General features: G+C 44.6%; 1 pseudogene; it reads right to left on the bottom strand.

Moving 5' to 3' along the window:
- Positions 1-93,153: 93,153 nt before the first annotated feature.
- Positions 93,154-94,901, bottom strand: LOC120230660 (annotated as a pseudogene).
- Between the last annotated feature and the right edge of the window lie 49,278 nt (positions 94,902-144,179).

Genomic DNA, 144,179 nt, shown 5'->3' with positions numbered 1-144,179 from the left:
TGGGTCACTTCCTCCCCGCTCCAGCTTGCTGTCCTGGGATTGCACCTTCGGAGGAAGCACTAGCCCATAAGCCTGCCTCATGCCATCAATTCAAGGGAGCCCAGGCCTTCTGAAACCAAATAGGGATTCTTTCCCCCTCATTCTCACAACAATTTAAAAGATCAATTTCAAAACTATGGTGGGCTACTCTCCTTGCCTCCAAAGACCGCCCCGCGGAACAGAGTGATTCGCTGGCAGAGGCTGGGAGGCGGGCAGCCTACTTGGGTAAAGGGGGTTGTAGCAGCCACTGTGGTTTTGCAGGTGCTCAGCAGAAAGCGCCCACCTGCTAGACCGCCCAGAGCCATCAAATGTGCACAGCGATGGCCGCCGGACATGACGGAGCCAAAGGGGCAAGAGCAGCCCTGAAAGCCACGCAGGCTTGCCACCGCCGGAGTCCGGGTAGCCCCTGGGCCCTAGGCTGTGGGCTGGCTGGAGGTCCCTGAGATTGTTCCCATTGGGTGGGGGATGGGAAGCCCCTTTCCCAATGAGAACTTTGAACTGGACTGTGATTGAATTCTTGGGTTAGACTAACATTTTTATTGGATTAGGCTGGCCTTTGCTGGAGTAGACTGAATTTAGTCTTCCTGCTGCCAAGTGGGAATGAGAGCTCATTAAAGAAAGTACATGCAATTATTATTATTTTTTAAGTGCATTTGTACTCTCCCAGGCCCCACTTTAATTTGGCCAGGAGCCCTGTCCTTGAGTGTGAGCCCTAAGGAGAGCCAACCAGACTCCGGCACTTGGACAAATAGGGTTTATGTCTGTGGCTGGAATAACAAGGCCTGGGGTAAATTACCAAGATGTGGTGCAGTGGTTGAACCTTGTCTACACGAGAAGCCAGCCGTATGCTCCTGACCACAGAGGTCTTGAAAAGGAATGAAACATCAGCACTTCGACCACCTTTTTAAATTTTCTTTTAATGTTTATTTTTGAGAGAGAGAGACAGAGTACAAGTAGAGGAGGGGCAGAGAGAGAGGGAGGCACAAAATATGAAGCAGGCTCTAGGCTCTGAGCTGTCAGCCCAGAGCCCGATGAGGGGCTCGAACTCAGGAACCGCGAGATCATGGCCTGGTCTGAAGCTGGACGCTTAACCAACTGAGCCCCCCAGGGACCCCTCAGCTACTTTTAAAAATATGATTTATTGTGTATAGCCATTGTGAAGACAGTCCCAATACCAGTTTGCTGGTTGTCATATAAGAGGGGTGTGTGAGGGGCGCCTGGGTGGCTCAGTTGGTTAAGCATCAGACTTTTGCTCAGGTCATGATCTCACAGTTCATGAGTTCGAGCCCCAAGTCAGCCTCTGTGCTAACACAGAGCCTGCTTCAGATTCTGTCTCCCTCTCTCTCTGCCCCTCCCCCACTCACACTTTGTCTCTCTCTCTCTCTCAAGAATAAACATTAAATATATATATATATATATATATGTTGTGTGTGTGTATGTGTGTGTGTTTCTGTGTGTACAGTATGACAGCTAAGAGCTCAGGCTCTACAACCATCAGATCTGGATTGAGACCCAGTGATTTCCTCAGCAGAGGTGAAGAGCTACTCACCAGGAGTGTAAGCATAGGAATTGTTAACCTAGCTAAGGCATGGCTTTCTCACCCAGAAAGTGACGACAATGTCACCAGCCTCGCTGTGAAGACCACAATGCAGGCCTTGTGTAACTACCTTCACAATTCCCGCCATGCTGCATCCAAACTAGGCTAGGTATTCTCTCCTCCAGCCCTGCCCCATCCCAGGCCCGGTCTGCACCCAGACCTGTAACCCCCAGAGCCTGGCCCCGTGGCCTGCCCCCAGGTTCTCTGCCCCTTGGTCCATGGAAGGCCCTAGCAAAAGCAGAGGGCTCCAAAGGGAAGGGGCCCGGTCCTGCTCCCTGCTTTTCACTTTGGGGTCCTATCTCTGTCAACAGTGGGTCCCATTTGGCATCTCGGCTCTCAGTGAGGCCCGGTTCCCTTCTTTAACCTTTTGGGCCTCAGTGCCAACAGCTGCTGCTGGGACTTTCTGGGGGGTGGCTTCAGCGGTTTTTAGGGCTCCGTTTACCACGCCCAGAGATCTGTGATTGGCCCCTCATCAAGTCTTGCCAAAGGAGACCACCAGGGAGATTCTTTTTCTTACCTAACCCTGGGTGATACACCCCTGGGTTATTGATGAACTGGATGATTGTCTCCTAAAACAGATTTTAAAAATTGAAATGATTTGTCTTAGAGGAATGTTCTGTCTCCATGTCACTGTGAACCCGATACGCTGGTTTTAACCTTTCTGATACACATTAAAATAAATCTGTAACTTTAAAAAAGAAACGTGCTTGCCATGTTCCACCTAAAATCACCTCCGGTACCCCGGTGCTCAGTCGAGCCCCCTTTGGAAAGGACGGAGTCCCTGGGTGGTGAAGCTCTGAGCTCAGAACACACGCTTTCTTTCTGAATGCCGTCCTTAAAATGAGGAACCACGCTGTCACATGGCCGCCACCGCATCGCGGCAAATGCACACCGGGCAGGAACGTCTTCCTTCTTAGACCATCTATACTGTTCTCATGAAATATGACTTATTATCCTGTTGCTAATAAAGAATGAGCGCCCCCCGTCGTGACAGCTCTTTTCACGAGAAGCCTCTCCTCTCCCCTGCAGAAAGGGCAAGGGGTTCACTTCGAAATAGAAATGATCTGCAATCGCCCCCACTGCAAACAGAAAGTCTTTCTGAAGTCCATCTTCAAATTGCAAGTATTTTAAAAATAAATGTGGTGGAATCTTGCTGGGATTTTCATACCAAGAGGCTGAATAGTTAAGACAGAACATATCACTCTTTGTGAAAAACGTAGACTCTGCCCCGAAAGCGGGGTTTGACCTTGAAGACACCCTTTTTCCTTGTCTATTGCACCTGCACCCACCACGCCCTCCGGCCCCCCACAGCCGTGCGCACCTCCACGTACGTGTGCATATGCACGCTCGCACCCCCTCGCCCGGGGCCACACCTGCCACTCCCAGCGTCAGGGCCTGGTGGTGGTCCATCGCCCTGCACTCGAGCCTCGAAGAGCTCACTGCTTTCTGTACACCTGCCCCCGGGACAAAGCAAGCTGGCCTGTGAGAGGATTTCACCACCTCTGCTGGACCGGTGCTGCTCAGGATCAAGCAAGACTGACGACGAAACTTATTTTTAAAAATCCTTTTTGCTTTTTTAGTCACCGCGGATGAAGAGCTGAACTGAGATGTGTAGATGGATGCCCTGTGGGGCGCCCTGTAACTTCAGCTTGGTTATAGGAGTGGGAGGGGGAGAGAATGACTTTTTTTTTTTTTTAAGTTTTTTAATGTTTATTTATTTTTGAGAGAGAGAGACACACACACACAGAGCGCACGCAAGCAAGGGAGAGGCAGAGAGAGAGAAAGGGAGACACAGAATCCGAAGCAGGCTCCAGGCTCTGAGCTGTCAGCACAGGGCCCCATACAGGGTTCAAACCCACCAACTGTGAGATCATGGCCTGAGCCAGTGTCAGAGGCTTAACTGACTGAGCCACTCAGACACCCCAGAAAATGACTTTAAGTAAAGAAACACACTTTGATCATTAAGAGGGGTGTATTTCCCCCCTGAGGCACTCCTGTCTTGTGTATTTCCTATTCTCTGCAGGGATGAAGGCGCGCCATGTGGGTGTGCACCATATGGGTGTGCAAGGCAGGCCGTGTGGGTGTGCCAAAGCAACAGAGACATGGGAAACTCCTCTAAGCCCCATGTCCATAGGACTTCCCTGGCCTCATGGAGATATGAGGCCCGCAGACCCCAAAGTCCACAGGGAGGGGCCGTTATAAAAAGCCACATAGTACTAGAAGGGCAGAGAGAGCAAGAGTTTTTCCCTTCCCCATGGACCCCAATGTTCATAGCAGCACTCTCAACAAGAGCCAAAACATGGAAAGAACCTAAGTGTCCATCAACAGACGAATGGAGCAAGAAGATGTGGTTTATCTATACGATGGAATCCTACATGGCAATGAGAAAGAATGAAATCTGGCCATGTGTAGCAACATGGATGGTTCTTGATGGTTTTATGCTGAGCTAAATATGTCAGGCAGAGAAGGACATATACCATATGTTTGCATTTATTGGAGGATTAGGAGGAACTTAACTGAGGTCCTTGGGTGAGAAGAAGGGGAAAAATAGTGGGGGAGAGGGAGGGAGGCAAACCATGAGAGACTCCTGAATGCTGAGAACAAACTGAAGGCAGATGGGGTTGGGGGGAGGGGATGGGGGGGAGATGGGCATGGGGGAGGGCACTTGTGGGGATGGGCACTGGGTGTTACATGGAAACCAACTTGACAATAAACTATTTGTAAAAAAAAAAAAAAAAAAAAAAAAGAGTTTTTCCCTTCCCATGCCTCCTACCCCAACATCCAACTCTTTGGCAAATAGATTTTTTTATTTACCTCCATTTGTCATAGCAAAAGGCTTATACTATCGTGTTGATTTTTCCATTCTAGACATAATCTCCTGCCTTCCTGCTCTGGGTGATGAGGGTTTTAGCATATATACCTTCACATTATCTACTTTCCCATCTACATCCTCCCCATGTAATCATATCACACGTTTTGTTAAGTAAATATTCCATGAATATATTATTTTTATTAAGTAAACATTGGTCAGGCTGCTCCAGGAAAGTATTACATTTCCTTTCATATATGATTTTTTGTTTTCCCCGGACTTAAGAACTGGCTTTTTTCCCATTTGCACAATTTCAGGTGTCACCACTAATTCTCGCCACAGACTCTCCAGAAGGGCTGCAAAATTCTCCTCCATGTATTTAAACACATTGATTCCACCTATATTTTGAATTTTTTAGTGTTTATTTATTTTTGAGACAGAGGAGACAGAGCATGAGCTGGGGAGGGGCAGAGAGAGAGAGAGGGAGACACAGAATCTGAAACAGGCTCCAGGCTCTGAGCTGTCAGCACAGAGCCCAATGCGGGGCTCGAACTCACGGACCGCGAGGTCATGACCTGAGCCGAAGTCGGTCGCTTAACTGACTGAGCCACCCACCTGCCCCTCCACCTGTGTTTTGGAGATGTCCTTCCTGGAGCTGTGCTTCCTTCTGTACCGGTCTGGGCTGGTGGCTCCCCGTCCATGCTTCCCAGTGGTCCATCACTCACCAAACCTTGAATTCCCTCTGCCTTTCTTCTGGGTCGAATCTATTGTTCAGATCCTATGCCTTCCTTTCGCTTTGTTAATTCCCTTATTTTGGTGTATCTCTATGAGCATCCACAGACCGCCCTCGGTTGGCCGGCCAGGTACAGCAGTTCCCTTTTGCCCATAGTTTTGTTTTCTGTGGTTACAGTTACCTATAGTCAACTGCAGTCTAGAAGCAGATGACCCCGCATCTGACATCACAGTGCCCTCGGTATTCGCCCTCCTTCATCTCCTCAGGTAGGCGTTATGTCATCTCGTCATCACATGGAGAAAGGTGACTACAGTACAATAAGATATTTTGAGAGTGAGAGAAAGAGAGAACACATGCACATAACTTTTATTACAATAGATTGTTACAATTGTTCTATTTTATTACTTATTGCTGTTAATCTCTTACTGTGCCTACTTTATAAATTAAGCCTTATCATAGGGTTGTGTGTGTAGGAAAAAAAGCACAGCACATCTAGGGTTTGGTACCCTCCACAATTTCAGACATCCACTGGGGGGTCTTGGAATGTCCCCCCTGCAGAGAGGGGGGATTACCGTATAGAGTTCTAGACCAGAAATGTGTTTTCTTCAGCATTTTCCAAGTCTTGTTTCCCTACCTTCTAGATTCCAACGTTGCTGGGAAGGTTGATGCTACTCTGATCCCTGACCCTGCGCATGTGACCCTTAATCTGTTCTTCTTGCCCCTTCTCTCCCAGAGGGTTTTTTTTTTAAGGCTCTGCTCTTAATTCCTGAAATATTTAAATTTCATGCAAATGTGCTCTCCCCCTTTAAAAAAATTCAGTGTGCTGGACACTTAATCTGGGCCCGTTCAGTGTGAAAAACCATACTCTTTAGTTCTGGGATATTTTAAAATATTGTTTCCTCTAATAACTTTCTCTCCATTTTTTTTTGTGTTGTTGTTCTCCATAGAATACCTTTTATTTTCTATTGGACGTCTAGATAAACTTAGTGTTGTTTATCACACTTTCTGAGAGATGATCTTGGCATTAGCCCCCCATCCCCTTTCTTTCATTTTATTTGTTGTGTGCTGTTTTCCGATCTCCCTACCATCTTTTCAACATTCTCGCCTTATGGGTGCCAAACTCCCCCCTCAAGGGTGGGGCGTCACCTCTGCTTATTCCGTTCCTTTTCTTCTCTCTATTTTGATATCTGCTTTCCATGTTGAAGGCTTTTCCTTTTTTTTTTTTTGGCTTTAAGTTTTATTTTTTATTTTTATTTTTTTTTACAAATAGTTTATAGTCAAATTAGTTTCCACATAACACCCAGTGCTCATCCCCAGAAGTGCCGTTGAGGGCTTTTCCTTTATATTAGGACAGTGGCATCTAAGGTTGGCCGGAAACTCGGCAAGTGGGAAAGGGTTTGCCAGCTGGGGCTTCACTGAGGATGACTGGGCACGGGCACTGCTGTTCGTTTAGAAGCTTCTAGCAAATCAGCATTTTTGTCTTTTCTCTCCTGGTTGGGGAATGTGTGCTGGCAACCAGCATTCCCGGAGCCTTCTTGGGAAAGAGGAGCAAAGCAGGGGTAGGATCACAATTTCACTTCCTCTCATTTCCATCCCGGCCTCACCTCCTCCCCAGAGGTGCCTGGCCTCTCCAAACCAGGAGCTGCCCTGGGCCTGTTCCCACAGAGGGAAAACTCCAGGCTTTCTGCTGGGAGGGGGAAGGGCAGGGACTCGACTGCCCTTCAGACAAACTTAGGGATTCTCTTCCTCAGCATTTCCACCCACTTACCCTGACTTTCAGAGATCCCTGGCCCTTCGATTCCTGAGTTTTTCCGCGCGCCTGTGGCATGAATGGGGATGAAGGTGACATCGCTGTGTGCACGCTTTTAACAGCAGAGAAAACTGAGCACTAATTAGGTTTTCCTCCTCTTTGTCCTGTTGGGTGTGTGTCCTGTTTATCGTTTGAATACGGGTCGTGGTACACGGTTTCCGTGCTTGATCTCTCAGATCCGTCCTCATATCCTGTGAGGTAGATACTATTATCAACCCCACTTGAAGAGGGAACGCGGCCTGTGAGGGAGTAGCACCCGTTAAGGCCCAGAGCTGCGGTGTGGACCCTGGCCTTCCAACCCCAGAGCCCTCGCCCTGAGCCACCACACTGGGCAGCCTTGGGGAGGGGGCTGCGCAGAAGCAGAAGGCAGGGGACAAGGTGTGAGAGCAGAGTGACCCTGTTACCGGGTCCCAGCTCCTTCCAATCACCGCATGCCAGGCCAGTCAGTCGAGAGGAGGCAAGATGTTGAGATGAGCACAGTGACTTTATCCAGAAAGCCCGCAAGCCCAGGAGATGGCAGACCGTTGTCCTCACGGCCCATCTCCCGGCGTGAGCTGCGTGGCTTTTACCTCAGGCTGGGGGAGAGGGGTGGAGTCAAAAGGTGACTGACATCTGTAAGCATCCCAGGAACCTCTTTGTCCTTGGTCAGTTGACCTTTGTGTACAGGAATCTGGTCATATCATTCCTGTAAATCTCAAACGTGGCGTGATCATTCCTGTATGTACTTCCTCATCTCCTCAGGGGAGGTGGGTTTCGGGGGACAAGTGATTTCTGCAAATCTCAGCTGTCAGAGGCCTACGTGCAGGGCTAAGCAGGGATTTCTAAGCTGCAGGTGACAGCAGCGAGAGAAACGGAAGCAACATGGAGTCAGACACGCTAAGGTTCTCCCTGTGACAGTCCCCAAAACTCCTCTGAATGTCTGCCATTGGCTAAGTCTTCCATGGAGGCTAGCGATGAAAATCTGTCACACGGGGGTTTTAGAGGTTGGGAGCAGCGTCTCTAGGGGAGAGCTCTGGTGGGTGAAGCCAGCAAACTTTGTGTCCCTCCCAGGTCCCTCCCAAGGTGTCTGGGTTTAAAAATGATTTGGAAAAGGAAGTGTGCTGAGATCAGGGCTTTTCAAACATTCTTTTTTTTTTTTTAATGTTTTATTTATTTCTAGGAGAGAGAGAGAGACAGCGTGAGCAGGGGAGGGTCAGAGAGAGAGGGAGTCACAGACTCTGAAACAGGCTCCAGGCTCTGAGCTGGCAGCCAGCACAGAGCCCGACGCAGGGCTCGAACCCACGAACTGTGAGATCATGACCTAAGCGAAAGTCGGATGCTTAACCGACTAAGCCACCCAGGCGCCCCCAGGGCTTTTCAAACATTCTTAAAATCAAATACCACTATAATCATCTGAGAGGCTTTAAAAACCCTGAAGCTCAGGGTCCTCCCTCCCCCCAGGCAATTAAATCAGAATCTCGAGATGTGGAACTCAGGACTGTCGTGGTCGCTCTCCAGGGAGGCCTCTCTGCAGCGAGTTGAGAACGAGTGTCCTCGACAGCGCTTTGCAAACTATAAAGTGCACCTGCATCACCTGCGGATCTTGTTAGAAAGCGGATCCTGAGCCACTAGGTCTATCCGGCTCCCACACAATGATGCTGCTGGTCCTGGGACCACATTGCATGTACTGAGGATATTGGTGACTCGGCACAGGTACAACAGTGGGAAAAACTAGCCTGGGAGACAGCACCAAAAGTTGGCGTTAAAGTATGAATGTTGACTTCGTGGTTAACTTCTTTTTTCATAATTACTATAAAAATTTATGCATTGCGGAAAGGGACAAGAATTCTGTAACAGTTCTAAGCAATGTAAGGAGAATATTAATTAGCAAAGGCGTTCATGTGTTTAGAAAGTATAGATGTTACTGAAGATATCATAAAGGAGGGGATGGTTTACATGTCCTGTGAGGGTTATGACCCAAACAGCCCACTGGGCACCCGGGTCTCCCTGATCTCAGAACACCCAAGGGCCACCACACCTCTGTGGCTTCCCGGCTTCGCACCCCCTAGACTCCTCCAGCAGCTCCCTGGCTGAGTCTGCTTCAAGAGCAACGCAAGAATCCCTCCCCTTGAATACAAAAGAATAATCTCTCTCCCCTAAAAGCACCTCCCTGAATGTTCCAAACGCAGATGTTCCCAAAGACAGTAGTACTGTTTCTTGCAGGAATTTTGTATGTTAAATATTCTTACTTTCTTAGGCCATGAGGAGAAACCTAGGTTTTCAAAATACTTATCTTTTTGTGCATTTCTTTTTTTTTTTTTTTAATGTTTTATCTATTTCTGAGAGAGAGAGAGAGAGAGAGAGAGAGGCAGCATGAGCAGGGGAGGGTGAGAGACAGAGGGAGACAAAGAATCCGAAGCAGGCTCCAGGCTCTGAGCTGGCTGTCAGCAACAGAGCCCGAAGCAGGGCTTGAACCCACAAACTGTGAGATCATGACCCAAGCCAGATCATGACCCGAGCCGAAGTCCAACGCTCAACCGACTGAGCCACCCAGGCGCCCCTCTTTTTGTGCATTTCTATATGATGATTAAAGAATTCCAAAGGTGCCCCAAAGGGTCCAAGCATTCAGGGAATTTCTGCGGTGCTAAAATGACCTTTAGTAACTCCCTCCTCCCACCCCCACCTGGCCTCTCATATTGTCTCTGCTTTTCTCCACCGGCAGACACGGGTATCACATATCAAAGAGAAAGAAGAGTTCAAGAGGAAATCTGTACTGTCCTTATTTTATAAATTGGGTTTAATAATTCATCTAAAAGAGAATTTTTAGCAACAAGGTTTGCATATAAAAAGGGAACGTGCCTTCCCTAAATAGGCATCTGTAACTCTTGCTGCAGTGTTGAGTGGGGAGAAAAAAGGCCAGCCAGGTCCAAGTGCCTCCTTCAGATCCTCTAAGGACACCATGGTCTCCAGGCTGGTAGACAACAGTGATTTGAGAGCAAGCCTTGCAAGGAAAGGAATTTAAACCACACCCCGAACGCCTCCTCTTTGTCACTGCAGAAATCCACCTAGAGGTCATTGCAACAAACGCATATATTTCCCAAACTGTCTGCAGCCTGTGGGTCTATCCCTTTCCCGGTCATCAAATGCCATCTGCCCAGACCCCTCAAATACCAAACCCACGGAGTCTCGGAAGTCAGCCGGTGTCAGGCTTGGGGGTCTGCGGGTCTCCGTGCGCACACTCAAAGCTGTTCAGAGGGTCAGGAAAATCAGTCATTCACACAGCTGTGCTGCTCATGCGTGACAAGCCGACTTTAAATATTTGTCACTCCAACTTGCTGATATAGGGGGAAGGGGAGTTGGTAGAATGAAAGAGGAGGAAAATGAACAGAACTCTTTAATTGCCCAGGTTTGCTGCCGTGACTATTTCTGCAGTAGCTCTGCGGCGGGCAGCAGCGTCCATGGTTTCAGACCAGACACGGGAGCCAAGGGCCAGTGAAAGAAGTCATTAATACCTCTGTTTTCAGTTGATAGATAGCATCGTCTCCTTGCCTCTGAAAAAAAGTTATTTGAGAATTAACTTTCCTAATTTCTTTTTCTAAAATGTCCCTGTGTAACCACATCCTCTGCAGAATCCCGTTCACTCAGGGGAGCATTGAAATAAACTAAATTCTCCAAATGTTTCACAAATTTGCAAGAATATAAAGTTTCTCTTGAAAACCAGCATATTCCTACACTACCTAGGTGTTTTTTTTTTAATGTGTCATTTGTCTGTTAACAGAGAGTCTCTTTGAACAATGCCACCCATAATGAGGGGGAAAAAATGGACAGATTGATTCTACCTAGAGGTGTGTGGACTGAGACTACCTTTCTGGAAGGTATGTGACTCCTTTAAAAGCATGATGTTCTTCGACCCGGCAACTCCATTGCTAGCCATTGGTCCTAAGCGAATAGTCATGGTGTATCAGAGATGCCTGCATTCTGATGTTCACCATTTATAAAAGCAAAACTAAATGTTAAAAAAATAAGGCTAGTGGGGCGCCTGAGTAGCTCAGTCAGTTAAGTGACCGACTTTAGCTCAGGTCATGATCTCACGGTTTGTGGGTTCAAGCCCCGTGTCGGGCTCTGTGCTAACAGCTCAGAGCCTGAAGCCTGCTTTGGATTCTGTATCTCCCTCTCTCTCTCTGTCCCTCCCCAGCTCGCTCTCTCTCTCTCTCTCTCAAAAACGAATAAATGTTAAAAAATTAAAAAATATATATTTATATAAGGCTAGCAATTAAATTATGGCAAAAGCATACAACGAAATACTGTCACTAAAAAGAGGTGTAGGAAAATATTTGGCAGGGAAATGTTCATTGACGTATTGTTAAATTTGAAAGAGTATGAAACGGAATGTACATTATGATACGGTTTAAAAACTTTTAATATAGCCATTTATTATGTAGTTTTTAATAAAATTAAAAATTTTTAATTTTTAATAAATTAGCATAGAAAAATGACTGGAAGAATTGTTCAACGACATATGGTGTAGAGGGCGCTGAGATTATAGGGGACTTTTTGTTTCTTCTTTGTGTTCTCATACATTTTCCTAATAGGAACCAGGAATCGAACGTGTTAAACTATATGTAATGTTACAGTTACCATAAAAGATGCTACCAAGAGGTTTAAAATGATGGTGACCTTTCTTTGACGAAGTGTTGAGAGATTCCACTTTGCCAAGCCACAGTCAGTTACTTTGATGCTTTCTGCGCCTTCGTGAGCAGCCTCTGGGTTTTAGATGAACTGAAATGGTGCTTTACCTGGCGGGACGTGAAATGGGTCCATCACTCTAGGACTTTCAAACAGCCTGAGGGCTCCCGCGTTTAGGAAATAAGTCGGCAAGAGGTTGATTCATCAGCCCCGCGGCTCACCCTCTCTGGCCCTCACTTCCCCATCTGCAAACCGAAGGTGACAGCGGCGCCGACTTTCCCGGGCGTCACGGAGGAGAACCTGGGTGAATCCGAGGGAAGCGTGAGAGCGCGGCCCGGGCACAGAGTGAGCGCTCACGAATGTGAGCCGAAAATTGCGCCTCCGGACCGGCAACAGCGCCGGGACACCCCCGCACCCCAGACCCCGGGAAAGGCAGCCGCGCTCGCACCCAAACGTCCGCCGGGGACCCCGTGTCAAGCAGAAACAATACGCGCGCGCACGCCCGCGCGCGCCCCCGCCCCCCCGCGCGCCCCCGCCCCCCCTCCCGCGCGCGCGCCCCGGCCCGTCCGGCCCCCGCAGCCCCGCGGACCCGCCCGGGCTTCTGAGTCCTTCTGGCCGCCACCAGACACGCGGCAGCCGGCAGAATGAAAGGGAAAAATAAATTAACTGTAAAGACCTAACACAGCCCTTTCCACGTTCTGCCGCCTAGAACCGCCTCTGATTCCCAAGCGTTCTCTCGGGGTCACCCCCGGGCCTGGTAAAGGCCAGAAAAGAAGGCGGGACTGGAGCGTGGTGGGCAAGAGTAGGGAGGGTTCACCAAGGGGGAGGGGAGACGAGCGCGCCCTCCGGCAGGTCCCCCCCCCCCCCCCCCCCCCCCCCCNGGCGCCAGGCGGGGCTTGAAGCCGGGGCCACGCACCTGCTCCAGACCTGCGGGCCAGGGGCCTCCAAGGAGCAGACCCCGCCCCGCTCCCCGCGCGGCACCCCGGGGGGCTGCGAAGTCAGCCCAGGGCCCAAACCCTCCCGCGTGATTCAACGGGGCATTGTGCAAAGAAAACTGAATTCACCGTTGAGAAGACATAAGTGGCAAACGGATAATCACTTTGTTTCTATTATGGGAACAGCAGGCACAAAAATCACAAAATGTTCATGTGGGCTCGAGAGCTCTTCAAAGTGAAAATGAAACTAATCAAGTTTTATCTATCTTATGGAATGTGTATTAAAACCCTGAATGCTAAAACTCCATTGGAATTTAGTTAAGCTTATCAGGTGAATTTGACCAACTGGACAAACTTGGAAGAGACCGTAAATGGGGGCGTCGGGGTGGCTGTGTAGGTTAAGTGGGGCTCCTGACTGTGGCCCAGGTCGTGATCTCACTCCTCAGGGTCCCGTGAGGGTGCTGACCCTGCTTGGGATTCTCTGTGTCTCCCTGTCTTTCTGCCCCTCACCTGCGTGTGCTCTTGCTCGCTCGCTCGCTCTCTCGCTCTCTCTTTTAAAAAACAAATAAGCAGGGGCGCCTGGGTGGCTTAGTCGGTTGAGCGTCCGACTTTCGCTTAGGTCATGATCTCGCGGTTCGTGGGTTCGAGCCCCGCGTCGGGCTCTGTGCTGACTGCCAGCTCAGAGCCTGGAGCCTGTTTCAGAGTCTGTGTCTCCCTCTCTCTCTGACCCTCCCCTGCTCACGCTGTCTCTCTCTCTCTCTCTCTCCTAGAAATAAATAAAACATTTAAATAAATAAATAAATAAATAAGTAAATAAATGAACTTTTAAAAAAAGATAAAAGTAAAATCACCAGATAATCATCTCAAAAGCCCCACTATCTTGGAGCTTTTGGTCCTGTGTTTGAAATCAATTTTTTTACCCGTTTTCTTTTTCTTGGTTTTGTTATCTATGTATTAATTGTCTTACAGACAGAGCGTGGTCTCCCTTTGGAGTTGAGTGGACCCCACTCCTCTTTTGGCAAAAACTTTTATTTGCATTTCCCTTGTGCACCCAACAAGTCTGTGTATTAACAACATGCTTCACTTTTGGCACAACAGCCTCATTAATTATGTCGGCAGAGAGCTGGCATCACGGCTCTCGGTAATTCCTGCTTCCTCCCTGCTGGCTTTGCTTGGGAACTACCCACCTACCATCAGCAGGCTTCGTTTCCCCTTGGCCTCCCCAGCCCACTCCCCACGCCTCTGCTCCAGTCTGCCCACCTCCCCGTTCTGCCAAGAACAGAACATGAGGGCTAGAAGAATGAACTCTACTAGTTTTAGTAATATTTGGCTGAAAAGAGATTTTCTGGGCCTAGGTTTTCAGGTCCTTCTGGCCTCATTGACAAATTTTTGATGATGATGATGATTTTAACAATGGTTACCACTTACTGAGTGTTTATTATATACGTATCCAGTGCTTTTTTTGGGGGGGGGGGAAAGGTAGATTATATCATTTAATTCCCAAAACGAACACTAGAGGCAGCCATCATTATTAATACCATTTAACAGATGAGAACACTGAGACTCAGTGAGTTAGGGTCACAGGGCCGGAACACAGGGCCAGCGTTGGACTTCTCTGCTTTTGCTATGCTGTGAGGCAGTCCCCTGTCTCACAACACACAACAATGTTGGCAGAAGGCTAGGGGCTCAAAGGTGTGAAATTTGGAAAATCCTTCAAAAGTTAAAAGAGCAGGTAATCTGGCCTAAGAAAAGGTCAGTAAAGCCATCTCCGAGAGGGTCAATTTGGCTGGTACAGCCCAGCAAATACCATTGTCGAAAACACAAAACACAAAACCCTGGTTATGTTTTATGTTTAGTTTCTGAAGTTGCCATAGAAGTCTGAGACGGTGGCCAGTAATCTCTCCTTGAAGCCTAACACACCTTCCCCAGTGTCGAGGTGAGTAGGGCACAAGTGGTTGTTTGCACAGATATCACTCCTCGTTTCTGTATTATACAACGTCCAGGCCATCATGTTCCCTTTCCAAGTGCATCTGGCATCTTGGTTGATGTCTCAGGTAAAGCTCATCAAGGAATTAATGGTTCATTCTCGCAGAGGACCCACAGTGGCCACCTTATTAAAACTCAGTGGTCGTGAGTTGTTCCTTGAATAAGAGGGCTCAGCCATTACTCAAAAACACGTATAAAGGATCAACTTTATAGCCGGCCCTAAGTCGAGGCACTGCAGATAAATAAATGTGGCCTCCATTCTAATTTTACTTAAAATTAGGGTCTTAAATAAATCAGCAGAGCTGACCGATGGGGCCAGTAGTAAGGTGAGGGACAGTTCACATCATGTTAGAGAAAGCTGAGAGCAGGAGGGAATCAAATGCATTCCCAAGAGAGAAGGGGACCCTCAGGATTGGCTTTGTCATCAGTTACCAAAGACGAAGAGACCCTCTCAAGAGCAGATAAGGTAGATGCCTTGTCCCTACCAAAGGGTAAGGCGAAGGGCTTATCATAAACGATATTATTTTTTAAAGTTACCAAAACTTGATTTGCTTGATATGAAAAATTCAAACTCTATAGAAATATGATAACTTGGCACTGACCTCTGCCCTACAATCTCTCTCTCTCGACACAACTGCTGTGAACAGTTTAGTGTTGAATCAAAGGAAACTAGTGCTTCTTTCTTGAACATGACAGAAGTAAAAAAATTCCAAAGAACACGGCCGGAAGGAAAACAGACCACAGAACTTGCGGGGTCCCATGGTACGAGACCCTTCTGTGAGGTGACCCACATATGCCTTAGCCTTGACTTCTGCTATCTGCACTAAAGAAAAGTCTAAGACAGGTAATATCTGCTTGTCACATAAAATCTAGGACTCAGTGGCAGTCACCAGGCAAGTGACGATTCCATCCTCTGGATAAAGCGTTAACAGGCTCTGGTTAGACACCAAATGTATACATCTGGTTGCTGTCAGTGTTAAGCCTCAACCACCATTAACGTCTTCATGTTAAATTAGCTTATCACATCACTAGTATGCAGAGCCTTGGGGAATGGAACAGGTATGGTTTTTTTGTTGTTGTTTTTTTGTGTTTTTATTTATTTTTGAGAGTCAGAGAGAGATAGCATGAGCAGGGGAGGGTCAGAGAGAGAGAGATACAGAATCCGAAGAGAGGCTCCAGGCTGTGAGCTGTCAGCACAGGGCCCGGAGTGGGGCTCGAACCCACGAACTGTGAGATCATGACCTGAGCCAAAGTCGGACGCTTAACTGACTGAGCCCCCCAGGAGCCCCTGGAACAGGTATGTTTTAAGGAGGAGAAACGTGGGTTGGTGAATCAGTGGCTAGGGAGGGACATTGTACCAGGGGCTCTGGGCAGCTGGAACCCTGGAGGGCATTGGAAAGGGAAAGAAGGGGCCATGGCCCAAAGGTGGGCTACGTTCAGGGCATAAACTTTACACACTTCACGACTTTGCCTGGGGCAGACTGTGATCATTCTAGTTTAAAGTTAGACTTGGGTTGATTTTGATTAGTTTATATCAGCACAGACTAGTCCAAGGACTCCGCATCTTTCCATCCCACTCCAGGTCCTCGGCTTTGGAGGACTTTGAGGGGGCCTTGAAGGCTGAGTCAGGAAGGAGTAGCCCCACCGCCGGCCCCTTAATACCCTTCCTCCCCTGTGTGGCCCAGCCCGGAAGACTGCTTGGCCCAGCCTCCGGCGTCCAGTGCGGCCGTGTGACCAGATTCCGCTCCAGGGTGGTGAGTGGGGGTGGTGTGTGCAGTTTCTCTGTACTGGCTCATGTTCTAGGCCGGCTTCCCCAGAAATATGCCAACAAGATTCCAGCACAAGGTGTTTATTTGAGAAGGTGACTCTAAGTAGGGGAGTAGGGGAAGTGTGTCCATCTGGATTTTCTAAGTAGGTGCCAAGGGGGATTCAACATACAAGAATTTTATTAAGGGAAACACATAGGTGAGGGACGATGGGGTCGGAGCCAGGCCGCCAGGCAAAGGCCAATGTGACCGGAGGTGAAGAAGAGAAGGAGCTAGGCTGCCTGCCAGTCTACGGACAGGCAGCAAAACCAGCATCAGGGAACCGCGTTCTCCTGGGAACGACCTGCTTTGGAGTCTTTGTGGTACTGTCACCACCTGGGGCAGCCCATGGAGGCAGGCCCTGCACTGACACAGCTGGGGGCCTCGGCGCACAGCAACCAGCCTCGCCAACGTACCCTTGAGGTTGGAGGCAAGTCTGCGAGGTGCGTCCTCCCCCCACCGCAGGAAATGAGGCAGGGAGGGAAGGGGCGTTAAGAGTGCTCTGGTGAGCCACCGGGGCCCCTGTGGGAGGCTGGGTCAGCCCCCACCTGCGGGGAAACACACCCCCACTCTGGAAACTGCTGATGGGTTGGTCTTCGCTACAGGAGCCCAGCCAGCACAGCCAAATGACACCAAGTCCGGGTGTGTGAGAGACGCTTCTTAAACTTCGTTTTGAGCAGGCGCTTCCACCTGGTCCCGCATGGCAGCTTTCCAGCAGAGCCGCTAACAAACTGAACGTGTATAACCGATGGGGGTTATGCGTCCTGTCTCTTCACACTCCTCACCTCCCTCCCCACTCACTTCTGCTGGAGTGTTGGAAAGAACACAGCACAAGGGACTCTGGGCAATCCCCCCCACCGCCCATCCTGATCATATGCGGTCCCTGATCATAGCCATTTCTCTTCTTTACAACTCTGCGAGGAAACTTACGGTCAAGGGTGGGGGGGAAACTAGAAAGAAATATACCATAGCAATTACTGGCTATACTCAGGTGAAGAATTATGGATAGTTTTCTTTTATTCCATAATCAAATGCTATTTTAACTCTTCTACTTAAATGTTTATAGTAGACTATTTTTTCTACTCTTCTGTATGCTTAAATATTCCATAATAAAAATTATATTTTAATTTCAAAACAATTGTTCCTTTTACCCTGCATGATTTTTATAATTTTTTTGGGGTTTTATTTAATTTTGAGACAGAGACAGAACCTGAGGGGGGAGGGGAAGGGAGAGAGGAAGACAGAATCTGAAACAGGCTCCGGGCTCTGAACTGTCAGCAGAGAGCCTGATGCAGGGCTTGAACCCACAAACCGAAGTCAGACGCTTAACCGACTGAGCCACCCAGTAGCCCCTTACCTTGCCTATTTTTGGTCTTCCTTTCACTGCTCCATTCTCCCCGCCATCAAAAAAATCCAAAATTTGGGTTGGTTCCAAATCCTTGGTGATTCGTTAGGGACACATGTGACCTTGGGTGGATGGCAAGCTTTGGTCATTCCTGGCTAACGGTTCACTGAATCTAGGGGGTGATGATGGTGGGGTCTCCCCTGAGGGGAAGGTGGCAGACGAAATCTGGTCTGAGCTTCGATTCGGTCCTCTGAAGAAACTTCATTTTCTCCAGCAAAACCGACTCACTAGTCATCAAATCTGTGTCCTCTTCTCCCTGGGAACAACAGCGGGACCACATTTCCCAGATTCCCTTGCAGTTCATAAGTATCCATGTGACACCAGTCCGTGGAACAGGAGTAGAAATGACATTTCCAGAACTCAAGGTGTTAGGAGTTTGGGTCCCTAACTGCTACTTGGAGGGGAGGTGCCCACGTGGTAGGAACATCTATTCTGGGCTTCACTTGGTAGAGAAATGACCTGCAAGTTTATTAAGCCATGGAAATATTTGTTCGTTACAGCAGTGAGCCTTCCACATGTAGCCTCTCACGTTTGCAAGTTGTCTCTAAATCCACGTAGTCCAAGGTTAGTTTGACTGCAGAGAGCAGTGGAGCTCCACGTTTTTAAAGACTTGCAACCTGGACTCTTTTGCAATCATAATACAAGGGAGAGGTACTGCCCTTGGTGTTCCCAATCTCATAACGCCGTCTATGTTGCAGTAACTTTCTCCAGTTGAAGCAGCTTTAGACAAAGAACCCTGATCATGTGTCCCTAATTGACAATTGTGTGATGCATGAATCACTCAACCCCTGCGAGCCTCAGAAAATACCCGGCTCATTTGAGAGACAGCCAATCACAACAGTACTAATAGCTAACTGTATGCTGAGCATTTTGAATAGATTAACTCTTTGAATCTACATAGGACCAGTGATGTGCGTTATAGTCTCACCATTTTGGGAATAGGAGACAGCGGGCACAGAAAGATTAGAACATCACCCAATGCCACAGCTAATAAATATCAGGTTCAAACACAGGCAATTGAAGTCCAGTGCCAGAAATGAAATTCTCAGGTTTCCAAAATGCTAGCTTTGCACCAGGAGGAAATCTTCCTGTGATTGCAATGCTCTTGATGCTGGCCTTGGGACAGGCCTGTACGTGGTCATTCCCTCCCATCCTGTTCTTGACATCCAAACTCATCCTTTTGATGGCTCCCCTGCTCTGGAAACGTACAGCCTTGCGAGGGATGACATGATCCCCCTCTTCCTTGATCTACTTAATCTGATTAGACACAAATTGTAATGTGCCTTGATTCAGGGAACTTCCCTTTGCCAAATTAAGTCCCCTGAGATCTCTCACACACAGACCTTGATTTATGAACACCAGACTCTTTCAGTCCTCTGTGATTTTCTTTATTGAAACCATGCAATGCCAGCTCTCAAGCAAAAAAGAGTTGGTGATGAAATCTTGGTTTCCTATGAATTCAGAGAATTCAGGGAGCATCAGAGATGATGTGTTTCAAACGCAGAGTAAATCACGCTGACTCCGCTCACCAAGATATCAATTAGAATATGACAACCAGATGAGCCCTGGGCTTTAATAGGACACTTGGTTTAGTACCAAAAATACTAAAAAAAAATGATCTGTTATGATTATTTTCAGCAATTTGACATTTCTCTTACTGTTTCATCCCCATTTTCAAGATAAGGAAACTGACGCTCAGACAGGTTATGTTACCTGTCCAAGGTGTGGTGTGTAGAATAACGCCACTCCTCCCACAGATGCCCATGTCCTAACCCCCAGAAGCTGTGAACCGTTACCCTGCAGGGCAAAAGGCACATGGGAGGCATGGTTAAGTTAAGGAGCTTAAGATGGGGAGATTATCTTGGATTACTGCAAGAGTCTTTACAAGGGAAAGAGTTAGAAAAGGAGGTACAGCAGGTGAAGCAGAGTGATGCGGGTCATGAGTCCAGGAGCATATACACAGCCTTTAGAAGCTGGCAAGGAGGGGCACCTGGGTGGCTCAATAGGCCGGGCGTCCGTCCGACTTCAGCTCAGGTCATGATCTCCCAGTTCATGTGTTCAAGCCTGACGTCAGGCTCTGTGCTGACAGCTCGGAGGCTGGAGCCTACTTCAGATTCTGTGCCTCCCTGCCACTCCCCCACTCTCTGTCTCAAAAATAAACAACAACAACAACAAAAGAAGTCGGAAAGGAAAGAAAATGGATTCTTCCCTAGAGCCTCCAGAAAGAACACAACTCTGTCAACGGATTTTAGACAGATGACCTCCAGAACTATAACGTTATACATTTGTGTTGCTTTATTCTACTCTGTCTGTGGTGATTGGTTATGGCAGCAACAGGAAGCTGCTAAACAATGTCAAGTGGATGTTGAGTGCTAGATACCGGATTTGAACCCTGTGCCCTATGATGGCAGAGATCATACTCTTTATTTATAAGTTAAATGGCCTTGGGACTTAAGCGTATGGTGCTTAAAACATGAAGTTTTATATTACCGAAGCTATTATATTAAGACAGAATATGCAACCCTACAGATTTTTTAAACATAAAATAAAGGGGTCAAAAAAATACAAGAGACGAAAGGAGCAAGTAGAGGGCATAGAACTAGGGTCATCTTTACATGGTAAATGGGTGTGATGGAGGTAGTGTCACAAAGCCATGGGGGTAAGAATGTATTATTTAGTTGCAATGAGAAACTGGAGTTTAAAAAACCACTAATAAAGTACGTACAATAAAGTAAGGCTGTAACCAGTCCTCATAACCCTGAAAGGGAAGACGCCAGATTGATTAAAGTTTTAAGTGCAAAAGGGAAGATGGCAAAACTAGTAGAGGAGAATGTATGAGACAGACCTTCATAACCAAAAGATGAACAACCATAAGGCAAATAAAGAGCAACTGATCTAATTATAGCAGGTAAAAAGATTTCTGTTTGGTAACAAATATAAACGGCTATCAATCTGGAAAAACATAGTCACCATGATTTAAAAAGTTAAAGAATTTTTATATGCTCTACAAAGAACTCCTGCAAATTTAGGAGGAAACCACAGGAAACTTAATAGAAAGTGGACAAAGGATATGTGTCGTCAACTCACAGGTGAGATTCTCAAACTTATATTAATGCAATCAGGTTAATGCAATTAAAACAGTGGACATAACATAGTACAGCCATCTGAATAGAGGATAAATAGAAAGGTAATTAAGAATGAGGGCTGATGGGAAAGTCTGTGCACTGGTGGAAGAGTCATGCAGGAAACCTATCTGGCATATGCCCTGGGACCCATGGCTTCTCTCCTACGGAATATCCTGAAGACCTGCTCATGTAGGGTTGTAAGGGGCATTTATAAGGATTTTCACATCTGTGTTATTGGGTAGCAAATGAGTTGGAGGCAATCCAGGAACCCATCCTTGGGCACACTGGATAGCGTGATGTGGACATACCACAGGGCACGCTCTGCAGCAGTCAGTAACACTCTAGCTGTCCAGCCATGTGGACATATCTTAAAACATGGTGTTGAGTGAAAAAAAGAAAGAAACAGAGCCAGTTTCAGTACCATATGCATAAATTACAACACAAAATAACACTAGATCCTACCAAGAAGCATCACTTATCCAAGGGCTTTTATCAAACACATTGAAGTAGATGCCCACGGGGAAGAAGGGAAGAGAAGGAGAGATCAGGGATAAAAAGGAAGATAAATCAATTGAACAGGAGCAACGATTCCTACAGAGCAATGATGCTAATATGTTGTCACTTCAGTTCTTTCTACACCTAAAATAATAGAAATAATAGCTCAAGGCAGGGGAGGGGTTCTCAGTGCCACACTACAGAAGCAAGTCCCTGGGGGAAGTCGCTTTTCCCTGTCATGTTGGTAAGAAAATGTGAAGTGTTGACAGTTACCTCATGTCATCTGATTCTGTAAAACACTTGGAGAGTTAGGAACAGGGTAACCTGTATCTTGAAAAGGCCTCTTAATGTAATTCCAATGAGAACGGGAACCAAATGTCATTTCAAGTAGTGGAAAAAAAAATTGAGAAGAGCATCTTTTTAAGCTTCAAAAGTGAAACAAAACATTTCAAAAATATGTTTTGTCTCCTACTTTACAAAATTGTAGTATTCATGCACTGCTGGTCTGCGGTACTACCCACAGCCGGCAGCCGCCCAACAAACATTTGCTGGATAAGTGAATGAACAAATGATGACCAGTACTTAGAAAGAAAGGTTACAGAGATTCTCTCTGCTATCTCCACTTTGCAGGTTCCCAGTGGTTAAATGCTTGCCCAGAGTCTCATGCCTGGAGAGGGGAAACCACAGATGACACCATGGGAGGGAGCCTCGTCACTCTGTCTCTGGTCCCACTTTACAGATGTGGTGTCATTGAGGCTCAGAGATATTAACTCCCCGTCAGGAATCTCAATAAGTAGAACGCAATTTGAACCCAGGCCAATTTTGGATTTTCGTTTCTAGGTGCTGCTTCTCTGCCTCCTCTGATTTCTGAGCTCTTAATTCCCTCCCCCCCGCAATGTTTGTGTTGTGATAAAATACACATAACATAAAGCTTACTGTCTTAGTAATTTGAAAGTGTACAGTTCCTTCCTGTAGTGTTAAATACCGCTGTGTAACCACCACCACCATCCATCTCCATAATTTTTTTCATTTTATGAAATCAAAACTCTGTCCTTGTTAAAGTATAACTTCCCATTCCCCTCCCCTCCCAGCCCCTAGGAACTCCCATTTGACTTTCAGTCTCTATGATTTTGACAGCTCTGCATCCTTCATAAAGTGGAATCTTGTCATATCCATCTTCTTGTGACTGGCTTGTTTCACTTAGCATCATGTCCTCAAGGTTCATCCCTGTGATAGCACATTCCAGAATTTCCTTTGTCTTTCAGGCTGAATAATATTCCACTGTCTGTAGACAACACATTGTGATTATTTGTTCATCCATCAATAGACATTTGAGTTGTTTCTACCCTTTAGCTATTGTGAATAATGCTGCTATGACCATGGGTGTACACATATGTCTTTGAGACCCTGCTCTCAGTTTGGGAGGATACGTGCCCACAAGTGGGATTGCAGGATCATACGACAATTCTATCTTTAATTTTTTGAGGAACCTCCATGCTATTTCCACAGCAGCTGTGTGCCATCTCACATTTCCACCAATAGCACGCGAGGATTCCCTTTTCTCTGCATCCTCGCCAACATTTGTTACTTTCCAATATCTTGATAGTAGCCATCCACATGGTCTGAGGGGGTATCTCATTAAAGTTCTGATTTGTGTTTCCCTAATGATCATAGACATTGAGCATCTTCTCAATATACAAATGCTTATTAGTCATTTGTATATTTTCTTTGGAGACATGTCTGTTCAAGTCCTTTGCCCATCTTTCATTAATTTATTTGGTTTTTATTGTTGTTAAGTTTTAGGAATTCTCTATATATTCTGGATACTACTCCCTTATTGGATATATCATCGACTGATATCTCCTTCCGTTCTGTGCACTGCCTTTTGGCTTTGTTGATCATGTCTCTTGGTGCACAAATTGTTAAAACTTTCATGAAGTCCAGTTTGTCTCCGACTTCTAATTCTTGTTCACGATCTCATTCCTACCCTCTCCTCCACGCCATTTCCTTTTCAACTGTTTGGAAAGTTTGCTTGAAGAAACAGCATGGTTGATACTCATCTCTCTGATGAGGGATTCCAGCTGGGCATTACCACAAAGTGGTATGCGGTGAGTACTACTGTTACTAAGCCTTCAGTGGCATCATGCTGCCCACGTGTCACAGCCTGGGTCCTCCCCACTCCACAGCAGACCCTGGAATGAGGACTTGGGTGCAGGTGATTTCTCTGGGAGGTGATTTCATAAAGTAGGAGTGAGGGGAGTGGGACAGGGAGAAAGGAAAATTGTCCTGTTGAGGACATCACTATGAACAACTGGAGTTAAAGACCCCTGTAGACATTCTTGGGAGCTTAGGGGTTGCTTCTCAGAATTGTCCCCTGCGGGTCTCTGTGGATCCATTAGCTCCTACCCTCTAAGGACTGACACTCTTCTTGCATGTCTGGGCTGTGCATGGTGGGTACTGAGGCGACCTCCGGATTTCCCTGCAGAGAGGAAGACTATCTACCTCAAGGCTGGTAGTGCTGTCATAGAATGTCTGTCTGCTATCAGCCATCCTGGGGATGCCTCAGGAGAAGAAAACTGCCTCATCCAAGGACACGCTTTGTTCCGGGGGATAGTCTATAATGCTGGGATATAGAAGCCTGACCCACGCCCCTAAAGTGGGCCATTCTGCAGGGCCATCCCAGCTCCGGGCATGCTGAAGGGTCAGCTCAGGTCTCCTTGGCATGGCATCATGCCTGACTTCTTCCTCTGCCCACACCCGCGTCCATAACCTCCCTTCCTCAGGGGTTGCTGCCCAGAGCCCTCTCCCGTGAGCCGGACCTGGCACAACACGTTCACATGCCACATGTGGGCCTTCCCTTTGGGGCAAGGGAGGCCCCAGAGAGGGTGCTGAGAGCACACAGTCTGTGGAGTGCGCTGCAGGCCAAAGTGACAAGGGGACTCATAGCTCACCAGGGCTGTGACTGCACACGAGGCTTCAGGGACAAGGAGGCAGGGCCCAAGGGGCATCTGGAACCACATGAGTCAGAGCTCCTTCCCAAACTGTCAGACAAATCAGAGTCTTGTCCCCCTGAAGCTTAATGATAGTAATAATTCATTGCCATCATTTTTGAGCACCTCCAATGTGCTCAGGAAGAATGATGTGAATGAGAAGGCAAAGTGGGAAGTTATGACATCAAGAGCAGTCATGATAACGGACAGAGGCTAAAGACACATTGGCCACTGAGCCCAAAGCAAAAGTCCTGTGCCTTTCATAAGCTCCGCAGCTGACTTCCTGTCTAGTGCATTGGTCACCCAGGAGGGCCTCCAGTCAGCTCTTTTCCACCCAAGTCACCGAGGGGAGCTGAGGCCCATAATCAGAAGAAGCAAAAATGCCTCTGTCCACGCTGCCAAGGGAATCCTGGCAGGGGATGCAAAGTGGAGCCAGGAAGAAGCTTGAGGGGAGCGGAGGCAGGAGTGTGGAAGAAGGGCTGAGAACAGCGCTACTGGTCTCATGATGTGCTTACCTGGCCCTTCGCCTGCACACGATGCTCGGTGCTTTGCTTTGTTTTAATCCCTATTTCGGATATTCCACAGTTCATTTAAAGGAACCCTCCAGAAGGGAAGCCGAAAGGGAAGAAGACAGCAGGGTTGAAACTCTAACAGTGGGTGTGGGGATTTTCTTTCGTTTTCCTAAGAACAAAATACAAGGAAAGATTATGATAGTAAAGAAAGTAATTGCAACAGAGATGGTGGGCACACTGGCTGGACCAGAAAGATGCTGAAGGACCTTCAGAATAATTGAATTGCACTCAAGGTACTTCCTTAATCACCGGACTGTGGGCTGGTGGCTACTTCCTAATGAATATTTATGAAGTCCGAGGATCTGAGAGTCCAGAGATATTCCAAATTACATCTGGGGAAAGAGGGAGTCACTCACCAAGACAATGTAGGTGAATAATTGTGGAAGGGCATGCACAGTATCTCACACCACCTCTAGTCCTATTCTTTTGCCAAAAGCCAAGCAAAGTAGCCTGTTCAACCTCTTTCTTCCTGTCCAAATGGAAATTAGGATAACAGTATTCAGGAGAAGGAAATTTTGCAGATCCCTGAGTACCTAACTTGGCAAAAGCAAGGCTCGGAATTTCCCACAGGAAAGTGAGAGGTGATAGAAGCTTCTGGCAGCAGGCCTCGTGTTCGACAAAGTCACATACCCATTGCTAAAGGAAAGTGTTGCTGAAACTTCTCTAGTTTGTCAAGAAGAAGGAGGCAGAATGATGCAGCTGCCCTGTCACTGCTGATTACCTTTAACCTATTCTCCAAGGTACCCAACCGGGAGAGGCTTTGATTGGGTTAGTCAGGCAGTATCATCACTACCAGATTTTTCCATGAAGAAAGTGAAACTGCCGTGAATTCCTGTGAGACCGGGAGTTTCTGGAGGGCAAGGACTGTGTCCCGTTCTCTTGTGCCTGGGCTGTACGTACATATAATGTACATATAATGTACGCACAGGGTCCGTTGCCTGAATGGGTACAGGGAGCTGGAGGTTGCTGATGTGCCCAATCTTCATAAGTCTCCCTCTTGCCCCCCTGTCATTCTTCCTAACTCCCTACCCACAAATGACTCAGGGGCTTCTTTCTTTCTTTCTTTCTTTTTTTTAATGTTTTATTTACTTCTAGGAGAGAGAGAGAGAGTGTGAGCAGGAGAGGGTCAGAGAGAGAGGGAGTCACAGACTGAAACAGGCTCCAGGCTCTGAGCTGGCAGTCAGCACAGAGCCCGACGAGGGGCTCGAACCCACGAACCGCGAGATCATGACCTAAGTGAAAGTCAGACGCTTAACCGACTAAGCCACCCAGGCGCCCCCAGGGGCTTCTTTCTTAAGATCATATTGGCTACTGTTGGGATCTGCTTTGGGGCTGGATTTTCCAGATAATCACATTCAAGAGATCTCCAAAATGAAAGGCTCGTGGGAAATAAAGATCAGAAATGAATGGCACCAATGTTCCAATAGCAGAAATCCTAAGCAATGAGAATAGAAACGCAGGAGGCAAGGCAGGAGGGGTACGGAGCAGAGGGGGAATCCAGTAACACTGGTTTTGTAAAATTTAATAAAACGTATAATTGACCCTCATTAGATTTATTCACATTACAAAGAGAAAGCTGTTTGCTAATGAGAAAAGCTTTATTCCCCAAATTTCAGATCACGAATTCATTTCCCCTCTTCCTTGCTGCTTTGGCACATTTTTAAATGGCTTGGTTAAAACAATTATTAATCCTAAATTAAATATCCATGACAATTAATCCCCCAAGAGCCAAGGAAAGTTGCTACCATTCCCTATCTCATTTTCTCTGTGACCAAGCTGTTACTTGCTCTCTCTAATGCTACTTGTGAGCTTTATTAAAGCAGAGGAAATACACTCTAGGTTAAAGGGGAGAAAATAAATAAAAATAAAATAGGGACAGTGAAAATGTTTGCTAATTGGGCCACAGGCCGGCATTTTTAGCTTTGTTTTACAGTGCACTTCTTATTAAGGATTATAGTGAAAATTGAAAGGGCAAAATGTTTATTATTAGCTATATACCTCATCTGTAAAATACGGATAATAATTGCACCCCATAAATTGTTGCGAGGTTTAAACGAGTTAACCTTTGTAAATTGCTTAGAACAGTGCAGAGCACCCCACCAGGCCTGGCCTATGTCAGCTGCTATCATTATTTTTCCCTGTATGTTCTTTACAGCCATTTCAGCTGTTATTTTTGGCATTATATTAAATAACATCTCAAAAAATATCTGTTCAACGTGTAATTTGGAGAGACTCTGAGAAACTAATTTGCTCTTAGTATTTTCTTCTGTTTGAAATAAAGTAATTACAGATCTTCCTCTACTTACGATAGGGTTACATTCCAATGAGCCCATCATAAGTTGAGAACATCATTAGGTCGAAAATGCATTTAATGCCCCAAACCTACCAAACGTCATAGCTTAGCCTAGTTCACCTTCAATGTGCTCAAAACAAGTACATTAGCTTGCACAAAACCATCTAACACAAAGTGTTGAATATCTCATGTACTCTACTGACTCTATGCTGAAACTGACAAACAGAACTGTCGGAATTGTTGAGCCTCCTGAGCGTGTGGCTGACCTGGAGCTGTGCTCGCTCCGGCTGTTTGGCATCCTGACAGAAGATCACGCATGTCGCTAGCCCGCGGAAAGGTCCAAATCCAAATTTCAAAGTACAGTTTCTTCTGAAACTGTGAAGTTGAAAAATTATAAGTTGACCCATCATAACTCAGAGACAGTACACATATTTGTTATATGTAATTTTCTGGACCAGAAAAACTGGACAACATTTTAAATGGCTTAGCCATTTAGCTCATAAACCTATATAGTTTTCTGTTTCAAAATCTCAGCAACATTAGTTGCTAAATTCAGCTACAGCCAGCTGGCTAGACCTGCCCCTGGTGTCACGAGTAATGACAGAAGCGTACAACCGAGTGTAGCTGGCCGTGGTCATGTATCTCTGTCTGGGACCCGCCCTCCTTGGGAGGAATTGGGTCAATTCCTCTTTGTTGATTGTAACAAACCTCAACACAGATAGATTGGAGTGAGGGTGTTTTATTTCCATTTGCGGACATCTATCTTTTTCCCTCAGAAGAAACCCTAATTTGCATTTTTCCAGTCATGCGGGATGCCATGTCTAGCAGCCTGAGTCAATGGACAGCACAAGGTGCCTTTAAGCACCCCTTACTGAATGCCCCTCTAATCAGGTGTCCTGCTGGGCCACACTCTAATTTAGCCTCAGATGACCCCCAAACCAGCCCCTATTCCTTCACACTCTTCAAATTCTCCTTCTAATTGTCTTATTCTTTTTTGCAGAAACATCAAGTTATTTCAAAGTGGGGACAGCCATCCTCAGAGAGCCAGCAAGTAAGAGATGAGGGCTTCCGGATCCAGCTTTCATTCTGAGCTAGAGATGAGTTGCCCGTTGAGCTCCAGTACAAATCTGTGCCTTTATCTGCCAGTCTCTCGAAGGTCAACTGGACCATCTCCCCACAGACAGTCACTCTGATAGGGAAAGGGGCAATTTCTACCCCTGTCTCATTTTGTCCTCACGGCAACTCTGTGAGGTAGGTATCTGTACTGCTCAGAGACACCCAAGTAGAGTGGGTTGGCCAAAGTAAGAGTTTTATTTCCTTCATGTGACACTAAGTCCAGACAAGTAGTAGCTCGAGGCTGCTACAGCTGCTTGAGGAGTTAGTTGTCAGGAACCCAAGGCCTCGCTCCACCATCCTGAGCATGGCCTCCAGTCCTCATTGTCACAAGGTGGCTGCTCCTCCTTTAAAAACAGCATTTGTGCCCCCAGGCGAGAAGAAAGGGAAGGGCAGAGAGTAAAGGGCACGTGCCACTGAGTCTGTCCCTACTTATAAGGAAAACAATAGCTCTTCTTTTTTTTTTTTTAATGTTTTTTATTTATTTCTAGGAGAGAGAGAGAGAGACAGCATGAGCAGGGGAGGGTCAGAGAGAGAGGGAGTCACAGACTCTGAAACAGGCTCCAGGCTCTGAGCTGGCAGTCAGCACAGAGCCCGACGCGGGGCTTGAACCCACCAACCGTGAGATCGTGACCCAAGCGAAAGTCAGACGCTTAACCGACTAAGCCACCCAGGCACCCCAAACAATAGCTCTTCTTGAAGCCACTTCAGCAGACTTCTGGCCACCTCTCACTGACAGGAACTGGCCATACGGTCACCACTGGGTGAAGGGAGCCTGGGCAAGGGAGCACTTTATCTGGGACAATACCTCTCCGTTGGCATGGCTCCCTCGGTAAGAATGCAGAGGGAGTGGAAGTAGAGGTGCAGCAGTGCCTGCTCAGTACTATTATTCTTGTTTTACTGATGAGGAAACACCTTTGGAGAAGCTTCTAGACCTGCTCAAGGCCATGTACCTGGTCAGTGAAAAAGCCAGACTTTGCCTTCAGATCCGCCATCTTGGCACTGGCACGTATGAGGTGGTGCCGAGGGCAGGAGCGCAAGGGAACCAGGCCACTTCTCCTCTTGTTTCTGGGCAAGCTCTTTCACTTACTTGCCGGTGGCGTGGATATAGCTTGTGCTTCACCTGTTGTACTGACCAAAAAAATCTCCAAGTGACATCATCCAACGATTTACATGGTCAGTGGGGGCATCTAATGATTCACTTGGTCAGTGATGGAATGAGGAACCGTGCCAGATTTGTGGTCAGGTGAAGGGAGATGGGCACTCCACCCTGTTGGATGTACTGCCTTCTCTTTGAAAGAAAGCCTGGAAAAATCGGTCGAATAACAGCATCGCCATCATGCTTCTTTGATGAGGTTAACTCAGGAATTTAACGTTTCTTCCAGGGCTGCTAGATGCGGGTCTGTGACCATTTAGAAATGGGGTTGTGTTCAACATACTGGCTGGAAGGAGGGTGCTGCCAGCCTTGTGAGCCATCTGTATGGACCAGTTCGTTGCAGTGTCTCCTTCACTTCATATATTACAATATATATGAATAGCCTTGGATCCCAGTTCAGGTCGGAAGAATCCCAACACCCAAATGCAAATCTACACAGATTATTGGTACGTAAAGGTGGACCTTTGGCTCAAAATACTGTGCAGCTCTAACTTAGCCACTCCTACTGCGTGCCTCAGTCCCTGGACGCCTCAGCCACCTCCAGGCCTCCACCTCCGGGCCTCTGCCTCGGTGAGGCCATCTGCCAGACCTGACCTTTCTCTTTACCTTGACCTCCACCAGAGTAGCCCCTTTGTACCCTTCTAGTCCGAGGTTAGCCATCCGTCGTCCTGTAGGACAGGATTAGGTTTCCTTCTGAAGGGCTTCCCTAGTCCCACGGCAGAACCAGCCACATTGCATGGTTAGCAGATAACTGGGGTGATCGTATCACTCACCACCTAACCTAGAATCCTTAAGAAGCAATGGCACCACTGTGAGTAATAGCACAAGAATGATCAGCATCGTCGAGGATGTGTGCTCAACCCCCTGGATTTCAGAGATGTTAACATATGAACCTAAAAAAAGATACAGCTTCTAATCAGTGAAATATGGCATTTAATGTTTCAGATAGTTTGGACAAGTGAAAATTGGGTCTTCTATGGCCTTTGTGCCTATTGTTATTGTTCTTGGCTGTTTGTTTTGTTTTTGTTCTGTTCTCTCTTTTTTTAATGTTTTTATTTATCTTTGAGAAAGACAGAGCCCACAAGAGTGCAAGCAGGGGAGGGACAGAGAGAGGGGGGGACATAGGATCCAAAGTAGTTTCCCAGGCTGACAGCAGAGAGCCCGATGAGGGCTCAAACTCACTGATCCCATGAGATCATGACCTGAGCCGAAGTCAGACACTGGACTAACTGAGCCACCCAGATGCCACTGTTTTGTTTTTTCCTTAAGGGACAGAACTTTACATGGCGAACGCTCAGGGCAGAACGTGATCAATGTATCTGGAAGATTCTTGGCACTGTGTGTCAAAGGCCTTAAAATCATTCATACTCTTTGACTCAGCATTTCTACTTCTGGGAATCAATCCTATTGAAATATTCAAAGTCTTCCAAAAAACTTGGCTTATGTTCATCATAGCATTAGTGAAAAAAAGAAAATAATTTAAATATTCAACCTATAAAGTAGGTTAAATAAGTTATGGTACAAATTGACAGGTTTTGTCAAAAGACTTACAAAGAGCCATTGAAAAATTATTTTGTTCCCAGCAATAGCACTGCTAGGAATTTACCCAAGGGATACAGGAGTGCTGACGCATAGGGGCACATGTGCCCCAATATTCATAGCAGCACTCTCCACAATAGCCAAAACATGGAAAGAGCCTTAGAGTCCATCAACGGACGAATGGATCAAGAAGATGTGGTTCATCTATACAATGGAATACTACATGGCAATGAGAAAGAAGGAAGTCTGGCCATGTGTAGCAACATGGATGGAACTTGAGGGTGTTATGCTGAGCGAAATAAGTCAGGCAGAGAAGGACAGATACCATATGTTTTCATGTATAGGTGGATTAGGGGAACTTAACAGAGGACCATGGGGGAGGAGAAGGGGGAAAATAGTTGGGGAGAGGGAGGGAGGCAAACCATGAGAGACTCTTGAATGCTGAGAACAAACTGAGGGCTGATGGTGGGGGGGGAGGGGGAGAGGGGTGATGGGCATGGAGGAGGGCACTTGTGGCGATGAGCACTGGGTGTTATATGGAAATCAACTTGACAATAAACTAAGAAAAAAAAAACTAATGTTTTGAAATAAATGACCAAATAGAAAAAAAAAGAAAAATTATTTTGTAGAAGTTGATTTAATGACATCTTGTTAAACATCTTGAAAATATTCAGACAATTCACTTTTAATTGTAAATGTTTGTAAAAAGAGACCTATAGACATTTTCTCTGTGTATCAGAAAAGGTGGAAGGATATATACACTAAAACTTGTTTATGATAATTTGTTGTTCCTTGTATGCCTTTTAATACTTTCCAAATGTAAATATAAATAACTTAAAATTACAAGGAAAGAACCTAGTGTGTACTTTTATACAAAAAAATTTTTAGGTGGTGTTTCTGTGTTTCTACATTTCATCGGACTCTAGGAAAAGATATATTCTTTTGAAACACATTCTCCCCAAGACTGGAAGCTGGTTTGGGATAGCAAAGCTGAGCATCTTGTCTACCTAAACATATTTTCTTTTTGGCATACAAAGAGCCAGTTTTGTACCTAAGATCATACTTTCAAGCTGTTCTTCTAAAGAGTGTTTTTAAAGAGAAAGAATAGGTTTTCCTATTATTTTTCATGGAGCTGTACTAAACTGGCCTCAGAGCCACCTTAGAAGGATCTAGAAAACCATGTCTTCTGGCAGAAAACTTGACTCCCTCCAGATCTTGTGTCCCAAGATCCCAGTTGCCCTGCAGAATGATGGTGTCACACCGTGGTCAACGGCAGCAAAGGGAGCAGCTTTTCCAATGCCAGTCCCAATGCCTTTGCCTCAAGCTTTTTGAGCATTAAAAGATCTGTACTGAACAGCACAGAGCAAATTGTAAGATGAGTGTTTCCATGTCGGGTAATTTCTTGTCGTCTTTCATTTCCACCCTTCCTTATGCTATTCTTTAAGTCCAGGGCTGGAAGACTACAGAATATATTCCTAGTCTCCCTGCTGTGGATACCATGCTAGACTCGGCCAACAGAGACATCAGCTGGAGATCAGAAAGAAGGATGAAGAGAGAAGCTATCGGCTCTGGCCCCTGTACGATGACAGCGCAGCAGTAGGAAAGGGTGATTCCAGATTCGGCAGGGGGAAGCCCCACCAGCCCATTTCTGCAGTTCCAGCCAGGTCTAGGGATGCTCCCCATCTTCCCAGCACAGCAGCAGGTGCAAGGTTGTGGGCTCCAGCCCAGAGGAATAAGTGGTTTCTGATCTCAGGGTATCACGCCTTTCTGCATTGCTCTTCCAGCCCTTCCAAGGCCTCTCTGTAACCAGTTTTCTTTTTTAAAAAACAAGTTTAGTTAATATCTGTCCCGACACTCTGTCACAAAGAAAACATCTATCCTCCTAGCAAGTTTCAAATATACAATACAATATTTTTAACTACAGTCACCATGCTGTATATGATATCCCCATGACATTTTTATTTTATAGCTGAAATTTTGTCCTTTTGACCCTCTTAACTCATTTCACCAATGACCCCCAAACTCCCCACCCCTGGCAACCACCAATCTGCTCTCTGTATCTATGATCTTGATTTTTGTTTATTTGTTTTAGATTCCACTTATAAGTGAGATCATATGTTATTTGCCTTTCTCTGTCTGACTTCACTTAATGTAATCCATGAAGACCATGTTGTCTTCAATGTTATGATTTTATTATTTTTTATGGCTGAATGGTATTCCATTTCTACCTTCTTTATCAGTGGACAGTTAGGTTGTTCCCATATCTTGGCTATTGTAAATAATGCTACCATGAACATGGAGGTACAGATGCCTTGTCGAATTAGTGTTTTCATTTTCTTTTTTTTATTGTTTGTTTGTTTATTTATTTATTTATTTATTTATTTTTACAAATAGCTTATTGTCAAATTGATTTCCATATTGTTTATTTATTTTTGAGAGAGACAGAGTGTGAGTGGGGGAGGAACAGAGAGAGGGAGACACAGAATCCGAAGCAGGCTCCAGGCTCTGAGCACAGATACCAATGCTGGGCTCAAATCCACAAACTGTGAGATCATGACCTGAGCTGAAGTCAGACGGTTAACTGACTGAGCCACCCATGTGCCTCAGTGTTTTCGTTTTCTTTGGATAAATACCTACAAGTAGAATTGTTGCATCATATGGCATTTCTATGTCTAATTTTCTGAGGAACCTCCATACTGTTTTCCATCGTGGCTGCATCAATTTACATTCCCACCAACGGTTGCACAAGGTTTCCTTTTCTCCACTTCCTCACCAACACTTATTATTTCTTGTCTTTTTGATAATAGCCATTCTAACAGGTTATAAGATGGTATTTCATTTTGGTTTTGCTTTGCGTTTCTTTGATAGTTATTGATGTTGAGCACCTTTTAATATACCTATTGGGCATCTGTATGTCTTATTTGGAGAAATATCTATTCAGATCCTCTGCCCATTTTTTCAATTGAATTTTTTTTCTATTGTATGAGTTGTATGACATCTTTACACATTTTTGTTATAGATTCCTTATCATATATATGATTTATAAATATTTTCTCCCATCAGTAGGTTGCCTTTTCATTTTGTTGAGGATTTTCTTTGCTGTGTCAATGTTCTGTATTAGGTGTTGTTTGAAATATCTAGATGGTTTTTAAATTTGTAATTGGGCCATGAGTGATATATAATAATAGCTCAGATGATCAAATTTGGGCATTTATATTTTAAAATTGAAAACTGATACTTCAGCACCTTCCAGGAAGCTGGAGAGCCTACTTGGAAAATCTTCCCCCTCCCCTACACTTTGAATGCTCTTTGCATTTGAGGTGGGAGCAAAACCTTGCTATGGCATCGGTTGGATGCATAAGGGTTCTCAGACCATAAAGGTTTTGAATAGCTATGACCAGGCTGCAACCATCCATAGGTACCCACTTCCTCCTCTAAGACCCAGAAAAAGCCTGGACAGAAGAAAACACCTAACTTTGATATCCAAATGAAGTATGCCCAAGGATAGCTGGGAGCCACCACTAGAATTTTGGGGTGGGGAGTGAGTGAGGGGTGTCATGTCCTGGGAAGGAGGGAAAGGAAGGGTTTCCAGAGGAAAATGTGGAAGCTGAGGAGGTTTGAACGAGAACGGGAAATGAGGGAGCACCCCTGTGGGACACTCTAGACGCCTCATCCCCTTAACAAGGACAGTTAGATAAATAAACCCCCTGAGTCTATATGATTTGTGAGCCTTAGGTTGGAAATCCTCCTAAAGGCATTGTTAAAACACCACCAGAGGTCAGTTTACATTTAGCATAAAGAAAACTAGCAAAGCAGTGTTTTCAAAAGGGTGACCGCCCCTGCCCCCAACACACACACTGTATTGACTTCTGATGGACTCTATCCCATTTCTCTCAGCCTGGAACAAGAGAGCCCAGGTTGGAGTCCTTTCATTTTTCCCTCCTGTCAAGAGAGCAGACTGGGGCATCCCCAGTCTTGTGGGACAGAAAGGAGGGGCCCAAAACGAGAGCTATGGTCCAATATTGTGGTAACTGAGGGTGAGTTCCTAGCCTTAGTCATTTCTATACCCCAGCAGAACAGCATATAGTCAGCCCTCGATAAATATTTATTGACTCAAATTCGGTATGCATTTCTGCGCATGCCACTCCGTTTGCATCTTCTCTGCAAAGTCTACCAACTGGAAAACACTTTGCAATTCTGTTTCTGAGCCAATACACACCATCATTTCTTTTACAGACCTTCTGGGACTTGGATTAGTTTTAAGAAATCCACTAGCATTAGGGAGTCCTATGAAAGGGTGTGAGGATAAAGAAAGACAGTCACTGATCAATGCATTTTTGCTGACTGGTGTGCAGCTTGGATGTTAACTAGTATCAAGTGCGCAGGTCTCATCTGATGTGTACTGGCAACAAAGTGGCTCACTTCTTGGGTGCGACTAACTTGAAATCTCTTTAGAAGAAAGAGGGTATGAGATGAGCTTTCCCTTCTGAGAAGTAAATTGGCAGGGCTTACTAATTAAAGTTAAAAGCAAATGTCTGAGTCACACTTCCTGGATTTCTGGCTCCTTCCTTTTGGTCTCCCACTTATTTCTAAAACATGTGCTGCTCCGCTGGAAAACACTGCGGATAACACATTTGACACTAATGCAGACACTAATGATTTTAAGTTTTTCCAACCAAATCTGAGAGTTTGTCTGTGATACAAATAAATATGTGCTTTGGGCTGTGATTCTTTCAGTTAAATTCTTGGCAATTCCACACACTTGTTTTCCCCTTTTCCCTCTAAAGCGTAAAGGTTTTCACAAATGCAGGGTGTATGCATTGGAGGAGGAAATGATATGGGAACTTAGTGAACTCCAGGTTGATAAAATCCTGTGGGACTTTGAGCGTGACTCCTCCCACTTTTCTCAAAGATGTGTTGAGAGGAAACTTGCAATTCGTGGTTTTAGAGCACACACTTCAAAAGAGCCTCCTTATGGTTTTGTCATTGATTTTTGATTTTTTTAAGTGAAATAATATTGCAAGTCTGACAATAAAAAGCATTGGTTCCCTTCTTCCTCATTACCAATCCACAGGTTCTCTCCCCAGAGGCAACCATTTAGTTCAGCTCCTTGTCCCAGTACTCACCCTACTCACCCTCCTATTTCCAAATAACATGCTATGCTTCAATTTCTTGATTTACCAGTGTTGGAAATGATTTATTGACTTCTTATTAGATTAGATAAGATTTGGCACTCTTACAGATCATCACCTCCCCTTTCCGTTTTACCCATTCTCCTGATATGCTATTTCAGGAATTAAAACAGTTGCCAGTGTTTACATTATTACAAGTATGTAAATATTGGTCATTGTTAAAACAGGATGGCACTTTCATCTTCTAATCTCTTGTCCAAATTTTTGTTTTTCCTGGAGTTGACCACTGCCTCTACTTTTCCATTTACTGCATTTTTCTATGTATCCATGTCTATTTTTTCCCCATATCTTACAATGGACCTGTCAAGTATGTACAAATAACATTAAAACAATTTTTAATGTTTTTTATCTTATTTTTGAGAGGGGGGAAGGGGGCAGAGAAAGAGAGAGGGAGACAGAGGATCTGAAGCAGGCTCTGTGCCAACAGCAGTGAGCCTGATCCGATGCAGGGCTCAAACTCATGAACTGTAAGATCATGACCCAAGCCAAAGTCGGATGCTTAACCAACTGAGCCACCCAGGTGCCCCGTGCTTTCTAAATGACCAAGTATATCAGGTGCTTTATTAGTTCTTTTGATTTCCTAAAGACCTCTCTTCCACAGCTCTCTATCCTTCTTTCTTTTTTTAATGTTTTTAATTTATTTCTGAGAGAGAGAGAGAGAGTATGTGAGCAGGGGAGGGTCAAAGAGACAGGAAGGTACAGAATCTGAAACAGGTTCCAGGCTCTGAGTAGCTGTCAGGACAGAGCCCGACGTGGGGCTCGAACCCACGAACCATGAGATCATGACCTGAGCTGAAGTCAGACGCTTAACCAACTGAATCACCCAGGTGCCCCTCTATCCTTCTTCATTCTGTACTAGGTGTAGACTACCCCCAAGTTTCCCTTCATGATCCTTCCGTGTTGTTTCCTTTGTTTGATGAATCTAAAGTTTTCCTTTCTACTTTCTCCCTTCTTTGCTTAAGTACATCAGTAGTTTCCCAATAATGGTTGCTTGAGAAGCAAACTTCTTGAGTTTGTAGCCATCTAAAAATTTTTGTTTTCAAATTTGATTGGTAGTTTGGGAATATAGATTCTTTGATTCAAAATCAAATCAATCATATTTTTATTTTTTAAAAAATTTTTAATGTTTATTTTTGAGAGAGAGAGAGAGAGAGAAAGAGAGAGAGAGAGAGAGAGAGAATGTGAGCAGGGGAGGGGCAGAAAGAGAGAGAGACCCAGAATCCACAGCAGTCTCCAGGCTCTGAGCTGTCAATACAGAGCCTAATGTGGGGCTTTAACCCAGGATCAAAGAGATCATGACCTGAGCCAAAGTTGGATGTTTAACCAGCTGAGCCACCCAGGTGCCCCTCAATCATAGTTTTAAATTCATTGCTTCCATTATGCTGTTGGGAAGATCAGTATCATTATGCAGCCCAATATTTTGTGTAGGATCTATTTTTTTTTTCTTTGTTGGAAGTTGTCAGAATTTTTTGTATTCTGATATGTGGTGTAGACCTTTTTCCACTTTCTGAACTGGATGAGTATTGTGCCCTTTCAAGTTCTGGAAATTTTTCTTATAATGTTTAATAATTCCCTTCTTTCTTTTTTTTTTAATTCCCTTCTTTCTCTTTCTTTCATTTTTTTTTCTCATTTCTCTTTCTGAAATTCTGGATCATTATGTAATTATCTTCTTTGCCCTATCATTCATATTTTTGACTTTGTTCTATTCTCTGGGACTGTTCCTTTACTTTATCTTCTAGTTCTGTTATTTAATTTTTTATAATTTTAGTTACAATTTTAAGGTTTTGAGACTTCTTTCATATTTTCTGTTGTTCCTTTTCCATGGTATTCTGTCTTTATTTTTTTTTTAACTGAGATATGTTTTCTTCTACTTTTTTAAAATGTTTTATTTATTTTTGAGAGAGAGAGAGGCAGCATGAGCAGGGGAGGGTCAGAGAGAGAGGGAGACACAGAATCCGAAACAGGCTCCAGGCTCTGAGCTGGCAGTCAGCACAGAGCCCGATGCGGGGCTCAAACCCATGAGCCGTGAGATCATGACCTGAGCCGAAGTTGGATTCTTAACCAACTGAGCCACCCAGGCGCCTCTGTTTTCTTCTAATTTTAAGAAGGTCAATTTAATGAATAGGTATATTCATGTTGTGGGGGACAGGATCCAGGAGTGCCTTTCTCCACTTTGAGCAGGCAGTGCTTACAGACTGGTCAGTGTCCAAGGGCTGTCAGGTTGCATTCGGGCCTGGCTTTTCACCCAATGCCAGGATCAGGAGGCTTTCCTTTAAGGTCTGCAGATTCTCTAGAGAAGAATCTTTCAGTCTTCTCCTGGAGTAGAGGTGTCCAGATGCCCATAGTTGGGAACAAGATAAGGCAACCACAAAGGAACCTGCACTGCTCAGAATGCACTTTCATTCTATCTGCTACTGTGAGCCACACACCTCTCTGGCACCTCTCATGTGCTCATGTCACTGAATCTGAAATGACTGAAAGGAATCTTCTTTTCTAGGAAAGAAACTTCTCATCTTCTTTGGGTGACAGTGGGTGAGACCTAGGGTTCATCCACTCTGTATATAGATAAAGCTAGTGTTTTACCCCTGCTTGCCCTCCAACTTCTGCAGTTTGGTGTTTTAGGGTCTGGGATTTTTCATAATTCTGCAGGGTGGGCTCATTCCTTCTCAGCACTTAGGCTATGACTGTCTCCATATGCAAAGTCAGAGGCCATGGCTCAAAATCCTGTTTGCTTCCAAAGGTTTTTAGAAATCTCTTGTCTGTGTCTTTTTGCTTCTCGTTCTCTCTGTCTGAAATAAATCTAATTTTATTTCTTTGCTGTCATTTTAGGGGAGTTTCAACAGGGAACAGAGATAAAAGCTTCTGTAAAATATTTGCAAACCATGTATCTGATAAAGGTCCAGTCTGTTACAAATCAACAATAAAATGACAACTCAATTTAAAAATGGGCAAAAGATTTGAATGGGCATTCCTACAAAGAAGGTATACAAAAAGCCAATAGCACATGAGAAGATGCTTATCATTAGCCATCAGAGAAATGCAAATGACTGCCACAGTGAAATACCTCTGGGTTGGAGATAAAGTAGCAAGTGCTGGAAAGTATGCAGAGGAGTCGGAACCCTCATACATTATGGGTGCTGGTAGGAATGTAAAATAGGGCAGCATTTTCCTTCAACAGAAAAAAAAGAATCTAGGCTCTGTCTGTTGATCATTAGTCCATCTAGCTAGCCATTGTTTCATTTTTTCAAAAAGGTGTTTATTGAGAACCTACTATTTGCCACACAGTGTTTTAGGTACTACTGGGATTCAGTTGGGAGCACTACTCTGTGCTCATGAGGTTTTTAGTCAAGATGGACAATAATCAAAAGTGCACAAATACTCAGTTATAACTGTGATAAGTGCTGCAAAGGAAAAGCACTCTGCTTCTATGAGGGAGTGTAATAGGAGGGCCCTCCTGGGCTGTGTGAGGACTGGGAAAGCATCCCTCAGAATGTAACTTAGAACTGAAATGAAGGTGAAGGAGAGTGTTCTAGACAGGAGTGAAGACCCTGAGGAAAGGCTACTTGGGGAGTGTTGGAGGAACTTCACGCGAACAGTGTCTGTTTCTTGGAAAGTACAGCTCAGAAAGGAGTGAGTTGAGGCTGAAGCAGTGTTCCAGGGCCAGAAAGATCCTTAAGGCCATAGCCACAATTTTGGTCTTTATTATGAAGGTAATAATAGGCCATGGAATGTTTTTAAGCAAAGGAGACATATGATGCAATTTTTAATTCTTTGTTTGGAAAACTACCTTGGGCTTCTGAATATGGAAAAAAAATGGTGGTGAGCAAGCCTCAATGGGAAGTAATTGTTAGAGTGGTCCAAGTGGGAAAGCCAGTAGGTGGGCAAAGGCTTCGGATGGAGATGGAGGGAAGTGATATTTAGGTGGGGTTAATGGGCTTTGGCAATGAATGGAATATAAGGTGTAAGGGCAAGGGAGATGTCCAGAGAAAGTATTGGTGTCATTTGGGGAAAAGGAAGAAGGTTTGTGGGGAAGAGTAGGGAGACCACGAGTTTGGTCCTTGACTTGTTGTGTGTGAGGTATTTGAGTCATAGGAGTAGAAACGCTGGGGACAGAGGGACAGCTGGATCTGGGGGAAGACATGGGGCAAAGTGGGCTGGAAGTGTATTTTGGGACGTCATGGGCATGAAAACTATTGACATTTGCTTCCTGTGCACCTGTCACATGCCTTAACCAGGGCACGGTGACAACAGTTTAAGCGGCAGGAAGTGACCTCAACCAAAATCTATTTTTCTCAAATCAGTAAACATGCTGACAGTTTGCAGTGTGCAAGGCTCCATCCTAGAGGCTGAGAGGGAGTTAAAGAGTGTAGAATTGACACTCTAACTGAAAAACAAGAGCAAACCCAGAGAAGAATATGGAAGCCAAAGAGGATACAACCATGAGACGCCCCAAAGAGCATGCAGTTACTGCTGAGCAAGAAGGACAAACATGAGCCTCCTGGTTTTTCTGACCAGCTGAAAGTAATGTCTCAGTGGCCACACCGCTGCCTCATCAGGAGCTCTGCTGCCACATTTCCATTACCTCTCCTTTTGCTGTAGAAAATAGTAAATGCCATACTCTTTCTTCCATTCCAATACCCCTTCCTTGCTGTGTGCCTCTCTTCATTCCTCCTTCTCTTTCCATGCTCTGTCCTTCCTCATCACCAGGCATCTAGAAGCAGAGACCTCTGCTGTGTCCAGGAAGAGCGTGGACTCATAGAATGTGAAAATGAAACTGTGGCTGAAGAGCATTAAATCCAACTTTTTATTAAAGTGAGGAAGGGAGGAGCCCCAGGGTGGGGAACCAAAGCCCTCACTCAGCACATGCGCCCAGAGCACCCAACTCTGGACATCTGGACACTCCTGTAGCCCATCTGCAACTTCTCTCTGAGGTCACTAATGTCCTCATGGCCACCTCATGGTTCTCTTGGAGGCTCCATGATGATGGGTTTTCCTGCCAATCCTCTCACTTCCCTGACTTCTCTTTTATGCTCATACTTCTGGCCCCTTCTCTGTTTCCATGGGAGCCTTCCCTGGGCAATGAATGCACTAGAGTGAGTGCATTGTGACTGTCTTAGTCTAAAGACCTTCTCTTCAGGCAGTCTCTATTTCCTTCCTGAGCTCCCAAGGTTGGACTGAGGATTAAATGAGATAGCATGTGCTGGCAACTACTTACAAAAATGACAACAAATTTCATATCTCTTGAATTAAACCAGTTATCTTTCCTTCACTTCCAGATATAAATAGAACTAACAAACTTCAGTTATTTCAGAGTTTAATTCCCTTGAAAATGTCTCTCAGAGTTATTCTACTATCAATTAGGAACATTTTCAGAATACATAATTGAAACCCCAATTTACAGGGGACTTGTTAGATACAATTAATTTTTATTTGTATAACAAGAAGATCAGAGATATGTGGTTCTAATAATCCGTTCAGCTCAACCAGTTGTGGATCTAAGTTCTGTCTTTCTGCTGTGCCATCCTTAGCATGATGGCCTTTTCCTCTCAGGTTGAAAAGGGTTCCCCTCATGGGCACAAGGTGTTTGCCACAGCTCCAGGCATCCGATCTGCACACAAGTCATGGTAGAAGAAGGAAGGGGCAGTGCAAGCAGCATCTATTCTTTCAGAAAAACTCACAATCCTTTCCAATAGCCTCCAAGAGGCTCCTGCTTACATCATGTTGACCAGAACTATGTCATGTGGCCCACTGTAGCTAAAAAATATTCATATTCTGCCACTTCTATAGTGGAGATCAGTATTGAAAAAAAAAAAAAGTATTGGGATTGGTGTTGGGTTATCCAATCACCAGAATCTGCTGTTGCCTCTTCTTTGACTCTGTAACATAGAGAATCAGGAAGTCATGCCTATAAGTAGATGATAAGTTGATTCAATCTGGAGAATCAATCAAATTGAATTCAATCTCTGGAAAATCATCTAAAGCCCTTAAATTTCCCTGAGTCCAAGAAGAGAGGGCTTTCTCATCTCAGGCACATTGGAAACTTTTTTCTCTGGTGGAAAATAACTGCTCCTCTGCCAATCAGAGCCAATGAGCAGAAGCCTGAATCCACACGAAATCCCACATAATTCAAGTACCAACCAAATTGTTCCAAACTTGCCATCTAAGTGCCAGATGTGATGCTGGATTGGGTCCTGCATTGTTGGTGGGGGGCGGGGAATGTTGCTATAAAAATGGTACTGGGTCCATTAGCAGTTGTAGCAATGCTAATTCCTCAAATTGTTTTCCTGAACTGCAGGTATGTAAAAGAACGTCCTTTTTCTTAGAAGGTACATGTATAGCATTTAGGGGTCTAGAGTCTTCGTCTCTGCAATTTACTCTCAAATGTTTAGCAAAAATAAGAAAGTAATGAATAATGTATATATTCCATATGGTTCAACCTTATAAATGGAAAGAGAGAAAAAAAGTGAGAAGGCAAAGTGGCAAAATGCGCACACAGGTGAACACAATGTGAGCTCCAGGCCAAAGATATGTTGGAGTCCACTGAAATATTTGCAAGTTTTCAATGGGTCTGAGAACCTTTTCCTAAACAAAGGTTACATTTTTAAAGGCTCTAAGGTGGAGTAATATGCTGTTGTGCAGTGGGCACACTAGAACACTGTAGTAGGAAGGTGATGTAATTTCCAGGTTCTACATAGGTGCTGCCTTCCTTTCTCCACAAAGCATTCTCCAAGCAGGCACTTGAATCCTGCCCAGATCATTTCAAAATCCTTCACAAGGTTCTCAAATGCTGCAGGCCTCAGAAGTGTTGCTAATGGCTCATCTGCTAGAAGTTAGCTTAACATTTGACTTATGACTTTCCCTCATTCTCAGTTTGCTGTGAGAGACTAAGTGGTTTTCCAGACTTGGCAGAGTCCAATGCCTTTCAACACAGAGTCTTTAGCTAGAGTTCCATGGCCTTGCACTTTGCATCTGAAAGTTCCATTATGTTTTCCCAAGCTTCCTTCCCAGGAGTTGCTCCACCTACTACTACCATTAATATTACATGTCTTGGCAAAAAACCTCAGAGTAAGTGCTTCTGGAAATTGGCCCATCAGGTGGATCTTCCCTTAGGCCATCCTCAGACTGCATCTTCCTGAGCCTGCTGAATGGTTAACATTGAGAAGGGGTTCACTCAGCTAAAGCTCTAAGATTCATCAGCCCACTTGGGGAAAAGCCACAATTCCCAGAAGCTGTCATTACCTCTATCTCATAGAAGGGTTTTAGGTCAGTGCAATTTTCAGAACCCAGAAGAAGGGAGTTGTAGGGAGCAGCCTGCTTTGAGAAGACCTGTGACCTTTGAGAAGGGTACAGGCTAGACAGAAGCATGCTCACTGAGAGAGAACCCTGGCCTCATGCCCCACCCCCCTCTCACCTTCTTCAGGAACTTCCCTGCCAAACTCAGTTGGAAGCCAGCGGCTGAAGACCCCATGGAGGCAAGTCCTTGGAGCACAGGGTGTGAGTCTGGAGGGGCAGTTGAATACATCTAGCATATTTTATTTCCTCATCTGTAAAACAGAAATAATAAAAATAACAATAAACGAGACAATGTAAATGGACAGCCAACTTAGTGCCCATTGTTTTTATTACATTCCAGGAAGGAAGCCTTTATAGGAAGACTCTTCCAGGAGGGAGCTCTGTTCTTTGTGCTTTTCTTTGGAGTCAAGAAAACCCCACCAGTGTTCTAATGTCACTAGTTGAAATAATTTCTGATTTCAAAATTTATGACAAATCTACAGGAATCAAGACAGTGTGATATTGGCAGAAGGACAAACACAGCTCAATGGAGAGCTATGAGTCTAGAAATAAACCTTACATTTTTTAGTCAACTGATTTTTGACAAAGGCAGTAAGACAATTCAGCTGGGGAAAGAAGTTTTTAACAACTTGATGTCTATGTGCAAAAGAATGAATTGGGAATCCTCCCTCATACTGGATACAAACATTAACCCAAAATGAATCTAAGAGCTAAAAGAATAAACTCCAAGAAGAAAACACAGGTGTAAATCTTCATCACCTTAGATTAGGCATTGATTTCTTAGAACACTTAAGGCACAAGCTATCAACGAAAAAATAAATTAATTTGACTACATCAAAATTTAAAACTTTTGTGCTTTGAAGAACACTATCAAGAAATTGAAGACAACCATATATTGCACGTTATATATACATCCAGAATATATAAAGAATACTTACACCTCAACAGTCAAAAGACAAATAAGCCACAAAGGATTTGAGTAGACATTTCTACAAAGAAGATATGCAAATAGTCAATAAAAAACACATTAAGATACTCAACATCCTTGGTTTCTAGGGAAATGCATATTAAAACCATAGTGACATACCACTTCTCACCTGCAAGGCAAGGAGAGCTAAGATGCACAATATCAAGTGTTGGCAATGATATGGAGAAATTGGAATCCTTATAAACTGCTAGTGGGATTGTAAAATGGCACAGTTTCTGTGGAAAACTGTTCAGTAGTTCCTCACCAAGTTTAATATAGAGTTACCAGATGACCCAGCAATTTCACTCTTGGGTATATACCAAAGAGAATTGACAACATATTTACACAAAAAGTTGTACACAAATAATCATAGCATCATTATTTATAACAGCCAAAATGTGGAGCCCAAATGTCTATCAGCTAATAACCTGGTAAATGAAATGTGGTTAATCTGTACAATGGATTATCATTAAGTCCCCCCAAAACACAAAGATGAAGTATTAACACATACTACAACATGAACGAGCCTTGAAAACATAATGCTAAGTGAAAGGAACCAGACCAAAAAGCCACATGTTACATAATCCCATGTATATGAAATATCAAAAGTAGGCAAATGTATGGAGGTAGAAAGTAAATTAGTGGTTTCCAGAGGATAGGAGGCAGGAGTAAAAATCAGTCACTACTGATGGATACAGGGTTTCTTTTTTGAGATGATAAAAATGTCTGTAATTAGATTGTGATGATAATTGTGCAAGGTTGTGAATAGCTAAAACCCACCAAATTTTACACTTTAAAATGGCGAATTTTATGCTATGTGAATTATACCTCAATAAAGCCATTTTCAAAAAAGTCAATGGACAAGTTGATATGGGGGAAAGATAATTAAATAGAAAAAAGACAGAGCTGAGATCACCACCTAGAAAATTGCAGAGGGAAAAAGAGATGGATAATATGAAATAAAAATTGAGAGACATGAATAAAAGAATGAGTAGGAACAGCATAGTCTCAAGAAGAATATAGAGTGAATGGAGAAGAATCATGTTCAAAGACATAAAGAATTAAAGTTCTTAGATTGAACTTCGTATCTCAGATTAAATAAAAATGAAGTCACATCGTGTTATAACGTAATAAAAAAGCAGTGAGTCAAATACAAATAGATTATCCTAAAAGGGGCTAGAGATAAAAGAAAGACTATTGTCAATGTGCTTAGATGTTCCTTTGAATCTTTTTTTAATGTTTATTTTGGAGAGAGAGAAAGTGCGAGCGGGGGAGGTGCAGAGACAGAAGGAGACACAGAATCTGAAGCAGGCTCCAGGCTCTGAGCTGTCAGCACAGAGCCCGACATGGGGCTCAAACTCACGAACTGCGAGATCATGACCCGAGCCTGAGCTGAAGTCAGACACTTAACCAACTGAGCCACCCAGGAATCCTTGGCTATTCCTTTGGAAGTAGGCATCTTATAAGAATTATGATCGCCCGAAAACAAAGGGGTATGTTCAAAACACTGAAGAAAAAGAATTCTCCAACCACACCTCTATGCCAGCTAAACTATGACTCAGAAACGCCAGCAAGGCCATAAGTATGTGCAGAAACACTAAAGTGTGTGCTTCAGCAGGAAAACAAAAGTGAACCTGGAATAGTGGAATGAAGAACCATTAAGGAGCAAAGAATTGGTTAAGTGTTGGCAAATCTAGACAAATGTTTCTTGCTAAACGTGATCTCTTCATGATCCTTTTGGGATGATGGTGATGGGTCACCCTACTCCACTCCCTGTCAGTAAGCATGTGAGTACACTTTCCATTGGTTTTATTTGCAACCAGTGTATGTTATGAGGCCTACATTTTTGCAAGAAATATTAGTTTCTTCCTCCCTCAGTTTTGGGCAGTGTTTATCCCCCAAAGACGCTAAGCTTTGTAAGAATGGAAATTGTGCCCACCTTGCTCAACTGTGCCTCCCCGACTCCAGGAGGAGGAACCTGGTGTGTGCTCCATGCACTCTAGTTGAATGAATAAATGGACTTGATCAAGGAGCACAGTCTTGAGTGTGTGGTCTGTCAGATTGCTTGCTCTGCCGCTGTCTAGACACCCTGCTCGCCTCACGTCAGGTGCCCCTCCAGAATGCCTCCCTTCCTCTCTGCCAGCTCTGACTCCCGTGCCCGGCTGCCCCCCGTGCGTATGCCATCGCCCCATCACCCCTCAGCAGACCTCCTGACGGCCCCCAGGTAGACGCCCTGCCGCTGGCCTGGGCTCTGCTCCCCTGGGCTTCCCTGGGCAACGGTGTCTATTTGCTTTGTCCCATCTAATGGCTTCCGGGTGAATTGCGTTTTTGAAAATGAAAGAGAAAAACAGGAAGAGAAGGAAAGAAAAGGGGGAAGTGAAAGGGGGAAAGGAGTAGGACAAGCTATTTTTTGTTTTTTAATCAATCCTGTTTCCGTCACAAAAACTGTATTTTGCCTTGACTCCTGATCAAGTCTGTTCGTGTGGTTCCCTCTATGCATGCAATCCCTCTGCAATTGCCCCTACTCTTGCCTTCAGAAAGTCTACTCGTTCTTTAACACAGAAGACAAATGTCTCTCTGGGGTCTCCTCTGATCTCACATACACACACACACACACACACACACACACACCACACACGCACACATATGCACATGCACACAAACAAAGCTGTTCCCTAGATCATCTGAGTTCCTAAGGCACTGTGCACAGCTTCTGTGATAACATTTAAGAAATTACATGAGGGTTGATTGTTCATAGTCGGTCAGCCCCACTAGACTGGGAGTTCTTTAAAGTCTGAAGTCCTCTTTCGCTAGCACTTCACCCTGGCTGGTATCTGGCGAGTGCCTAATGAACTGTCTGGTTGCTTCGGCACATATGGGCAACCTTGGTGCTGGAGAGCTGGTGGAGTTTGGGGTGCTCCTTGAGTAGTAGCATGTCTTTTTTTCAGCTTATTTAAACTTTTCTGGGCAGCTTTGGAGAGCAACCATTTTCTTCTAGACTCAGACATGTTCTGTAGGACCGTAGGGGGCTGATTCAACCCAATCTTACGGCAACGACTAACAAGTACCAGAAAGTCACCCATGACATTCTCGTGAGAACCCCAGCACTCAACGGCAAATTAATTACTGTGGCTCATCAGTAAAAATCTATGCATTTTCAGGCTCTGTTAGACTATAAATAAATTAACATGACAAACTTTTCAATTCAGAAAACAATGCCAAAGTATAAAGAATTGCATAAAGCAACCCGAGTGCAATTAGAGAGGAAGAAGCCAATAAACCTTACAGGAGTCTCTCTGACCCTGAATTCCTGCAGGGGGAAGGTACCCAAGTGTTAAGCATTGGAGCTAATTTAAACATCTATTCTGTATTTTTAAATTCAGAGACTCGGGTTGCCCTGTTATTCCTTGCTTAGCAGGCTCCAAGAACTTGTCATCCTCCATCATTTGTGTTTAGTTTCACAGTTAAATATACACACCAGAAGCAACCCTCCACCTCCCTTTATTTACTTCTTTCCCTTCCTCTCTCCCTCCTCAGACAGCGCTGGGTAGGGTGGGCCTGGCTCTGCTCCAAGTTTCGCTGAACATCTGGAACGATTTTTCTATTGTTCTTCAACTGAGTTTGAAAAACCACAAATAACTTTGCTAAGCACCATTTTCCCTTAATTTTTAAGGCTACCCAGATTTCAGATGTATTTCTTTCCCATGCTTCTGATTCGTGTACACCTTACTCATCGAAGCACGTTTTGCTTTTCCCAGCTTCTTTATGAGCCATTTGCTACCCGAGATGTTTGGGGAATCTTTGCAGTCTTTGTCAGCATATTTTAACCCTTTTTTCTTCCAGGAAAGTAGATTATTGACAGAATAAAGGAATAGGCATCAGGGACCCACAGCACTCACACTCCCACCCGGTAACACCACCCAAGAAAAGCTATTGGTAAGTCCAGATCCTGAAACCATGTGGTGAAATGTACCCGCTTGGCAAAGAGGCCCTTCCTTGGACACAAAACAGAGGGTTTTAGTATTTAGTATTAGTGCTGTGTCGTATTTTATGTAGAGAATCTAGAAGGATTACGTGAAAGGATTTTTGTACAGATAATGAATGTATACATCACAAACATGCTCACTGAATGGCTTAAAAGTTTTTTTAAGTTTATTTATTCATTTTGAGAGAGAGAGAGAGAGAAAGAGAAAGAGCAGGCAAGAGGCAGAGAGAGAGGGAGAGAGCAAATCCCAAGCAGGCTCCATGCTGTCAGCATAGAGCCAGATGTGGGGCTCGATCTCACTAACCATGAGATCATGACCTGAGCTGAAATCAAGAGTCAGATGCTAACCAACCTAGCCACCGAGGTGCCCCATGAATGGGTTTTTTTTTAATATTTTTTATTTATTTCTGAGAGAGAGAGAGAGAGAGAGAGAGAAACAGCATGAACAGGGGAGGGTCAGAGAGAGAGGGAGACACAGAATCAGAAGCAGTCTCCAGGCTCTGAGCTAGCTGTCAGCACAGAGCCCGACGCGGGGCTCGAACCCACTAACTTTGTGATCATGACCTGAGCCGAAGTCGGACGCTTAACCGACTGAGCCACCCAGGCGCCCCATGAATGGGTTTTTTAAAAAACATTTTTGTTATGGTAAAACATGCATAACATAAAAATTACTGTTTTAACCATTTTCAAGTGTATAAGTCAGTAGCATTAAGCAGCCATCATCACTATTCCTCTCCAGAACTTTGCACCTTCCCCAGCTGAAGCTCTGTACCCATCAATACTAACTCTCCATTCCCTCCCTGCCAAACCCCCTGGGAACCACCACTCTACTTCCTGTCTCTATGAATTTGTCTATTCTAAGTGCTTCCTATAAATGGAATCATATATTTGTTCTTTGGGTCTGGCTTATCTTACTTAGCATAATACATTCAAGTTGATTCAACCATGTTTTAGAACATAGTTCCTTTTTAAGGCTGAATAATATTCCACTGTATGTATACACCACATTTTGTTTATCCATTCATTCATCAATGGACATTTGGGCTGTTTCCATCTTTTAACTACTGTGAATAATGCTCCAATGAACTTTGGTGCACAAATACCTCCTGAAGACTCTTTCAGTTCTTTGGGGTATATAACTGGGAGTAGAATTGCTGGGTCATATGGTAATTCTATTTTTAATATTTTGAGGAACCACCATAATGTTTTCCATAGGAGCTGCACCATTTTACATTCTTACTAGTAATGCTGAATGATGTGTTTTTTTGGGTTTTTTTTAACTGTCTACATTATTGATGCCAGTGTAACCCAACCAACAAGAATATGAAAGACAGGGGCACCTAGGTAGCTCAGTCGGTTAAACGTCCTACTTCAGCTCAAGTCATGATCTCACGGTTCATGGGTTCGAGCCCCGCGTCGGGCTCTGTGCTGACAGCTGGCTCACAGTCTGGAGCCTGTTTCCGATTCTGTGTTTCCTTCTCTCTCTGACTCTCCCCCACTCATTTTCTCTCTCTCAATCTCTCTCAAAAATGAATAAATGTTAAAAATTTTTTTAAAAAAGAACAAATAAACATTAAAAATTTTTAAAAAATATGAGAGACGATCTGTTTTGTCAGGAGAAGAGCCAAAGGCCAAGGGGACTATTGCATCACCTTGTATTCAGGATGTCTGTCATTAAAGAAATAACCCTAAAAGTGAAAATAGAATTTGAGGTTTCAGAAAGCTTTAAAGAGACCAAGGAATCCATTAAATTTTCAGTAAGTATGAATTTATGGGCACCCAGAACCTCCTTCTAGTATAGTGTTTTCAGACATTCATAGCCAAACATAGAGGTGTTCTGGCTAGATTGTGTTGCATTTTTATAGTATTTGTATATCCAGCAATCACATCCCAGCTAAATTTCCCTGTCTGTGCACTCTCCACCCTGCCAACTAAACCACCTGGTGAAGTTTTGTGTCCAGTTAGGAAGCATCCCATTCCTCAGATAACAAGTAGTCCCCAGCCTCACACCCAGGCTTTCCTCCAGATTTCTCCTTGCTTCTTCCTTGTGGGAAGGACGCTGTTAATGTCCTGTCCTCTGGGAGCCCCCAGGCTCACCCACATGTTCACTGCCTCTGACAGGGACCTTCCTCAGTGGGACCAGCTGACAAATGGGAGGGGCAAAGTGAACTTCTCAGTGAAAGCTTTGAATGGGTTTGAAGAGCAAGCTCATCTCTGTCTGTGGGTCTTTGGTTCTCCCCATCATCACCGTTGACACCTTACACCTCACCCCCAGCCAGATTCTCTGCCCCAGGAACAGACTTCTATATGATTAGGGGCTGGTAGTGTGTAGGATGGGTCCTATGACAGACAGAGCCCCTGGGAGGGACCCCATTTGGCCAGTGAATCAGGGACAGGCCCCAGTCACCGTGTATGATATCCAGGTGTCCCTGATCCATAAACTGTTGGCTATACCAGTGACCCTTACAGGGCCTGCTGAAATTACAGTCGACTCCCCTCCCCTCCTCAAGAATGGTGGCTCTAGTTTTGATGAGTTTTTCTTGTGAGGGGTGGGAGATGGGTCATGTAACTGCAGACAGATGAGCCTCACAGACTGTAAACTGGGCCAGGGTGGCCCATTTCAAAGGCATTAAGGAGGGAGCCAAGAAAGCAAAGAGGCAATTTCCTCTGGCCACATCACAGAAATGTTGGGCAGGTTGCATCTAAATGATTGCAAAGAGCTTGGAAAACTCCAGGCCACAGGCAAACCACAGCCACGAATAATTACACCCCCACAGTATCAGGGTGAAGAGGGTTTCCCACGGTCTCAGAGTGAGAGCTGCCAGCTTAGCGTGTGGTCCCCAGACAAGGCCGGAAAGTCAGGGTGGGAGTGACTGGAAACTAGATAGGACCTTGGGAAGAAGAGGACCGTCAGTCAGGAACTGAACAGCATCCCGAGTATCAGGAGATGCTGGGAACCAGGCAACAGGCAGAAATGCTGGGAGACCCGACGAGGGCCACGTGTGGAATATTGGAAAGAACATCACTTTGGGGTCAGCCAGACATGGGTTCCCATTCCAGCTCTGCTACTGTCTTCTTTTGCGATCTCTTCCCACCACCCACTCACAGACTCTGAAATGAGGATTTGGATGCAGGTAGTTGATTTGGGAGATAAGTCCAAGAGACCTCATTTGGGGTGGAGAAATGAGGGAAAGTAAAAGATATGGCAGGAATCATCCATCAGTTAGCACTGTGGGAAGGGAGGCACAGAGCCATTCCCAGTGAGAGGTGAGGGAGCTGGAGTTATGTGTCCAGCAAAGTCCTTCCATCATCAGTTGAGGCTGTTAACTCTCTGGCCTTGGGAAATGGGGCATTTAGAAAATCCGTGGGGTTGCCATAAGCAGTTTTTAGTGTGGAAGGGTGTTGAAGGGATATGGATGGGGCTCCAGTAGCATCTTCTACAGCCACTTACTGCCCTCTGGGACCTTGGGCAACCCACATCACATGTCTAAGCTCTGGGGTCAATATGCAGAGTACAGACCAAATCCACCTTCTTCTGAGGAAAGTGGGTCCTGCTCAGCTGGAGGCCCTTTGTTCTGCCAACAACCTCATAGGCTTGGTTCAGCTTCTTGGGTGTGGAGGCAACAGTGTCCAGGCTATGCCACCCTGCAGAGCAGAGGGAGGAGAGCCGAGAGCTCCTGGGTGAGCAGGAGGGAGGGGTTGTGGGAGGAGAGGTGATCGGATGAAAGAGGGGAGGCCAGAGACAAGGCAAAGACACGTGAAGTCTGCAGAACTTGAGAAGAATCCAACGCAGATGCATATACCACGCACCAGTCAGGGGCTCGTTCCGTGACCAAACTGGGTGAGGACAAGCAGGGACAGAAGCCGAGAGCTCCTAGGGACTGGTGGTGATTCTGAAGAGGGCTTTGGATCTCTCCAGGCTGTGGTAGTGTCCATGCCACCACCCCCCAAAGCAGCTTCTGAAATAAGGATTTGGGTGCACGTGGTTTGCTCAGGGAGGTGATCCAGAGATGCGAGTGTGTTAATGAGTGGGTCTCCGCTATGGTCAACTAGTGATCCATCCTGCCAGGAAGTCTCTGCGGAACTATGGAGAGCAACATCAGGGTTGTCCCAGGAGGGATAGAAAGATAGCTTTATTTCCAGGTCCCGGTTCAGGTGAGAGCGCCCCGTTGGGTGTGAAACCTCCACACCTGTGGGCTGCCATGCCCAGGCCGAGCAAGCTCCTGTGCTGCCAGCGAGGACCTCAGTTAGGGAGTGGGAGGATGCAGACACTGGGAGTGGCAGCTGTCACTTGTGGGGACGCCTCTCAGCATCATGTGAGCCCTGAGGTGGGCGGTGGGAAGATGCAGCTTCGGTTACACCTACCCAGAGCTCTGAGGCCAAGATGGTCTCAACGGCATGTGGGGCACAACGATAATGATCTTCCTTAACAGCGAAAGTGTCTGGAGGCCAGTGGCTATCGGTAACAGGTGAAGCCGGAGTCCCCAGATGTCCAGGCATTCCAGCAAGCTGACAGTTAAGGGCTGCATGGAAGTCTGGCCATACATAGGAAGAAGATGGCAACCTCCAAACAGGGCAAGGGAGACCAACAAGGATTCCTGATCCTTTTCCCTGAAATTTTTTTGTCTTTAATCCATGTAGAGTTTATTTTTGTGAGTGGTGTAAGATAGGCATCCCGTTATGTTCTTTAGCACATGGATATCCAGTTTTCCCAGCACCACTTACTAAAGAGATTATTCTTGGGGCACCTGGGTGGCTCAGTCGGTTAAGCATTTGACTTTGGCTCAGGTCATGATCTCGTAGTTTATGGGTTCAAGCCCCACGTGGGCTCTATGCTGACAGTTCAGAGCCTGGAGCCTCCTTCGAATTCTGTGTCTCCCTCTCTCTCTGCCCCTTTCCTGCTTATGACCTGTCTCTCTCTCTTTCAAAAATAAATGAATGTTAAAAAAAAGAGATTATTCTTTGCTTATTGTATATTCTTGGCACCCCTGTTGAAGATAAGCTCGTTGTATATGTGTAGCTTTATTTCTGGCCTCTCTGCTCAGTTCCTAAGCAGAACTTATGTATGTTCTATGTATGTTTTCTTTATGCCAGTGCCACATGGTTTTGATCATGATAGCTTTGTAATGTGATGAAATCAGAAAGTATGATGCCTCCAGCTTTGTTCCTCTCGCTCAAGAATACTAATTGGGGCTTTTGTGGTTCCACAAGAATTTTAGGATTAGGGGCGCCTGGGTGGCTTAGTCGGTTAAGCGTCCGACTTTCACTTAGGTCATGATCTCGCGGTTGGTAGGTTCGAGCCCCGCGTCGGGCTCTGTGCTTACTGCCAGCTCAGAGCCTGGAGGCTGTTTCAGTCTGTGACTCCCTCTCTCTCTGACCCTCCCCTGCTCACGCTGTCTCTCTCTCTCTCCTAGAAATAAATAAAACATTAAAAATTTAAAAAAAAAAAGAATTTTAGGATTAAAAAAAATTCTGTGATAGCTGACATTGGAATTTTGATAGAAATTTAATTGAATCTGTAGATTACTTTGGGTAGTATGGACATTTTAACAATAGTAATTTTTCTAATCCAAAAAAATGAAATCTTTTAAATTGTCTTCTTCTCTTTCTTTCACCAATGTCTATCAATGTATAGGTCTGTCACTTCTTTGGTTAAAAATATTCCTAAGTATTTTGTTATTTGTGATACTATTATAAATGGGATTGCTTTCTTAATTTCTTTTTCAGATAGTTTGTTGTTAGTACATAGAAACACAACTGATTTTTGAATGTTAAATTTTTTATCCTGAAAATTTACTAAATTCATTTATTAGCTCTAACAGCTGTTTAGTGGAGTCTTTAGGGTTTTATATATATATATATATATATATATATGGTTATATATGTCTTATGTATATCTATATCTACATATCTATATCTATATATATGATAGGGTCATCTGTAGACAGAGACAATTTTGTCTTCCTTTCCAATTTGGATGCTTTTATTTACTTTTCTTGCCTAATTTCTGTGGTAGTACTTGTAGTACTATGTTAATTAAAGATGGAAAGAGTCACCTGGGTGGCTCAGTCAGTTAAGTGTCCAACTTCAGCTCAGGTCATTACTTCATGGTTCGTGGGTTCGAGCCCCCCGTCGGGCTCTGTGCTGACAGCTAGCTCAGAGCCTGGAGCTTGCTTCTGATTCTGTGTCTCCCTGTCTCTCTGACCCTCCCCTGCTCATGCTGTCTGTCTCTCTCAAAAAAATAAATAAATAAAACATTTTTTAAAAATTGAAAGCATAAGGGCGCCTGGGTGGCTTAGTCGGTTAAGCGTCCGACTTTCGCTTAGGTCATGATCTCGCAGTTCGTGGGTTCGAGCCCTGCGTCAGGCTCTGTGCTGACTGCCAGCTCAGAGCCTGGAGCCTGTTTTGGAGTCTGTATCTCCCTCTCTCTCTGACCCTCCCCTGCTCACGCTGTCTCTCTCTCTCTCTCTCTCTCTCTCTCTCTCTCCTAGAAATAAATAAAAATATTTTTTTAAAAATTGAAAGCAGAAAAGTAAGTACTTATGTTGTGCTCCTGAAGTTCCTTATTCCTCTTTTCATTGTTGAATATGATGTTATTTATGGACTTGTCATATATGGCCATCCTGTTGAAGTTTATTCCTTCTGCACCTAATTTGTTGACAGTTTTTATCATGAAAAGATTCAAATTTTGCCAAATGGTTTTTCTGCATATATTGAGATGATCATATGATTTTTAGCCTTCATTCTATTAATGCAGTGTATCACATTGATTAATTTGTAGGTGTTGACCCATTCTTACATCCCAGGAATAAATCTCACTGCATACCAATGTATGATCCCTTTACTGTGCTCTTAAATTTGGTTTGCTATTATTTTGTTGAGGATTCTTTTATCTGTGTTCATCAAGGATATTGGCTTAGAATTTTCTTTTCTTGTAGTGTCCTTATCTGGCTTTGGTATCTGGATAATACTGGCCTCATAAAATTATTTTGGAAATGTTCCTCCCTCTTTATATTTTTTAAGAAAGGTCTGAGGATTGGTATTATCATAGGACCAATGAAACCATCTAGCTCTGTGCTTTTATTTGTCAGGAGATTTTTGCTTACTCATTCAATCTCCTTGCTTGCTATTGGTCTGTCCAAGCTTAGTTATTTTTAAAGAAAATAAATATTGAATTAAGGGGGTGGAATTAGAACCATGAGCAACTATATCCGTTAAGATCAAGTTCGTTTATAACAAGAGACATGAAGCATCATGGCTTAGACAAGATAAAAGTTTATTGCTCTGTCAGGTAAAAGGTTGGAGATCTTCAGTTGGGGATTTATGTGGTGAGCTCTCCTATGAAGTCTACAAGCACCCAGGCTCCTTCAAGCTCCCTGCAGTGCCACTTCAGTGTGGTTCAAGCAAGAGACCCTGACATTCCATTCCAGGCACAAGATGGAGGAAACGACCAGAAGAAGGACAAAGGACAAAGGGCAGAAGAGGGAGAAGCACATGCTGTTTGGAAGGAAGGTTCCCAGAAATTGCTGTACCACCATTTCAATTACATCACATTAGTCCGGTCTGAATCTCATGACCATGCCCATCTTCAGGAGACGCTGGAAACATAGTCTGTTTTCTGTGTGACCATGTGCCCAACCAGAAATCCTCTCACTGAGGAAGAAGGAGAAAATGGATGTTGGATTTCACCAGCCACCTGGGTTGCAGCAAACTTGCTGGTCACCTTACAATGGGGGAGGCTTAGCCGAGGGTGGTTAAGTGCACATGGAGAACATAAGACATATATTTCATAGATGTTCTGAGCAATTTGCTGCTACCCACTCCTGTGTCCTCCCATCTCACATGACAGGAGGCATGTGTGACTGGTGGCCCACCTCTTCCCTTACCCCTCCTGAGTTCACCTGCAGCTGTGGGAGACACTTCCTGCATGAAGCCGCCACCTCTGATAGACACATGATTCTTGCTCTTCACCTGAGACTTTCTCCAGCACAGGAGAACTTGCCCCACCACAAGCAGGCACAAGTGACATTTGGAGACATTAATATGCCTGGAGCAACCCCTTAAAAGAAGGACCTAAGAAGCAATGGGTTCATGCCACAGGCATGCCCACAGTAGGAGAATTCTGAGGGCGTTCATCATGGTTTTTCAGACATTCCCTGGTGGGAATGATGACAAGTGATCAATAGTTACCACACCCACTACTCTGGTTTTCTCCACCCCTGCTTCATCCTCAGATAAACTCCCTGCACCCGGGTCTTTATCTCCGGGTCAGCTTTTGGAGGAACCCAAATGAAGACCCCTTCCCACACCTTCCCTGTGGTCACCTAGATAGTGGCTAAATCAGAATTCAAACTCAGATCTCTAGACTTTCCGGCCAAGTGTTTTTCCCACAGTGCCAGAATAAGAACATGGGAACATTTTAAAAACCACTCTGTCAACAAATCTTAATTCTGAAATTGTTGATCTGATTTCGGAATCAAATCCCAGGCCAACAAAGAGTGAACGGAGCAGAGAACGTGCAGTGAAGACTCTGTCTATGAATTAAAGATAATGACCGGGACTGGTTTTGCTAATGAAGGGAGCCGGGGCCTCCTCCTGCCCAGTCATTCTGGGGACAGCTGTTGGATTCGATTTATTGCTTTTGTCTTTGTTAGAAGGCTAAGCACAGTGGCAGGAGCTGCCGTGCTGAGAGGGAGGAGCTCCACCCCGGTGAACCCCAGAGACTGTACATCCCAAGGCCAGGACAGAAAGAGACACTTTGGGGAACTGCCAAGGGTCATCCATGACCTCAACTGACCACAGGGGGTGGGCACATCCAGTCTCCCACAGCCAAATGCTACCATCCATTCCCTGTCAAACACATGTGGAAGTAAACTGAGGCAGATGACTGAGAACTAGACAGAGGTTGGTGTTCTGCACAGCAAAGGGGGGGAAGGGAGTGACAATCAGATGGAGCCAATGGTGAACATGGCCCTGAGATGCTGCCCTGTGCCCTGTCCCAAGCTGGCATCTCCTGGGCCCCTGCATCCCTGGGTTCCATTGTTGCTCATAGACTTGCCTCAGTCAGATTTGGTACCTCCAGCATTAATAATGGTAATTCTCCTTCTTCTTCCTCTTCCTCCTCCTCTTCCTCTTCCTCTTCTTCTTCTTCTTATTTTACTATTATTACTATTATTTTACTACAATAATATTGACAGCATCATCTACTTCTGCTTTCTTTGGCTGAATGTTTATATGACATTGGCTTTACTTTTAATATTACCTTTAAGCCCGACAATAGTCAATAATCCCATTTTACAGATGAGTAAACTGAGCAAGGGCACGGTGAAGTGATTTGGCCAAGGCCACATAGCCAATAGTTCCAGCCTGTCTGCACCCAAGGCCATGTGTCTGACACCAAGCCACATCACCTCTTGGAGGGCTTTGCCGCGCCATCAGGGGTTACAGTAGTATGGCTCCCACAGGAACGCTGGTTTTCACTCTCACCGATGAAGACCAGATAACCTGATTCCTTGACTGCCCTTCCAAGTTAGGGGGCTGAAATGGGGCTGAGGTGGGTGAGGGGAGCCTGGGTCCCCTTGCCGTTCCCCAGGTACCTGGAACAAAGCCTGGGCAAGCCCTGCTCAGGACCAGAGAGAGGCTCTGAAGGGCCACAGACTGTCCAACAGGCAAGGGGGGCTTCACGCCTGGGGTAGCTGCAAGCGTCCAGACCTGGAGTGGGCCCAGCAATAGCTACACCTGCCTCAGGCTTTCTTCAGAATATGTTCCAAAACTGAACCTCCTTGGAGAAATAAGGGTTATGAGAGGGAAGAAAGAAAGAAAGAACAAAAGTGGGGGCAGAAGTATTAACAAATGATCTGGGATTCATTTGAGACGGCAGACTCCTTAAATTTTCATGCATCGCAGCTTGGCGATTAAGTGCTGCTGGCGCCAAAGGCTTCTGGGACTGAGCGGGGTGTTGGGGGCGGAAGGAAGGGCCATCCCACTGAGCCTGCAAGCCCATTTCTTCAGGGTCTGAACTCCAAAGACGTCTCTGTGCTCCTTTGGGCTCTCCCCTGCCTTCTGAATCATCAGCTGTAAATCTTCAGGCCCTGCCTACTTTCTATTTAAGGTGTGTGTGGCGAGGGCAAGGTGGCTCATGAACCTTAATAAAATGGATAGGTTCCTAAGTGTTCATGAATACTAAGGACGAGAGCAACGACTTGAGCCAGGGTTTCCCCAATGCTATTAAAAGGCCAGTGAGCAGTGGGCTGTCTGCTGGCAGCCTCTGGAAAATGAGCACAGCAGCTAAGGAGCCTGTGAGGGATGGGGGCCGTGCGCTAACAGTTGTGCGGAAGAAGGGACTCCGGCAAGGAAAACAGGTCTGCACTTTGCAGGCCACAACGTGGAACGTGCAAACAGAAGTTTTCTTGGTTTCTCTGTGAAAGAACTGAGCAAGGCTCTCAACAGGGATGGTGTGCTTTTGAGTGCTTAAGCACCAGTTATAAGCGGCCAAGCCCCAGTGCCTGTGGCACATTTGCCAACATCCCATTGGTCAGAGCGTCATGTGGCCGAGCCGATATTCCAAGGGCGGAGGAATAGATGCTACCTCCTTCTTGATGAGGGGTTGTGAAGTCACCTTGCAAAGGCGCACCGTGCAGGGAGGGGTATAATCATCTTAGCTACCATTGCAGACAATCTACCACACACTAGCTCTTACCTTCGAGACTATATGAGATTATTTGAGATTATTTTTGTCTCACTCCAGTTCGTCCACCAAGATGGCTCTAAGTGACCTGAATGGGGGCACTGTCATAACTGATGGGAGTGGGGAGTTGGGAACGTTGGTACGAGGCGCCCGTGTGACCCGTGAGGCGGTACACTGTTATTTGAAAGTGCACTTGAATTAGTTGTAAATGCATATTGTGAACCCTAGGACAATGACTAAAAATAATGTTTAAGGAAATGTAATTGATATGCTAAGAGAGAAGATAATTGGGAATCATAGAAAATGTTCAATTAAAACCAAAGAAGGGAGGAAGATTTTTTTAAAGCACCAAGGATTAAGAACAACAAGTAGAAGACAGTTGTAAATATGGTAGTCATTAATTCAACCAGATCAATATTCACTTTAAATGTGAGTCATTAAATATACCAGTTAAAACAAGAGTTTTACCCACTGGCAGAGTAGATTAAAAAACAAGATCCTACCATATATGTATTGTTTACAAAAAAAAAAAACATTGTAAATGTTTGAAAAGGTCCTTCTAGGGCCATTACACTGGTCCTGCCACAAGCCCATGGAAAAAGGTCCAAGTTTTCTAGAATGGTATTTAGTGGTTTTTACAATCAGGCCTCTACCTGCCTACTCGACACCACTCACCCTACACCCCAGAAGCCTAACTAATTGCACATTTATACCTCCAATGCCTTTTCACCTTCTCCTCCCTCCACCTGGAAATCCTTACTTTTTCTTTGTTCATTTAATAAATATTAATAGCCTTACATTATGTAAGAATTTAATTGGCAAAAATTATCTTGCTGAAAGACAGAACATTTTAGATGCTGCCAGTGATGCTGAGAGGGATTCTAGCATCAAAAGCGTTCCTTCTACTGTATGTAAGTTTTTGCCTTTTATGCCAACCCTGGATCCTCCCTCTTCGCACAAGGCATCATTCCTGGGTACCACTTATATGTCCTTCCAGACGGGGGGACATGGGTGCCTCCTCGTAAAGCTTTCTTGGATGTCCCCAGCTGTTAGTTGTTAGAGCAGTTTGTGTCTCTATTCTGGCACTGCCCCACTGAATGGTGATTATTTATTTCAGGGGGACTCAGGGATTCCCTGGAAGGAGAAAAAAGATCTTATTCAGCTTTGTACTTTCTTGATTTCCTCTCTCCTATCCATGCCCAGTCCAGTAGCTGGAACCTAAGAGGGAATCATGGTATGATGCGTAGATGGATCAGGGGATGGACGAATGAATGGAGAGAGGTTATCCTATTTGAGTTCCCCCAAAGCAGACCCAATGTAAGAACTTGGAAGCAGGTAGTTTCTCTAGAGGTGGTCCTAGGAAGCAGAAATAAGTGGGGAAAGCAAATTGTGGGGGGAAGGGCCTGGAGGCTTAATCCCACCGATTTGGGATTCCTCCATAAGGAAGAACCTATTGACCATGGCTCAGCGGGCTCTCACAGCCAAATAAGGAGCCAAGATACTATGAAACTCTTCCCATCCCCCATAGTTTGATGGTAACTGTCCTACTCTCCTGTACTTCCCAGTTTCTCCACTGCAACTAAGCAATTTCCTGTGGTGTGCGGGAAGCCCTCAGACAGCCCATCAACAGCATCTGCTACAAATGTAAACGTACCAGAAGATGGAGCCCTCAGTAATAGAAAATGTTTTCCCAAGCCCATTCCAACCTCCACACATTGTTTTCATTGCAGATGGTCAACAATTACCTACTTACTTGCTCTCTGAAGTGCTGCACTCTGCCCACAGCATGGTTCAAGTGGAAAGATGTTCAGTAATATGTCCCCCACACCCTGGGGGATAGTGTGTCTCTCACTCTGACCAATGGTCTAAGCCACTGATATTATATAGTATAGCTCCACGCTCTGCTCAGCAAATGGCCACTAGGTTCTCAAGGTCCTTCCCACCCACATAAAATTTCCAAGAACAGGTTAGATCATCCAACAGGGAATCACCTCCCAAGCACCAACATACAAATGACAAAAGAGCTTAAAACATGGATGTCCAAGAAAGAAGTGTCATTTTGTTACAATAAAGCTGTATGATTTTGCTGATGTTCCTTCTAGATTTGATGATCTTTCCAGCTGTGTGGAAAATATATAAGGAGGAGATAAAGAGCAGTTTGGGGTGGGGGAGGGGAAGGGAAAGAGCTGTGTAAGCGCTGTTAATAGAATTGCTGGGTTGAGACGTTTTCTACTGCTTTGTTTCCTTTTGCACTTTAGGATACAACAGAGAAGGGTTGGAAGTATGATTTGAGGGGCGCCTGGGCAGCTCAGATGGATGACTCTTTTTGGCTCAAGTCATGATCCTGCCTTGGTATCCCTGCTTGGGATTCTCTTTCTCTTCTTCTCTCTCTTCCCCTCCCCCCCTCCTCCTCCCCCTCCCTGTGCAAGCACTCTCAAATAAATAAACTTAAAAAAAAAAAAAAGGAAGTATTCCTCGAAAAAGAATTCTTTTAAGCTGAGAAAGAAGTCCAGTGTTGTTTTGATTTGGTGTTTTTCTCGTTATATAACTGGAAACATTTACTCACCTGGGCTTGGACTAAGATGTTGGACGGGAGTTCAGCGGAGCTCTCTGGACTGAAGAGAACTTCCTTGAGAAGACAATAGGCACCTGACCTAAAAATTCCTGGAAGAAAGCAGAATCTGCCACAGGGTCTTTGGTTATGAGTGCTCTCTGGGGGGGGGAGGTGGGGGGGACAGAGAGGAGCAGGGGTGGGGCTGAACAAGGATGTGGTTAGCTCCCCCTGCCACCCCCCCCCAGCTCCAGAACATGAATAGCGTTGACCTTTAATGCTTTTAATGCTTTAATAGGTTGACCTTTAATGTTTGTTTGTTTGTTTGTTTGTTTGTTTGTTTGTTTGTTTATTTATTTAATTAAGGGTGGGGAAGGGCAGAGAGAGACACACACAGAACCCCAAGCTGGCTCCAGGCTCTTAGCTGTCAGCACAGAGCACAGATCTTGACCTGAGTCCAGGTCAAAGTCGTTCGCTTAACCGACTGAGGCACCCAGGCGCCCCAGGGCTGACCTTTAAAATGTCACGACATTCAGTCATTGGTCAGGTTCTTGGGTGTCAAGGTGACCTGTAATCTTGGGGAATGTTGAGGTGGGCATGGCCCCTGTTCCTTTAGGAGGGGGCAGCTGTGAGCACCAACACCCCCAGCAGCTGAGGACAAGTGTGCTTGCTCTGCAGAAGGATCTGAGTGAGCCACCAGCAGCGTCCACCGCGGAAGGCAACACCACACTTCCTCCACATGAGTAGCTGACACCAGTAAACACATCCAAATCACTATACAGTAAGATTTATCGTATGATCTTGGCATTAACATTACTGGTTCCCAGCTTGTCATAAAAGATGGGTTCCTTAACTGCTTTATCTCGGTTTCCTGTGGGTAAAATCAGATCTTTTACATCCTTCCCATCCATTAGATTCTGATATTTTAATTATTCTAATCAATAGTAGACTATTTGGCTCTATTGAGCTTTCCAGTGTTTCGGAGCTACTGCTTATATGTGCCCGGGTCTTACCCTCAACTCTCTTAAACTGAGAACCAAACCTGAAAAGAAAAAAAAGAAAAGGTAGTTTGCTAAATCCAAGAGGAACCAAATCCAAACTCTCTTAACTGGAGCGTGAATCAGAAACATAGAGAAGCAGATTTATATGCTGCCCCAAACTACTGAACCAAAGAAAAGCCTGCATGTTGAAATAATCTTAAATTTTTGGTGCAGTTTCATTGAGTTTGAGTCCCTTGTGACCATTTGTCTCCAATAAGCAGCTGATCCAGTTCTGTCATGGTGTTCTCAGCTCTGTTCTTTGCCTTCAGTCTTCACTCCAAATCTCCTTTTTCTTTTCAATCTGCCCCTTCAAGGTGGGGGAGGAAGGGAGGCCAGGGGGCTAGTTTTAGAATCTGCTGAGTATGTAGACAGGAGAAGAGTCGTGGGAAGAAACGATTTTTGTTTAGCTGCAAGCTTTTCTGGTTGTTTTTCTTTCCTACTAAAGAACAAAACTGACTCCTTCCTGCCTCTGATGTCCTCACCATTGCTCCTGGAGGTAAAGCACACCCAAGTCACTATGGCATTGCCGTACACACTCCACATTCAAGGCATCGTTCTGGAAGACGGCAGGGGAATAGAGCACAGTCATCTCTGCAGCTCGGGCTGCGGGCAGCTTCGGGCCCAGGTCACTTCCGGCTGGTGCCCAGGGAACCGAGTCGGGCTTCCTTTTCCTGAGGACTTCCAGGGGACATGAACACTGCGACTGGCAGTCAGTGGTGGCCCCTGGGCGACCAGGGGCCCCGGGGCCTGCTGTTCATTCTGGCAGCAGCTCATCCATTATTTCATACTGCTGTCTCAAGATGCCTTCCCCCTCGTTTCTTTGAAATATTTGCTTACATACATTTTCTCACTTTTCTTTCCGCCTTCCCACCCTTCCCACAGACGCTCTCAGAATAGCTCGCTTCTCTGGAGTGGCGGCCGGGGCTCCGAGCTCTCCGGGCAGGGCTGTGGAAGCCCGTGGTCGCTCCCTGGAGCTGGCAAGCAGCCGGGGAGGGAGAGGGGGCCCTGGCCTCGAACCAAAAACGTAATTACTGACATGCTTAGCATCCATCGACTCTTCCCCTCTGAGGGCATTGCTAATGAGATAATCCACCACACAGGACTTCTGCTGTGTTCATGCTGCAAAGAGAAAGAGAGCAAGAAAGCGAATTGGGGCCCAAAGATTCAAAGCCCCAGGAATGGGCTCCGAGAGACCTTGGGGAGATTCATGCAGAGTGTGAGCAAAGCCTAAGCCCTCTGACCCAGCAGAAGTCTAGACTTAAGTACCCGTACTCATAGCATGCACTCTCATCACAGAAATCTCTATCAAAAAAAAAAAAAGGAGAAGAAAAAGAAAGAGAGAAAGAAAGAAGGAGAAAGGAAAAAAGAAAGGAAGGAAGGAAGAAAGAGAAAAGAAAAAAGGAAGGAAGGAAGGAAGGAAGGAAGAAGGGCTTCTGGGTGGCTCAGTTGGTTAAGTGTCCGACTTCCGTTTGGATCATGATTTCATGGTTCATGAGTTCGATTCCTGTGTTGGGCTCTGTGCTGACAGCTTGGAGACTGAAGCCTGCTTCAGAGTCTGTGTCTCCCTCTCTCTCTTTCCCCTGTTCGCACTCTGTCTCTCTTTTTCTCTCAAAAGTAAATAAACAGTAAAAAAAAATTTTTTTTTTAATAAAAAGGAAGAGGGGCGCCTGGGTGGCTCAGTCGGTTAAACGTCCGACTTCGGCTCAGGTCATGATCTCACAGTTCGTGCGTTCGAGCCCCACTCCGGGCTCTGTGCTGACAGCTCACAGCCTAGAGCCTCTCTTCGGATTCTGTATCTCTCTCTCTCTGACCCTCCCTGCTCACTCTCTGTCTCTGTATCTCAAAATAAAATAAAGACATAAAAGATTTAAAAAATAAAAAGGAAGAAAGAAAAAAAAGAAAAAGATTAAATGTTTGACTCTAAAATTAAGTGAGCTCATGTATTTCTAAGCCTTGGCCAGAAACTGATGCTCAGAGATGAGAGATATCCCGAAAGACATCTGGGGCCCCAACACTCTGTGGGAGATATTTGGGGGCACCAGGTGCATTCATGGGCCACCGCAAGTGCAAGTGCAAATGATGACGATAGAGTGAATGATGCAGGCTGGGTGGGGACCACAGTGAGCAAATCCTGTGTCACGTAAAGGAGGGGCCTGCCACATTCGCTCCAGGTAAGTCTAGCCACATGCAGGAAAATGGCGAGGGTTGCAAATTTTATATGAGATCTCTGATTTTTTACATATGGTGTCTAAATATTTTTAAACACTGTACAGGCCAAATAACATACCAGTTATGAGTTGGATCCAGCCTGAAGCCTCTGAGATGATTCTCATATGTGAATAAAAGCTTCTGATGTCCGTGAACTTTGCCGACCTTCACAGTGGGTATATGCGCCGCTCCAATGAGATGCTGGAGACATTATTCACATTACCCACCGTCAGGATTCTCCAGCGACACTGAAGGAAGCCAGACCTGCAATGTGAGGCCAGGATGGCTCAGGAAGCCTGTCTTTGGCTCAGCCAAAGACTTGCTCACTCAGGCCACCGCTTGACGCCTGTGTAAAGGGTACAGGGGACCAGCCTCCACCTGCAGCCACGCACCGCTCCGTCATTGGTCAGAGAGCAGTGTGACCCTCTAGTCCTCAGATCAGGACTGAGGAGCAGAGGTTCCCCCCACCCCGTGAGCCCCTCCTACTGCCTTGTAGACACAGCCTGGAGCCCCAGAACCTCTCCAACATGCAGCCAGGAGCCTTGCTTTGGCTCCCCAGTCCCTTCGGAAGCTCCCCTGGGCTTTCTATGAATTCTTTTTTTTTTTTTTTTTAATGATTTTTATTTACTTTCTGAGAGAGAGACACACACAGAGTGCACGTGGAGGAGGGGCAGAGAGAGAGGGAGACACAGACTCCGAAGCTGGCCCCAGGCTGTGAGCTGTCAGCACAGAGCCCTAGACGAGGCTCCAACCCACAAATTGTGAGGTCATGACCTGAGCCAAAGTCGGACACTTAACCGACTGAGCCCCCCAGGCGCCCCTGTGAATTCCTGAAACTTGTGTTCCCCGTGCCTCTCAGGGTTGCTTCCGCTTCTGCTCAGCCTCTACAGTTGCTGAATGTTTTCATAGATTCTCCTGAAGACAGGAATGAACATGCTCAACACTTGCCTTTACCTCCCAGGCATCTTCCTTCTTCCTCTGCCATCAGGAGGAAAGCAGAATCCCTCCCCGTGTGGCATGCGAAGCAACACGGTGAGCAGCATGTTTTTGGGGTCTTACGTTTGCCCTGAAGGCCTCACCTGCTCCCCGCTCCTCCAGCTACTTATCCAAGGGCTGTATTCAGCACCGGCTTCTTGGGCCTGCGACCCATGCAGTTGCTTGGGACCCCTCCCTTAAAGGGCCCTGAACTTGGGTTAAGTCTCTGCTGACACCGTCTAGAAATTCTTAATAATTTTTTAATAAAGGGCTCCACATTTTCTTTGCATTGGGCTTGGCCAATTATGTAGTCAGACTTGGCTGACTACACCACACAGTACCCTCAGAGGGATGCAGTGCACGATAATGGTCTCTAGCTCATACATCTCACTGGGCCTCTGTCTCTTCATCTATGAAATGGCGCCAGGGAGCGAGAATCTCTGTCCCCTTCGAGGTCCTTCTAGCTGAACTAAGATGCAGATTGACATTAGACTGGAGATTAACAGGAGAAAAATCAAATTTCATAGCACCGGTGTGGGGAATCCACACAGACATGGAAATTCCAATGAGGTAAATATGTCATCCCAAACTAAGAGAAGGGGACATAGGTCTGGGACTTCAGAGGGAAGGAATATAGTTCACAGGAAGATTAAAGAAAAAGTTAATATTTGGTAAACACATGTTTGCTGGGCCACTCAGAAACAATGGGACATAGAGGACAGATCAGACGGCCTTAACAAAAACAAAAAAACGAAACACAGACCTTGCCAGTTTCCTCCCTGTCCACCGTACCTCGTTAATACAGTGAACTTGTCTATGGTGATGGCACTCTTCCTGAAGAAAGTCTTCTACCTAAACTCTTTTAGGCAGCTGTAGAGAAGATAAAGAGTTTTTCTAGAATCCACTGGTTTTTTTTAATGTTTATTTATTGATTTTAAGGGAGGGGTGCAGAGAGAGAGAGACAGAATCAGAAGCAGGCTCCATACTGTCAGCCCAGAGCCCAACGAGGGGTTTGATCTCATGACCCTGCGATCGTGACCATGAGATCATGACCTGAGCCAAAATCTAGAGTTGGATGCTTAACCAACGGAGCCACCCAAATAATCTTCTTGCCAAAGGGACCCATCCCAGGGTGGCCTGCTTTTGGTCTCCAACAATGGTAATATCAATCTCAAAGGACATTTGCAGGGATTAGTTGTGACCGCGAGTAGGAGGGGTGGCACAGGGCCGGGCACAGCGTAGGAGCTGGTCATTACTGTTCCCTGGTCCCTGCAGGCAAAGCAGAAAGGAGCTCTGATGGGGAAGATGCGGGTGCACAGGCCACATGCAGGTGGCCCACTCCACAGAGGGTGGGGCTCTGAACTACAGAACCCTGGAGGAGGTTCCCTGTTAATAGTAAAAATACCATTTATTGGAAACATATTGCATGTCGGGCACTTTTCATTTATTACAGCTCATCCGTACCGCTTTCTGAAAGATACGCCATATGTGATGTTCCCATTCTATAGATGGGAAACTGAGTTATGGAGGGCAATTTACTCAAGTCCGGAATGCTGAGTGGCAGAACTGGAATCTGTCTAGACCTCATTCTGTTGGCCTGCAACCCGCCGCTCCTTCTGCTCTGCCGTGTAGGGGGAACGAAAGGACAGAGGCATGGCCTCCTCCCTGAGCCTGAGAAACCAAGCTACCAGTCCTGTGATGAAGAAGCTCAGAGCCTTGGCTCAAGCAGCTCCACAGCAGATATCTGACCAATGAATGACAAGAATGACCAGAAGGGAGGGGAGTGCGGTGACCCCGTCACTGAGCATCCAAGCCAGGACACTTCTGAGTTCCGGTAGAAGAACGAACAAGGACAGTAGCACATACAATGGGGCCTCTGGTTACCCTGGAGAGAACTAAGCTGACTGACATTCTCATTGTTCCTGGGAGATTTACTTTTTTTCATTGTTTAAAGATTCTCAGAAGAGATCCAACATATCTTTTTGGTTTTTCTCAGGGCTGGCCTCCCTCCCAGTGAGTTCCTGAATTCTGCACAAACCACTCACTGTGGAGGGTTTTCTGCCCACCGGACAGGCTCTGTGTCTACTTGGCCCTCACTCAGCCGACGCACACAGCTCCCCACCACAACAGGAGGGGCCATGCTGAGCACACCCGCTGCCATTGGACGGTTTCAGGGTTGGACGGCGGCCCCGTGCCTCCTAGACTAAACTTCCAGGCTGATCCGTCGCTCCAGGGTAAGGCACTCACCCAATCTTCCACAGAAGGCAGAGAACTCAATTGTCTTGTGTTTGCTACTGCCCAGGAGACAATGGCAGCCTGTTTCCAGGCCCGTTGCAGGAAGCCAGAGATAGTGATGCTCTGAGAAGTTTCCAGTTTCTTGACTGTTTTTCTCCCCACAAGTTCAACTTTTTAAAATTTCACATATGAAGCGAAGTTGAGGCCTAGGACAAGGAACATGCATGCACTCTTTACTTAGATTTGCTGATAGTAAACCTTGTTTCTCCACCACTTCCACCAGGGAGCATGCGTGTGGCGCCTATTGGGAAGTAATGCCTGTGAACAGTAAAAGAGAAGCATCAGGATTGAGCAGCAAGATCATCCACTTGGTGTGCAGGCGGGCCATGTTTGGGGCAACCTAAAGGAGAGTTCCAGAGCAAAGAGTGGCCATTAGAAGAGTTCTGTGCTGGGCCAGATGGTCCGGCCCTAGAGCACGCTCCATGCTCAGTCATCAGCTGGGCATTAATACCTGGGTGGCCTGAGCTCGCTGCATCTTCCCAACTGAGGGTAAGTTCTTTCTTGGGGGAAGATCCAAGAGCAACCCCATGGCTGCCAGCAAGCACCCACTTAGGTTCAGTGGGCCCAAAACCACACACAACTCTACCAGAGTCTTGGCAACATTTCCTATTTGCACACAGCCCTGAATGCCCCTGACACGGGGAGCAGATGTGATTGGTGCGGGCCCTTAGGGCACAGTCCTCACCTCTACACCCAAACCACCCAGTAAACACTTGCAACTCTGCCTGAGGGCATTTTGGGGGCATGGGAGCATCCTCTGTGCATAGACAGGGGAGGTCAGAAATGCTGGAGAGTTGCCAACCCTGGAAGCTGCCTTTGACCAATGGGACTGAGGAATGTTCTGCAGAATCTCTCAGGAGACCTCCATGGGACCAGCCCCAGTTGCCTTCCATGGAGACCTGTGGAGAAAAGCATCCTGCAAGGACCTGCTTCTGCACCCTGACTCACTTTCCAAAGCCCCTCAGGGCCCTTCCTTGGATCTCCTCTGAAATTAACCACTTGCACTTGAATTTCTTGTCTCAGGGTCTACCTCTTATGGGACCCACCTCAAAGCAATGCCCACGCATTTGCCACTTTGGGGTCGTGCTAAAGTGAATTGTTGTGAAGGAGGCCAGGCAGAGGGTAATCACTAGGCTAGCTAGCCACATACTGCCCCCACCCAGGCCTGGTCACTTCCATGAGGCTTGAACTTGTCAATCTCACTCTATGACACCTGATAGATGTCAGAGCATTGGCACCCAAGTAACTACTAATGGGTGAAGAAGGGGAGTTTGTAGAAAATAGCTCAGAATCACCTTCCTGATGGACTAGTTAGAGTAATAAATATGGGGCCTTTACCCCTCACTGTCTCATAGATCCCCAGTGGAATTTGCCCGGTGCCACTTGGGATCTAGTTTGACCTCTTTCCCTGTTTACTCTCCTTATGCCTTCCTGGGATCATACACCAAATGAACTAGTTTGGCCCATATCTTTGTCTCTGGGTCTGCTTTCGGGGAAACGCAAACTAAGACCGCCCCACCTTTCAGATGAGGAAACTGAAGCAGTGAGTCAGCGAGGAACCTATTCAAGGTTGAACAACTGTGATTGTAACCCCAGGCAGTCTGGCTCCAGAACCTGAATTCTTAATCTCTAGTACTGGAGCTGAGCTGTGCTCTAGAATCATCCAGAGGGTGTGCTAAACGCAGATTGCCTGCCTCCCCCTCACTGCCCAGAGTTTCTAGGGTCTGGATGAGGCCCTAGAATTTTCATTTCTAACCAGTGTCCAGCAATATTATTACCTCTCCCTCGCCCCACTACGAGAACTGCTACTATCATCCTTAAGCCTCAGTAATTAGGATCCTGCTGGTGAAGATGTTTGTGAAACTGGATCCATCTCATCAAGACAGTGGGGACTGTCCCTGTGCAGGTTGCATGCCCCAGGGGCACTGAGCCCTGGTGTGGCCACTCCACACCACAATGTGCCCACACGCGGTACTGCCGCACTCTGTGGTGTCACAACACTCCTATTATGCTTTGTGGTGTGCTCACTCCCTTGCCACGCTCTGCGATGTGCTCGTATATACGATATCCGCACTCCAGCCCGTGCGTGTTGAGTACCTTATGGCAGGCATGGTGTAAGACACCGCAGGGAGACAGAAGCCTGTAAGCACAATGTCTACTCTCAGAGAACATGGGTCCAGCCCAGGGTGGAGCGTCCAAACCCCAATCCAAGCCACGATACTAGGCAGCTGATTTTCAAAAACAGTGGAGACTCTGATGCCCGCATCCACATCTCAGAACAGAGAGGCCAACAACTGGAAATTCACCAAATCTGTCATCAGAAGAAGGGGGAAGTCAAGCCTTGGCATGGTGGCCACAGGACAGTGGTGAACTGTGGACACTCCTTTTGGTTGTGTGATTCCTGCTTTATCTGCAGTTAATTAACAAAGGTTGTGGGGCTGCATCAGAATGAGACTCCGTCAGAAAAGCCCAAGTCTCTTGCAGTTTTGATTCTGACATTGGAACTCGTTACTCCACAGTCTTCATTGTGCTGGCAAAAGGAGATTAATTCACAGGATGAAAAGAAACCATATTAATGGAAGGGACAATATAAATTTGTATTCAGTGAGGCAAATCAGCAGTGCTTTGCAACTACCAGAGCGGGAGGCAAAGAATGGCATGTTAAATTACTCCTGACTTGGGCTGTCAATTTAAAACACCTTTTGTGCATTCTTTTCTTTGACCAAATACATGTGCATTTCATGCACAGTGTGAAGGCAATACCCGCTAACCTGCAGCGTTAGCCCCTCCCCCAAATATAAAGGGTTCAATAGCAAAGGCTTGTAAGTTTAAGCAGAGTTGCTTTTATTGGAAGCATTTTCCGTGTATAAATATAAGGTAGCTATTAATGTGTGCTGTGTGCATGTGTGCGTGACTTCGTTGCAATTAAAAAAAAAAAGACTGCAGTGGTTTGAATTATAATGATTTGCAACAAAAAATCCATTAGCCCTGTCTATGGATGATGCTAAATATACCAAATGTCAGGATGTGGGGGACCTGAAGGACAGCCTTAAAATAGTTCCTTTGAAAATAGCCCCTCCGGATGGTTTTTCTCCACAGATCTATCTCCTTGACATATATTCCTGGGGAAATTAAAGCCATGATCAGGGGACAGCGTAAATGCTACAGAGGGAGGAACAGGTCTGATTCTTTCACAGAGCGAGACCCCGGGGATTGCAGGCCAGGGGTCCCCACACCTGGGGTTGCCCTGCAAGCTCTGATGCCAGGACCCCTGCCTCCCGACCCTCTCTCACCCTGGCGAGAGAGCTGATCTCGCTGTCAGGTGCAGGCTCGCTGCAGTCCTGCTCTGAAGCTCTTAATATGCAGCCTCTAATGTGCAGATAGGGTCAGGGAAGGATAAACGGGGGACTGAAGGACTCCCTTCTTAAGGGGGTTGCTTGACATGGTTGGGGGCTGCCCAGGCTTCCAAGCTCCCAACCTCCACCTTGCTTTTCCCAGGGGCTCTCCCTCGCTGGTTCGTGCCCACGCTGCTGGCTTCACAGCAGGCTCTGAGTGCCAGGGAATTCACTTCCCGTAGGAGCAACCCTCACCCAAGGAAGGGCTGCACAAATACTCCAGCAATTTTGCCCTTGGGTGAGACAGATCTACCGCACATGTTTTCCATTTATTCTTAGAGTTGATCAAAGGACTCAAATTCCAGGGTTGTCCAGTGGTAACCTGGTTACTCCACATCCGTTGCTGACTGCCTGTACCCCCCTGTCTTGCTTCACCAATGCCCTCCTGGATTTGAGCATCGCTGCTCAAATAAGCTATTTGTACTTGATTTTCATCGCAAGGTCTGCTTCTAGGGGAACCCAAAGCAACACAAATGTATGCCTTTTATGAGAACTATTCCAAGTCCTTATTTACTTATTTTTCCAGAATACAGATGGAAACCGTAAGGCAAAGTGCCAGCTATTTGGTTTTTTACATGCCATAATTATATAATATATTATGCCTATTATAATTATGCATACAATTAGGAACCATGATCTAATGGTAGAAGATTGGAATTTGATTGATGGAGAGGAAAGACATTTAGCAGATACAGAAGAGTATCTGCCTCTAGATAGCTTCCCCACGTGATCCTCAAGTTAAAGCGTGGCTTTGGGGCTTTTTTGGCACCTAGGGATGCTAGTAGGTCAAACAAGCCCACTAGGAAGGTTTCTGTATAAGGAGTCTTTTGCCAGGAGGTGAGGAGCATAAAGACTTTGAGACTATTGGTCCAGATGAAGATCCAGGCTCGAAAGGACAGAGGCTGCCCATTTACCCTCCCCGGCATGCTGTCCCGGAGGCAGGAGGAGTTGGCTCATGGGCTAGCAGCAGCGATGTCACCTGGAAACTTGCCAGAAAAGTAGGTTCTCAGCCCCACCTGTAGACCTACTCATCAGGAGTTGCATTTCAGTCCATCCCAGGTGCTCTGTGAGCGCATCTGCCTCCAGAAAGGGGATGAGGTGGAACGGGAAGGTGGAAAGGACTGGGCTATTGCTTTTAACTAAGTGGACAAGTATAAAAACCACTCCTTAAAACAGGAAATACATGTCTGAGAATATAATTTAAAGCTACAAAGTATAGAAACAAAAGAACTAAAAGTTTTAAAAGACAAAATGTGTGTGAAGACAGAGTGAGGGCAAAGGACTGGATCACATTGACCAAATGCTGGATCTTTCAGATAGAGAAGAAATGTTATTTAGAAGAAATGTGGATAACTATTGGGGGAAAAAATAGAAGTAGAATCATCTTAAAGCTCTTGGTTCCAGGAGCAGTATTTGTGGAGAGGTGATGGGCTGGAAAGACTTTTATTTATTATTTTGGGCTTTTCTGTACTGTTTTGAACTTCTATGGGCATATGCATTCATTATTTCCTTTGTTACTTATAACATGAAGTTTTAAGAAAGAAGAAAGCTAAATTAAACCTAAACAAGGGTACAAAGGAAGAGGGTTCTTTAGAATATAAAAAATTTGGACATATTTATAGGTAGAGAATAAAAAAAGTTAAAAGACTCTAGAGATAGAAGAAAAGAAGTGGCCGATAGACCTGGGGTTTTTAGTTGTGTCTGAGCCTCTGCTTGGTTGGAACTTTTTTTTTTCCTGAATCCCAAAACATCACTACACAACTTTTCTTTGTTAAAATTCATTTTATTTTTTTTCAGTTGCAGAAGCCACCTCCATTGCTCTCCCTGCCTCAAAGATAATCAATTATTATTAGTTGGGCATGGTTGCTTTCTGTATTGGTAGCTAATGTACAAAACAACATTTTGGTGGCACACAGGAATAGACATTTCTTGCTTTATGTCTAGCGTGCTCACTTTGGCAGTTCTACTCATTTTGACTAGGTTTGCCCGCAAGTCAGGGGTCACCTATCAGCCATGAGGGTGGCCTCATCTGGGATCACTGTGGGGACTGGACTTTCCTCCCCAAGCAGGTGAGCCTCGGCATGTTCTCTGAGTGATGGAAGAGTCCTGAGGGCAAGCCAGCCCCATGGCATCAGCCTCTCTCAAGCTCCCACCTGCATCAAAATTATCAACATCTCATTGATTCAAAGCAAACCACATGGCTGAAGTCAGAGACACAAAGAGATGGAGAAACAAAGATACACCTCAAAGGATACAGGCCCAGGAAGTAATGAAGAATCAGGGCCTTCGCCGCAATTAATCACACTGCTAGATCAGGAGCTGGCAAGTTATGGACCACAGGCTGAATGTGGCCCACCACCTGATTTTGTAAATAAAGTTTTATTGAAAGACAGCCGTGGTCATTCATGTGTACACTGTCCACGGCTAGTTTTACACTATGATGGCAGTGTAAAGTATTTACAACAGAAGTGATAATTTTTAAAAATACGTTTATTTGTTTATTTTGAGAGAGAAAGAAGGAGCACAGCATGAGTGGAGGAGGGGTAGAGATCAGGGGAGGGATAGAGAGAGAGGGAGACAGAGAATCCGATAGCACAGAGCCTGACATGAGGCCCTAACCCAGGAATGGTGAGATCATGACCTAAACAGAAACAAGAGTCTGATGCCTAACCACCTGAGGCACCCAGGTGCCCCACAGCAGAAGGAATGTTAAAAAAAGTATTTACTACTAGACCCTTTATAAAAAAAGATGTTGACTCTTGTTCTAGACCTTTTTCTAATCATGTATACACATATATATTTATACGTGTGTCGTGTTAACTCTTGATTTTAAATTTTTTTTAAATAGAGGAGAAGACATACATATTCTATAATTTCTTTTTGTTTCCTTGGAGATCTTTCTATGTCCATACATATAAATCTACCTCATTCTTTTTTTAAACTTTTGCATAGTTTTTTGTCATGTTTAACCATGGACATGCTCACCCCCACCTGACATTTTTTTTTTTTTTTTTGCTGTTATAAAAAATACCTTAATGGCTACCCTTACACAGGCCTCTTGGTACACATGTGGAGTGTATTTCTCTAGGATAAAAACTAGACATAAATGGAGTAGATCAAGGGTGTATCTATTATTTTCTAATACTTAAGTATGAAACTTGCAAACAAACAGCAAAAATGAAATACACTTAAGTGAGGACCAATTAACATTTTTGTATATTTGTTTTATCACACATCCAACCCATTCCTCTATCAGTCCTCTACTCCTACTAAATTTCTGACGCATTTCCAAGTAAATTTGAGAAAACGGTAGACTTCCCTCTAAATGCTTCAACTTGCATGGAGTTGACTAGTGTCAAATATTTTTTCAGGGCCTTAATTTCTTTTTACATAAAATTCATGTATACTAAAATATTCACATATTGAGTGAACATTTGTGGAGTTTTGGCAGATGTTATACCCCTGTCACACTGAACTCCATCAAAATATAGAACATTGTTAACATCACTTAAGATTTCCTCATTCCACTTCCTGGTCATTTCCCATCCCCACACAAAGAAGCTACTGAATTTCCTGAACTGTTTTTCATTCTTTTCGCTGTTGAATTTCATTTAAATGGAATCATACATCTTCACTACCATTTAGTATTGTCATTCTTTTTAATTTGAGCCAATTTGGGAGATCTGTAGTGGTATCTTACTGTGATTTTAAATTGTACTTCTCTAATGGCAATCGATACCAAAAGTTTTCAAGTGCTTATTGGATAGTCCTATATTTTCTTTTGTGAGTATCTTCAAATCTTTTGCCCATTTTTCTCCAGTGTTTGTCTTTTAATTGTTTTCAACGTCAGCCATGGGGTTTTTAAATTATATTTTGTCTGTCTTAAGATAATTTATTTATTTGCTTGTCTTATTTGAGTATAGTTGACACACAATGTTACATTAGTTTCAGGTGTAAACATAGTGATTCAACAACTTTATACATTATGCTGTGCTCACCACACATGTAGCCGCCATCTGTCTCGATAAATCGCTATTACAGTATCACTAACTATATTTCTTGCGCTGTGTCTTTTATTCCCATGATTTATTCATCCCATAGCAAAGCTTGTACTTCTCACACCCTTCACACATTCTGTCCATCCCACCCCTTTCTCCTCTGGTAACTATCAGTTTCTTCTCTGTATTTATATATCTGATTCTGTTTTTTACTTATTCATTTGTTTTCTTTTGTTTCAAAGTTCTTTATATATGCTGAATCTCAGACCTTTGTCAGCATATGTTTTGCAAATATTGTCTTCAGTTTGTGGCTTGCCTATTTACTTCCTTAACAGTGTCGTTTCATGATATGTTTTTAATTTTGATAAAATATGATTTTTCAATTCTTTTACAGTATTGTTCTCTATTTATGGGGAAAAATTGTACATAAGGATCCACACAGTGCAAACCCATGTTGTTCAAGGGTCAGTCATATAAGCTGATATTTCCTATGAATACAGATGCAAAAATGGGTAACAAAATACTAGCAAACTGAAGCCAGCAACATATAGAAAGGTTTGTTTGTTTTTGGATCTTTGTTTAGTTTTGGCTTTTTGTTTATTGTCAGGTTGGTTTCCATATAACACCCAGTGCTCATTCCAACAATTGCCCTCCTTCATGCCCATCACCTCTTCCCCCTCTCTCCCAACCCCCTCAGCCCTCAGTTTGTTCTCAGTATTTAACAGTCTCTTATGGTTTGCCTCCTTCCCTCTCCTTACCTATTTTTTCCCCTTCCCCTCCCCCAAGATCCTCTGTTAAGTTTCTCCTGTTTCACATATGAGTGAAAACATATGGTATCTGTCCTTCTCTGCCTGACTTATTTCACTTAGTGTAACACCCTCGAATTCTATCCACATTGCTACACATGGCCAGATTCCATTCTTTCTCATTGCCATGTAGTATTCCATTGTATAGATAAACCACATCTTCTTAATCCATTCATCAGTTCATGGACATTTAGGCTCTTTCCATGATTTGGCTATTGTTGAAAGTGCTGCTATGCACATTGGGGTACATGTGCTCCTATGCATCAGCATTTCTGTATCCCTTGGGTAAATTCCTAGCAGTGCTATTGCTGGGTCATAGGGGAGTTCTATTGTTAATTTTTTGAGGAACCTCCACACTGTTTTCCAGAGGGGTTGCATCAGTTTACATTCCCACCAACAGTGTAGGAGGGTGCCTGTTTCTCCACATCCTCGCCAGCATCTAGAGTCTCCTGGTTTATTCAGTTTAGCCACTCTGACCGGCATGAGGTGATATATTAGTGTGGTTTTCACTTATATTTCCCTGACGATGAGTGACATTGAGCAACGTTTCATGTGTCTGTTGGCCATCTGGATGTCCTCTTTGGAGAAGTGTCTGTTCATGTCTTCTGCCCATTTCTTCACTGGATTATTTGTTTTTTGGGTGTGGACTTTGGTGAGTTCCTTATAGATTTTGGATATTAGCCCTTTATCTGATATGTCATTTGCAAATATCTTTTCCCATTCCATTGGTTGCCTATTTTGTTGATTGTGTCCTTTGCTGTGCAGAAGGTTTTAATCTTGATGAGGCCCCAATAGTTCATTTTTGCTCTTGCTTCCCTTGCCTTTGGGGATGTGTCAAGTAAGAAATTGTTGCGGTTGAGGTCAAGGAGGTTGTTTCCTGCTTTCTCCTCTAGGGTTTTGATGGTTTCCTGTCTCACATTCAGGTCCTTCATTCATTTTGAGTTTATTTTTGTGTATGGTGTGATAAAGTGGTCCTGTTTCATTCTTTTGCATGTTGCTGTCCCGGTCTCCCAGCACCATCTTGTTAAAGAGGCTGTCTTTTTTCCATTGGATACTCTTTCCTGCTTTGTCAAAGATTAGTTGGCCATACATGTGTGGATCTAATTCTGGGTTCTCTATTCTATTCCATTGGTCCATGTGTCTGTTTTTGTGCCAATACCATACTGTCTTGATGATGACAGCTTTGTAGTAGAGGCTAAAGTCTGGGATGGTGATGCCTCCCGTTTTGGTTTTCTTCTTCAATATTACTTTGGCTATTCAGGGTCTTTTGTGGTTCCATACAAATTTTAGGAGAGCTTGTTTTAGCTTTGAGAAGAATGCTGATGCAATTTTGATTGGGATTGCATTGAATGTGTAGATTTCTTTGGATAGTATTAACATTTTAACTATATTTATTCTTCTGATCCATGAGCATGGAATATTTTTCCATTTCTTTGTGTCTTCTTCAATTTCCTTCATAAGTTTTCTATAGTTTTCATCATACAGATCTTTTACATATTTGGTTAAGTTTATTCCTAGGTATTTTATGGTTTTTTGTGAATTCTATATTCCACAATATGGAATTTTGTGCTTTTTCTAGTTTACTGAAATAGGCCCAATTGTGAATGGGATGAGTTTCTTCATTTCTCTTTCTGTTGCTTCATTATTGGTGTATAAAAATGCAACCAATTTCTGTACATTGATTTTTGTACCCTGTGACTTTGCTGAATTCATGTATCAATTCTAGTAGGTGTCTGGTGGAGTCTGTCGGGTTTTCCATGTAGAGTATCATGTCGTCTGCGAAAAGTGAAAGTTTGACTTCCTCTTTGCCAATTCTGATGCCTTTGATTTCCTTTCCTTGTCTGATTGCTGATGCTAGGACTTCCAGCACTATGTTAAACAAGAGTGGTGAGAGTGAACATCCCTGTTATGTTCCTGATCTCAGGGGGAAAATTCTCAGTTTTTCTCCATTGAGGATGATATTCATTGTGGGCTTTTCATAAATGGCTTTTATGATGATTAAGTACGTTCCTTCTATCCCAACTTTCTCAAGAGTCTTTATTAAGAAACAATGCTGTATTTTGTCAAATGCTTTTTCTGCATCTATTGACAGGATAATATGGTTCTTATATTTTTTTTTGTTAATGTGATGTATCACATTGATTGATTAGTGAATATTGAACCAGCCCTGTAACCCAGGAATGAATCCACTTGATCATGGTGGATAATTCTTTTTATATGCTGTTGAATTCGATTTGCTAGTATCTCGTTGAGAATTTTTGCATCTGTATTCATCAAGGATATTTGTCTGTAGTTCTCTTTTTTTGTTGGGTCTCTGTCTGGCTTGGGAATCAAAGTGATGCTGGCTTTGTAGAATGAGTCTGGAAGTTTTCCTTCGATTTCTATTTTTTGGAATACCTTGAAAAGAATGAGTATTAACTCTAATTTAAATATCTGGTAGAATTCCCCAGGGAAGCCATCTGGCCCTGGGCTCTTATTTGTTGGGAGATTTTTGATAACTGATTCAATTTCTTCACTAGTTATGGGTCTGCTCAGATTGTCTATCTCTTCCTGTTTGAATTTTGGTAGTGTGTGTGTATTTAGGAATTTGTCCATTTCTTCTAGGTTATCCAGTTTGTTGGCATATAATTTTTCATAGTATTCCCTGAGAATTGCTTGTATTTCTGAGGGATTGTTTGTAATAAATCCATTTTCATTCATGATTTTGTCTATGTGGGTACTCTCTCTTTTCTTTTAGAGAAGCCTAGCTACAGGTTTATCTATTTTGTTTATTTTTTCAAAAAACCAACTCTTGGTTTCATTGATCTGTTCAACCGAGGGTTTTTTTAATTCTATATTGTTTATTTCTGCCCTGATCTTTATTATTTCTCTTCTTCTGCTGGGTTTGGGGTGCTCTTGTTGCTCTACTTCTAGTTCCTATAGGTGCACTGTTAGATTTTGTATTTGTGCTTTTTCTAGTTTATTGAAATAGGCCTGGAGTACAATGTACTTTCCTCTTTGGACTGCCTTTGTTGCATCCCAAAGTGCTTGGATTGTTGTATTTTCATTTTCATTTGTTTCCATATATTTCTTGATTTCTTCTCTAATTGCCTGATTGGCCCATTCTTTCTTTAGTAGGGTGTTCTTCAATCTTTATGTTTTTGGAGGTTTTCCAGACTTTTTCTTGTGATTGATTTCAAGTTTCATAGCATTGTGATCTGGAAGTGTGCATGGTATGATCTCAGTTCTTTTCTATTTATTGAGGGCTGCTTTGTGTTCCAGTGTGCCATGTGCCATGTGCACTTGAGAAAAAAGTGAATTCCATGGCCTCAGGATGTAGAGTTCTAAATATCTGTCAAATCCATCTGGTCCAATGTGTCATTCAGGTCCACTGTGTCTTTAGTGATTTTCTGTGTAGTTGATCTATCCATTGCTGTAAGTGGAGTCTTAAAGCCCTCTGCTGTTATACATTCTTATCCATAAGAGTGTTTCTGTTTGTGATTAATTGCTTTATATATTTAGGTGTTTCCATATTTGGTGCGTAGACATTTATAATTGTTAGCTCTTCCTGATGGATAGACCCTGTAATTATTATATAATGCCCTTCTTCATCCTTTGTTACTGTCTTTACTTTAAAGTCCAGTTTGTCTGATATAAGTATAGCTACTCCAGCTTTCTTTTGACTTCCAGTAGCATGATAGATATTTCTCCATCCCCTTACTTTCAACCTGAAGGTGTCCTCCAGTCTAAAATGAGTTCCTTGTAGGCAGCAAATAGGTGGATTTTGTTTTTTATCCATTCTGCTACCCTATGTCTTTTGATTGGGGCATTTAGTCCATTTACATTCAGTGTTATTATTGAAATATATGGGTTTAGAGTCGTCGTGTCCTTTGCGTGATTCATGTTTGTGGTGGTGTCTCTGGTATCTTGCGTTCCTTGAAACATTTCCCTCAGAGAGCTCCCCTCAGGATTTCTTTTAGGGCTGGTTTAGTGGTGACAAATTCTTTCAATTTTTGTTTATTTGGAAAGACTTTTATCTCTCCTTCTATTATGAATGACAGGCTTGCCAGATAGAGGATTCTTGGCTGCATATTTTTCCTGTTCATCACGTTGAAGATTTCCTGCCATTCCTTTCTGGCCTGCCACGTTTCAGTAGATAGGTCTGTCACCACTCTGATAGGTTTCCCTTTGTATGCTAGGGCCCTTTTCTCCCTGCTGCTTTCAGAATTCTTTCCTTGCCTTTATATTTAGCCAGTTTCACTATGATATGCCATGCAGAAGATCTATCCAAGTTATGTCTGAGGGGAGTTCTCTGTTCCACTTGGATTTCAACGTCTGTTTCCTTCCCCAGACTGGGGAGGTTGTCTGCTGTAATTTGTTCAGGTACTCCTTCAGTGCCTTTCCCTCTCTCTTCCTCTTCTGGAATTCCTATGATATGGATATTATTCTGTTTGATTGTATCTCTCAGCTCTCAAACTCTCCTTTCATGTTCCTGGATCAGTTTACCTCTCTTTTTCTCAGATGCCTCTTTTTCTATAATTGTGTCTTCTAAATCACTTATTCTCCTTTCCGCCTCTTCAATCCGTGCATTGGCCACCTCCATTTTGTTATGCAGCTCATTTATAGAATTTTTTAATTCATCATAACTATTTTTAGGGTCCATAGTCTTTATAGCAATAGTTTCTTTGATGTCTTCCATGCCTTTTTCAAGTCCAAAGATTAATTTTATGATTATTGTTCTAAATTCTTGTTCCATTATTTTGCTTATATCTCTTTTGAGCAGTTCTTTAGCTGTTAATTCTTCCTGGAATTTCCTTAGAGGAGAGTTCTTCCATTTCGTCATTTTGGTTAGCTTTCTATCTTCTGTTAGTTTTAAATGTCTGTTATGCACTCTGGACCTGTGAGTGCTGCTGTACCAAGGAAGGCTCTTTGACTGTCCAGGGCCTGTCCGTTCAGAAAGTGGTCTTTGAATGGTGTCCTTTGGTCTCTCTTGTTGAGACCTTGGTTATTTTATTTTCCTACTGATAGTGGTATTTGGGACTCTCCATCATGTGTACTTTGGCTTGTTTCTTGAGGTAGCCCTGGAAAAGAAAACAGACAGACAAAAACACAGGGAACAAAGGCACACAAACGCACTGAGAAATCCAACAAACACGCAAACCGAAAGGGAAAAAGAAAAAGAAAAAAGGGACACATACCAAAAAAGGAAAAAAGAAAAAAAAGAAAAGAGGAAGGAGGGAAGATGAATAATAAAAATTAAAATACATAAAAAGGAAAAAAGAAGAAAAGGAAAGGAAAAAGAAAAAACCCAATAGACAAAGCACAGTCTAAAGCATAGAACCAGAATTCCCAGCTACAAATAAATAGCCGGGTGTATGCAGTGCTCGTGGAAGAGCATAAAGAGAAATGACAGGGTGGGGAGGAAGCAAAATTGGAAATGAAATGAGCAGGCAGAAAGTCTAAGAGGCTTCTTTCAAAGAAAGAAAGAGTGGAATATGGTGGGAGAGGAGGCAAAAGAAATGACGATGATGATACTCAGAGAAACTGTATAGTCTCATTACTTCAGAGAGAAAGAGATGAAAAGGTAGCAGTGGAGGTGTAGAATTTACATCTGGAGAATTGATTAAATGTGATTGTTTAAAGAAGCCAGTGACCAGAATTAATCAGGGCAGTGCATCCATGTTGGTCTTGCCCCAGCTCCGGTTAAGAAGAAGGAGGAGGAGGAGGAGGAGGAGGAGGAGGAGGAGGAGGAGAAGGCAGCTCTCTAGCGGAGATGGGCATGGTTTGGTCCAGTGTGTCCCGTGGGGGTCCTGCCTTGGTGGTTATGGGGAGAAAAGTGGCGGCGCCCCAGTCCCTTCTTGAGCCAAGCATTGCCACTCACTCTTTTCGGTGTGATCTCCCTGTGTCGGGGGTGTAGGCAAGGTGGGCTGTGCTCTACCTCCCAAGCCAGGCCTCGTTTCCAGATCTCAGTCTGCACGCCCCATTGATATTGCCCAAAATATAAACTTGCCGGCGAGTCCCTCAGAGCAGTTTCAAGCCTCTCGCCTTCCCCCTGGGGATCGAGCCAGAAGCTGCTGCTCCCATCCCCTCCAGGTCGGGCTGGCAAGTGAGGGGCAGTTTCACCTGGGGCCACCTGGGACGAGTGTGTCCCGCCTAGGGTCAGCTGGACAGCAGGAAAATAGGTCTCTGTTTCCCGTCGCCCGAAATATAAACTCTACTTTTATATTTTTTAAAGCAATGGAATTCATTTTCTAAAATTTCATTTCCAATTATTCGCTGCTGGTACACAAAAATGTATTTCATTTTGGTATATTAACATTTTATCCCATGACCTACTAAATTAGCTTCTGAGTTCAATCGTCATTTTATAGATTTCTATAGAATTTTTGTCATCTGCAAATACAGACAGTTTTATGCCTTTCTTTTCAAATATGTCACTTACTTAATTTTTCTTGCCTTACTGCAATGGCTAGCATATCTAGTACAATGTTTAATAGAAGTGTTCAAGGCCGGCATTCCTGCCCCATTACCAGTCTTAGGGGGAAATGGTCGAAATTTTACCACTATAGGTTTTCAATAGATTGTTTTATCAGGTTGAGGAATACCCTTCTATTTCTGGTTTTCTGTGAGTTGTTATTATGGATAAGTGCTGACTATTGTCAAATTCTTTATCTGTATCTATTCAGATGATCATATGGATCATGTCTTTTTACATTATGATATGATTAATTACACTGATTGATTTTCTTTTATGTTAAGCCAACTTAGTAATCCTCAGACAAACATTACTTGGTCATGATGCATTATTCTTTTAATGTAATGTTTGACTCCATTTGCTAATATTTAATTAAGGAAATATGTATCTATACTCATGAGTGATACTGGCCTGTAAATTTTTTTTTTTGGTAATACCTATGTGAGATTTTGGTATTAAGGTTATATTAGCCTCACAGAATAATCTGGTAAGTGTTACCTTCTCTTCTATTTTTTGAAAGAGTTTGTGTAAAATTGATGTTCTTATATGCTCGGTACAATTCATGAGTAAAACTATCTGGGCCTAAAACTTTGTGTGCCAGAGGTTTTTATTTTTAATGATTATTTCAATTTCTTTATACTTTATAGGATTATTCAAATTTTCTCTTACTTATTATGTCCACCTTGGTCATTAGTAGTTGTCAACAAATTTGAAGGAATTTTTCCATTTTATCTGGTTTGTCAGATACATTGGCATAAAGGTGTTTCTATTCTTATATTATCATTTTTATGCTTGTAGGAACCATAGCAATATCCTTCCTTTCATTCCAGATATTGGTAGCTTGTGTTCTCTCTCTCTTTCTTTCTTTTTTTTTTTTCTTTTTTCTTTTTGTCTTGATCTCTCTAGCTGTTTGGTTGATCTTTTCAAGAAACCAACTTACAGTTTTGTTAATTTATTCTATTCTTTGTCAGTTTCTATTTCATTGACTTCTGCTCTTTTAAATTTTACAGTTTACTACCTACTAGATTTCCAAAAACGCTATTACTTTCACACCTAACAACATCTACAAGAGGGTGCAATTTTCCATTACTAGCTTCAATTTAGGATATTTATCAACATATAACATTTAAATAATTGGATTGGTTAAGACTGATTCTTCATTACTTTAATTTTTATTTTTCCAGTTACTGTTGAGATTGAGTGTTGTCACATGTTTATTGTGGATTTGTCTTTCCTTTTCTATGAACTGTTTATTCGTATTTACCCCATTGTTAATTGGTCTATATTGATTTTTTTCTTGGGATGGTAATTTTTATATACCTCTATATCAATTCATTGTTTTGCAATGTAACTGCATTTTTTTAGGTCAATAGCATGCAATTTAATTTTCTTTATAACATCTTTTGTCACAGTATGGTTTTTTAATGTGGATAATTTTTCTTTTTTGTGAGCTTGGGTTTTCTTTTCCTTTTTTTTTTTTAAGATTCCAAATGTAAGTGAGATCATAAGTATTTGTCTTTCTTTAACTCACTTCACTTAGCATAATGCTTTCCAAATCCATCCATGTTGTTATAAATGGTAGGATTTCCTCATTTATTATGGCTGAATAATATTCCACACAGTGGACTATGAATAAGTACACACATATACCTATTCTACACATATATACACAATGGAATACCTATATATTGATATCTATATATCTCTCTATATGTAACAACTCCTTTATCCATTCATCCATTGATGAACAGTAAGGATGTTTCTATGTATTGGTTATTGTGAATAGCCATAAATATGCTATAAACATCTTCAAAAAGAAGATATCTTTTTGAAAATGTTTTCATTTCCTTTGGAAATGTTCCCAGAAATGGAATTGCTGGACCATAGAGTGGTTCTAGTTTTAAGTTTTTGAGAAACCTCCATACTATTTTCCATTGTGGAAATCCCAGTTTGCAATGCACAGTGTTCCTTTTCTCCATATCCACACCAGCATTTGTTATCTCTTTTCTTTTTTATGATGGCTATTCTAACAAGTGTGAGGTGCTATCTTATTGTACCATATTATTGCATTTCCCTAATGACTAGTGATGGTGAACATTTTTTTCATGTACCTATTAGTCTTCAGTATATCTAAATATGTATTCGGGTCCTCTGACCATTTTTTAAATTGAGTTACTTGGTTTTTTTGCTATTGGGTTGTATGTCAATCTCATCCTACCTCTTAACTGCCAACTTGCATAGGTCATTTTAAGTGTATGTCTTATAAACAGTATCTAGCTGGCTTTGATTTTATTAAGCTATTAATCTTTAAACAGGTGAATTTAAGCCATTTACAATTGTTTTGATTACTGATATGTTAGGGTTGATTTCATCTTATTTTATGCTTTCACTTCACCAGACATTTTTTATTGTTTTTTTCCCTATTCTTTTACTGACCTGATTGCATTTTTTGTTGTATCTTTTCTAATAGTCTGCTAGATATACTCTATTTTCTTAGATCTTATTCTGAAACTGTAACACACACACACACACACACACACACACACACTTAAATATGTATTTACCTAATAATTTTTAGATTCACTGTCTATATCCTTGTCCTAAGAAGATTTAAAGATTTGGCATAGTTTTTCCTTTCTTAATATCGTTTTCATCTTCTGATTTACTTCTATCAAATTTGTTTATAATCAATCATTATTTAGATCTAATGATAAATTTTACTAAGGATTTTTCTCACCAATGTTTTTTTTGTATCCTATTCATCTCTCTGAGATTCATTTTTTCCCCTCATGTAAGAATACATCTTTCAGATAAAGTGAATGTTTACATCCCTGAAAATATCATTCCAATCCCACACACTTGAGAGTCTGGCCTTCTATGCCTTTACAACTTCAAAGATGTTACTCCATCATCTTCTTGTGACCCTCGTGACCTGTAAGAAATCTGATATCAATATAATCATTATTCCCACATAGGTAATATCTCTGGAAGATTTAAGGTTTGATTTCTCCTTTTGTGTTCGAAAATTCACTACAATTTGTATAAATTTATATGTGAGTGTGTGTGTATATTTCAGTAACCCTGCTATATACTTGGTGGGCCCTTTTGATCATATTAAAATATCATCATTTTATAATTTATATAAGGGAATGTTTTCCTTTTATGGCTTTGTTTTCTCTTTCTAGAAACCCTGTTTATTAGATGAACATTTATAATTTTGAATATATCTTCCACATTTTATCTTTTTTTCATACTTTCAATTCTTACTCCTTTCATATTGTGTGTAGGGACAATTTCTCGATTCCATTTTTCAACCCAGTTCATTGACTATATTCATTCTGTTATTCAGGCTAGGTACTGACTGTTTCTTTTTTTAAAAACGTCAACAATTGATATACTTTCTTTTCAAGATTCTACTTGTTTCCGTTTTATGGGTGTAACACCCTTTAAAAATTTACTGTTTTCTCTATTAACTCCATTTCCTTGGATATACATTTTTTAATTGGTCGAACTTTTAGGATATCATTCTTTCATTGATCCTGTCTCACTTGCCTTTTACATTTTGGGTATTTCTCACAGTTTTTGGTTCACCAAGAGTGTTCCTTGTTTTTATCCAGTGTAGTTATGGATTTATTAGTTTTTCTTTCCATTTTCTTTCCCATCTTATTATTTAGGGGCAAGAGGAAGAGGGTAGAACAGAAGCTCCATCCACAGCCTTGCTGAGGAGTTTGTATTTTATGCTACGAAAACTCCAGTCCCAGTTGACCTTCCCATCTCCTCTCCCACCACCCAACTCAATGTCTTCAGTGGAGTCATGGGAAAGCACTGGGGATTCCTCATTTTTCCATCTATCTGCAGGCCCTCATGTCTTTACAACTCTATACCTTCATTATTAAAATGTCTTCCCTACTATGTGCCGATTTCCTACTCATCTTTGAAGACCTAGCACAGGCATTATCCCCTAAGTGAAGAATGCATGGACTTTCCCATGGACTTCCCCATCAGGGTAGTGAGCCCTTGCTCTCCCTCATTTGTCCCTTTATCAAGGCACTTTATCAAAACACTTGTTAATTTTGTCTTGGGGCAGGGATTGGCAATTTTTCTATAAAAAGCCAGATGGTAAATATTTTAGGCTTTACCAGCTATACAGTGTATGCTATTAACTACTCAACTCTGACATTATAGCATAAAGCAGCCAAAGATAATGCATAAACAAGGGTTTCTATTTATTCCAATAAATGTTTATTTCTAATAAACATGTGTGTTCCAACAAAACTATTTACAAACACAGGCAGTGGATTGAATTTGGCTTATAAGCCATAAGCTGCTAACCCCTGTTCTGGGGGCCACATATTATCCACATTGTGGGGGAAGAGATTAGAAACGATTAACAGATGCTGCCAGTGTCTCACCCATATCCCCTTACTCTTTTAGTACTTGCTGCTAACTTCAAAGGCCAACACGGGCATTTCTATGCCTAGGGCTTGCTCACACCTAGAGCCCACTTTGCTATCCATGTACCAGACCAGCAGTGCCAGGGAATTAATGCTGCCTAGAAGCAGCTTTCAGCCAGTGTGTATCATTCACCTCTTGAATAGAGCAACATCCACGTTGCATGTTTACAAGAGTTAGAACCAACTGCAATTTTAGAGGGAGCACGTTCACACAAGGCCACCCTCACTTCTGACATGATTTGCAAGTTTGGGGGCCCCCAGATCCACCTTCAGTTACAATAATTCACCAGAAGGACTCACAGGGTTTACTGAACGTTGTTATACTCATGGTTATAATTTACTATGGAGAAAAGAAACAAGATTCAAATCAGCCAAGTAAAGAGATGCATAGGGCAGAGTCCAGGAAGGGTTCAAGTATATGGCTTCCAGTTGTCGCCTCTCAATGGAATCATGGAAAGCACTAACTTCTCCCAGCTACTATATGTGAGGATACACGTGGAATATTGTCAACTGGGGAAGCCCCTTGAGCCTCAGTGCCCAGAGCTTTTATTGGGACTCAATCACATACTGACTTTTAGTCTCTAGTCCCCCTCGGGGCAAAACTGACAACCATCTGGCCCTGAGGCTCCACCATAAGTTACATTGTTACGGTTCGGTGGTCAAAGATGCTGGGCAAAAATGGACACTCCTTCAGGCAGGACGTTCCAGGGGTCTAGAGATCATCTCTTAGTAGTCAGAGGCAAAGGCCAGACTTCTCTCTGGGTAATATTAATTCTTTACTACACAGTGTTCTACACTGGCTCTTTGAGTTCCCAGAGGTCCTAAACTCCACCTGCCCGTGGTAGTAACTGATATAGCTTTGGAGGGTGATAGTGGGGTTCATGGGGCCCGGAGCTGAAGACGAAGAAAGAATTCTTGACGCCTTCTTTGGTGCAAAAAGGTGATTTTATTGAGGACCCGTGGGCAAGAAGAACTGCCCCGGGACCATGAGGAGAGACTGGTTTTATACCATGGAGTTGGGGGGAGGTAAAGTCCAAGAGAAATTTCCAGTGAGATTTTCACAGGCTAAAGAAGACACACAGGATACTGGAGACCTAGCTATTGTCAAGCTAAGGTTGTTTTTCTCTCTGGCAAAGCATTAGCATTAAGACAGTGAAGAGTTCCTGGAGAAATGTTTTACCCTGCCAGACTTAAGTATTTGTCAATGGGCTGCAGGTTATAAGGAAATTGAGTTCTATCCGCTATTTCCACCTGCCTTTGTTTCCCACATCACTAAGGAGGGTGATGGAGACTTAGGTCCTGCAGAACTATGATCGCTATCAGTTAACCATTTGTTTCCCCCTTTCCTTTGTTCTTGGGCCACCATGAGTGCCTGAAGAATATTACACATGTCCCACCTGGTTAGGGACAAGGGTGTTTGTGGCCTGTCACCTTGCCTTCTGCTCCCTCATCAGTAACTTCTTGATGATATTCTCTTTAGTGCCTTAATTCATTTCCCAACACATGTACATTCTTCACTCCTATGTTGGTGTTTCCTGGGACAAATCCCCAAATAAACTATGTACATTTGAATCATTAGCTCATGTTCTTCTTCTGGGGAACCACACAGGGGCAAAATGTCACAAAACTTGGCTATAGCCAGAAAGACTAACTTTTCAAACGCCTCTAGTTCTTATTTATGTTATCATTTTCCTGATCCTGAGAGTCAATGCTCGTAGGGTTCTCTACATATGAGTAGAGATAGGCAAGCTACTTCCGTCAGCCATGAAGACTTAGATGAAATCATAAAGAGGGATAAGATGTCCAAACAGAAAAAGAAAGGAAAACGTCTACCTGTCTCAGGTTACAAGAGATTGTGGGAAGGAGAAGAGGTTAAGAGCAAAGCAGAAGAGTGAGACAAGAAGGGACCATTGCACGCACAGAGCCACGTGCAATGTAAGGGAAGGTAACATCAGAGGAGAGTCTCTACCTACCTCCTTTTTTAAGGCGAGGCTTGTAAATCAGCGGTTCTGAAATCTGACTGCACACTGAAGTCAGACCCACATGGGAAGAAAATCCGACTGATGAATCTGTTGCCTGTTAGAGTGGGGTCTCAGAATTTGTGTATCTCTCAATAGATACCTGGTTGAATCTAGTGTAGCCTGTTACAGTTCGAAAGCCATGGGGTGGATGACCTGTGAGCCCTCACACCCACCACCTCCCCTCAGCTGACTAGAATTCTGAGTTAAATGGTATTTGTTGTTATTCTTCACAGTGTGTTTCCTGAAAAGTGCGCCCATTGTCACATCAGTGTCGATCCCATTGAAGGCTCTGGGTCCTATTGTCTTCCTTTGCTCAGGAAAATACTTTTCATTCAAGTAGGAAGTGGATTGTGAACATTTGTAAAGAATGCTGACACCTTCCCACCCTTCTTACCTCTTCCTTCCACCTGCACATCCTCAGGACTGAAAGGAAAAAGGGAAGCCATTGTGTGTCTAAATGGGCTCACATTTGTACAGTCACAAAACTGTGCTTAAGCTTGAGTTTTCACATCAAGCAAATTAGGGGTAATTTTTTGCTTTATAAAAAAAATATTCTTTGTTGTACAAAAGGATTCAATGCAGGTTTTCTTTTAATATCCAAGTTCTTTAGAGCATTTCAAATATAATTCAGTTTCCAACAATTCCGTTGACTTTTTTTTTTTAAGGAATACTTTGATTGTGTAAAAGCAGGTATGCCAGAAAGTTCCTCATTATTGGTTTTTATGTCTTTGAAGTTTGAGGATGAAATTCTTTAAATTCATGGTAGACTTTGGAGGACCTGGTTATGGTTTCTGGAAATGGAATCTCCCATTGAGTTGTTCAGATGAAAAAAAAAAAAAGCTAAGAAAAAAAAATCACAAGCTACCTTGAGACCCTAAATTCTATATTCATTGTGTACTTTTGATAATATCATTTTAAGCTGCTATCATCATTAAAATTTTGCAAGCCAATAACTAAAACTGATATTTCAACTTGAATTTCTTGAGCCCATACATCCTAAAGGTTTCTAGGTGAGATATTCTTTAGTTCCCATCTAACAACCCAGGGAACCAAGGTATCAAAGATTGACTGAAAGGCCCAGGGCAACAGATTTATCCGTCTACTATGGAACGCTTAGCACACGCCTAAGTTCATTATTGATGCTCAATAAATATTTGTTAAATGATGAATCTGAGTCTTTTATCTGGCCATCTTTGCAGACTTTTCATTGTTCAGCCTCTTATCAGAGACTAATTGCAACAGCCTGCTCATGAGCAATGAACTACACGGCAGGTTGGAAGACTTACCTCTTGTTTGTGTACTTTGTGTATAAAAACTGCAACACACACACATAACTTCTGAATGTGCCTAGAGTGCACAGGCAACTTAAATAGTTCCCGGGGTGGAGTAGTGGTGGGAGGGGTGCTCTTTTCCACATGGACAGATAGCATGTGACCCGTGCAGTCATGCTCTGAAGGGCCTGGTACGTGGCTTGACGCTCTGTGTCATCTGCCATGAAACTCTTCATAATTTTTGAGAAAGGGGACTGCATTTTCCTTTTGCCCTGAGCCCTAAGTATGTAGCCATTCCTGTGGACAGAGGACAATCATAAGAAAAAAATGGATCTCTAAAACATCGAGGCTTTTGATATGAATGATACTTAACACTGGTAAGATTTTCAAATGTCATATGAAGAATATCTTACAAAATAGGATACATTCTCTGTGGGAAGAGGGGAGAGTGACTCTTTGTAATGATACAGCTATAGTAATAGTGAAAGCCAAAAACATCTCAGAGAGCCAAGAGAAACTGAAGGAAAAAGAAGACGTCAGGTAATTTTCACTTGGTCCAAATATTTGTCTTTGAAGAGGTAAGTCAATGGGACTGCCAAGGTGACTTATTGCCAAGTTCAGTATTGTCTTCAGTCATCATGTAAGTGGGGAGATGAGAAGATACTTCCTGAGCCAGAAGCATTGATATGCTTTGTCTGTTTTCATTCCTGTCATCATATGGTGGAAGAAAATACCCTCTAATTGGTGCAGCAGGAAATCTGAGTACAGCAGACTGAGGTCACCAAAACTAAATAAAAACAAAATTGGAATGGGGATGGGAGTGAGGAGAGACTCCGGACAGTAAGGCATTGCAAGCTATATGAAAACACATTTGTAATATAGCGTAAATATTTCTGAAAAACCAAACATAAGCTATTTTGCATAATTTTACTGTAGTAAAATATACATAACACAAAATTTACTGTTTTATGAACTGTACAGACCAGTAGCATTAGGTACATCCACAATGTTGTGCAAGTGTCACCACTGGCCATTTGCAGAACGTTTTTTAAATGTTTATTTATTTTTGAGAGAGAGAGAGAGAGAGAGAGTATGAGTGAAGTAGGGACAAAGAGAGACAGAGACCCAGAATCCGAAGCAGGCTCCAAGCTGTCAGCATAGAGCCTGACACAGGGCTTGAATACACGAACCATGAGATCATGGCCTGAGCTATAGTGGATGCTTAACCAACTGAGCCACCCGGGCACCCCAGAACTTTTTTTATCAGCCCAAACAGAAAGTCTTTTTTTTTCTTTTTTAACACTGTATCTAGATACTTTTTTAAAATTTAGTTTATTGAAGCATCATTGACATACAATATTACGTTGGTTTTAGGTATTCACAGTCATTCAACAATTCTATGCTATGCTCACCAAAGTGTAGCTACCATCTGTCAACATAGAACGCTATTACAATATCATTGTATTCCATATGCTGTACCTTTCATCCCCATAATTTATTTATTCTGTAACTGGAAGCCTGTGTCTCCCTCTCCCCTTCATCCATTTTGCCCGTCTTCCCCACCCCCTCCCTTCTGGCAATCATCAGTTTGTTCTTTGTATTTAGGGATCTATTTCTGCTTTTTCTGTTTGTTTGTTTATTTGCTTTCTTTTTTAGATTCTACATATAAGTGAAACATACAATATTTGTCTTCCTCTGTCTGATTTATTTCACTTAGCATAATGCCTTCTGGGTCCATCCGTGTTGTCACAAATGGCAAGATCACATCTTCTTTATGGTTAAGTAATATTCCATTGTGTCTGGAATATTGTGATATAGATAGATAGATAGATAGATATAGATATAGATATATAGATATATTGATATATTCATATATATATTTTTTTTATATATATATATATGTCATATCTTCTTTATCCATTCATTTATCAACAGTTAGGTTTCTTCCATATCTTGGCTATTGTAAATAATGCTGCAATAAACATGGGGCATATATCTTTTTGAATTAGTGTTTTTGTTTTGTTTGGGTAAATACCTAGTCGTGGAATTACTGGGTTGCATGATACTTCTTTCTTTTTTTAAACTTCAAACAAATTTTTATTACATAAAAGTTATCATAGTTGGATATTTCTCTACTTTGTACACAATTATTATTACTCTCCCCAGAAAGGGTGCTTCTAAACTTCTCATCTGGCAATGGCAAGCAATAAATTCTTGATTTTAACAGAATAATAGTAAAAAGCCACAGTGATTTAAGTTGAAAACAGTACATTCGTACATGGCTCTTGTACTCACTTACTAGCAATGTACAAATATCTTTTAATTCAAAAGTACAAAATAAATTATCTGTAGTAAACCATTATATATTGTCAACTGAAACCAGTAACTGATGGTTACATTGATTTTCTTAAACATCAGCCAGCCCTTTCTTCAGTCATTTCCTTCATCTGATCCTCTGAAATGATTGCTGAGGAGCACTGCCTTGAGCTTCCTCTCACAGCTTATTAATAATGGTAAAGCACTGTTCTAGGAAGTTCAACATGCCACCTCCCATACCACCTCACCTTCCACCCATTCCACCCATTTCTGGGTCCTTCTCTTTCTTTAGGAATTTCAGTGAATATGACTTCTTTATAGTTAACAGAGAGGCCACTCCGGCAGCATCCGAGAACACAGTTATTAGAATCTTAGTTGGATCAATCGTAGTTACTTTTTCCATTATATTCACAAAGTCCTCAAGCATTCAGTCATAACCGACTTCTAAGGAAGTTTGCATAATTTTCTCAACTATCAGTGATCCTTCAACACCTGCATTCTTAGCAATGGTCATTGCAGGAATTTTGAGTGTTCATTTAATAACTTCTATACCAATGTTTCAATCTTCGTTAGCTGGAGTTATTGAGTCCAACATTGGAATGCACTGGAGCAGGGCACAACTCCCTCACAGAGCAATGCCTTCTTCAATGGCAGCTCAGGTAGCATTGAGGGCCTCTGTGACTCTGTCTTTCCATTCACATCAACACCACTGTCCCACCAACCTTTAGCTCAGCTACTCCATTTGAGAATTTTGCCAGATGTTCATTCAGCTTCTCTTTTTCATATTCACTAGTTGTGATATCTGACTGTTCGATGATTTCTTGAATATATTTTTCATTTTGAGCCTAGTCAACTTTTCCTTTAAAGATCATAGCCTCATCTCTGGTCACAATGATCTCTCCAACTTTTCCCAAGTCATGAGGCTGAACATCTTCAAGATATAGTCAATCTTTCTCCAAACATTGGACCACCAGTAGCAATAGCCATGTCTTTAATCTAGTTCTTCCTCTTGTTGCCAAAACCTGGCGTTTTGACTGCTACAACCTGAAGACCAACTTTTAGCCTATCCAAACCAGTGTCCTTAGAGAGCTTCTCCATCAACATTTTCAGCAGTTATGAATGAAGGCTTACAGTGAGCATTGGCAATTTCAAGAGCAGGTACACTGGACAGGACAAGAGAAATTTTCATTTCACTCAGTAGAACATGAGCATCCTGAAACTCACATTTCTCACATTTTGATGTATTAATAAAGCATAGAGAAATATAACCTCAAGTCAAACATCATGGCTTCAATAATTTCTAATTCATCCTTCAGTCTTTTTCCATCCTTTACCGTGATGATGCCTTTCCTTCCAACCATTTTCATTGCATAAGAAATAATGTTGTCAATTTCTTTGTCTCCATTTGCAGAAATCGTAGCAATCTGAGAAATTTCTTCAGAGGTTATTACAGGTTTAAACTGCTTCTTAAGCTCAACAATTACAGCATCAACAGCTAACATCACACTTCTCCTGATTTCCACAGGATTAGCACCTTTGCTAATCTTCTCGAAGCCTTCCTTGGCAAAAGAGTGGACTAGCAGAGTAGTAGTGGTGGTACCGTCCTCAGCCTCTTCATTTGCATTATTGGCAACATCTTGAACAAGTTTAGCACCAATATTTTTTATATTTATCTTTTAAGTCAATGGACTTTGCAATGGTCACACCATCTTTTGTTATTTTGGACTTTCCCAGTACTGTTCAATAATCATTGTTCTTCCCTTTGGCCCCATAGTAATGGTTAAATCATCAATTAAAAGGTCTGCACTTTGATGCATTAAGGCTCAGGCATCTGTGCCAAATTTTGGCATAAGCCCAAGTGAGATACAGAGCCAGTGCCCTGGACACTGACCTAATTTGGCAAAGGACTGTGGATAATGGAAGCATTTCTGTGGGGCAGCAGCAGAGTGTGCTGGTGCAAAACAGGCTATTAGAGGCAAGTGAGGGATAGAATGTGTGGCATATATGGCTAGGTTGTATGGTATTTCTAATTTTAATTATTTGAGGAACTTCCATACTGCTTTCACAGTGGCTGCGCCAATTACATTCCCACCAACAGTGCATGAGGACTCCTTTCTCTCCATATCCTCACCAACACTTGTTATTTTTTTTTTTTCGATACTCGTCATTCTGGCAGGTGTAAGGTGATACCTCATTATAGTATGGATTTGCATTCCCCTGATGATTCATGATGCTGAGCATCTTTTCAATCTATATGACCTCTTTGGGAAAGTGTCTATTCAGGTCTTCTGTCCATTCTTAGTCAGATTATTTGTTTTTTGGGGGGGGCGGGGGGTGTTGAGTTATGTAAGTTCTTTATATATGGTGGATGTTAACCCTTTATCAGATATATCATTTGCAAATATCTTTTCCCATTCAGTAGGTTGCTTTCATATTCCATTGATGAATTTCTTCACTGTGCAAAATCTTTTTATTTTGGCATACTCCCAATAGTTTATTTTTGCCAGACAGAAACTCTTTACCCCTTAAATAACAATTCCCCATTCCTTCCTCTCCCCATTGCATAGTAACCTCTATTCTACTTTCTGTCTCTATAAATTTGTCCATTCTAGTTATGCCATATAAGTGGAATATAATATTTTCCCTTTTGTATCAGACTTTAAGGCTAGAAATATTCCATTTATGTATATACCACACTTTGTTTATTCACCCATCTGTTGATGGACATTTGAGATTTTCCATCTTTTGGCTATTGTGAATAATGCTGACATAAACATTGGCATACAGGAATCTGTTTGAGTCCCTGCTTTCAATTTTTTTGTGTATATACCTGAAAGTGGAATTGCTATATCATGTGGTAAATCTATGTTTAAGATGTTGAAGAAACACCAAAATATTTTCCATAGAAGCTGTACAATTTTACATTCCTACCAGAAACTCACAAGTTCTAAGTTTTCCAAATCCTCAAAAACATTTGATATTTTCTTTTTGTTTGTTTAGGCATGTTTGTTTATAATAGGTGAGAAGTGGTATCTCATTATGATTTTGATTTCCATTTCTCTAATAACTAGGGATGTTGAACATCTTTTTATGTGCTTATTGGTCATTTACACGTCTTTTTTAAAGAAATGTCTATTTAAGTCCTTTACCAATTTTTTAATTGGTTCATTTGTTATTATGTTGTTGAATTGTAGGAGTTCTTTATACAATCCCTTATCACATATATGCTTTGCAAATATATTCCTCCATTCTGTAGGTTGGCTTTCTACTCTGTTGATAGTGTCCTATAATGCACAAAAGTTTTTAATTCAGGTGAGTGTTTCCATTTTTCTTTTGTTACCTATACTTTTGATGTTATAACCAAAAATAATTGTCAAATCCAGTGTCATGAAACCATATACTTTTTATTATACAAAATGACTTTTAAAATTTTATCAATTGCCAATGACAACAACAAACCTTAAAATGTGCATGAATGATCCAATTCTGTGATATAGGAAGGTTTAAATTTAAGGATGGAAAAAGCTCTATCATTCAAATATTAAATTTTTAAGAAGCAGGAGTGACTATATTAATAACAGACAAAACGAACTTCAGAGCAAACAAAATTACTAGAGATGAGAGGGACATTATGTGATGACAAAAAGATCAATCTCAATTTATAGGAAAACATAACTCTAAATGTGTATGCACCAAACCACAGGCTCAAAATATATGAAATAAAAGCTGATAGAGTTTAAAGGAGAAATAGATGAATCTGCAATTATAGTTGGAGACTTCAATATCCCTTTCTCAGTAACAGATAGAATTACTAGACAGAAAGTCATTAAGGACATAGAAGAGTTTAACAACATCATCAGTCTATAAGATCTAATTGACATTAATAGAACACTCCACTCAACAGTAGCAGAATATACATTTTTTAAATTCAGGAGTCCATGGAACGTTCACTAAGATATACCGTATCTTGGTTCACAATACAAACTTCAACAAACAAAAAAATTGAATCATAGAGTTTATTCTCTAACCATAATAGAATTAAATAGAAATCAATAACAAAAAGATAACAGACAAGTCTCCAAACACTTGGAAATCAAATGATATGTTTCCAAATAAGTCACAGATCAGAAGAATTCTCAAAAGAAAAATTTTAATACCATAGAACTGAATGAGAATGAAAATATAACACATCAAACTTTGTAAGACATAGTTAAAGCCAAGAGGGAAATTAATAGCACTAAAATGCTCACATTAGCAATAAGAAAGGTTTCAAATGAATAATATAATTTTCTATCTCAGGAAGCCAGCCCTGTTTTCAGCCCGTCAGTGTGAAGCCTGCTTCAGACCCTCTGTCCCCCTCTCTCTGCCCCTTCCCAACTTGTGCTCTCCCAAAAAATAAATAAATATTTAAAAAGTAATAATTATGGCTAAAACCTTCCCAAATTTGTGGAGGGAAATATATTGTCAGATTCATGAAGCCCAAATTACCCCCAAAAGATTGACTCTAAAGACATGTACACCAAGACACATTATACTTAAATTGTCAGGAGTAAAAATCAAAGAGAGAATTTTTAGAGCAAGAAAAGCGACTTGTCACATACAGGAGAAACCCCATAAGACTATCAGTGAATTTCTCAGAACAAACTTACTGACCAGGAAAAATTGAGATGATGTATACAAAATGCTGAAAGAAGAAAAAAACCTACCAACCAAGAATGTTATACCTAGCAAAACTGTTTTTTAAAAAATGAAAAAGGAGGAGTTAAGATGGTGGAGTTGTAGGGTGACCCTATACTTGCTTTATCCCTCAAACACAGCTAGATAAATATCAACTCATTCTGAACACCCAAGAAATCAATCTGAGGACTGAGAGAACAAACTGCATAATTAACAAGAGAAAAGAGGCCACATCATGGAAGGTAGGAGGTATGGAGATGTGATTTTGAGGACAAAAGTATCATAAGTGCTGTGGAGGAGAGGGAGCCCTGATCGTGAAAAGAGGAGAAAGAGGGAGCATGCACACATAGAGCACAGAGGATTGCAAAAGGAAAACTATTCCCCACAATCATTTCCTGGGAAAAGAAGAGGGACTAATTATCATGAGGTTTTACAACCAGGGGAGTTGAAGACTGAAGTTTTAGAAGTCTGCAGAGTGGCTGGTGTAGCAGTGCTTCCGTGGAGAAGGAGGGCAGGGGCCTGAGAGCAAACAGCATGTTCTCAGGATCCCCTTGGTCTCACTGGGAGAGACAGTTCCCCTTCTTGAGTACATTTGGGAGAGGTGGCACTGTCTCTTAGGGGACAAAAGAATTGGAGGGCACATTATGCTGCTCCATTTATTAGCATAGGGGTAGAGACACCTGCTGAGGGCCACTAACCTGGATGCCAGCTCTTTGCTGGCTTTACCATAAACTCCAAGCCCCTGTGAGGTCAAGCTACTGCCCTTCTGGGACAAACTAGCGCTGGCCACAGCATGGCAAGACTCTCCCAGAGGATCAGTGTGGGTCTGCAGTGAGCCAGGTCCATACAATTTGGGGTCTTGAAACCTAGCCTGTGTGGCTGTGATAAAACACCTAAGCACTGCACTGCCAGGTGGGCAGACAGCTGGGACATAGACAGGGTGAAGGCAGGGATCTGAGAGAAGGCTGCGACACAAGAGAGGCAAATGTTCACTCTTCTGTGAGGGATTCCTGGACAGTGGATGCCACGAATTACTCTCTCTGGGGATGAGAGAGCAGGCTGGTGCCATTTTTATGCCCTGCCAAGAGCACTGACAGACTTCAGTGAACAGCATAGCACACACAGTGGAGGCTTGAGCTGCTTACATTCCTCCCTGCTCTCTACAGGTGTTGGTTTTTGTTTTTCTTTTAATGTTTTATTTATTTCTAGGATAGAGAGACAGCGTGAGCAGGGGAGGGTCAGAGAGAGAGGGAGTCACAGACTCTGAAACAGGCTCCAGACTCTGAGCTGGCAGTCAGCACAGAGCCCGACGCGGGGCTCGAACCCACGAACCGCGAGATCATGACCTAAGCGAAAGTCAGACGCTTAACCGACTAAGCCACCCAGGCGCCCCAAGGTGTTGGTTTTTTTACCCCCTACGGTAAATGTGCCTGAGAGCCAGAGCAGCTGCAGACTCCTGCCCCAGAAGAGCAGCACAAAATCCCTGCACACAGCAAGTCTACTGACCACATAGTCCTGCAAAGCTTCAGCTCCAGGGGAAATAGGAGTAGGCTTATTTTAACAAGCAGACTAAAACACACCTTGTTAAAGCTTACCACACACTGGACAAGGATCAAACATTTCTGACTGCAGGGAAGGAGAACTTACCTGAGGGAAAGAGCAGCCAAAAAAACAACAGCAGAGCACACATGGCATGCACCAGAAACACTTAGCAAGGTGCCAGACACTGGGCAGTATATGACCTCTTCTTAAGAAAGCCATTACTCTCAGGAGCAGGAAACATAACAGGCTTTCCTAACATAGAAAGAGACCTAGATAAAATACCAAAAAGGGGGAATTCATCCCCAAAGAAAGAACAAGAAAAGGATAGGGTCAGGGATCTAATCCAAACAGATGTAAGTAATATGTTTGATCCAAAACTCAACAACAACAATCAGAAGGATACTAGCTGGATTTGAGAAATGCATAGCAAACATGAGGGAGTCCCTTACAACAGAGATAAAAGATCTAAAAACTAGTCAAGTCAAAATTTAAAAATGCCATAACTGAGAAGCAAAACCAACTGGGTGTAATGCCCACAAGGATGGAAGAAACAGAGGAACAAATAAGTGAAATGGATAAAATCATGGAAGATAATGACACTAAAAGGAAGAGGGAAAGAGGGGTACCTCAGTGGCTCAGTCAGTTATGCATCTGACTTCAGCCCAGGTAATGATCTTGCAGTTCATGATTTTGAGCATTGCATCAGGCTAAGGTGGAGCCTGCTTTTGATTCTGTGTGTCTCTCTCTCTCTCTTTCTCTCTCTCTCTCTCTGCCCCTGCCCCACTTGCACTCTGTCTCTCTCTCTCAAAAATAAAAATAAATGTTAAAAATATTTTTAAAAAAGAAGAGGGAAAGAAAAATATTGGATCACAAAAGTAGATATAGAGCACTCAGGGGCTCCATAAAACACAATAACATTACTATCATTGGAGTCTGAGAAAAAGAGAGGGGAAAGGGGGCAGAAGATTTATATGAGCAAATTATAGCTGAAAACATTCCTAATCTGGGGAAAGAATGACATCAGAATTCAGGAGACACAGGGAACTCTGATCAAAATCAATAAAAACAGGCCAACACCAAAGACATATCATAGTAAAATTTGCAAAATACAGAAAAAAGGGGGGAAATCCTAAAAGCAGCAAAGGAAAAGAAATCCCTAACTTATAAGGGAAGAAAAATAAGGTTGACAGAAGACTTATCCAGGGAAACTTGGCAGGCAATAAGGAACAGAATAGAGAACCCAGAAATGGACTCACAAACATATGGCCAACTAATCTTTGACAAAGCAGGAAAGAATACCCAATGGGAAAAGGACAGTCTCTTGAGCAAATCACGTTGGGAAAACTGGGCAGCAAAATGCAGAAGAATGAAATTGGACCACTTTCTACACCATACACAAAAATAATCTCAAAATGGATGAAAGACCAAACATAAGACAGGAAGCTATCAAAATCCTAGAGGAAAAAAGAGGCAACAACCTCTTTGACCTCGGCCACAGCAACTTCTTACTCAACATGTCTCTAGAAGTAAAAGAAACAAAAGCAAAAATGAACTATTGGGACCTCCTTGTGATAAAAAGCTTCTGTAGGAAGGAAACAATAAGCAAAACTAAAAAGTAACCGACAGAATGGGAGAAGATATTTCCAAATAACATATCAGATAAAGGGTTAGTATCATGAAGACAGCAAGAGAGGAAGAAAGGAATAATGGACTACAAAACAGAAAAAGTAAACAAAATGACAATAGTAAGTCTTTACCTATAAATAATTACTTTAAATGTAAATTGATTAAACTTACCCATCAAAAAACATAGAATGGCTGAATGGATATAACACAAAATCCAACTTTATGCTATTTATGAGATTTAAGGACATATGTAGGCTGGAAGTGAAGTGATGAAAAAAATATTCCATGCAAATGACAACCAAAAGAGAGCAAAGGGGCAGTATTTTCATCAGATGGAAAAAGACTTAAAAACAAAAATTGTCATATGAGACAAAAAAGGTCATTACTTAATAATAAAAGGATAAATTCTACAGGAATATACAACAATTATAAGTATATATGCACCCAACATCATAGCACTTAAACACATAAAGCAAATACTTACAGATCTGAAGGAATAGTTAGACAAAAACGTTAGGAAACTTCAATTTCCCACTTTCAGTAATGGATAGGTCATCCACAAAGATAATCAATAAGGAAACAGCAGACTTGAGCAAAGTATAGACCAAATGGCCCTAACATCCATATACAGAACATTTTTACCATTAGCAGCAGAATATACATTCTCCTCAAGTGCACACAGAGCATTCTCTAGAATAGGTCATAAAACAAGTCTTAGCTAATTTAAGGAAACTGAAATCATTCCAAATACTGTTTCTGACCACAATGGAATAAAACTAGAAATCAATAATAAAAGGAAAACAGGAAAAATAAAACACAAATAAAAATGGGAACACCACATACTCAAGCTTATTGTATACAGCAAAACAGCACTAAGATGGAAATTTGTAGAAATAAATGCTTACATTAAAAAAGAAGAAAGATCTCAAATACCTCAACTTTATACCTCAGTGAACTAGAAAAAGAACCAGCTAAGCCCAAAGTTAGCATAAGGAAGAAAATAACAAAGGTTAAAACAAAAATAAATGAAGTAGAGAGTAGGAAAAAAATCAGTGAAGCTAAGAAATGGTTTTTTTGAAAAGATAAACAAAATTGACAAACCTTTAGCTAGACTAAGAAATAACTCAAGCAAACTAAAATCAGAAATGAAGATGTTGCAACTGAGTCACAGAAATAAAAAAGATCATAAAGAACTTATTATGAACAAGTATATGGCAAAGAATTGGATAACCTAAAAGAAATGTATAAATTCCCAGAAACATACAACCTATCAAAATGGAATCCAGAAGAAGAAATAGAAAGCCTGAACAGACCGATAACAAATGAAGAGACTGCATCAGTAACAGAAAACCTCCCAAGAAAGAAAAAGCCAAGACCAGATCATGTCACAGATCAATTGTACCAAACACTTAAGGCAGAATTACCGATCCTTTTAAAATTCTTCCAAAAATATAAAAGAGAAGACTTCCAAACTCATTTATGAGGACAGAATCACCCTGATATCAAGATCAGGCAAAAACACCACAAGAAAACTACAGGCCTATATCCCTGATAAAAAATAGATGCAAAAATCCTCAAGAAAATATTAGCAGACCAAATTAAACAGCACATTAGAAAGATCATACATGATCAGGTGGATTCATCCCTGGGGTGCAAGGATGATATAACATACAAATCATTGTGATATACCACATTAACAGCATGATGAATAAAAATCACATGATTATCTCAATAAATGCAGAAAGGCCTTTGACAAAATTCAACACCCTCTCAACAAATTAGGTACAGAAGGACATACTTCAACACAATAAAGACCATATATGAAAAGCCCATAGCTAACACCATACTTTATGGTAAAAAACTGAAAGTTTTCCTGTAAGATCTAGAATAAGGTAAAGATGTCTACTCTCACCACTTCTACTTATCCTAGTACTGGAAGTTCTAGCCAGAGACGTGAGAAAAGAAAGAAAGGAAAAGCATCCAAATCAGAAATGAGGAAGTAAAATTGTGTCTGCTGATGACAAGAGCTTATACGTAGAAAACCCTAAAGATTCCCCTTTCCCCCAAAACTGTTAGAACTAATAAACACATTTAGTAAAGTTTCAGAAAATAAAATTAGCACACAAAAAGAAGTTGCAATTCTATACACTAATAACAAACTATTCAAAAAGAAAATTATCCTATTTACAGTAGCATAAAATACTTATTAATATACTTAACCAAGGAGGTAAAAGATTTTTACATAGAAAAGTATAAAATACCGCTGTTGGGGCACGTGGGTGGCTCAGTAGGTTGGGTGTCCTACTTTCGATTTTGGCTCAGGTCATGATCTCACAGCTCATGGGATTGTGTCCTGCACTGGGTTCCAGGCTGATCTGTTGAGCCTCCTTGGCCTTCTCTCCCCCTCTCTCTAGGCCCTCCCCTGCTCACACTGTCTCTCTCTCAAAATAAATAAATAAACATTTAAAAATAAAATGAATAAAATACTGATGTAAGAAATGAAAGCAGACACAAATAAATGGAAAGACATCAAGGTGTCACATGTTCAAGGATTAGAAGAATCTATATTGCTAAAATATCCATACTACCCAAATCAATCTACAACTTCAATGCAACCCCTATCAAAATTCTAATGTCATTCTTCACAGAAAAAAATGAAAGTCCTAAAATCCATAAAGAACCACAAAAAATCCTGAATAGCCAAAGAAATTTGAGCAAGAAGAACAAAGCCAGAGACATCACACTTCCTGACTTCAAAACATATCACAAAGCTAAGTAATCAAAATAGTATGGTACTAGCATAAAAACAGACACACAGAACAATAGAACAGAATAGAGAGACAAGAAATAAGCCACATATATATGGTCAACTGGTCTTCGACAAAGGTTCCAAGAACAGACAACAGGGAAAGAATCATCTCTTCAATACATGGTTTTAAAAAACTGGATATTCAAATGCAAAGAATGAAATTGGACCCTGATATTACATCATACACAAAATTTAATTCAGAAAGGATTAAACATAAACTTAACATAACTTTAACACAAGGCCAGAAACCATCAAACTCCTAAAAGAAAACATAAGGGATAAGCTCCTTGACACTGGCCTTGGCAATGATTTCTTGGATGTGGTAATAAAAACAAAAACAGACAGTGGGTTTACATCAGACTAAAGATTTGCACAATAAAGGAAACAGTCAACAAAATGAAGGGACAACCTACAGAATGGGAGGTATATTTGCAAAATATAGATCTGTTTAGGGTTAACATCTAAAATATGTAAGGAACTACAACTCAATCACAAAACAGCAGAAACAACAAATAACCCCATTAAATATGGGCAAAGGAACTGGACAGACATTCTCAAAAGAAAGCATACAAATGGGGAACAGTTACTTTAAAAAGAGCTCAACATCATTAATCATCAGGGAAATGCAAATAAAGGTCACAAAAGGTATTATCTCACACTAGTTTAAAATATCTCACTATTATTTAAAAGAAAAAAAGATAACACGCATTGGCCAGGATGTGGAGAAATAGGAACTCTTTTGCACTGTTGGTAGGAATGTAAACTGGTGCGACCACTGTGGAATAGTATGGCGGGTCTTAAAAAAAAACAACAAAAGGGGCACCTGGGTGGCTTAGTCGGTTAAGCGGCCGACTTTCGCTTAGGTCATGATCTCGCGGTTCGTGGGTTCGAGCCCCGCGTCGGGCTCTGTGCTGACTGCTTGCTCTGAGCCTGGAGCCTGCTTCAGTCTGTGACTCCCTCTCTCTCTGACCCTCCCCTGCTCACGCTGTCTCTCTCTCTCTCCTAGAAATAAATAAAACATTAAAAAAAAAATTTTAAAAAAAAATAAATAAAATAAAACTACCACATTAAACCAACAATCCCACTTCTGGGTGTATATCCAGAGGCATTGAAATTAAGATCTTGAAGAAAGAATTATCTGCACTCCCATGTTCATTGCACCATTTTTCACAATAGCCAACACACTGAAGCAACCTAAATGTCCACAGATGAACGGATAAAGATATGAGATATATACACATGTATATATAAATACATATATGATATTCATGCAGGATACATATAATCTATATACATGTGTACATATATGTACACATGCATGTGTATACATGCATATGTAATGTGTATACATGCATGTGTATGTAGGTTATATATGTATTTACAGAGAGATGAGTATATATATATGTGTATGTGTGTACATACACATAATGGAATATGATTCAGCCTTAAAGAAGGAAATCCTGGCATTTGTGATAACATGGATGAACCTAAAAAACATTATGCTGAGTTAAATAAGCCAGACAGAATGACAAATTCCACCTGACACCACTTACATGAGGAATCCAAACCAGTCAAACTTACAGAGGTAGAGAGTGTAACGGTGGTTGTTAGGTCTGAAGGGAGAGAGAAACAGGGAGTTATTAGTCAAAGGGTATAAAGTTTCACTTCTGCAAGATTAATAAGACCTAGGAGCACCTGGGTGACTCAGGTGGTTAAGTTTCTGACTTTGGCTTTGACTTCTGACTTCTCACATCTCGTGAGTTTGAGCCCTGCGTCGGGCTCTGTGCTAACAGCTCAGAGCCTGGAGCCTGCTTCAGATTCTGTCTCCTTCTCTCTTTGCCCCTCCCCCACTTGCTCTCTGTCTGTCTCTCAACAATAAACATTAAAAACAAAGATAAATAAGTCCTAGAGAACTATTGTACAGCATATCACCTATAGTTAACAATATTGTATTTTATCCTTAAAATTTTACGGAGAAGGTAGATCTTATGTTAAATGTTTTTATTGCACACAATAAAAATAATAAAGAAGGTGGGAGAAAATTTTTAGAGATGATGGATATATTTACGGCACAGGCTGTGATGAGAGTTTCACAGTGTAACCTTATCTCCAAACTTACCAAATTGTATACATTAAATATGTACTGTTTTTTTGTATGTCAATCAGACCTTAACAAAGTGCTTTAAAAAAGAGCTCCAGGGGTGCCTGGGTGGCTCAGTCGGTTAAGCACCGACTTTGGCTCAGGTCATTATCTCACAGTTCGTGGGTTTGAGCCCCGTTGGGCTCTGTGCTGACATCTCAGAGCCTGGAACCTGCTTCGAATTCTGTGTCTCCCTCTCTCTCTGCCCCTCCCCCACTTGTGCTCCAGCCATCTCTCTCTCTCTCTCTCTCTCTCTCTCAAACATTAAAAGAAATTTTTTTAAACGAACTCTCAAAACTCAACAGTAAAAAGAAAAATAATAACCTCTATTTAGAAAATGGAAAAAATATGTCAACATTTCACAAAAAGAGTATAAAGATGGTAAATCAGCATCTAGATTTTCAATATCGTTAGCCTTCAAGGACATAGAAATTAAAACCACGATGAATTATTGCTGTATGTATCAAAATCACTAAAATAAGAAATAGTGGCAAAACCAAATGCTGTGGAGGATGAGGAGAAACTGGATGTAAAATGGTACAGACGCTCCAGGAAAGAATATGGCAGTTTCTTACAAAACTGAAAACATGCTTTCCATATGACCCAGCAATTGCCCTCTTAGACATTCATTCCAGAGAAATGAAAACTTATGTTTACACAAAACCTGTGCACAAATGTTCATAGCGGCTTCATTTGTAACAGCCCAAATCTGGAAACAACCCAGATGTCTTTCAATCAGTGAAGAGCCAGCTGAACTGTTTACATTCGCGGTACCTTCATAGCATGGCATACTACCGAGCAAGGAAAGGAATGCACTATTGATATACACAAGGACTTGGATGAATTTCAAGGGAATTTTGCTGAGTGAATAAAGACAGTCCAAAGAGACTACATTACTTTATAATTCCATTCATATGACATTCTTGAAATGACCAAATTATGGAAAAACAGACTACTGGTTGTCAGTCCGCCCCTCGGCCCCCCTGAATGTGGGGTTATAAAAGGTGACAAGAGGAATTCTGTGGTAATGGAGGAATTCTGTGTGTATGTTGAGGGTGGTGGTGGGTATGCACCTAACACATTCGATAAAATTCTATGGAACTAAATACACAAACACGCATGCACACACACGAGTAGAAGTAAAACTGGGGAAATCTCAATAATATCGGTGGATGGATGCCAACATCCTGGTTGTGATACTGCGGCTATAGTTCTGGGAACCGTTACCATTATGGAAAACCAGGTAAAGGGTGGACAAGATCTCTCTGCATTGTTTCTGAACAACCGCATGTGAACCTACGATTTATCTTAACATACTCCGAGATTACTATAAACGTGCATCTCTGCTGCAGCATTCACGCTCAGGGTTATTTATTTTTAAAAAATAAAGTACAAGCCTTTTAAAATGCAACGTCCAAAGCCAGAAAGCTATTCCACAAATCTGAAGCACCCACCTAGCTCCTAAGCGCCACTCCCTCACCTTGCTGTCAGCTAGGTGATGTGTGCTGCACAGTGTTGGAATTAGCAGTTCCAGAGGGAGATATTACTGGCCAAGGCCTCGCGGTGTTGAGGGTGTGTGTGTGTGTGTGTGCGCGCGCGTGTGTGTGTGTGCGTGTAGGTGGGCACTGGTATGAACGTGAGAAAGAAAGCAGAGGGAGAGCCATGCCTCTGTTAGTGTCAGAGAAGGTGCTCGGCTGTTGAAGGCAGCGCTGAGAGCCCGGGCAGGTTTCAGAAGGGTGCTGGCGCCGCGGGAACGCCCTCCCGCCGCACCCTCCCGGAGGCCGTGGGCGGCGGCCGCGCCCCCCGGGTGCGGTGACCGAACCCCACCGCCCGCAGCAAAAGGTGAGTGCGGGACGGGGGGTGGGGAGGGGGCGGGAGGCGCGGCCTCGGAGGCGCGGCCCGCAGGCTCGCGGAGCGGCCTGGCTCGCGGTGGCGGCGCCGCGTCTTGGATGCTGCGGCGGAGACGCCAAGGAGACTCCGACTGCCAGGAGCGCGGCGCGGAGGCCGAGGAGGGTGGGGCCGCCCGGAAGCCCCGCGGGCGCCAGCCGGGCAGCCTCCGCAGGCCGGGGGCGCGCACACGAGGGGCACGTGGGTGTGGACGAACGCGAGCCGCGGGGCCTCCTTCCTGCAGCGCCCCCGGCCGGGAGCCGGCGCCGGAGGAACGGCGGGCGGGGCGCCTGCGGGGCAGGGGCGGCACCCTGCGGGCAGGCCGGGGGCGGGGACGGCCCCGAGGCCCTGCGCCCGGAGGCGCGCTCCGCCAGGCTCTCCTCCAGGGCGCCTGGGCCCCCTCCCGGCTCCGCTGCGGAAAGCCCGGCGGCTTTGTCCGGGGACGGCCCACGGTGTGGGCGGAGGGCCGAGGGGCTTCCAAATCCTGGCACGGAAGGGCGGGGGGGGAGGGGCTGGGACGGACGGAGACCAGTGGGACCGCCGCAGGGCTTCGAGGCACCGGCACCCGCACCGGAGCTCCGGAAACGGACGCGGGGACCCCGCGAGGCCTGCGGGTTCCACGCGGTGGACTGCGAGCTGGGGTCAGCGGTGCGGCCGCAGGTCGCCGTCGTGTGCGCGCCCTGACGCCGCACCAGGACCCCAGCTCCTACCTGTCCCCGGCTGGGGCGGCTCTGGGAGCGCGCGGGGGGTGGGGACGGGTGGGGGCGGGACGCGGCCGAGGTGTGGCTGCGGGGGCGGGGGCGGGGGCGGGAGGCGCCGGAAGGCTGTGGCCCCGCGGCCGCCGCAGCCCCGCAGTGAGCGCCCGGCGCGGCGGAGGCGGCGGGGCGCCCGCCGGGCGCACTGCGGTCCTCGCCCGCGTTAACGTGTCCTCGGGATGACAGCGGAAAGAAAAGGCCCGTTTAAAGGGGCAAGGGCGGGCGGAGACTTTCGCGGGTTCCAACCTGCTGGGAGGGCTGTGGCCGCGGGGACGTGGGAATTGCAAGGCAGCTCCAGGTGTCATAATGCGGGAAGGTGACCGCGAGCGCGGCTGCGCCTCCGCTGGGGCTGGGCTCCCGGGAGCGCGACCCTGGGCTAGAGGAGGCGATCCTTTAAATTGCGCATTTCCCGTAGTGGTCCCAAACCTAGCATTAACCCCTTCCAGTCCTGGCCCCCAAACACCTCCAAATTCCTAATAGTCTTTTAAGCGGTCAGTTCTACCAGCTCCATGATATGTAAAAAAAAGAAAGAAGAAAAGAAAAAGAAAGAAAGAAAAGAAAAAGACCAAATTTTCACTAATTTTCACTTTGTTCACCTCTCCGCCCCCAAATCCCCACGAGGCAGCGTTTCGCTGTCCTGAGGCACGGCCACTCCACACCCAGGGCGAGGTGCTCGTGTGCCAGGCTTTGGCTCCGCAAACCCCGGACGGTGCCGCCGGGGGACGCTGAAGGCAAAGTCTCGCGGCCGCCAGGGTTTGGGAAGTGGAGGCTGCCCGGCGCCCCGAGACTACCGCGCGAGCAGAGTGCCCCTCCCAGGGCAGGCGGGTGGCCCTGCACCGACGCCCCGCGGGGTCTCCCTCCGGTGGCGCGCGTGCTCAGCGGAGCGTGACCGGGGAGACTGTGCGGCCGCCTGCTCCCGACGCGTCTGCGCTCCGCCGCCGTGTGCGCACCGGGACCCCGCTCCCCGGCACCTTCGTCTTCGGGTCCCCGCCCCCCGCTTCCAAGCTGCCGAAGGACGGCTTTGCGGGGTTACCTGTCTCCGCGTAGCAGCTACATCGAAGCCATCCCCCCCACCCCCCGCCCATGAAAGTCCGAAGCACCTGCGCCACTCACCTCCCCCCATGCAGAGCGACGTGTGTGTGCGTGTGTGTGTGTGTGTTGAATCCAGCACACAATAATTCCCGGAAAACAAACATTGGTCTGTCCAAAGATGGTCCAGAGTTCAAGTCAGAAAAAAAAAAAAAAATCTCCTTGAGGCACTGAGTCAGTGCTCGCAGCCTGTCTCGACTTCTGAAGCATCTGCATCGCGGGGAAGGGATTTTAACTCCGAATCTGCTCCAGACCCGCTTGGCAATTACCTCCTCCGGCGGTGCCTCAACAAGTGGCCCGGCCGCCGCCCCGGACTGCGGCCTCGGGGTCCCGGTCCTCGCTGGAGTGGCTGGCTGGGCTCTGTGCGTTGGGGAGGACGGCTGTTTTTAATTGTGAAAATTCGGAGGCCTGTGTGCTCTTGGCACAATCCACCCCCCTACTTAACGCGGCGGCATCATCAAGATTAACACCTGGAAATGGAAATTTTACCCATTTTCTTATTAAATAGTGCTTTTTTTTTTTTTTTTTTTTTTAACCGAGCGTCTTTCCTCCCGATGGATTTAACACTTTATTGATAAGACTTCCCCCGCCTTTGCGGTTTGGAGATATTGGAGGCGGGGACTTAAGGGTAACGCGGCGTTTCTTTTTCTATCTGATGCTTCTCTCCCTCCCCACCCAGTGTACGTTGGTCAGATTCTCAGCTTCCTCGGAGGTTCCCTGTAGAGCGTTTGTGCCAGAAGCTTTACGGTCAAACCTCTCTTCGAGTAAACCTGCTCGATCTTGTCCCGCGCCCTGCGAAACCCAGGTACCAAGGGGTCAATGTCCCCTGACCTCCGTACTGTCTGAGAGTCACAATCTGGTCCAAGGGCCCTGAGAGGTGACGGACGCGTTTCGGGCTGCTCGCTGTAGGGACCGCAGGCTGGAGCACCCAGGGACCCGGAGCCTCCGTCGTCTTCCCCGAGGTGTCCCTGACTCGGCTGAACGCCCTGGCGACCTCGCCCGCGTCCCCGCCCCAAACGAGCACGAAACGACCTAGGACAAAAGTTTGAAAGAATCCAGTGTACAGACTTTTCCTTTAAATCTGGTTATAATAAATCATCCTATAAGTATACCCACATAACCGCCCAAATGCAGAGCAGATGCCCAGATTCGCGGTCCCCACGTGTTGCTGGAGCCGGCGCAGACGCGTCCGCGGGCACGGTGGCGAACGTGACACCGCATTTTCTCCGAATCCCTGCCTTCTAGGGTGGTGCAGGGCCACGGAGAGGTGGGGGAAGAGGCTGCGGATCCATCCGTTCTGCGGGACCGCAACTCGCAGGGGGGCGGGGGGCGGGTCTCGCTCTGCCCCATTCCCCAACGTGGGAAAAGCAATGCTCGTTGGAGATGATTAATAGCCGGGCTTCCCAGGACCAGGCGGCGCGTCCCTGCCGGCACCACTAGCTGAGGAGTTTTAATGTGACCTTTATCATCAGCTACGTGCTCCCAAGAGGCTGGGAACGGGGTGCGCACCCCGATGGCTGCCTTTTCCCTCCTCCACCCAGTAGCCTGCTTCGAGGGGAGGGTCGGAAACGCGCAGCTCCCGCGGCACCCCCTCCTTCTCCCGGAGAGCAGGCCCCCAGCGACCTAACCCGGGAGCCGTCAGACATCCCGGGGCGTGGTCGGGACTCTCCCGGGCCTCGGAGTTGGGCGGGGTCCGCAGTGCGTCGCCGCGGGTTCTCTCTGGCACAATGTGCGGGTGTGCAGAGAGAAAAAGAAAACAAAACCAAAACCAAAAACACACTCCTAAAGTGTCCCTGGCATTTATGGAGTGGCGGGGGTCTACACTCCGGGCGTCTGTGCCCGGAGATGTGGGGGGAGGGTCCTGCGGCCAAGGGCAGGGCAGGTGGACGGTGAAGGCCCGCTGGCCGCGGGGGACCCCTTCCTCCCCGGGCGCAGCAGCCGGGAGCACCCCGAGCTGTGACTAAAGGGGCCGGTAGGCTCTCCTGCACCCCGCGAGCCCCCCCCCGCCTTCCCTGTGTCCCCCGGCTTTTCCAGGAGGAAGATGGGGTGTCCAGCGGGGGTGGGGCGCGCCGGGCCGCGGGGCCGGGCTGTCACGTGCCCCCCTCCCCAGCCACTGCGGCGGGAGTTCCAATCAGAGCGCGCCAGGGGGCTCCTCCTGGGCAGGAACCACCCGGCTTGGCGGCGGAGGGTGGGCCGCCGTCACCTGACCGCCCGCCCCCGCCCCCCGCGAGTAAGGGGCGGTGGTAGCGTCTGCTCGGTTACAAATGGCCCCTCCCGCCCCGCTCGCCCGCTCGCTCGGGCTCGGCGCGGACCCGCCCGGGCGCGCTCCTCCCGCCGCTCTCCGGCGTCCCGCCGCCCTGAGGGCGCAGCCGACACCCAGGGCCGAGGCTCGCCGGCGGAGGTCGCGCCGGGAGGCCGGGCCGCGGTGGCGCGCGGCTCCCCTTCCCGCAGGTGAGTGTGCAGGACGGGCGTGGGATGCTGCGGGGACGTGCGCGGTACTTGCGGGTCCTCGGATGCGGGCGCGGAGCCGTGCGATGCGCAGGTTAAGTTTGCAGAGCGAGTCCGAGATCTCTCTCCATCTCGGCCTCCTCGTCGCTTCAGTGGGTTGGGGTCTCCCGCGAAAGCCTGGATTTGGGGGGAAGGGCTTCGGGGAATTCTTGTCTTGAGACACTTGACAAAGGTTGAAAAGACACATCAGGTGGAGCGTAGAGCTGCAGCTGACGGGGGTTAGACAGGTGCATTCGAGTGTGTGTGTGTGTGCGCGCGCGCGTGTGGCTCCTGGCGGAGGGGAGAGCCTGAGATAGGGCGAAGTCTCTGCGGTGGGTCATTCCATCCCCAAAAGCCACTTAGATGCCTGAGGGAAATTGCGCTGCTCTGAGGTGGTCACTGGATAGATAATACGGCAGTAGACCATGTACTACCCCCCCAACCACGCACCCCGGATTTCTGATATGCCCCTAGAATAGCAGGAGTGCAGGTGCCCAAAAAGAGTGAGATGTTAAGGCACCAGAAAATATTCCCTTTACCTTTTAACTTCTTGACAGAAATTAGTATTAAAAGTGCTGAATCATGCAAAAAGACGTGAAAAATAATGTACTTCATTTTCTGGTAAAGTTTTTCAAAGCTACTAACATCTGTGTTTCTGGATGAATGCTTTAAATTTAAGGTGTAGGAACTGGGTATTTAAAATCACATTCGAGACTGTGCCCTTGTCTTTATGAGTATCCTCTGCTCTTCATTCTTTAGTGTGAGTTGTATCCATTCATTATCTCTTACCACCCTCCCCCCTCAAAAAAAAAAAAGGTGTGTGTGTGTGTGTGTGTCCATGATTGTGAAAGGAGTGGAGGAAACAGTCCTCGGAAATAGAAAACATCCTCCTTTGATGAGTGCAATGATGGCCAATTTGATTTGTCATATGCCACCGAAGGGAATGTCAAGCTGATAACATGCAGACTAGAGAGAAAAAGAAAGAGGAGTTGCCCATGGAGAGAGAAATAAGCCCTAATCCAATTGTGCTCATCAGTAACATCATCAGAGCTGAAGGCTTCCACATTGGAGCCTGAGCCCTCCTTGGTGAAGATGGAGCGGTGCAGTTTTTGATGCAAGTTCTGAGGTCAGGTGCCAAGTAGCATAAAGATGATTTTTTTTAAAAACATCCGAGTCAGGATTAGTAAAATGGGTGTGTCCAAAAACAGCTCTGTCCATTTACTCTGGGCTGCACTGTCTGAACTCAGTGGCCTGCTGACTCATAAGGGAACCAGAATGGCTTAGCAGGGTTGGATTTTACTTGTAACCTCTGAAAGAACTGGATCTGCAACCCACCCCCCACCCCCCAAATAATAAAAATAAAAGAGAGCGAGAAAGCTCCAACAGAGACCTCCATAGAGAAGCTCATCTCCTCTTCCCATCTCTCCTTCAGGGAGGGTTTTCCCTATTCCTTGACTTGTTACCTTCATTTCAGTACCTGTCATCCATGCTCATGCACAGAGCATTTGGCTTGACGCAAAGATTTTAATCCAAATCTTAACATGAGGAAGAGTGGCACTCCTAAACATGATCATTTCAAAGGTATTCGTGAAGGATACAGAAAAATGGGAATATGGACGATTAACTGAGTTTTCTTTGCAGCGCAGACTCCCTTAACATTGCATGCGAGACCAGGGAGCCCCACCCTGTTTCTGAGCCTCTGCCTGAAGGCCAGGAAAGGAATTCGACAATTGCAGTGGTGCAGAGAGAGGCAGCTTCTAGGCTCGGGCATTACATTTATTTAAATATTAACTAAAATTTTGGAGGGCAACCCTCATTCCATAGGTAGGTCTTGAAAAGCACAGCGTTCTTCTGTTTCACTTGACAGCTTGTTAAATATCCATTTAACTTTCAGAGGTTGATTTTGATAGAAAAGGGATGTGAAGTGGGAGCTGCTTCCAAAGGTTAAGATCCTGGGGCTAAAAGACATTGGAAGGACGAATATCAAAGCATATAATGAAGCCAAAAAGAGTTATTTTGGCTCTGGTATTTTTCATGCAATTTATTTATAAAAGTAAGTTTTTTTTTAGAAAGAGGGGGCTCATTTTCAGACAGTAAACCTGCTTGCAGAATAGACAACACCTGGCATCTATTCTGATGTGCGTAATTGGAGCAAGAAACAGGTGAATGAGCTTACCTTCCACTGCTTGGTCCTTCAATCAAAATCCAGTCATGTCGCCTCAGATCAGAGGGAGGCCATTTCTGCGACAAGGCGAGCAGATTTCAAATCTTATTTCAAATCTTTCAAATCTGTGGGAAAGAAAATGTTCTGAGCTGCTCTGAAGAAAGAGGCGATCTTTATAAATTCACAAATCATTATTATCATAGCTGTGCTTACCCGCATTGTCTACTGCAGACAGCGGATCTGACCATGACGAAGAGAGAGACCAAGACTTTTTTCTTTCCTTTTTTAAAAAACAGACTAACAATTCAGAAGGATGCCTACTTGATGTTACCATTAATTTTTTAAGACAAAATATACAAAGAAGGGAAAATGATACCCTTCCCCTGATGGCTAGAGTGAATTAATGCACTACCAGGTCTGGAGGTGGCGACCAGTTAGCAGTATCTTAGCAGTTATTCTAGACTGAAGTGAGACTCTAGGTAAAAATTCTGTGCTTTGTTGAAAACCAATGTAGATTCAGAGCTGTGAAAATCACCTTCTGCTTTTTTCCTTCTCATACGATCTTTCCTCTCTTTAAAGCCCACAAACCACACCTACAAATCCTAGCACCTAGAAGGCTCTGAGATTCTACTAGGAACACACAATCAGATAAACTGCCTCTGATTGTGGGTCATTTTGAAATCCAAATAGATTTCAACTTCAGCCTCCAGACTCAAATTGGTAGGATGGCTCCGGAGCTCTGCTCAGACACCACTACCCTGGCAGCCTGGTTTCCCAGAGGATCATTTCCCAAGATTTGCAGTGATTATTTTGTGGAAGTTAGCTCTGCCCACTTGCGCAGTTAATTGCATTGTGAGAAGGTTCCAGAACAGTACTTCCTTGAGTTCTGACAGTAAATATGTACACAGCATTGTATGAGGAGCATTCCAGAACACCCACCTCCCGGTGAAGTGAATGTGTTGGCTGAATAAACACCTGGGCTGCTTTCGCCTGCCAACACATGTCAGTTTTTACCATAGGAGATGGTGTTTCATCTGAGCTTTTTCAGGACCCTAGAGAGCCTTGCAGAAGGGAGAGGAGCATGTGGTATCTGACTTATTTTAGACTTGGCCTCCAGGAATCTACCTTTTTCCATTTGAGGATGTCAGGTTATGTGTATTTTGCAAGGAAATGGAAGAAAACTCCCTTTGCTAATCTACTTATTATAATGAGCTGTAAGATTCATAATATCAGTGAGTTTATGTATTTAAAAGTTAGTATCTTTATGTAGTTTGGGGTGTAGTTGGGTTAAGCATTAGTAGGAAGTTGCCTTTAAAAAAGCATTTGGAAATTGCTGCTTCTTTAAAGTCATGTGACATTACATACTTGTACATATATCTCCTCAAAACTAAAGAATACACTTTGGTGTGACATTTTGCCATATATGCATGCATCCTACACAGATTAGAATTGCCCTTTAGGATTATTCAGTTATTTATTTTGAGTAGACCTGGGGTAGTGGGGACAGTTTTTGTTTAATTTTCTGGTGGATGTTGGGTTCCAATTCTTCTCTGCTTGGGTATCTCTGTACGTTGGACCCTCAAGAAGAGACAGTGAACAATACAGTAGTTCGTATTATAAGTAAAGTATATTTTTGACAATGTGCCTTCTTTTAGGGTACTCAGGTTCTAGGTCTTAGAACTAAAAATAGCACAAGAAATAGCTCAGGATGCATCTCCTTTGGTCAAATTCCTGTAAATCTTCTTTGCTACTTATGGAATTTGGAAACTATCCAGACTGCTATTGATCTAAATATTTTCATCTTCCAGGTCTTCCTTTGATACAGTGAATGGTGACTCTGCCCTTCTGCCTGAGAGTGGTTCAAAATGTAAGTTCAACAAACCAAATAATGAACTATCGATAATTCTGGACCTCCATGCATAACAATTTGTCTCTTCTTTCTTCCTTCTACCCAAGACTCCAGCCTCATAAGTAGGATATCGCCCCCTTGGGTTGGGGGAGGGATGCCTAACTTAGAACACTGTTCACCACGCAGCAAGGTAACATGCAACCCCTATCAGAGCCATGGAGTGGAATTCCTTTCTACTCTCCTTACCTCATCATTTTTCTCGTAATAGAATATGAAACTTTGGTGTCTGGGTGATGACTGAATTGGCATTGCCCCAGCTACCACATCTTTCTGGATGCCCCTACCCATCTAATCTTCTCCCAGCTCCAGCAGACAGACTCCAACATGGACACACATCCAGCCCCAGGACCAGAGTTATTTTGTGCCAGATGAAATCCTGTGGCTGCCATCAAACTCCCTTCCCTACCATATACATTAACCAAAATGCGTCTTTAGCTCGACCGGTAAGGTCATACTATAGTGGTATACTGGTATACTTCATTTATAAAGCAGGAAGTGTCAAAATCTGTAAGAAGCCATTGCTGTTTCACACAAAGACATTGGATTGTGCAGGATTTTGTAGATTTCCCCGGATCAGTCCATCTTCTCCACTCTGTGGATATCAGGTACTTCCAAGTACCTTCCAGCTCTTTCCAGAGTGAGCTGTATGTTCTTGGAAAGGGACTCCGTGCTGGTTTAGACACCCCTCCCTCCTTCTTTAGAGACCTCAACATGTAATTCAAGGTACTTTTTGAAAAATTCTTAGGCATCTGATGCATTTCATCAGTGGTCAGACTCTAGAAAGCTGATGTTTATTAAGAAAAACGTCTGCTGTACCTTCTCTTCCCCTTGCGTCTTTGTCTTCCCATCTCTGCCCACTTGCCCAAAACATAGATTTCCATGTAATTCAGTTCACTAAATATCTCTCTCCATTTTTGTTTCAATGCAGAGTTTATTGCTAGAGCTGCTAATAGACTTTCAGCACAAATAGTATATTGATCACTTGAAATCTTGTTTGAGCTTGACTGAATATACATAATGGGGTGTCAATCGGGGAAAAAATCTCATAATAAATGGCAGGCGACTTATATTCATGAGAAAAAACGTCTTGGGCAGCGCACAAAATATCATGTTTACTGTAGCATGACAGACTGATTGCGCTGCTCTCTCTCACATTCATCGGATAGATATTTAATAGCAAAGGCAAGGTTAAAATACCAAGATCTTGAAACCTTTCTTTCTTTGTTTATACGGGGAAGCATTTTTGCACATTCTATAGAGTGTAAACATCTAGAACCACAGCCAGCGAGAAAGATCTTTTCTACCTGAGGAACTCAGAAATTGCAAACAAATCTGTTTAAGTTGATGTATATTTAAAATCAGCTGATTTATGCAGTCCATATTTTTTAAGTTTTTACCATGTGTGTATCAGTGCATACACTCACTGTATGCAAATACCGTGTTCAATGTGTATATGGGAGAGCACAGTATATTTAGAGAAAAGCCTGCTTTACATAAATTATTTTTAAGAACCACTGAGCAGAGAAGTACCCATGCGTTAGGAAAGCTAAATCTTTTCTTTTTCTTTTAAAATTTCTCAGTAAACGATAAGTAAAGGAATCTCAATTTTGTTAAATTTTATGTGCAAGTCATTAAAATCTGTTTTCCTGATTGAGCAGCGGTTATGATGGTGGGTATTTCTGGGGAAGTGATATTTTTGGTTACCTTCCGTAGTTGACACAGAGCTGATGCCCTCACTGCTGGTTGTGTAGAATCTGGCCACAGAGAGGCACGGAGGATAACAACAGATGGAATCCTGCTTTGTCCGACAGGTTGGATACGTTAGACTCTCCCAGCCCACTGGGTAGGGTGCAACCCAACTTCGGTCAGGAATTCTTTGTCTCCTGTAAGGGAATGAAATCCACGGGCTCTTTTGCTAATCAGGTTTTAATTGGCTTTTTTATGGCAAAAATCAAATCACACTCTAGACAAATGTCCCTTCCCCTTCCTGGGCAGTATTCAAGAATTTTGAAAGGGTATTGTGGCAGAATTTTCATTTTTGAAATCTCAGGTCATATCTGATAACCAGAAAAACCGACTTATCACAAAGAGTGGGTGGAATATGATAAGTAAGGCTATCAAGGTATAAAGGACGTGACATCAGGCCCTGATCATGTCTACTCTTCTTCCATAGGGTTTCAAGAACTTTTGCCTATTCTCCTCTGCTTCATTAAATTGCTTCTGATTTATTGTTTAAGATTTCTGATTTGCAGTAAGAGAGCATGCAGATTTTGCTGAGAAAATGGGATTATCTGAGACCTAGCAAGTTGCAGAGGCTTAACAGTATATGACTACATGAGAGCTACGTATTTTAGTAATATCTTTTATAAATAAAATCCTTTATCTATATATTCTCTTATCGATGTATATAGCTTTGTAACAGAAACTATTTGTCATGTGTGGTTTTTCGCACAAAGAGAGGCAATCAAATTTGATAGTGTAAGATTGAGGAATTAGGCTGTTGAGATTTTAGCAAAAGCGAGGTTACATGAGAACTTTAAACTCGGGAATTAGCTATTTGCATAAACTTCATTACTTTTAACCTACAGAGAAATGTATGTCTGCAAATGTCAAAACTGGGACTTATTGGATGTCACCAAATTACATCCTGGGGAAAAGAAAATTGGAAAGAAAGCATTTCCCGGAGAAATTTGAGTTGTTAACAACCTAAGTTGTTAAGTTTTGGATAGTTTTGCTAATTTATTTTAATTAAATGGAGAAAAATTAATAGGAACTACGTAGAAGTTATATGAACTATTTTCTGATTAAAAGCTATGAAAGATTATGCATTGGTAACAACACCCAGCTTGGTAATATAAATACTCAGTTTTAATAGATTGCTTTCTCACCAGTCCTTACCACCCTACTGTCAGAATATTTAAGGACAGAACAAATTTAAGCTCATATAGATCTCTTCAGTAGAACTAAAAATAACTTCAGTATACTCACCTGGTTCTTTGCTAAAGCTTTTGACTTGTTTTAAGAGAACCTTTATTCACTATACATTTGAAAGAGTTGCGTTGCAGTTGGTTCCCAGAAATGGACATTATGATTTCGGAGGTTTGATTTTCATATATGCCAAATGGAGATGTGAAAGTAACTCCAACTCCTGTATTTTTTTTCTTGTAACTGCTACAATTTCAGAGACCAGAGTGCAAACTCTTTTCTGTTAGATGCAGCATAATGTTACATTCGTTTACTAGAAGAATAGTGGTGGGACTCCTTTTTCTCCCAACGATGGTTTAAATAATAACGAGGTTGATGTAATAGATTAAGGGTAATATGCTTTTTAAAAATTAGTGGGGGTTTTCACTTTAATAAAAAAAACTCATTCAGGTGAAATAAAGAAAAATTATAGTGTACTAACTCAATTATCAGTGAAGTCATTTGATGTAAACCTGGATCTATTAAAAGTAGTATATGTTTAATAAAAAGTTTATTTGCTCAGGCTAACTGAAAATCTATAGGCAATTTGCTTAGGGTATGTGACTTCCAAGCTTTATGTAAGTTACTTTCACTAAGAAACACTGTGACACGGAGGAAACCTTTATTAAGAATCCATATTCTCCATGTAAGAGGAGATTGGCTTCGGGTCACAGTCAGCCAATGACTTCTTACACTTACTGATATATTAATAATATATGTACACTGTATGAGTATCTAATATACTTATTAGAAACATATTGTTATATTTATTTACAGTTAAATGCACATGCCAGTTCAAGGGAGACTAAACCATTCCAGTTTAATTCAAAACCTAATACTGAGAAACAGACATAACCAAATGTCCTGTAATATTAAATAGGCTTTACTGTTTCCTCAGCATAGTTTTTGTTTGAGGTACATGCTGTGTAAAAATTTATTTTCTTATTGATAGCCAGACGCACCGTGGTTATATAGGAATTTGGTGAAAAAGTAAAGCGTGGTAGAATTTTTGGTTAGTTGTATGTGTGTGTGTGTGTGTGTGTGTGTGTGTCGGAGATGGTGGCTTGAAGTCTCATTTTAAAAAATAAATCAAGTGAAACAAGTTAGCCCTACGTTCAGGTTCAATCTCTTCATCTTGCTGTGGCCCTGACCCCCTTATGTCTGTGCCTTGGTCACATTGTCTAATGGACTTGATTTTGTCTCAGCCATGCAGAGGAAGGACCCAGCCTATGAATTCTGTCCCTCAGTCAAGAATTTGAAAACGCAGTGTCCTGACCAATGTTCCCCTCCTGTGGGGTAGCCAGACCCTCAGAGCCCTTGTCATGTTGCTGTAGACCCCTGCAAACATGTCTGTTTTCTCGGGAGTTCTTCAAAATCATTTTTCTCCCTTCTTCTTAAAACACAAGAGAAGCATTCAAGACAAGACTTTAAAACTTGAAATCTACAGACCCACGTTGTTAGGTTCTTCTACTCTCCTTTAATCTCTGGAAATAATTTGGGGGAGCATGAATTTTCTTTTTTTTTTAAAATATTTTATTTATTTTTGAGAGAGAGATAGAGACAGCATGAGCAGGGGAGGATCAGAGAGAGAGGGAGGCACAGAATCTGAAACAGGCTCCAGGCTCTGAGCTGTCAGCACAGAGCCCGATGCAGGGCTCGAACCCACAAACCATGAGACCATGACCTGAGCCAAAGTCGGACACTCAACCGACTGAGCCACCCAGGCGCCCCTAGGGGAAAGCATGAACTTTCTAAGCCAGGCCTCCCGGGCATACTTTAGGAGATGTGGCTTAGCCAGGCATTTGTGGAGCTGGGATTCTGGTGAGAAGCAGGCAGAGACACGCACTCTCTAGGCGAGGATTTAAATTGACAGCAAAATAAAAAGCAAACCCGCACAAGGTGAACATTTATAGCGAAGACAACTTCTGTTTCTTTGGAGATGTTAGTAAATGCAGGAAAACTGGCCAAATTCCAGGTTTTCTTTTTGTTGTTTCCCCTTGTGTGATAGTGCAGGGTGCTGCTGGCGGTGGCCATGATGACTAAACATTCTTCATTTTTCTAGATCTAAACATGAGGCTGGCTGGGCTCCTTACAGAGCCCTTTTCTTGAGCAGCATTGTCCAATGGAACTCTGTGATGACGGGAATGCTCCATCTCTGCACCGTCCAATATAGAGCCACGAGCCACATGCAGCAACAGCACTCGGAAGGTGGCTAGTGTGACTGAAGAACTGAATTCCTGAGATTGTCCCTAATTTTAATTGCAATTAAGGTTTTTAAAAGCCACACAGAGCCCGTGACTCCATGGTGGATGGCATTGCCTCGAAGAATCGGGGAAATGAATCCTGTTTGCCACGAAGTCTCCTTTGTGGCCGACAGGAGCTGAGGGCAGCACATGGGGCAGAAACTGGAGAGACGGGTCAGTACCACGGTGTTCTCTTGACACGTGAGCCCCGCACAGCTACCTACCTTGCAGGTCCTGGTGGCTCCTGTTGCATTCTCATTTTTACATTTTTTAAAAATGTTTTATTTATTTCTAGGAGAGAGAGAGAAAGACAGCATGAGCAGGGGAGGGTCAGAGAGAGAGGGAGTCACAGACTGAAACAGGCTCCAGGCTCTGAGCTGGCAGTCAGCACAGAGCCCGACGCGGGGCTCGAACCCACAAACCGCCAGATCATGACCTAAGCGAAAGTCGGACGCTTAACCGACTAAGCCACCTAGGCGCCCCTCGTTTTTACGTTTTTTAAATAGAACTGAATGCGTTCCATCAGGACACCATGGATGGTGTTGTCACTACTCTTTTCTTTTTTTTTTTTTTTTTAATTTTACCAGGGTAGGAACACTGAGAATGAGGTCTACCCTCCTAACAGATTTGTAAGTGGACAATACAGTATTGTTATCTATAGGCACAATGTTGTCCACATCTCTAGAATGTATTCATCTTGCATAACTGAAATTTCATACCCGTTGATTAGCAACCCTCCATTCCCCCTCCCCCAGCCCCTGGCAACCACCATTCTATTCTTTGCTTCCGTGAGTTGGACTATTGTTGCTGCTCTGAGACCCAATCCCCAGCTGGGGGGTCTCGGTTACCCCAGAACCTCTCGGGGTCCTGGCTCATTTTCTTGGGCTCTGAATGTCCATCAGAGGTGTTCTCAGAGAATTCTGGCTCTGGAAGAAGGGGGTTAGGGACAAAGGTCTGGATTTGCCCTTCCAGAAGGTCCTTCTACCACTTCTTCTTTGTGGTCACCACACCCTGTTGCACGTGGTTAGGGCTTCACCATCTGATTTCCACGTGGACCGTTGTGTCTGAAAGAATTTACCTCAAATGTGCTTAACAGGGAAGCACCGACCCTTCAGACAAGGCAAGACCAATTGAGAGGTTGTGACAACTCATTCATCCCACAGACACAGGCCTCTCCCTTAAAGCAGCTAAGGCCTCCTCCGTAAATATAGAGGGTCTTCAGCCTGACTTGACTGTGACATTCACAGAGCCGATCCCAGGACATAAGAGTCATTGGGCCAAAGGGCCTCTTCCTGGTGGAGTTTAGGGCCTTTGGCTCCCCCCATCCTAAAACTTTGCAGATAGACTTGTGGGCAAGAAAGGGGGTGAAGGATGCTTTGCAGCTGTGACCATCCCCTCTGTGCCTGCCCAGGGTGACCCCATGGAGCCCAGTACCATAGGAGGCTTTGGTCTGTGTGGGGAGGGACCCACAGTGTGCCGGACACGGGTGGGTAAGGCCCCACTGTCCCCAGGAAGCCCACAGCCTATACCTCACCATCTCCCCCCTTGACCCAAGATCCCCAAAACTGGCCCCACTTCCCTCCCAGTCACCTAGGAGATTCTTTACAAAAACAGAATTAGCACATTTCTTTCAATTCTCTCAACTCTGTCTTCATGCTTAGCGGGTTTTCAGAAACCTGCTGATGCCAGGTACTGCCCCAGACTGAACTGGAGTCCCTGGGGGGTGGGGCCTGGACCCCATCAAGCCTTTAGGTCCCCTAGGGGCGTCTGCCATGACCTGCATCCGGCTCTATGAGGAAGGGTTTTGTCTGGGAGGCCCATCCCCCACCTCAGCATGTGTTCACTTGTCTAGCCCTGCTGGGAGTCAGGCCCTCCCCGGCCAGGATCCTGCCTCCATGGCAGTGTCCTTCCTTCTGGTGTGGCCCACTGAGCCGATGAGCCGTAGGTCTGTGTCTCAGCAGTGACCACCGCAGATGGAATTTTCCAGCTCCTACTGGGCGTGTCCTTGGGTGCAGGTAACAGGTGAGCCTGTGCCCTTCCCGCCTGCTCCCCAGGAATTTGAAGGGGCTCCCCAGGAACCTCCGTGGCTCCTCCTCCCACAGTGCAGTGTGGTTCCAAAGCCCTGGCACCCCCACTGCCGCCATGATCCCACGATCCCCTGCGGTGCCCTGTGTCCAGCTGCTCTGAGGCTGACCTCATTCAGGCCCGCACCGTCTCGGCTGCCTGGACATGCTCTGTTCGTCTCTGGCTCCTTGAATTGCTCTTCTCTCCAGTTATCCTTTTAGGCTTGCGGAGGGGCTTCCTGAGAGGACAGGATGATTGCACCTGCCCCGCCCTGTGTTCCTGGACTCCCCCCCCCCCCGCCCCTCACCACCCTGCAGCCCCTTACGCTATCCGCTCTTCTGCTTCCCCTCTGTCTGTCTTTCTAACCTCCCTCCAGGCCTGCTTCACGGAGTGCCCGCAAGCTTCCCTCGATGCCTCTGGCCACACCCCTCATTCCCGAGGCCCCCCATTTTCTCCCTGGCCTCTAGTCCTCAGCTCTCTTTCCTCATCTGCTCCGGCTCCTATCCGAGTGCACCCAGGGCCCCACTTCCACCCCCCAGCTCCGTCCTGGGGTCCTGGCCCACCCTCAGCTCTCAGGACAGGGCCTTTGCGAAGGCTCTGTCTGCATCACAGGCCCCGACTGAGGTGCCTGTGGCATCATTTTTTTAGTGCCCTTGACTGGATGCTCTTGGCAGTGACCCAGGCGTTTGCTTTTTCCCCTGAGTGTGGATGTGCTGGGCCTGCCAGCCTGCAGCCTCTGCGCGTCTCACCGCTTCTGCTCAACACGCGCGCGCACACACGTACATGCATGCACACGCACACACGTTCACACACGTGCGTGTGTGCACCGTTTTCCCCCTGATGAACTCTGTTCCTTCCTGCTGTTCCCTCATCCCTCCCTCCCTCCCGTCAAGCTGCTCGCCCATCCCTGCCTTCTCAGGGCAGCTTCCCGGCACCTTGGTGGTACTTTTGGAAATTCCTCCACCCCTTTCTTTGAAGGAACAGGAATGTTGAGACTTGGCTGGCAAGCATTTGTACTGGGGTGAGTGCCAGGAGCCCTCCCGCTGGTGCCCTTTGCCCGCATCCCGGTCCCCCAATCTGCAGCTTAGCTGACCTGCGGGGACGGGTCGTGAAGTGAAGTGTGGTCCAGTGGGCACGGCGTCTCTGTTTTGTGCAACTCCTGGCCGTACCCAGGAAGGCCCCTTCTGGGGCTCCCCGTTAGGGTGTCCTCAGAGGGCTGAGCCCTCCTTTCCTGGAGCTCCCTCAGAGGATGTGGGGGCAGCCAGGCCCGTCCCCTGGACAAGTGTATGGTGCTGGAGTGCGCTTTGTCCCCCCTTCCCCCAGGAAGTAGGGCCTGGGGCACCTCAGGGGAGGGGAAGCCGTGGGAGGGAGCTGATACCGGGTACAGAGAGGCCTCCCCCACCCAGGGAAGTTGGAGAAGCTTCCGGAGCTCAGTCTTAGTAGAGGGGGAGGAGGGAGAAGATGTGAGTCGGCTGAGGGGGCAGGGCCTCCTGGGGGAAGTGCAGGGGTGTGGAAGGTGCTGGTGTGGGGGAGGGGAGCACCAGTCTTGCCCACAGATTCTGGGCTCATGGGGCAGCAGGAAGGGTGACCGGTGAAGCGCTGCAGATCCCCAAGAGGGCCTGTCGCCGTCAGTCCATCTGCTTTCCTCCTTCCGCCTCTGTCTTTGAATTTTCATGTCTCAAGGATGCTGGGCGGGTTGGGATGGGACATGGGCGCCCTCGGCTCTGTCACTGTCTCATGACCGGGCCATGCTGCCTGGTGCAGGTGAGCCTTTGCCGAGGCTCCACGGCAGCCTCGTGTGGGCGAGGAGAACTAGTCCCAGAGTGAAAGGGCCGCGGAGCCCCCGCGGATCGTGCCCCTGAAGATGGCTGTAACACTCCAAACTTGAATCTCAGCCAAGAGGCCCTTTGGCAACCTCAGGAAAAAGCATGGTCAGTCTCCCTGGCCCCGCGCCCTGCTCGGGTCTCCTCCCTGCACAGCCCCCCCAGCACCAGGAGCTCGTCAGGCTCTGGACTGCGGCGTGCCACCTTCCCAGGCCCCATCCCTCGGTCACCCCGTGGGCTCTGCGGCCTGAGACGTGTGGCCGGCTCTGGGAGGCCCCCCCTCCCACCAGCATGGCCTGCACCTTCACCACTATGCTGCTCGTCTCTGGCTGACAATTAGGCCACTGATAAAGGACAATCCACACAAGCCTCCACAGAGAAGTCCTTCTGTGTGCAAGAATGGCCCAACCCTCCAGATTGCCACCATTTGTATCTTTATAGGAGTTACTGTACTTGAGGATGGTCAAACGGGCATTGCTTTAAGAAAGCTGTTTGGTCATTGGATTTAAAGCACACTGAGAGGGTTCATTGTCCCCAGGCAGAGCCGTGGCCAACAGCTGAGATTTGATCAGAGTTTGCGAGTGGGTGGCGGACCACACGCCAACACAGAGGCAGGGTCTCGCTGGCAGGAGTCTTGGTCATGGGGCCTGTGGGCTGGGGCGGAGCGGCCTCACGGATGCGGGCCTGGCCGGCCGAGGGCCCTCTGCAGAATGACACAGCAGCTCATGTGCGCGGCGGGGAGCTCTGCGCTCCCAGAGGCTCCAGCTCGCCTCTGATTGAAGGTTACTGTGTTGGCAACTAACCTCGTGTGTGAAGGACACGGTGTGTCCAGCCCTGCTTGGTGGCCTGAGCTCTCCCATAGCCAGTGAGGACATCCCCCAGACACCTTCCAACCTCCTTGCACAGATAGGGTGGCCTGAAGGAGTGTCCTGATGGAGACGGAGCACAGGTTTGGAGATACTCCAGTGTGCAGGATCCGCGGTGCTTGGTGCCGTCACCGCCACCCCGGCCGCAGTCAGGCTACCTCCCGGCAGGTCCTCTGCCCTGAGGGGCCGGGACTGGTCAGGATCCTCCACTGCAGGGCTCAAGCTCTGAGGGCCTCATCCAAATTGGAAATATCCAGGTATGTGCTCTCCATCCCTCAGGGCTGGACCTGAATTGGCCCTCTGGGCCCTGAGCAATATCCCCTAGGGCCCAAAGGAAGTCATTTGCTGCCCCCCCCCATGATTTATTATTACTGCCATCGAGTTTCCTCAGCCCTCCATGTGGATATTTTTATTTCATTTTCACAACCACCTGTGCAGTAGGTTCTATCATCACCATTTTGCAAATGGAGAACTTGGCTCAGAGAGGGCAGGCCAGTGGCTCAAGGTCACGCAGCTAAGGAAAGGTGGAGGCCCACCATGTTGTTCTTCCTTTCCGAGGCCTACACACTGGGCTTCCTCAGGCCAGGCTCCTAGAGCACTTCACCACCTACCCCAGGTGTTTGAGTCATGAGCTCTGCGAGACGAAAAGGAAGGAACGAATCAGAAGCTCTGATGTGCTCCAGGGACCTAATTTCCAGGCCTCCTCTTCGCAGCTGAGCCTCCAGGCCTTTGTAATGTGTCCATGTGGCTCCCCAGGGCCCACTTTCCCTTGCCTCCACGCATATCAGTGAGTCATTCCTTCAACTTTCTTTTTCTTAGATTTTTATTCTGTTAGAAGAAAAAGTTTTCTTCACGGGACTTCATGTCTTCCTCTGTGGATCATTTGCCGAAGCGTTCCAAAGACCTTCAGAACTCTCTTTTTGTTCGAGTGTTAGATTTCTGTGTCTGCAAAGTGTATAGCCATATGCTATCAATTCTGGATATTGGCCGGATGAAAGCCCTCGACACAGGGCTGGGCACCTGAGCCTGTTCATAAAAGTGAGAGTACAGGCTTGGATTCAGATGGCCTGGGTTCACATCCTGGCTCTTCGACTTGCTTGCTGCTCTGTGTCTTTGAGCAAGTTACTTACCCTCCCTGTGCATCAGTTTCCAAATATCTAAACTAATGGTACTACCTCAAAGGGTGATTGTTAGGACCAATGAGTATGTGTGTGTGGAGCACCTGAAGAAAGTGCCTTGCACATAGTCGGTGCTTAGTATCAGTAACAGAAAGACTCATTTCTACAAAGGACTATGCAGAATGATAGCAAATGGTTGACTGCTCCAGTGAGGCACCTGCCTAAAATCAGAAGAGGCCTTGCTAGCCACATTCCAGGATTCAGGGAGGTAATGTGATTTATTGTTTATTTAATTTATTTAGGCTGTGCCGAGTTCCAGGCAGGATCTCCGCGGTCTTCCGTCTGCTTTCTCTCGATGTGCTGTTACTTCTTGGTGATGGGGGTCAGGCCAACGATTGGCCCCAGTCCTGCTCAGGCCCCAACCGCGTTGCATTCCATGGTGCCTTCATTTCCCTCATGCCCACATCTACCCCATCTCCAGAGTCACCGCCCAAGCAAAGGCCACTGCCTACCTCTTCAGGCCTCCACCCTGGCCTCCATTTGACCCACCTGCATCTGGTCTACCAGCCTCTGCTCCCTGTCCCTGGCCACACAGCATCCAGATTGGTCCTTAGAAACACAGACTTGATCCCGTTATGCTTCCCACTCCCCTCCCCCTCCCAGAGACTGTAGCTTCCTCTGTATTTCTTCTTCACATTCTGCACTTTTCACTTTTCACTTGGGGCGGCCTGCTTTTTTCCTTTGGCCCCCATTAGCTGGCACGGGCTGTGGAGGCGGGGCTGTGTCTGGATTGCTCATCTCTGCACCCCAGCGTGGCCTCACACTCATTGCTCAGGGGCAGGCAAAGAGAGAAGTCTGAGAACATCTACAGACAGAAATGTCTGGGACCCACCTGCTAAGAAGCTGGGAGGACCTTTTAGAGGCCACTGGGCTCGTGCAGGCAGGTGGAGAAGGCAGTGCCTGCACCCCACCCACCGGCCTTTTCTGCCTCTGAGTGCTAGGCAGGGATCCCCAAGGTGGTGCATGTGCTCACTGGGGGTAGGGGAATGGGCTCTCCTCTCACCAGGAAAGAGGTGGTGACCATGAACTAGCTCCAGGGGAATGAAATCCTGGTGAGTTAGATTAGTGGAGATTTGTTGAGTATCTTTGGTGCCATCTTTCTCACACATCAACTCAGTTCATCTCTACCAAAACTTTGGGCGGGGGGGAGTTAATCGCGTGCTTCCCAGGTAACTGACCAGGAAATTGAGGCTCAGAGTAGCTACATGCCTTCCCTCTTCACTCCTGGTCTGTCAGGAAACCTGAGCTAAACGAAGCCACTGGAAAGAAGCAAGGGCTCGAACCCCATCTGCCTTAGTATATAATCAAAGCACTTTATCCCAGGTCAGAGCCAGCATGAGATCTCACAGTGAGGAGCATTCAGATATGATGACGGTCTGTTAAGTGACGAGGACAGTTTTTGCCTGAAGAATCTGGGAACTGTCTGGACCTGTCTAAGAAAGGGTTGCTTAGCTTCGGCAGTGTGTAACTGGCATCAGGACTCACCTTGTCTCGAGGCCTGACAATAAGGTCAGGTGTTGTCAGTCTCCAGATGGAGCACTGACCACATCAGGAAAACAAATAGCAGTGGAGGTGGGTGGAAAAGCAGGATCGAATCTCCCCCTACGGGCATGGCTCTGCCTGTGTCTACATCAGCAGCCAAGGGTTTTGAGATGAGTGTTTAGCAGAGGACAACAAATGGCTAAAATAGCATTTGGTAACCAGGCCACGATGGAAAGATTGTGTGATCACGGTAGGGTCAAAGGCCAAGGAGAAAGACTCAAGAACTCCGAGAATAACAATTAGTGGTGGCTCCTGACCTTCTTGGCGGAGGACGCCAGGCACACCTTTACGTCTCAGCGCAGCACCCACTTCTAGGTGCTGGTGTTGGTCAGACAAACTTGGGCTCCATGCTCTCCACACTGATGGAATCCCGAGAGGTAGAGGGCAACGCGCAGAGTCCCCTTCTCCTGCTCTCATGTAAACGAGTCTCAGATTCGGTCTCAAATTGCAGCACCCTCATGCAGGCAGTGCCAGCCAGATCAGGGGGTAGTAGCAGCCTTTAGGGTGAGGGCCCTTTAGGGTGAGGGCGGTGGGGATGAGGTTTGAAAGACGGTAGGGAGTAACGAGAGGCCCTACAAAGGATCCGGCCGTGCTTTCTGGAAGGAACCACAGGACAGTCCCATTCCCGTATTAGCTAAACATCCAGAGACCCAGATTCCTGCGGGAGAGCACCCTGAAGTCAGTAGACAGCATCCTGGACTGGGGTTCAGCTTGCCATGTCACCTCCTTCCTGTCACTTTGCTTCTTCTGCAAAACAGAGGTGTCATTGCATGTTGTAGTGCGGCAAATGTCGGGTTTATATAAATGCAAACCACGTTCGGTCTACCGTATTTTCCTTTCAAACTTGGATACTTTAATGGCTTAAGCTACGCTGACCCTGTAACGGTGTAGGGTAGTGTTGGTTTTTAATCTCCCTATCTTGTGATTCCTCATGAGTAATTCACAAAGCACTTGTGGTCGAGCTGGACCACCTCCATGAAAACAGGAGGCGTGCACACAGCCAATAACGCTCAGTGCCAAGGCCAGGAAAAGACCCCCGAGGGATCCTAGGCAGGAGGAAAGCACAGGGCATTGGTGGGAAGAGGAGGTGTCCTAAGTGGTCCACACTCCTCTCGGGATGCCCCTGGTGACATGGCAGTCAGCTGCCCTGGCTCTCAATCCTGACATAACTTGGTCATAAGGCAAGCCCACTGGGTCTTCTCCGGGCTGGGGTGGTCCTGCCTCCGTCCGTTTGACTTAGGATTATGGACCAGTGCTCCAGCAGCTTCATATCTGGCACGGTTGAGTAAAAAGTAAAGATGGAAACTCAGGCTCAGGGACCATTAACAAGCACCAGGAAGGAGACTGGAGCCTGTCCTGTAATCAGGTGAACAAAGCAGTGACTTGGTCTGAGTAGAGCCCAGCGCCGCTGGGACAACGGCATATCCTCTGAGTGGTAGAAATGTCCTCCACGTCCCAAGAGGCTGTTTTAAACAAACAGACAAAACCCAAAAAACTCTAATCACTGCAATAAGCATTTTATTTAGAAGATAAAAAATTCGAAATTGAACACTGTGGTCTGTGGTCTGTGTGACATTTCGGAGAATAGGGAGGTTGTTTCTCCTTAGAATTGGGAGGACATTGCTTGACATTCCAGTTAAAGAATATTTTTTTCAATACCAAAGAGAAAATTGCTCATAATCAATATGTGTTCTCTAAATAAAAAATAATTTAATGTAAATTACCCTTTTTTTTTCTTATAAAACAGTTCACATGAGGTGTGATCGGGCTTCCTTCTTTTCCTCCTATTTTAAATGGCATCATAAGACATTTGGGCAGTGGTGTGTTATACTGGATGACCCCATGTCTCCCCTATATATTAATTTATACCCTCCTCAAAATTCTATTAATTCTTCTATTAATGCTTCATTCTGTGGAATACTTCAGGTACTTCCATGATGTCTAAGAAGCTCGACATAGGCTTTTCATATACCCAAGCTAGTTCCTTCCTAAACGATGAATTTATTGGGTCTCTTCTCTTAAACATAGATGCCGCAGTATGGATGCAAATGTTTCATTACAGAAATTTGATGACTGTGTTACAGATCCTAACTGAAAGGAAGTATGATCGACCCTTGAGCAGCACGGGCTTGCACTATGTGGGTCGGCTTAGACACAGATTTTTTTTTCAATAAGTACGTGGGAACATTTTTTGGAGATTTACAGTTTGAAAAAAAATTCACAGAACTGCCTAGTTTAGAAATACGGGAAAAATTAGAAAAGGTATTATTGTAGGAAAACAGTATATGGCACCTATAAAATACAAAATAATATGTTAATTGACCGTTTATGTTATTGGTAAGACTTCCAGTCAGTAGTGGGCTGTTAGTAGTTAATTTTCAGGCAAGTAAAGAGTTATATTTTGGACGACGCGGGGGTCGGTGCCCCTAACTCCCACGTTGTTGAAGGGTCAGCTGTAGTTTGGTTAGGTGTTCGATGCAGGAATAAATTTCCACTGCTTCTCCAGCTCAAATTGGAATGTCAGTTGCCCCCCCCAAAAAAAGAGTGATTTTTGAAAAGAGAAATTAGTTTTTGAAAATCAGCAAGCTAATCAACCACAGCAGATTTTGAATTCCAGTCCTGACCAGGAAGCAGGAAAAAAGAATCCTCAAATGTACTATTAAGAAATGGCTGTATATGTGGAGAATGCAAATGGATTTTAATGTTAGAATAAACAGTATATATTTGAAATGCCAATCAAAACCCATATACTGTCTCCACAAAGCTATGATATGTTTGTTGGATGAGCCCTGTCATTGCGCCTTCGGAAGGGTGTAGGTAAGTGAGCAGTGGTGATGTGCTTGCCAGACCCACACATTCATGTTCACGACAGATCCTTGCTGGCAGCCATGTTCGTCTGTGAGTGGTGAAACATAAAGGAATCTGAAGGTGATGCGTCCCATCATGCGCTATCTTGATAAATTAAAAATTTGTGTGTCTGTAACAATAGTTTTGTGGTCCTAGGAAAGCAAGTAAGAAAGTGGAAAGCATTAAAATTAAGTGTTGCTTCTAACAAAGCTTTTGGAAATAGACAAATATAAATGATATTGATTGATTTACATTGACTTTTTTTTTTTTTTTTTTACCTTTTATTCTGGGGAGTCAAGAGAGTGACCCAAAGCTTTGGAGCAGCTCCTGAGCTGACAGAGGGCTAGGTGGCTTTCTGTTTTTATAAGAGCCCGAGCAAATTAGAGCATAAATATTGCCTGAACATTTTCTGTTTTCAGACCTGCAGGAGAAAACAGCACCCGTAAGTGGGAACAATGCAGCAATCTGCTTTGTCTGCATACAGGGACTTTGAATGGACGCTCCAGCTATAAAATACCAAACAGTCTCAGCATGCACCCTTTCCTCATTTCACAAAATTCATTTTAAGAGCAGTGTCTTCTAGGGGCCCAATCTTTGTGCGTTTTCGGCACCACAAATATACTCTCCTTACCTAATTTCCTTAAACTGACCAGTACTTTCCCGGGAATGAATGGGGAAAATGGTGTGGTGCTGGGTATTTATTTTGTGACACTGCCCACAAGGGCACACTGGCCTGTAGGCTGGATGCCAGCCACCAGCCCATCATTTCTCAGTGAAAAGAACCTTTCAGCTCGGTTACCTCCTGGAGAGAGCTGATTTTCCAGCAGTCAGGCTTGATCTGGGTAAATAATTAGAGAGCTAGAGAGCGAAGACATCACCCTAGTGCTGTCTGCGATTCTGCTAATATAGGCAGACCCTGTGATTCCATCAGTGCTACAATCTTACGGCTGCCTTTCTCTAAAGCTGTACAGAGAGAGGAGGGGGGAGGGAGGGAGAGAGAGAGGCAACAAAGCCAGTTGCTTGCATTTGTCTTGAAAGAATTAATGACATTTTTCATTCTTTTGGTGAAACCTAGAAAACAGCTGCAGCTCTTTAATTGCATATGAGAAGGTAACTCTCAGTGTACCTTCCTCTCCCCGACACCCTTACCTACTGGGACATGCATGCCCCGTGCAATCACTTCGGCATATTGATTTATTTTTAAAACCATGTTGCCCCTAGTTTACTGGAATTTGCAGGGCTCCAGGTGGTGCAGGCAGATCACATTTCTCATCAAGCAGCCCCTGAAGTGGTTAATAGCTTGTGGTTGAACTTTTGCAGCTGCTCATTAAAGGCCAACTTAACAAAAGAAACATGGACTGTGGTAAAGCATGTATGTCTCTCAACAAATAATCCAGTATTCGGAAACTTTGTCACATTTTGCCCTGTCCTTCTGTGTGGTGCCCGTGGATGGAGAAGAGCAAGAGTCAGGAAACTAGAAGAGTGAGTCTAAGGTTCTAGTGAAATTCCCCTCCCCCCCTACTTGTGACTTCAGTTGCAACCTCTGTAATTATTATACTGTTAAGTCTTATTCATTGAGAATCATGGTAAGAAGGCCAATCTGACTTATTGAAAAATAGTCATTGTACTAATGGGGTTTTATTATTTTTATGAATACTAAGAAATAGAAAAAAAAAGGTAGCTTAATTAAAATAGTTAAAATTCACAACAGGCATGTATGTAACATGCTATGTTAACTGCAGAGTTCCCATAAACAATTTCCGGCCCCAAAACTGGAAGATACATTGAAGAAATAAAGGCTGTTAGTTGAGGTGCGCTGGACTTCCCCCAGTAAGGAAGACCCTGAATATCAAGAGAGTTGGTGGTCAACTGCCCCTCCACTCAGGGTCCACCTCTACAGGTCTATTTACTGCAATTTCAAAATTAGTGCGTCCTTAATAGAGTTGAACTACATACTTTTCCAGCAAAAACTAGCTGAGTCTGTAATCTGGGTGGCTTCAGTCACCAGCGTGGCCGGCCTTGCTGGGTATTTGTGACAAACCAAGATGGCCTGGCCCACCCATCTAAGAAATTAAGGGAGCCAGCCAAAGGGCAGTGCACTTTGTTTTTCTTCTGCTAAGGTGCATTCCGACCAAATCTCCAGACCCGGGACTTAAGGAAAAAAAAAAAATTTTTTTTTTAAGTTTTCCACCCATTTAGTAAAAACAGTTTGTCTTGCAATTCAGGACATCAAGAGTTGATTGATATTAACCGTGGCATCTCTGAATGGATGAAATGTAATCCGTCCTTTCCTTCCTTCCCACCCCCAAATGCAAGGGGCTTTCGAGGGCTTGTTCTGTGGCAAGACTGAGGACGGTCTTCGGGACTGGACCCCAGTAGGGTGGGCGTGTCAGGTGTTTGCTGGTCTTGCATGCAGGGGATTGGGGACCGTGGGACGGTGTCAGGACTTCAGTACTGTAAGGTGTCAGAAAGGAATCCCCTGGAGAGACCAACGTGCAGGACCCCCCTCCGTAATGCCATCGCAGGGTGCCGCTTTCATAGCGGATCCAGACTCTGGCCCTGCCCCGGGTGCAGCCTTTGTCTGCCTGCGCGCCGGATCACTCCCGGCTTCGGATTGATTTTTGGCCCCCGCTGCAGCAAGTTGGGGGCTGGCGCGGAGTGTGGAGGCGGCTGGGGGCGGAGTGTGAACTCGCATCCACTGCACCAGGGAGCCCACTGCTGCTTCGGGATTTTTTTTTTAACTTGGAATTTCCATAGGACAAAAGGGGAAAAAAAGGCTTCTCCTCGATCTAGCGGAGCCATTAGCGTCTATTAGTACCGCGGCCGGGGTAAGTAGCGCGCGGCGCGGGCGGGCGGGCCGCGCGGTCCCCGGGCCCGGGCCGCCGCGCCCCTGCGCTCCGGACCGTGCGCGCGCGGCGGGCGCCGACCCTGCCCGCCCGCGCCTCCCCTGCTTCGAGGTGAGGGGGTCGTCCTCGCTCTCGCCAGGGCTCCCGCGGGCCGAGCGCCCCCTCCCCGACTTCCCGCCCCGAAAATTGCGCGTCGTTTCTCACGGGGCACCGCCGGCCGCGGTCCCGCCCGGAACCACCCTGCCGGAGTCTGTGATCGCGCCCAGGCTTAGAAGCTCTCCTAGGAGGGGGCGCTTATGCATATTCATTCTGTCTAGTAACCGGCTGCCCGGCTTGCCACTACGGGCTGATTTATTGATTTATGTGTAACGTGTGTTTTATTTTAGTCATTAGCAGTCCTGAATTCGTGGAGCCGGCTGCACTTCCCAGGCGTGCTTATTGCTAGGGCTCAGAGACAAAGGTTGTCCTGGCACCGCCCCCCACCCCCTACATTTTCTACCTAGTGACCACAGACTTTGTTTCGTGGAAAGCTAGTTAGGAACGGTCCCCCCCCCCCCGGGGGAGGGAGGAATTACTGCATTGCATCTGAGCACACAGTCATTTTGTAAAGCCCAGAATTTGACAAGTAACTACTTCTGGGGGTGTTGTAAAGATTGGACGGGGTGCTGCGTTGTTTCAGTTTCAGGATGGTTCTGGGATTGATGCTCCTTCTGTGAGACGGTCATTGGCACGTCCCTGCCAAGGTACATGACCATAAACGTTGCCTTTCCTTACAAAGGCTGCTGCAGTGAAAAGGGAGACATCACTTCAAGTGTATTTTCTGTAGCCTTATTTTATTCTCAATTTGGGTTTTCATCTTCTTGTGCTCCCACCCCTCTATGCATCTATCTATAGGCATCCCCATTGTTAAAAAAGAAATATCTCAAGCAGACACGCTTACGTTTTTCAGAGACTCTATTATGCTTATAAACTTGACCTGGATTGTGTTACTAATTTGGTAGGTTTTTCTGTCAAACAGGAAATCACAGCCTATGGGTCGATATGTCCATATGAACCCCTCAGCCAAATTAGCTAAATTGTTTTTAAAAGATATTTTTAGGCCAGTGAACACTTAACAAAAATGTCTTTACAGATCTTGATAGACCTATTTTTAGATTCAGTACTTTAAAAGCCTGTTCAACCCAAGCAGTTCTAATCAATGTAAAATACGCTTCTAACAAAAGATGTTTATATTGTTAACGATTAAATCATTATCCATTTCTTTTATGGAAATAGCTGATCTAACAACAATAGATATTTCACCACTTAAAGTATTACTCTAACGTTAAACTCAAGAAAAAAGTATGCATTTCTTATATTGTAGGGTGAAGGAGCCTCGTAAGAATGAATAACAAAACTACAGTAACATTTGTTTGGGGTTTATATTTTCTGCAAGCTTGTGTATTCTATGTGATATGCCTCTTTTACTTTTTAAAAATGATTAGTACATTTTCAGTATACTCCCAATTTATATGTAAATAGATGAACATGCTACATGTAGGTACTTATGTGGTTTAATCCGTGGGTAGAAACGACAGCCACTAGGGTGAGAATAAAGAAGCATCTGCCTCTATGAGAAAGAGCAAGAGAGAACCCCCCCACCAGATCAATAACTCATAAGTAATCAGCACAAAAAGGGGCCCCAAAGCTTTTCTTTGGCTTCAGTTCTTAAATAAGCCTTTGCTGGTGGCATCACATTCATACAGGAATGGTTGAGCAAAAATAAGACAAGACGTTTACCAGACAATATGTCAATATGTTGTTTTTATTATACACATTTACTACGAAAATTTTTGAAATGCCTTTATTGTCAACTGAAAAATAATAATAGAGTTGATATTCTGAAGATGGCATGAGGGTAGATTTTTAAGAGTAATAGCAGACGTGAGCCCGGACATTACTGTTAAGCTTGTGGGAAAGAACCTGCCGCATAGACGTGGAGTGTGTTTGGTGTGTCTTTGTGCTGTTTCATAGGAAGCACGTTCCCGTTGTCTGTGAACCACAGCTCGCTATGTTCCACACGCAGGATGCACCGGGTGACTTAACCCGGCAATAGTACATTTAGCGTGGTGAGCAGTGCGTAGATCTTTCTGAGGTCCTGGGGTAGCAGAGACTTATCACAGAGGATATAAGGAAGGGAAGAATTAAAGTGAGCTGGGCCGATTCCCCTGGAGCAAAGAGCTCTTATGCCTTGAAATGTGGAGTTTTGAGGAAGCAGACAGTAAAACTTGCCCCGCCCTCTTTAGTGGCTCTGTGTCCTCGTGGCCTTTTGTTTATTACAGGTGGAGTTGGCACTAAATCCCTGGGGAGGCTTATGGTGTATATATAATCTTTTACTGATGGTCTGAATTCTCTTGCGCTCCTACAAAATACACACATGCAAACACAGTTATTAGACAGTAACCTGTGCGAACGTGTGCTTGCTCAGTCTTCTTAAATTCATTTAAGAGAGTGTAAGGGGATTTTTTGCAAACTGCCCTCCAGTCCATTACCCTTCAGATCACTGCTTGTGAAGTTTTTCTAACCTAGAAAGTAACCTTTTCTCTACCAGAAAGTCTTGATCATTAAAAAGGGGGTGGGGGAGAGGTTGGTTGTTTGACTGTTTAGGCTTCTGTTCTAAGAATAGCAATTGGAATATTTTTCAGTATCAGAAACATTTGAGACAAATGTCCTATTTGATTGGTTCAAGCATTCACTAAATATATATATATTTTTTCATTTTGGTAAATAATCGAAAGGGAGTGGCTTAATATAAAAGCCTATACCAAGATGAAGGGATACTGTATTATGGTCTATCGTAGATGAATCCAGAAGCAAGGGGAAAGTCATTTCCACTTTGTAGATGCTGTTGATCATCCCTTGTTTATCAAGGCCGATGTTGGGAATGAAATTACTGGGAGGTATTCGAGATTATTTGTGTAGATATTTACTGATGCAGAATGTATTCTTTGTATTTTTAAACGCAGCTCAGAATAGGCTGGAATTCTTTGAGTGGCTGTACGTGTAAGTCTGCAGTGCCTGGGGACCAGGGCGTTCTAGTTACCCACTAGGACATCTTGAATTCCCCTGAGAAATTAGGTGGCATGAAAAAATGCACTCACACTGACCTGGCTTCTGGCCACCTTTTAGTCAAAGCTATTTCTAGGCTTCTTTTAATACTATCATTTGGGGATCAAGATGATTTCTGCCACAAAAACTACATCTTCTATGTACTTGAAAAAGACTTGATTTTGGTGTAGTTTTGTAGAACTTCATTCCAGGGAGACCGTAAAATACCTTAGCGATTTCATCTTTATGTAATTTACATATTTTAAGCTCTTTATTTCAGGTCAGTGGCCTATTTTTCTACTCTAGATGATTGACCAATGTTAACACACCCAACATATCCTAGAAAGAGTAAATTAGGGAGGACTGAGCAGTCCCAAAGGCCCTTGGTGCTAGTTTGTAATAGATTCAAAGAGAAAAGCTCTTGCCCTTTCTTCAAACTTTATCCCAAATACGGGGCTCCACTGGCTGATAATCAATAATGATTCATGTGGGGTTTGATTTCCGATGAAGTGTTGTCTTTGCCCAGAGGATTTCTCTGTAATAGTCTCCAGGTGGCTGGGGGGTTAAACAAGCACTTTCCCCCCACACTTCAAGGATTAACAACACGAAAATCAAAGTGTACAATAGCATCGAGGCATTGTGGAATCATTAGACAGCTTATGGTTTTTGAAATTAAGAGCGGTGACGGTAGCTTCGTAAAGGATCTAAAAATGCATGGCAAATCCTGAGTACCAGACCCGGTCATGCAGCCCAAGGATACATTTTTGTGCCGTATTCTCACATTTTGAAAAACGTAACCCTCACGCCGGTGTGGAACTGAGCGTCACATGCACCTTAGTAAAAATGGGGATGGGTGAAGAAAAATAGGAAACGCGTGTTAACCTGGTCCGAGTGCTGATCGGAGCTGGGCAGTTCACCGATCAGCATTTTGCTTGACCGCACAGCCCTTCAGACGGAAACCTGTCAAGGTTCAGCTGGAGTCTTGTCACTGAGGCCGTCGGTGCTGATCAGATGTTGTGGTTATCTCTGACACGGACCCCCTCTCCCTTCTGAAGAATTTCCTTTCTCCCAAGGAAATGAGAGGCAGGAGAAGTCTGAGCCAGGGGACAACGCTGTGGTGGAGGCCCTTCTGTCTCAGAGCAGACAAAGTGTGTGTGGTCAGGGGCACTGGGGGGTGGGGGGAGCTGGCCCGGTGTTGGTAGACCGTGAGTAACCCAACACTCTGAAGGGTGGTGGAAGGGCCGCAGTCACCGAGAAGTCATTTCCTGGCAGGGACACAGTGAGACCCCATTGGTGTGCTCCCACCACCAGACACCCGAGAGGCCCCTCCTAGTTCAGCCTCGCTTTCCTGGGAGACAGCATGGTGGTTGCAGACACCAAGGCCTTATTACGGCCCCGCTCTCGCTCTCGGTGAGAACAGGGCAGGGATCGGGATGAAACGCGTGCAACCGCCGCCGTTCGGCCATTGCTGACCTACATTCCCTATTTCTAATCTTGCTCCACTTCTCGCAGCAACCAGATCACGTAATTCCCCTGCCTAAAAATGTTCCACTGGCTTCTCAGTGCACTCAGAATAAAATCCAGGCTCTTCACCTTGGCCTCCTCGGAGGTCCTTGAGGACCTGGCCCCTGCCTGCCCTCCCCCCCCACCCCCTGCACCCCCATCTCCGTGCTTTCCTGCAGCTCAGTCTGGTCCTCCTGAGCTGGCTTCCCCCTGAGCTGGCTTCCCCGCGGCTCCTGAGATCTCGCATCTGCCCCCTGCATTCTATGTCTGGCTCCTTCTTGTAATTCACGCCTTGACTCCAAATCCCACCTCCTCAGACAGGCCATTCCTGGCGGTTATGTCTACAGGCGGCCTTCCTCCCAACCCCATTAGCTTGTTTTATTCTGCTTCCAAGGACTTCATCCCTATGTGCAATTTCCATTTTTTACTTCTTAATTGTCCTCTCCTTCATGACGGTGGAGGAGGGAGCCAGCACCTTGCCTGCCTTGTTCTCTGCTGTCTTCATTGCCTGGTAGGTACACAGCAGGTGCTTAGCACAGATTCGTTGAGTGAACATATCGGGCACCTCGTGCACCCCTGGGAACCCTCTTGGCTTGCAGCCCCTGCAGAGCCCAGCCGGGAGCAGCTTGGGGCGGCTTCGTGGGGGGCAGCAGGCATGCTCCCCAGCCCACCCCCCCCCCGACGTCCCTGCCTCCACCTCCACCCTCTGTTAGCCATCACCAGCGCCTCCTCCCTCAGGGGCCACCTCCAGCCAACCCCGTGAGGCAGTCCCTGCTTCCTCAAAATAAATAAATAAACTTAAAAAGAAAAAGAAAAAGAAAAAAAAATACTATAGTGGTTGTTGGGAGATAAAGTCGGGACCTGGGGAGGAGCAAATTCAGGGAAGGGCCCACCTTCTCTGTGTCTATTGGACATTAGAACAAAGGGAAACACCATTCTTTCTACATCTATTAAGTCAGAGAAGATGGGCACACGGAGAAGTGAGATCAGGAGGCACCCTTTCCCTCTCCTTCCCTTGAACTCCCCGTTGCCCTGGCCAGACCTGCTGTGGGCACGTGTTCTCTTGTGCTTGGCATCTAGAACCCTGGGCATGAACACATTGCACACCTGCAGGACAGGTGGTATGGCGGGGGGGAGGGGGTGGGGGAAGCACGGATGCCATCTGTCGCAAGGCTGCCCTAGGACCTGCTGGTATGGGCCAGCCCATCATTCCACATTCCTGGAGGCAGAGTCTCAGAAGCACTTCCTGGGCACATTCCCAGCCCCCCAGAGGAGGGAGACGTAGGCTGGGGTCAGGTTCACCGTTTCTAGGCCACTGGATTGCTTCACAGGGACCTCCCTGCCCCCCCCCCGCCCCCACCATGGGCAAAGTTAGGCTCACCTCCCTCATCTGTGAAGGGGTGAAAATCAGCGCACTTACTTGTCTTGCAGTGCGTGTGGGTACAGGTGGCTACGTTTCCTGCACATTTCCTGGTTAGAAGTGATACAGTATTAGAATTTTGTTTGAGAGAGAATGCGCACTCTAGTAGGGAACGGACAGAGAGAGGGAGAGAGAGAATCCCAAGCAGGCTCCATGCTCAGCGCGGAGCCCGAAGTGGGGCTCCATCTCACAACTGTGAGATCATGACTTGAACTGAGATCAAGAGTCAGATGCTTAACCCACTGAGCCACCCAGGCGCCCCCAGTATTAGAGTTTTAACTGGTTTTCATGCTGGGTGTTGCCCACTCAGGGACCTGTTAGGAACCCGTGGGGGATGTTAGCTCTGAGAGATGATGAAGTGCCTACTCTTGCCGTGGCACTGTAAGTGGCCGGTGGTTCTAACAAAACACGCACACCTCGCACTTCCCGTTCCCGCGTTCCCCGCGTTCCCACATGTGCGGGGGCTGGCAGAGGCCCGCAGTGCGTAGGGCTCTTGACTTGATAATGCTTTTCCTGTCCACACGCAGGGCCCAGGCACATCTGAGTAAAGAGCATTTCAGATGTAGCTTTAAATTATGTGTTGCTGGTGCTATTTACAAAACCAAGGAATAAAATATCGAGGAAAACAACTGATACTGTAAAGAAAGTGTCTTTTCTTGCCAGGCCGTTTCTATGAAAAGTTAGAAGCTTTAATATGCAAGGCGTAAATCATCTTGGTGTCTCTTATTACTTTGTATTCCTGATGCAAAACAAAGTCACACTTTGGGAAACTAATCTTCCACTGTTTATCCTTAACTCTGATAGAAGGTTCTAGGGTCTTTACTGACCATAAGTGACCAGAACAGCCGTTTTTCTTTTTCTAGGTATACCATCATGCCCAGAAAAGAGTATTGTAAAATAACATTCTGTTGGGGGGGGGGGCTCTTTAAATCCTATAGATCTGGGGCACTGGGTGGCTCAGTCAGTTAAGTATCTGATTGCAGCTCAGGCCACGATCTCACAGCTCGTGAGTTTGAGCCCCGTGTCAAGCTCTGTGCTGACAGCTCAGAGCCTTGAGCCTGCTTCGGATTCTGTGTCTCGCCCTCTCTCTGCCCGTCCCCTGCTCGCACACTCTCTCCCTCTCTCCCTCTCAAAAATAAATAATCATTAAAACAAATATAAATCCTATAGATCTAAACAGCCTGTTACTCAGGATTAGAGAAGAATTTGTCAACTCTTTTCTGAGGATTTTTAAGAATCTATAATATTATCTTTAAGTTCTTGCCCATAATTGTGTTATTCTCTCACTTATTAGCATGTCTAGTCATGTTTTTCAAAAGCAGGCTTCTTTTAATTGAAGTATAGTTGACACATAATGTCAAAAGCAAGTCTTCCTCTTCTCCCTTCTGCTAAAGCACGTACATCACTTACAGTGCTATGTGCACTTCTCCCAACAACACGGGACAAACTATCAACGTCTAAGCAAAAATCTGCATGTAGGCTAAAGGTCTTTGTAGATCAGACTGTCTCCTTATCTTTTCTAGACTTTAGAGTTCCAGTTTATTTGTGAGTCCGTCCTCCATCTTAAGGAAAGGCCCCCTTGTTTTCAAGTCCCACAAGAGAACTCTGTTAAATGTTTTGACCTTTTGCTCTGTGTTTTTTTTTTTTAAACCGTATTTTCATGTCCCTAAAAATGTGTGAGAAGGAGAAGCAGGAATGAGGAAAGGTGAAATCATTACCTGGTCATCAGATTAGAAGTGCAAAATCACCACTAACAAAACCTCCGTGCACATCTGTAGAACTCTCACTGCCATACATAATTTCTTCAAATGCTTTCTTGGTTATTCCCTATATTGACTTTCAACAGAAGGGGGTGGATTGGCCTTGTGCACTGTTGGGAGGCACTTTGCATGTGAAATGGCTGATTTCCTTGCCCCTTTTCTCTGTGATTCTTTGTCCCTGCATAGTACTGTTCTAAAATCCACCACTTGCTCTTGCTTATGATTTTAAAATTCATACCGATGTCAGTATAACGCCAATGAGATACCCTACACGTTTGCATTGCAATGGGAAGATACAAAGTAGGCTGGCTTAGGTTGCCCCTTACAGACTCCATGAATTCATCTGCTGGCTTGTTTCCCAGGATGTGGTTTAAATCTGGCCTAGGTCAGTTACCAGGTGAGAGTAGTTTATGGCCAATCCAAGGACAGAACACCGGGAGGCAAATGGAGAGAGACCCAGGGAGAGTAGGATGTGGGACCCCCAGGCGCTGGGATAATGCAGGGACCTAGTGGCTCCTAAGTGGAAATGACTATTGAAAATAATCACTTGGGGATGGTGAAATAATAAAAGAATCCCCAGGCCACCCTCTCCCCGAACCGGAGTTGTGATCCAGTAGGTCTGAAGCTAGGGCTTGGGATTCTGCTTTTTTAACAACCCCTCCAGTGCCTGTGAGGAACAGCCTCATTTGGGTTCTTCTCTTAGTTTCGGTTTCCACGTCCCTAAAAAGAGGATAATATCTGTTTCACAGAGTTGTTGGCAGGAACTGAAAGAATGTGTGGGAAAGGGCCCTGGGAACCGTGAAATGAGACAGACGAGGACCTGCTGAATTAGTGGGTTTAACTCTCAGCCTCCTTCTAAAGGAGTTTCTGCTCTCCACTCCAGATTGGGGCTGGCCCTGCCCACGGGTCTCAGGATCCTGAAAAATACTCTGTTACAGGTAGGATCCCATCCTCAACCTTCATCTTCCCACATCAACATGCCTGGGAAAGCCTTCTGGCCCCTAACTCCTTCTTCCCCTCAACAAATACATATTGAACCCCCATTGTTCTAGGTGCTGGGGACACATCTGAGATTGGATTTCCTGTCTTTCTTGACCCAGATAGGCGGGGGACACACTGTGGTTTGCTCCACTGAGAGAATAGTGTCTATGTGATTTCTGCCACTTTAGAGATAACCCTTAAGATGCTATCGGCCAGAAATGTCTAGCATTCATCAGGCAAACATGTCCTAAGAGATGACTGGTAGCTCTGAGTCCATCTAATCCAGCAGGTCGCAAGGATGGGCTTTTCATGGTCATGTTGTACAGCGCTGGCCCGTGCTGGCTCTCATACAGCCTTACAAGATAATTCCTGCCATGTGCTGCCCATAGCTGAGCCCAGAGGTGGAGATTTCCCCAGACCTTCCTTCCTTGTTCAGAGCACCCAGAAAACTCTAAGACCAACACCAGTCCCTGGGGGGAAAATCCCAAATTATTTTTACTTCTTAGAGTCAACTAGGATAGAATAACAAGTCTATTTTGTTCAGTTTGTTAACTAGAATAAAGATAAGTTTTAATGAGGGGGCTTCTCAACCACTGTGGCAAGATGAGAGTCTGGTTCCAGCCCACACGACATGGCAAGTCCTTCCTCAGATGTCATCTGATGATAATAATCTGGTAGCAGATGCCCAATCAATAGAAGAAGGCATATGCCAGTTCCTTTTATAAATTATCCCATAGGGTTTGCTGGAAGAAGCCATGGAAATAAGTGTTGAGGGAGCTGAGATGTGGAGTTGACATAGAGCTGAGACAAGTTGAGGAGCTTGCCCAAGATGGCGTGGCATGTGGGTGACATAATTGGCGTTTCAACCCAAGTGTATGTGACACTAGGCTGTTCTGCCTCCCCTATGATGGATAAGTCGAGCTTTAGATAAAGCCGACTCAGCTTCCTGAGAACTCCTGAACGAGAGAGTTACTGAGGTAACAAAAAGAGTTGGC

The sequence above is a fragment of the Hyaena hyaena genome, unplaced genomic scaffold (genome assembly GCF_003009895.1).
Source record: "Hyaena hyaena isolate Hyena2069 unplaced genomic scaffold, ASM300989v1 scaffold_45, whole genome shotgun sequence".
Classification (NCBI taxonomy): Eukaryota; Metazoa; Chordata; class Mammalia; order Carnivora; family Hyaenidae; genus Hyaena; species Hyaena hyaena.
Note: the sequence above shows the minus strand (reverse complement) of the source record. Positions and strands in the feature narration are given on the sequence as shown.